Consider the following 144,179-nt stretch of genomic DNA (forward strand, 5'->3'; position numbering starts at 1 on the left):
TTTGACCTCTCTCATTAACAAGCTGTTTTCACCCACTGGACTGCATGTTTTTTGTTTGTCGCACCATTCTCGGTAAATCATAGACACTATCGTGCGTGAAAAGCCGAGGAGGCCGGACATTTCTGAGATACTGGAACCGGCGTGCCTGGCACTGACGATCATACCACGCTCAAAGTTGCTTAGGTCACTCGTTTTGCCCATTCTAACGTTCAAAACAGTAACAATGCCTGTCTGCCTGCCATATATAGCAAGCCACAACCACGTGACACACTGTCTGAGGGAGCAAAACATTTTCGAGAACCTAATAACCTTGCCACTGAGTGTATATTCATTATAAACTCGAGACAGTGTTGACAGGGTGAGAAACCGGGCCCCAGCACACTTCCAAACCTCTAGGTCTTACCTGATGATGGTGTGTATGCCCTGGACCTGTGGGGTGCCCTCCATGATGCTGAGGGTCTTTGGTAGGGGCTGTCCCTGGTGGGCTGAGGCCAGAGCAGACCTACACAACACAGAGACAGTCAGACCACTGCCCTCTGTTGGGGAGTTCACAGTACTACAACACCGACATACCACTGCTGGGGAGTTCACAGTACTACAACAACACACAGAAACAGCAGTCAAGCCAGGGAGACAAAAGTAAGATACTACTGGGATATTTTACTGTCCTCCTCGTGAACATGTTTGGAGGTCACGGCTGCACAGCCAGGCAAAGTGGGGTGAGGGGTATTTGTGCGCAGATCCTGGCAACAGCAATGCTTGAACAGGCTCCTCTGGTCCAGTCTGGAGTATATGGTGCTTTACTGGCAGACAATGGAAAACTAGGACCATTTAGAATCTAGAAAATAACTTGCAGTACTAAACAGTGGTTCTATTTAGAAATATAAATGCCATAAAGCAATTTAACACTTTGCTATATGTTCTGCAATGTTGTTGCCAATTAAAGAAGCCAAGTCAACTCCCTCTAAATACTTTAGTACTGTATTTTTTCTATTTATGTATCTGGAACCAAAATATAGGCCAGTTAGGGTGCACAAAGCAGAAAGAAAACAAAGAATCAAGCAGTTGGTTCAGAGATAAATGAAACAAAGGTTTGGCTTTGGTTCTGGATGAAATGTTAACAACAGATCATTAAATACATGGAAATGAGGGGGAGAGGATATCCCCCCCCCCCAAAAAAAAGATGAAGATGCAAGAGTTTATCCTCACATATCCCAGCGGAGTTTCCTCTGCAGAAGGTGATAAATATTCATTTTGCGAGAACAAGAGAGATGACAAAGAGAAGAAAGAAAATATAACAATTAGACGGCAGCAGGACAGAGTAGATGCCCTATGATCTCTGTGGAGAAGCTGATAGGGCAGGGAGGTGGTGTGAGGGCAGGCTGAGAGGGGGCCCTGGGGGGGGGGGCTTCAGGACCAGACGACATTTCAATGGTTCAAGTCTGACTGGGAGGAGTTGTTTGACAATATTTTCAATGGCCTTAGTGTGAGGTCATCTGATAAACATGGAGGGATAACCCAAGGTTATACTCGGCCTTTGGTTAATGTGATGTTAGCTTCTGATCTTAACAAGGAATTCCTTACATCTACTTGCAGCTACCGCAAAGTGATCTATCCATGACATCTTCCAACTGTCTATTTAGGTCTTAACCAGAGCTCATCCTCATGGAGTTAGGGATAGTTTTCATGACTGACAGTGTGGAAGAAAGGAGGTGGACAGCCTTTCATTTAGTTTACACAAACATTTCTCTTGGCATTTTCATTAATTGACCATGTCAACAATATTTGGTAAGATAAGTTTATATATATATATATATATATATATATATATATTTTTTTTTAACCTTTATTTTACTAGGCAAGTCAGTTAAGAACAAATTCTTATTTTCAATGACGGCCTAGGAACAGTGGGTTAACTGCCTGTTCAAGGGCAGAACGACAGATTTTGTAACTTGTCAGCTCGGGGATTTGAACTTGCACCCTTTCGGTTACTAGTCCAATGCTCTAACCACTAGAGCACTAACCACAGACGTTCGTCTGAAGAGGAGGAGTAGCAGGGATTGGACCAAAACGCAGCATGGTTATCTTCATACATCTTTAATAAAGATAATGACGAACGATACAAAAACATAACGTGAAAAACGTTAAAAAATAATTTATTATCTTCAATACCATTCATTCTTTACAACTCATAATTTTCATACATACTCAAATAATGGTATTTTAATTTAACTAATTTAACTAAACAAAAACCCCAAACAAAACCTCAGGGGAGCATCTTCCCTCCCCGTCACCCTTTCCCTATCTCCCCGTCCCTAATCTATCCCCTTGCAAATCTAAATGACACCCAGCCCTAAACCCCTCTTCCACCTCTCCCGAGCAGCATGCTGGCCCCACTTCCTCTCCTCCCTCTTCATCCTCCCCCTCAAATCTCCTTCCACCCTCCTCACTATCCCTTCCACCCCCCAATCTCTCCCTGTCTTCACCATGTTCTGCCTGGCTTCCCACAGCCCCCGTTTAAAGAAACTCATGAGAAGCCAGAGCAGAAACCTGTCCCTATCCGTCCCTCTCGCTCTCCCTACACCTCTCTCTAACCTGGCCCACGTCAATACATAAATCCCATACTACTCCGGCAAAGGCACAGTCCCAAAAGACATGGCGCACAGTCTCCTCCCTGCCACAAGAGGATCTTGGACAGGTGGGGGATTGCACCAAACTATACCGGTACATGATGGAACGTACCGGCAAGCACTTATGGAGGCTCAACCAATTCAGGTCCTTGAGCCTGTTGTCCAGACCCCGCGCCTGCACTCCCTCCCAGACCACTTCCGAGATGCCCACTACAGGCGCCGTACTCCCTGCCTTTCTGACCTCCTCGTACAGGTGCCTGTGATCTAAACCTACTCGGGCAACTTCAACCTCAGGGTGTGCACGCAGCCACATGACCAAAGTGCCACGGCAGCTGTTCCGCACACCATTACGCTTCTCGCCTGATACGAGAAGAACACCCGCAGGAGGTAACCGGACGGGTGTATCACTGGATGAGCAAGCTCCGTTAACAAGAAAGAAACAAAAATTGCGTCCAGCTTGAGGGGGAAATGTGGTACCCCCCTACCTCCCTCCCCGATGGGACAGAGCATGCGTGCCCTGGCGACCCACTCGCACCTGCCACTCCACATGAACTGAAACACAAGCCTCACTAGAGGCCTCCTCAGACAAGCCGGCAATGGGTAGATGTACGCCAAATACAAAAGAGACGGCAACACATCCACCTTTAGGACCAGGACTTTGCCCATAAAAGACAAATACCTAGCCTTCCACATTGCTAGCTTCCTCTGTACCACTGCGATACGCATGTTCCAGTTTAGCGTCGCTGAGCCGGAGGTCTCAAAATGGACCCCGAGAATCCTCAGGGCCCCCTCACAGAGAGAGAACCCCCCGGGCACATCCGTTCTACCGCGCCATCTACCGAAAAACTTGACGGAAGACTTTCAGAACCGCTCCCGACGCTCGGGTGAAATCCCCAAAGATGGCAAGGGACCTTGTCAGGCACGAGTCCTTGCACAGCAGCAAGGAAGTGTCGTCGGCGTACTGCGTCATCTTAACACGCAGCCCACCACTTCCAGGGATCAACAAGCCTTCCACCCCTGTGTCTGCCCTAATGGCAGCCCCCAGAGGCTCCATGTACAGAACGAAGAGGAGAGCCGAGAGTGGGCACCCCTGCCTTACCCCAGACGAGAGGTCAAAAACGTCACCCAAGTGACTATTTACACTAACTCGGCACCCCGCTCCGACATATAATGTACGAATCCATCCTATGAACTTCTCCCCAAATCCTAATCGACCTAACACTCTGAATAAAAAGGATCTATTCACGCGATCAAAGGCTTTCGCCTGATCTAACGCTGCTACCATTAAAGGCAGTCCTCTATCTTCAACCCAAGCGATGGAGTCCCTGATTAACTGTAGGTTCCCTCTAATAGAGCGTCCCTCTACCCCGCACGTCTGATCCTCATGAACGACGTAGGGAAGGGCTGTGCGCAACCGGTCTGCTAAAACCTTTGCAAGTAGCTTGTAATCTACGCACAGCATGGTCAATGGCCGCCAGTTGCCAAGGTCTGTTACTTCCCCCTTCTTATATAAAAGTGACAGCACACCAACAGCCATTGATCCCCCCGGGACCCCCGTCTCAAGGATGGCCTTCAAAACTTCGAGGACCACTGGTCCAAGTATACCCCAAAACTTGAGATAAAACTCAGCCGGCAGCCCATCCATCCCAGGCACCTTCCCTTTTCCCATCCTCCTAAGAGCGCTCTCAACCTCTTCTAGTGAAATCTGGGCCTCCATCACTTCTCTAATGTCCTCCGGCAACCGCCTGGACAAGTGTTCTAAAAACACATTTCCCTGCTCTACATCTATTTCCCTTTCCTTAAATAAACCTTGGAAATGATCAGTTGTCACCCTGACCATATCCTCTGGTTCTCTAACTATACTACCATTTTCTTCCCTAACGCCATGCATTACCTTCCTACTCTGTCTGGCCCTAACCGACTTAAAGAACATAGCGGAACAAGTCTCATTGTGTTCTAGAAAGCCACTATGGGCACGCTCCAGGAAAGCTCGAGCCTTCCGCTCCTGCAACTCCCTGAGCTGCGCCTTTAGGATAGCGGATCTCTCCCAGTCAAATGACCCGCCGAGGTTGCCTGCCTCATACTCGAGTTCAATTAACCTTTGGATACGATCCACCTCCCTCCTCTCCTCTCTTTTTTTCCTCTTGCAATACCCTATTATAAAAGCCCTAATCCTCACCTTAACTAATTCCCACCACTCTAACACCCCCTCGCACATGGACCGGAGGCCACCCCCCCCCCTCTTCCTCCATCTCACCAACCCAGGATGCAGGAATAGTGTTTGGCTCCGGGGTGCCCTGCACCCTGGGTCTACCCCCACAATCCTCCCCCTCCCCAGTGCTGCAGCTGGATTGGAAAAAAATCGGGGAGGCTGAGTCCCCAAACAAAAAACTCCCCACCTCCTCCTGTACCCAGTCCTGAGTCGTGTCCCCACCCAACAGAAGTTGAGGGCCTGGGGAAACCAGCAGCAACCCAGAGGTTTCTCCCACCCCCATCACTCTCTTGGCCATCCCCTCCCTCTCACTGTCGGCCAATCGCACCCTCCTCTTCATTCTCTTCTTTGGTGATGGCGGCAGTGGAGAGATACCACCCTCCCCCCCCGCCAGCTCCTCCACCATACCCCTCATCTCTTCCACCAGGGCACTTTCCCCCCAGTCCACTTGCTCTTCCACCGTCTCCAACACTCCTCCCTCGCTTTCTTCTCTCTCATGCTCCTCCACTCGGTTGCCTTCTTCCGCCGCTTTTCCTGGTTCTCCTACTCCCGTGCCTTCCGTTTCCTTCTCTCTTCCATCCGCCGCTTCTTGCTCCTCCTCCTTCCTTGCGGCCTTCCCCTCTGGACCTGTACTCTGGTCATGAGGCTTGCTTCCTTCCCCTCCTCTTCTTCCCCCATCCCCCGCTCCTGCTCCCCCCCCAGCCGCAGACGCATATGACCTCTGACGAGCCGGGCACCCCCGCCACAGGTGTGCTGACGAGCCACACCCGTGGCACGCCTTAGGCTTGTGTTCCTCAGATCCACAAAAATCGGCATTTTCTTGTGCTGCACGAGGCGAATATGTGGCCGTACAGCGCCTGCAAAATGGGGGCTGACGTGCATAAAACAACGTCCCCCTGTCAGCCCCTAGGGAGAACATAGCAGGAGGATGGAGGTAGCCACCATGTCCCTTTGGGTCCTCTCTGAGGAGGGCCTGGAAGCCTCTCCTCCCATTCCAAAACCCAAGGGAGTCTTTGAGGTGCCTTGCTGAGGAGACGTTATCCATGTATCTCCCCAGAAAGGCCCTCACCTCTTCATCCTTAACGTATGGGTTGTAAATGTTGACAGTTACAACCCTAAAGTTATTCTTCGCCAGGCTTGTTATTTCATAGTGGCTCATCGGCCTCTCGCCTCCCACTGCTCTTGCCCTTCTCAGGATATCATCGTGTTTCTCCTCTGTATATAGTGCCACGTCATATGCTCCCTCCAACGAGTTGCCTTGGAAACAAAACACGTCCTTCACCGTCAGCTTTAGAATCCCCATCAATATTATCCTTCCAAAAGTTTCCCGTCCTAAAGGCTCCAACTCCTTTTCCTTCCAAGCAAACCGAATCGTGTTGGCCAGCCCAATCCCAGGGACCGACCGTGTTGATGGATTTAGCACCATCTCCGCAAGGAGAATGGTGCACCCGGCTCACGTTCTCTTCTCTTCCAAAACAAGAAAAAAAAGAAAAACCAAAGTGCCTGAGCCTATCTGGTGAAAACAAACACAGAGACAGGAACAATCACCCACGAAACACTCAAAGAATATGGCTGCCTAAATATGGTTCCCAATCAGAGACAACGATAAACACCTGCCTCTGATTGAGAACCACTCCAGGCAACCATAGACTTATCTAGACAACTATACTACACCACAATCCCATAACCTACAAAAGAAACCTAGACAAAACACACCACATAAATAACCCATGTCACACCCTGGCCTGACCAAAATAATAAAGAAAACACAAAATACTAAGACCAGGGCGTGACACACACTATGAGGTTGGAATAGTACTGTGAAATTGAAAATGATGACAATGCACTTTCAGTGTAAGAGCTGTTTGAAAAGACCCCCCTGAAATTTCACCCTGTTTTGGTGAGATGAAGTTTTGATATGTGAACGATTGCCAGTATATTAGTTAATAGACCAATAAGAAAGTGTTCCAAACCTAATTTTCTGTTTTTCCATCCACACTCGGACCACTTCCAGACGATCCTAGCAACATTATTGCTTGAGAAATGGCTCTTTGCTATAAGAAGCTATTTTTGCTTATTTTTGACCATTTTGATTTAAAACAATCACATTACCCATAAATGATTTAATATTGAGATAAAAGCAGCTGCATTTGACCTTTAAGGATTTTATTAGATTTCCCCTCATTTATATATCATAGGTTGTAGTTGATACAGAGAAATGTTTTTACTTTGCATCCATTTCTCTGGGTAATATACTTGAATAATACTATTATTTAATATTTTCTCATTTAATTTGATACCCCTGCTTGGTTCACAAAGGCAGTATAATAGAGAGAGTTTACCACAGGATGCTTTATCTTGGATGTAACGGCTTTATCTTGGATGTAACCATCATGAATTATGTTTTTATGGCCTGACCAGCTCTTGCCAATTTAAAAAGTTCTGTCACCAACCTTTGTCATGCAACCCTAACATTACTGAACCAATTGTAAACCCCATATATATTGAACATGAAATAATACCACCATATATATATATACAGTATATACACACACACACTACAAAAACGGTTTGCTACATTCCTCCTTTACAGATCCAATTGACATACACAGATGATCACGACTGTAACATACGTCACTTCCACAATGAAGCTAGGATCAGATCGATGGAATGTCGCCCTCAGGCGGTGCAAACGAAGCTAATCCCACTTCATCAAGACGTCACCAATATGAAGTGTCAACTCCTGCACACGCGCACTGTTTCTTTGAACATGAAATAATAACACCATGGACATTTCCTTGCCGACATAGGCGAACCATAATGTTGTCCTTTTATGCAGTTTTATTATGTAGGTTACTCTTGTAGAATAGAGGCGTTTTTCCTATGATGCTGATGTGACTCATTAACCAACATCTCCATGCCCACACGGTCTGTTTTGTCCGTTAACCAACACAAGATGGCAATGAAGAAGTATTTTCGCTACACGGTCTTTTACTACCCTCACTAGCTGACAGGTCATTGCGGCGATGAATATGTCAGGGTTAGGTGCCAGCTTTGTTTTGATAGCTACTTAAATCCAATCAATATTTGGTCAGATATTTCACCCTGATTTGACTTGAATATTTGTCTGACTTAGTCCTCTCTATAACCTGTAGTTCAGGGGTAGCTAGTGCTGAGAAGTTAAGGGATTTTTTATTTTATTATTATTTTTAAACTTATTTGACCGATGTCTGTTCAATTATTTGAATTCCATTTTGTTCGTTTTTTTCTGTGAGTTCAATGCGCACATTGCACAGCTTTTCAAGCGATAAATCAGATCCTACCTGAACTGTGTGATGTAGTAGGGATTTGTAGGTTTCAACAGGCCAACATTCTACATTGTTTAGCGCATAATTAACTACAATAACCATAATCCATTGCGCATCTACTTGTCCAGTCTGTGTTTTCTTTTATGCCTGCTATGGAGAATGTGCGATTGTGAGGGGATAGCAGCTGTTGTTTTGGGAGGTAGCTCTACCTGAAAATACATTATCAAAATGATGGATAGTTGGTAGTCAGCAGTCATAAGTATGCCTTATTTACTTTGAAAATAGGTATTTTGTCAGACAGCATAGGCAGCAGCTCTATAGAGATGATATGATGACTTGGAATTAAATAATAGTTATCAAATAAAACAAATGTCATATACACAACAACTGAAATATTTTATTAAAGTAATGTGAATAAATTATGTTTAATAAGTGATACGCAGTAATGGGCAGTCACTACCATCATGGGAATTTATTTGTATAATTTTTTCATATAAACGAACTGAAACCGAACCGACCTCAAAAAGCACTAATCCCTCAACACTAGGGGTAGCCAAAGTCTATATTGTCATTGACCGTGTGAAAAGGCTTTGATATGTTCCCACAGGCAATTACCTGGGTGTTTCTCCTCAGAAGCAAAGCTTTGTCTGTGTGACCAATAACAATGCAAAGAGGAAACGTCAACTGGGTTGTGTAACCTTTACTTAACTAGGCAAGTCAGTTAAGAACAAATTCTTATTTACAATGACGGCCTAAACCGGCCAAACCTGGACGATGCTGGGCTGCTGGGCCGCCCTATGGGGTGTGGGTTAAAGGGTTGCAGGCAGTTTAGACATTTATGTAATCAAGATGTCTGACTTGAGTGACTCAAGTCAGACATCTTGAGAGGGCACCAGATAAGGATATAACGAGTGTGTGTGAATGGGTGTGTGTTCAAATTCATGTCTGCTCTGAAAAAGCAGAGACACTGCAAGCACACCTACATTTTACTGACCTCTGTTTGGCTTAGCTCCAGGTCTGCTTACCTAGCCTGTATGATACATGGAATTCAGTACCTGGCATCAGTCAGTCAATGGAAGGATGGATGAATGAACAAATAACGAACAAACAACTGAATGAGAAAAGAGAGATATCAGGACACCAGTGAGCCACGGTAGCAGTAGCTGATACCCAAAGTCAAGTTGTGAGTATGAATCTTAAGAAGTACTCCTCTTCCCCTCCTATGTGGGTGAGACAGGTCCGGCTGGGCTGGCTTCATCAGCTAAATACCTCTGAGGGCTCAGTGGGTCCACTCCCTCCCCAGTGGAACAACCATCAGGCCCCAGGGGGAATGCCTGCCAACTCTTCCCCGGATCACTTCACTTAGCCTGGGCCACGTCAATCACCATCTACCCCATTAGCCTCCAGAGGCCCTGGCTCTCCCTCAAGGACGGGCCCTGGAGCCGCCGCCAGCCACCCGCCAAGCTAGCTGGTGCTGACATCAGCACTCTCACTTAGGCATGGGGAGAAGAAGCTTGTTACCACCTCTTTACTAGCTACCATGTCTTGCCTCAGTGGGCATCAGATGGATGCTAGATCTAGATAGGGTATTAAAGTTTGGAGGAAATATGTTGTTGTTTTTTTCACCTTTCCTGTGTGTTTTATCACTGGACACATACTGTAGGACCTTACAAAAGTGGAATGGTAAATGTAAGTGTCGACCTAGGGTCTGGCTGTGTTTAAGGATGAGCTCATATACTGTAGCTAAGCCTCGGGTTTCTCAAGATTTATGCTTGGTTTGTTCTGTTCTTAAAGGGACAGTTATTAGAAATAAATGTTTACAATTCATTTTTATTTATATGACCTTTATTTAACTAGGCATGTTAGTTAAGAACAAATTCTTATTTATAATGACAGTCTACCAAAAGGCAAAAGGCCTCCTGCGGGGACGGGGGCTGGGATAAAAGATATATATACACTACCATTCAAAAGTTTGGGGTCACTTAGAACAGTAAGGAGGCGACTCCGGGGTGCTGGCTTTCTAGGCAGAGTTGCAAAGAAAAATACATATCTCAGACTGGCCAATAAGAAGAAAAGATTAAGATGGGCAAAAGAACACAGACACTGGACAGAGGATCTCTGCCTAGAAGGCCAGCATCCCAGAGTCGCCTCTTCACTGTTGACGTTGAGGCTGGTGTTTTGCGGGTACTATTTAATAAAGCTGCCAGTTGAGGACTTGTGAGGTGTCTGTTTCTCAAACTAGACACTCTAATGTACTTGTCCTCTTGCTCAGTTGCGCCACGGGGCCTCCCACTCCTCTTTCTATTCTGGTTAGGGCCAGTTTGCGCTGTTCTGTGAAGGGAGTAGTACACAGCGTTGTACAACATCTTCAGTTTCTTGCCAATTTCTCGCATTGAATAGCCTTCATTTCTCAGAACAAGAATAGACTGACGAGTTTCAGAAGAAAGTTATTTGTTTCTGGCCATTTTGAGCCTGTAATCGAACCCACAAATGCTGATGCTCCTGATACTCAACTACTCTAAAGAAGCCCGTTATTTTTTTTTATCAGGACAACAGTTTTGAGCTATGCTAACATAATTGCAAATGGGTTTTCTAATGATCAATTAGCCTTTTAAAATTATAAACTTAGATTAGCTAGCACAACGTGTCATTGGAACACAGGAGTGATGGTTGCTGATAATGTGCCTCTACACCTATGTAGATATTCCATAAAAATCTACAACATTAACAATTTCTACACTGTATTTCTGATCAATTTGCTTTTCTTTCAAAAACAAGGACATTTCAAAGTAACCCCAAACTTTTGAACAGTAGTGTATATAGGGCAAAACACACATCACGACAAGAGACACCACAACACTACATAAAGAGAGACCTAAGACAACAACATAGCATAGAAGCAACACATGACAACACAGCATGGAAGCAACACAACATGACAACAACATGGTAGCAACACAACATGGCAACAGCGCAACATGGTAGCAGCACAAAACATGGTACAAACATTATTGGGCACAGACAACAGCACAAAGGTCAAGAAGGTAGAGACAACAATACATCACACAAAGCAGCCACAACTGTCAATAAGTGTCCATGATTGAGTCCTGGAATGAAGAGATGGAGATATAACTGTCCAGTTTGAGTATTTTTTGCAGCTCATTCCAGTCGCTAGCTGCAACAAACTGAAAAGAGGAGCAACCCAGGAATGTGTGTGCTTTGAGAACCTTTAACAAAATGTGACTGGCAGAACGAGTGTTATACTGGAGGATGAGGGCTGCAGTAGGTATCTGAGATCGGGGGGAGTGAGGCCTAAGAGGGTTTTATAAATAAGCATCAACCAGTGGGTCTTGCGACGGGTTTACAGAGATGACCAGTTTACAGAGGAGTATAGAGTGCAGTATTGTGTCCTATAAGGAGCATTGGTGGCAAATCTGATGGCCGAATGGTAAAGAACATCTAACCGCCCGAGAGCACCCTTACCTGCTGATCAATAAATTACATCTCCGTAATCTAACATGGGTAGGATGGTCATCTGAATCAGGGTTAGTTTGACAGCTGGGGTGAAAGAGGAGCGGTTACGATAGAGGAAACCACATCTAGATTTAACCTTAGCCTGCAGCTTTGATATGTAAAGAGGGAAGGACAGTGTACCGTCTAGCCATACTCCCAAGTACTTGTATGAGGTGACTACCTCAAGCTCTAAACCCTCAGAGGTAGTAATCACACCTGTGGGGAGGGGTGTTCTTCTTACCAAACCATATTACCTTTGTTTTGGAGGTTAAGGGCAGAGAAAGCTTGTTAGACACTAAAAAAGTTTGTTATAGAGAGTATAAGATTGTATCATCTGCATATAAATGGATGAGAGAGCTTCCTACTGCCTGAGTTATGTTGTTGATGTAAATTGAGAAGAGCGTGGGGCCTAGGATCGAGTCTTGGGATACTCCATGGTGATACAGACAGCAGATATTCTGACTTTATACACAGCACTCCTTGAGAGAGGTAGTTAGCAAACCAGGCCAAAGACCCCTCAGAGACACCAATACTCCTTAGCCGGCCCACAAGAATGAAATGGTCTACCTAATCAAAAGCTTTGGCCAAGTCAATAAAATAAAACAGGCCGATAACAGTTAGGATAGGCTTGATCTCCCCCTTTAAAAAAAGGACTAACCATGGCTCCCTTACAAGCAATGGGAACCTCCCCAGAAAGGAGAGACGGGTTAAAAAGGTCAGAGATTGGCTTGGCAATGATAGGGGCTGCAACCTTAAAGAAGAAAAGTTTTTTGGGGGGTCAAGTTTAAGGAGCTCCTTTAGCACCTTGGACTCAGTGACCGCCTGCAGGGAGAAACTTTGTAGCGGGCAGGGGAAAAGGATGGACAAGCATCGGGGCTAGTCACATTAGAAGGGGTAAGAGATGGATACAATGAAGGACAGACACCACTCAGATAGATATAGGTTCATCTGACTTTTAAGTCGTTTGTGTGTGTGTGTGTGTGTGTGTGTGTGTGTGTGTGTGTGTGTGTGTGTGTGTGTGTGTGTGTGTGCTTGCCTTATGTCTCATAATACTGTTAAAGGTTAGTTGTAGAGGCTCTAGTAAAAGCACATGAAAGGTTCAACTCTCTTCCCAGATGTTTTTGCCGGATCGAACTGCCTTTATTAGTTCTACCCTGACATTTTAAGAAAAGGTTAGATCACTGAAAACGGGCTCCTCTGCCTGTCAAAGCAATATTATTAAGGCCCAATGTCCTTTTTAATACATTATTTGGGTGCTGGAGGTAGAGTCTGCCCTGTCAGGTCTGAGTTGACTTCAATTGAAGTTCTCTGCTCAGTGTGCCAAGCAGGAGCACCATAACACCTCATCCTCCTGTATTTGGACCTGGAGGTCCGTAGGCTGGGGCTCCACCATGGCCTCATTCCAAACCAATCTTGCCCGATTTCACAACTCCCTCCCTGCAGATCTGAGTGCATAGGGTCCACCGGGTTTTCTCCATGGTTTGATAGTGTGGGGTTTGGAATCAGGCCAAGCTTTTCTCTAATGAGTCTAATGTCTATCCATTTCCCACTGAAGTTGTGTCCTTTTGTCTCTCTGTCCCTCCCCAGTGTGTGTTCCTCCATTACTTTTCTCCCAAAAGAGGTGAGGGCCATCTGCCCAAGGCCAGTCAGGTCCACACCGCCCAGAACAAATAATTTGAAATAAACCAGGACCGTTCTCTCTCTTCACACCTTAGCCCCCGCCACGCAGCATCATATTATCACTATGACCAGCCAAGCTAAAAACAGAAGCACCCTAATTCTGTAGCTCTGCCATCAGTTGTTGGGTGAGCTGTCAGTGTCTCAGCCATGGTCTCCACTCTGTCATGCATCTCTACCACATAGCCCGGTCATCCTCCATCTCTACCACATAGCCTGGTCATCCTGCATCTCTACCACATAGCCTGGTCATCCTCCATCTCTACCACATAGCCTGGTCATCCTCCATTTGTACCACATTGCAGACAGAGTTCAGTGTGTCAAATCGGAGGGCATGTTGTCCGGTCCTCTGGCAGTCTCTATGGGGGTTCTCTGTATATATCAATGATGTTGCTCTTGCTGCGGGTGATTCCCTGATCCACCTCTACGCAGACGACACCATTCTGTATACTTCTGGCTCTTCCTTGGACACTGTGCTATCTAACCTCCAAAAGAGCTTCAATGCCATATAACACTCCTTCCGTGGCCTCCAACTGCTCTTAAACGCTAGTAAAACCAAATGCATGCTTTTCAACCGTTCGCTGCCTGCACCCGCACGCCCGACTAGCATCACCACCCTGGATGGTTCCGACCTAGAATATGTGGACATCTATAAGTACCTAGGTGTCTGGCTAGACTGTAAACTCTCCTTCCAAACTCATATCAAACATCTCCAATCCAAAATCAAATCTATAATCGGCTTTCTATTTCGCCACAAAGCCTCCTTCACTCACGCGGCCAAACTTACCCTAGTAAAACTGACTATCCTACCGATCTTCGACTTCGGCGATGTCATCTACAAAATAGCTTCCAATACTCTACTCAGCAAACTGGATGCAGTTTATCACAGTGCCATCCATTTTGTTACTAAAGCACCTTATACCTCCCACCACTGCGACCTGTATGCTCTAGTCGGCTGGCACTCGCTACATATTCGTCGCCAGACCCACTGGCTCCAGGTCATCTACAAGTCCATGCTAGGTAAAGCTCCGCCTTATCTCAGTTCACTGGTCACGATGGCAACACCCACCCGTAGCATGCGCTCCAGCAGGTGTATCTCACTGATCATCCCTAAAGCCAACACCTCATTTGGCCGGCTTTCGTTCCAGTTCTCTGCTGCCTGTGACTGGAACGAATTGCAAAAATCGTTGAAGTTGGAGACTTTTATCTCCCTCACCAACTTTAAACATCTGCTATCTGAGCAGCTAACCAATCGCTGCAGCTGTACATAGTCCATCGGTAAATAGCCCACCCAATTTACCTACCTCATCCCCATATTGTTTTTATTTATTTACTTTTCTGCTCTTTTGCACACCAGTATCTCTACCTGCACATGACCATCTGATTATTTATCACTCCAGTGTTAATCTGCTAAATTGTAATTATTCACCTTCCTCCTCATGCCTTTTGCACACAATGTATATAGACTCTTTTTTATATTTTTTATATTTTTTCTACTGTGTTATTGACTTGTTTATTGTTTACTCCATGTGTAACTCTGTGTTGTTGTCTGTTCACACTGCTATGCTTTATCTTGGCCAGGTCGCAGTTGTAAATGAGAACTTGTTCTCAACCAGCCTACCTGGTTAAATAAAGGTGAAATAAAAAAATAAATAAAAATTGCCTGGTCATCCTGCATCTCTACCACATAGCCTGGTCATCCTCCATCTCTACCACATAGCCTGGTCATCCTCCATCTCTACCACATAGCCTGGTCATCCTGCATCTCTACCACATAGCCCGGTCATCCTCCATCTCTACCACATAGCCCGGTCATCCTCCATCTCTACCACATAGCCTGGTTGTTCTGCATCTCAACCACCTAGCCTGTTTGTCCTGCATCTCTACCACCTAGCCTGGTTGTTCTGCATCTCTACCACATAGCCTGGTTGTCCAGCATCTCTACCACATAGCCTGGTTGTTCTGCATCTCTACCACATAGCCTGGTCGTCTTGCATCTGTACCACATAGCCTGGTTGTTCTGCATCTCTACCACATAGCCTGGTCGTCCTGCATCTCTACCACATAGCCTGGTTGTTCTGCATCTCTACCACCAAGCCTGGTTGTCCTGCATCTCTACCAGCTAGCAGGGTCGTCCTGCATCTCTACCACCTAGCAGGGTCACCCCGCATCTTGAACAGAATGCTAACACCTTGACTGGTCACGTCACTCTGACCTTCACACAGGCCATTCCCTGGACCAGTAGAGGGGTGAGGGAAAGCAGAGAGGCAGATGAGGCGTGACTAGTGAGAGTATCTGTTTTAGAGTTTGGAGCTCCCTAGAGGCAGTGATCCGTGATCTAAGCTCCCATCTCTCCCTCTCTGTAGGGAACAAGAATCACTCTCTCTCTCCATGGTGTCTCTCATCAGAATTTCTGCCCCATTGTTCACAGAGAGGGCTTCTCAGCTCTATTCTTCTTGACAGGTAGCAGCAGTCTACCACACACTCACACACTCTCTCTCTCCTACACACACACACACACACACACACACACACACACACACACACACACACACACACACACACACACACACACACACACACACACACACACACACACACACACACACACACTCTATCTCTCACTCACTGAAACACACACACACTGCTCTCCCTCCTTTATCTTGGACTCTTCCAAAAGTTGTTTACAAGAATCCCCAACTTCCTTTGACAGGAGCCACCATGAAACCCACCTTTTCCCCAGGTGTGTAGCCTCTCTCTCTAGTGGTGTATCTGTTTGACTGTTCATTAACTGCTGTGTGATAAATGGCATCTATCTGACTCCAGACCTGCCCGGTGAGAGTGTCACAAAGAGGAATGCTTTGATCCTGAAATGGGCTTGTGTTTATATCTAACGAGATACTGACTTGCATTTGTTCAAGCAGAGAGAAGTCATTTGAGTTGCTTTGTCCCTTTTCATGATGTCAACAAAGGCAGAACATATTGATCTCTGTCTGTATTGTTAGTTGTACAGAGAATTGATGGAAATGTTTTTCCGCTCAGAAGTTTTCTAGCCAGCAACATTGTGGAAAGAGAGTCATCGTTTTCAGCTTAATTTAGATCAAGTTTGGAGTCACCGTTTTCACAACTCACACCCCGCAAAGAAACCTCACCGTTTAGCCTGGAAACACTTTCAGCTGTTGCCTGTGTAATTTACATGTCAATGGGTTTCTCTTCATCATCAATCAATCTCGCGCAGTCATATTCATCAATGCATCTCCTAAATCAGATGTTTGCATCCTCTGCTGTAGATTTCCCATACAAGTCGATCTCCGCAGAGACACGTGAGGCTGTTTTTTTGATCACGCACATATAAATAATGCATGTGTATGTTTGTCCCCCCTCCTGTCTGAGGTTGAGGCGAGGTGATCGATGCCCCCAGGCCCAGCCTCTGGGCAGTGGAAGGGAAGGGAACCCGTGACATTTCCAACACATTGGTGGAGACTGCTCCGTCAACCAGATTGGCACTCCCTGTGTGTGTTAACAGGAGGGCACGCACACACACCGTACACACACATACACACAGGACACTGTGATGTCCCACTGAGGCCTTTCTGGCAATGAAATCAGTTTCCATCAGTCGCTATGGCCAGTGTCCATAGACTCCTCTCTCTTGTGCGCGCTCTCTCTCTCTCACTAATTGATAAATGACACTGTGCTCTTGAAACCTTTCACTCTCTCTACCAGCTCTCTCTCTCCCTCCCCTCTCTCTTTCCCTCCCCTCTCTCTCTCTCTCTCTCTCTGCCCCCCCCCTTTCTCTCTCTTTCTAGTGAGGAGGTATTTACAGAGCATAGAGCTACTGGATGGTTGACCTATCCTGTGTGACCGGGGCATGCACACTTCCAGTCAGTCAGTGTGTCAGTCATCCTTACCTGTGGCATTAAGGTCTCCAAAGACAATGACCTACAGTACTGTACTAGTGTGTTTTAGGATGACTCGGTCAGAACTTTGGGGATGAGTCCAAAGGAGAAAGGTTCAGTGTTTTGTTTTATTACTTGCGACTCTAAATCATGATAATCAGGCCTTGCTAAATCACCTCAATGGATTTGGAGTGATTATACATTTTTAAGATTCACATCAGTTAAGTCACACATCTCTTGTGTTCTGAATGTCTATGCTAATTGGATCTGAGTGCTTTTATAGAAATCATCTATATTAGTGGCTGTATTGGTTACATTGGCTTGGTGCCTCTATCTAATGATATTAGCATGTTGGTGACAACTAGGGTTGCAAAAATCCTGTAACTTTTCCAAAATTCCCAGGTTTTCCAGAATTCCTGGTTGGAGGATGCCTCTTTTTCCCGCTTATTCCCCTGATTCCAGGAATGTTAAATCCAATATTTCTAAGAAACTTGGGAATTTTGAGTAAGTTGCTGGAATTTTTTACCTTATTGACAAATCATTTAAACCGTAAGACACTTGTTCACATGAATCTACACAGTGTCACAAAGATATTAGTAATACAATGTACTACAACTGTGTAACAGTTGAGTGGACATGTGTAGAATAGGACAAATGCCCAGTCAACCATTCCTCTGCTACAATGTAACTACAGTCTAACTAATCAGTTTATGTAGTGTTTATGAATCTTATATTTTCCTTTATTATATTTACAGTTGAAGTCTGAAGTTTACATACACTTAGGTTGGAGTCATTAAAACTCGTTTTTCAACCAATTCACACATTTCTTGTAAACAAACTAATGTTTTGCCAAGTCAGTTAGGACATCTACTTTGTGCATGACACAAGTCATTTTTCCAACAATTGTTGACAGACAGATTATTCATCTTATAATTCACTGTAAAATCAAAAGAAATCAGCCAAGACCTCAGAAAAAAATGTAGACCTCCACAAGTCTGGTTCATCCTTAGGAGCAATTTCCAAATGCCTAAAGGTACCACGTTCATCTGTACAAACAATAGTACGCAAGTATAAACACCATGGGACCACGCAGCCGTCATAGCGCTCAGGAAGGAGACGCGTTCTGTCTCCTAGAGATGAACGTACTTTGGTGCGAAAAGTGCAAATCAATCCCAGAACAACAACAAAGGACCTTGTGAAGATGCTGAAGGAAACAGGTACAAAAGTATCTCTATCCACAGTAAAACTAGCCCTATATTGACATAACCTGAAAGGTCGCTCAGCAGTTTGCAACTGCAGATGGGGACAAAGATCATACCTTTTAGAGGAATGTCCTCTGGTCTGATGAAACAAAAATAGAACTGTTTGGCCGTAATGACCATCATTATGTTTGGAGGAAAAATGGGGGTCTTGCAAGCCGAAGAACACCATCCCAACCGTGAAGCACGGGATGGCAGCATTATCAAATCAAATGTATTTATATAGACCTTCTTACATCAGCTGATATCTCAAAGTGATGTACAGCAACCCAGCCTAAAACCCCAAACAGCAAGCAATGCAGGTGTAGAAGCACGGTGGCTAGGAAAAACTCCCTAGACAGGCCAAAACCTAGGAAGAAACCTAGAGAGGAACCAGGCTATGAGGGGTGGCCAGTCCTCTTCTGACTGTGCCGGGTGGAGATAATAACAGAATATGGCCAAGATGTTCATAAATGACCAGCATGGTCAAATAATAATAATAATAACACAGTAGTTGTCGAGGGTGCAGCAAGTCAGCACCTCAGGAGTAAACGTCAGTTGGCTTCTCATAGCCGATCATTAAGAGTATCTCTACCGCTCCTGCTGTCTCTAGAGAGTTGAAAACAGCAGGTCTGGGACAGGTAGCACGTCCGGTGAACAGGTCAGGGTTCCATAGCCGCAGGCAGACCAGTTGAAACTGGAGCAGCAGCACGGCCAGGTGGACTGGGGACAGCAAGGAGTCATCATGCCAGGTAGTCCTGAGGCATGGTCCTAGGGCTCAGGTCCTCCGAGAGAGAGAGAGAGAGAGAGAGAGAGAGAGAGAGAGAGAGAGAGAGAGAGAAAGAAAGAAAGAAAGAAAGAAAGAGAGAAAGAAAGAATTAGAGAGATTCACACAGGACACCGGATAAGACAGGAGAAGTACTCCAGATATAACAAACTGACCCTAGCCCCCGACATATAAACTACTGCAGTATAAATATTGGAGGCTGAGACAGGAGGGGTCAGGAGACACTGTGGCCCCATCCGATGATACCCCAGGACAGGGCCAAACAGGAAGGATATAACCCCACCCACTTTGCCAAAGCACAGCCCCCACACCACTAGAGGGATATCTTCAACCACCAACTTACCATCCTGAGACAAGGCTGAGTATAGCCCACAAAGATCTCCGCCACGGCACAACCCAAGGGGGTGCGCCAACCCAGACAGGAAGACCACGTCAGTGACTCAACTCACTCAAGTGACACAACCCTCCTAGGGACGGCATGAAAGAGCAGCAGTAAGCCAGTAACTCAGCCCCTGTAATAGGGTTAGAGGCAGAGAATCCCAGTGGAGAGAGGGGAACCGGCCAGCCAGAGACAGCAAGGGTGGTTGGTTGCTCCAGAGCCTTTCCGTTCACCTTCACACTCCTGGGCTAGACTACACTCAATCATATGACCCACTGAAGAGATGAGTCTTCAGTAAAGACTTAAAGGTTGAGACCGAGTGTGCGTCTCACATGGGTAGGCAGACCATTTCATAAAAATGGAGCTCTATAGGAGAAAGCCCTGCCTCCAGCTGTTTGCTTAGAAATTCTAGGGACAATTAGGAGGCCTGCATCTTGTGACCGTAGCATACGTGTAGGTATGTACGGCAGGACCAAATCGGAAAGATAGGTAGGAGCAAGCCCATGTAATGCTTTGTAGGTTAGCAGTAAAACCTTGAAATCAGCCCTTGCCTTAACAGGAAGCCAGGGTAGGGAGGCTAGCACTGGAGTAATATGTTAAATTTTTTTGGTTCTAGTCAGGATTCTAGCAGCCATATTTAGCACTAACTGAAGTTTATTTAGTGCTTTATCCGGGAAGTCGGAAAGTAGAGCATTGCAGTAGTCTAACCTAGAAGTAACAAAAGCATGGATACATTTTTGGACAGAAAGTTTCTGATTTTTACAATGTTAAGTAGATGGAAAAAAGCTGTCCTTGAAACAGTCTTGATATGTTCGTCAAAAGAGAGATCAGGATCCAGAGTAACGCCGAGGTCCTTCACAGTTTTATTTGAGACGACTGTACAACCATCAAGATTAATTGTCAGATTCAACAGAAGATCTCTTTGTTTCTTGGGACCTAGAACAAGCAGCTCTGTTTTGTCTGAATTTAAAAGTAGAAAATTAGCAGCCATCCACTTCCTTATGTCTGAAACACAGGATTCTAGCGAGGGCATTTATGTTGTTGGGGGTTCTTTGCTGCAGGAGGGACTGGTGCACTTCACAAAATAGCTGGCATCATGAGCTAGGAGAATTATGTGGCTATATTGAAGCAACATCTCAGACATCAGTCAGGAAGTTAAAGCTTGGTCGCAAATGGGTCTTCCAAATGGACAATGACCCCAAGCATACTTCCAGATTTGTGGCAAAATGGCTTAAGGACGACAAGGTCAAGGTATTTGAGTAGCCATCACAAAGCCCTGAACTCAATCCTATAGAAAATTTGTGGGCAGAACTGAAAAAGCATGTGCGAGCAAGGATGCCTACAAACCCGACTCAATTACACTGGCTCTGTCAGGAGGAATGGGCCAAAATTCATCCAACTTATTGTGGGAAGCCTGTGGAAGGCTACCAAATACTAATTGAGTGTATGTAAACTTCTGACCCACTGGCAATGTGATGAAAGAGATAAAAGCTGAAATAAATAAATATTATCTCTACTATTATTCTGACATTTCACATTCTTAAAATAACGTGATGATCCTAACTGACCTAAGACAGGGAATTTTTACTAGGATTAAATTACAGGAATTGTGAAAAAACGAGTTTAAATGTAGTTGGCGAAGGTGTATGTAAACTTCCGACTTCAACTGTATGTATGTCTTACACCCATAGAGATGTATTATTGAATATTGTGTTCTAATTATATTACTATGGGACCCCCATTAAAATTATTATAACAAGACAAGTGGTGTATGGTGAGTGATTATTTTTGAGTGAGTGATTATGTATAATAATCATCAGTAGTGACTGATGTTATCAGTAAAGCAGAAGCAGGTGTACACGGGATTAATGGTGAATGGGGGTTGATGTCTTTGAATGGTCTTCTACCGCTTTTTCTGTCGTTGGCACCGTTTCAGGTTGGCATGTGTCTAAGCACGTGCCCGCTGTGCGCTGGCACAGAGCGGCAGATGCCCGCATCCCAATGATCTTCCTGTTACTCTCTCTTTCTCCACCCCTTCTTTCTCACTTCCTCTAACCTCTCCCTCCCTCTTTTCTCTTCCTCTCTCTCGTCCGGGCACGCTGGTGGGGGTGGGTGATGTCATCTCCCAGCAGGTGCTTGAGAGGCGGGGTCTAGCCAATCACAACGTGACACGGACGGCCAAGATGATGAGAATCTGATTATTCTTCGTCGTGAGTCCTCCTTCCTCGCTCTTCCTGTCTTTTATCTCACTGTCTCACCTCAAATGACTGGTTAGTGTCAGTATATCAGTCTGTACCACACATGCACATTGGGTTGCTCTCTCACACACAAGGGAGAGGAGGTTTGCAGGGACGGGTTCATGTGCTGTCACAAACACTCCATCGGCCAGCTGTTAAAGGGAAACAGCTCTGCGACTGTGCGTCAATAGCAGCCACATGTAGGTATGAGTAGGTCTCTGAAGGAGTGAGAGAACAGCTGGGCAGCGTGGGCTGGCCACCCAAGGCCAGGCCACAGCACCAAGGCTCCTGGACACACCACACACAGATGTTCCCTCTGACACACTCCTTCTCACAGACTCTGTGAGATGCCGTTGGCAGTGACACTCTACAGAGAGCTGAGAAACTCTGTTGTCGTGACTCACCACAGTGTGCGCCTGTGTGTGTTTGTATGTGGCCATCAGCCCAGTCACGGACCACCCTCTGTGTGACATCACTGGACAGAGCAGGGAGAGTGAGTGCAGAGCGTCACCTAGAAATATTATGTTTTTGTTACGAAGGCAAAGATTATTTATAATTGTGATCTTCTTATGTTCATTCATTAAATATTCTATTGTTTTTGTTCAGTGCGAGGAGAGGAGACCAACACTGTCTACGCAGTTATGTAAAAGTAAAGCTCTAACACAAAATGACTTACAGATCTGAAAGAGGTGCTGTGGTAGACTATGTTGTCTCACATATTTGTTTCTAGAATGTTCCCGAAAGCAATAACATTTTTCATGTTTATTTCCTGCTGTTACCCAATCAGTTTTTTTATGATGAATCTGTGTGAAGGATCCTGGTGGTCCTGTTTTCAACCCCAGGGCACTGTATTAGGTGGATGGTACAAGGTTCTGGACAAGCTGGTCACTGGGGGGACCAAAAGTGCCTCCATCAAAAAAATGCTTGCCACTAAGATGAGAGGGGCATCTGGGTGGCTGCATTTTACATGTTAATTTTCAATAAAAAACTAAAACAACTTCAGTACCACCAGCCATTTGACATGAATAGATCAATTAACATGGTTTATATTACTTTAGATCAATTCTCTAATGGGCTGGTCATTATCCCTTGCATGACTCCTTTACTTACAAGCCAAATAACAACAAACATTCTAAATATGAATGGACCCCAGGTGAAGGTGCCCTCAGAAGTGCCTGTCACTGTGGTGCCAGCCAGAGCTGAGTGAATAGGTGTAACACACATCAGAGAAATCTATTTCTGCCTGTTCCCACGTTTACCCCTGGAGGGTGAAGCCCCCCTCAGCGCGTGTCAACTAATCCTTGCATTGACAGGTGGGGAACAAGGCCTGCTTGTATAATACACCGCTAACATGATTTGGGGTCTGTGAATGCACAGGAAGAGAGAGGACAATGAGAGGCAAGCGCAGCATGGCCCTCTCCTGGAGGAGGGATTAGTGTACACTCTGAAGGATGCATGCTCTCCTTTCACAGCATTGCTATTTTCACACACAACTTCCACAAAACAGGGACTCCAGGGCTAAATTTAGATCTTAAAGACCCATTTCTGTTTCAATGTCCTGTCAATGTTACCATATATAACACATTGTGGAGGGAGGGGGAGTTGATGCTGGTGGTCCCTGTCTAAATGAAATTCATTAGTAGTTGTACGTCAGGTGGTGAAATTGGCCAAAGCTTTACCTGGGGAGTCCTAACCACAGTGATGAATCTCCCTTTATTACAGTCACTGAGCTGTAAAGATGCTTCATGTTAAGAAACAGGATCTTCCCAGACTTAGATGATTTTCAGTGACCTGAAAGAAGGGTAAGATTAGCACAGTTGGTCTGAGCAGCCTGACTTGCCTAGTTAAATAAAGGTAAAACAAATAATACAAATAAATCAATAACTGCTGCCTCAGTGACCATAATGTTGGGGATTTGATCAATGTTGCATCAAATATCAATAAAAATCTACAGGGTGAGGGTCCGTGTTTTAGTGACGACACAGCAACAGGTAAATTGTTATTTTTACTTCTGTAAATTATATGTTTTATAACACAATTTGGCTTTTATGTACAACCCTTTAGAGGTAACAACAAGCTCTACTTTCAGGGCCCAACTCGACTCATCATAATCACCGCAATTATCCAATTTTCTTTTGAAACCTTTTAAAAGTGTCCAGTGTGCATCATTATATGTATGCCCCATGCCCATGCAAAAGTAAGTTTACATTAAAAGCCACTGACCGTTTTCCCCACAAATTTTTCAGACACGTCCACATTTATATCAACATGTATATTCACACACACAGACCGCACGCACACACACACACACACACACACACACACACACACACACACACACACACACACAGACAGATAAAACAGTGTTTGTTCTTGTCATGTATCAACAGGTGGGCTTTGCTCCGTGTTTCCTGGGTGCCTTCCTGGGGATCTCTAGAACCTTGAATGGACTGACTGTGGAAGGAGAACATTGCCAAGCTCAAGAGGGTAAGGCTCATCTCAGCATGACTTTACCCCACAGTTGTCAATTAAACGTACAGTACATTGAACCTCAAAGAATAATATGATTAAAAAACATACAGTACTAGTCAAAAGTTTGGATACACCTACTCATTCCAGGGTTTTTCTTTTACAATTTTCTACATTGTAGAACAATAGTGAAAACTATGAAATAGTAAAAACTATGAAAAAACACATATGGAATCATTTAGTAAGCAAAAACGTCTTAAACAAAGGAAAATATATTTTATATTTGAGATTCTTCAAAGTAGCCAAACTTTGCCTTGATTACAGATTTGCACACTCTTTGCATTCACTCAACCAGCTTCATGAGGTATGAACTGGAATGCATTTCAATTAACAGGTGTGCCTTATTAAAATGACATTTGTGGAATTTCTTTCCTCCTTAATGTGTTTGAGCCAATCAGTTGTGTTTGGGCTCCCGAGTGGTGCAGCGGTCTAAGACACTGCATCTGAGAGCTAGAGGCGTCACTACAGACTCTGGTTCGATTCCAGGCTGTATCACAACTGGCCGTGATTGGGAGTCCCATAGGGTGGCGCACAATTGGCCCAACGTCATCCAGGTTAGGGTTTGGCCGGGGTAGGCAGTCATTGTAAATAAGAATTTGTTCTTAACTGACTTTCCTAGTTAAATAAAGGTTAAATAAATTAAAGGTAAGGGTGATATACAGAAGATAGCCCTATTTGGTAAAAGACAAAGTCCATATTATGGCAAGAAGAGCTCAAATAAGTAAAAAATAAATGACAGTCCATCATTACTTGAAGACATGAAGGTAAGTCAATCCGGAAAATTTCAACCCTTTTCTTCAAGTGCAGTCGCAAAAACCATCAACCATTATGATGAAACTGGCTCTCATGAGGACCGCCACAGGAAAGGAAGACCCAGAGTTACCTCTGCTACAGAGGATAAGTTCATTAGAGTTACCAGCCTCAGCAATTGCAGCCCAAATAAATAAGTAACAGACACATCTCAACATCAACTGTGCAGAGGAGACTGAGTGAATCAGGCCTTCAAATTTTAATTGCTCCAAAGAAACCACTACTAAAGGACACCAATAATAAGAAGATACTTGCTCGGCCCAAGAAACACGAGCAATGGACAGTAGACCGGTGGAAATCTGTCGTTTTTTGGTTCCAACCGCCGTGTCTTTTTGAGACGCAGAATAGGTGAACGGATGATCGCCATATGTGTGGTTCCCACCGTGAAGCGTGAAGGAGGAGGTGTGATGGTGTGGGGGTGCTTTGCTGGTGACACTGTCTGTAATTTATTTAGAATTCAAGGCACACCTAACCAGCATGGCTACCACAGCATTCTGCAGTGATACGCCATCCCATCTGGTTTGCGCATAGTGGGACTATCATTTGTTTTTCAGCAGGACAATAAACCAACACACCTCCAGGCTTTGTAAGGGCTATTTGACAAAGAAGGAGAGTGATGGAGTGCTGCATCAGCTGACCTGGCCTCCACAATCCCCTGACCTCAACGCAACTGAGATGGTTTGGGATGAGTTAGACTGCAGAGTGAAGGAAAAGTAGCCAACAAGTGCTCAGCATATGTGGAAACTCATTCAAGACTGAAAACAATTCCAGGTGAAGCTGGTTGAGAGAATGCCAAGAGAGTGCAAAGCTGTCATCAAGGCAAAGGGTGGCTACTTTGAAGAATCTAAGTACTTTATTGGTTACTACATGATTCCATATGTGTTATTTCATAGTTCTACAATGTAGAAAATAGTCAAAATAAAGAAAAACCATTGAATGAGTAGGTGTGTCCAAACTTTTGACTGGTACTGTATATTAAACATGAGTCACAACTCCAGATATTATAGAAATGTACACATGCAAATTTTTGTCATCTTTAAAAATCAACATGTTGTCTTAAAAGATAAGTGTTTAGTGTTGGCCTTGTAGCCAGTACCTCCTGTAGTACCCTCTGTACTACCTCCTGTAGTACCCTCTGTAGTACCCCCAGTAGTACCCTCTGTAGTACCCTCTGTTGTACCTCCTGTGGTACCTTCTTTAGTACCTCCTGTAGTACCCCCTGTAGGACCCTCTGTAGGACCCTCTGTAGGGCCCCTGTAGGTCCCCTTGTAGTACCCTCTGTAGGACCCCCTGTAGGTCCTTCTATAGGACCCCTGTAGTACCTCCGTTACGAACTCCTGTAGGACCCCTGTAGGACACCCTGTAGGTCATTTTGTAAGACCCCTGTAGGACCCCCTGTAGTACCTCCTGTAGGACCCCTTGTATCACCTCCTGTAGGACCTGAGCTGAGGCTTCCTGTGGAACTCCTTTCCTCTCCTCCTCTGTGTTCTCCAGGAAGCTAACAGAGTGACCCCCATCTCTGACCCAGTTTAATTAGAAGCTATTTCCTCCCATGGAGGGACATAATGGAGGGAAGGAGGGTTGAAATAGCGACGGGTGACTCATGTCTTAGATAAGGGGTGTGTGTGTGTAACAGGGGTGTTCTTCCACCGCTCCCTTCCTCTCGCTCGGCGGACCATAAATTATTTATGCAAGGAAGGCACTTGAGCTAAAATGAGGCCGAAAGGGCAGTCACCAAAATGTCAGAAGAGACAGAAAACAAATGGCAAATGTGCTCATTAGGCAAGACTGTGATGTAAAATATATGTGAGGTGAAAGACAATAACATGACCACACCTCCCTCATCTAAAGCGAGGTGAAACTTGGTCTGGAGCCACAGACCGACGTTACTAGTTTGAATGGACATTAGTGACACGTGAGAATGTTGGCAGACACATGCAGCATCATCCTCAGTCCTCAGCACTGCTCTTCATTAGCTAGTGGCAGTCCGCTCGTGTGTCAATCACAACACAAGCCCAGCTATGACTTCCCTTCACCTCATTTTATATTGTGGGTCAAGCTTTCCCCCGAGACCACTTGGTTATTCATGTGTCTCATTATAACAATCACTCTGATGCTACAGTACCTCCCTCCTTTATGAGAGGATGAATGAGATAGAGACGTGGGGGTCGGAGACGTCCATTTCGAGAGCTGCCATTCTCCTACATTCTCCATTCTCCCTTATTGGTCAGTCACTTCACTCAACGCTGCTGGATGCTGATATTGAAGGTCAAGTGCACACTACCTATTGGAAAAACAAAGATTAGTGCTAGCGACTTGTCTACCTATTAGCGTTTTCATTACGCAACAGTTTGATGACGTTATGACATTCTAAAGCTCAGTGTGTCATAATTAAGGGAGGAGATGGTGAGCGTTGGGCAAACTGTTGCATGACCACAGGACTGCAGCCTTGTGAGCTCAAATAAGTTGGTTGTCTCTTCAGCCCTAGACCACGAACGAAAGACGTTGCTCTCCAAAGGAGGATGGATTTTGGTGAGGTCATCGTGTGTCTCTGACGTTGTATCCCTGCAGTGTTTTAACCCCAGGTGGCCAACGCCTTGTTTGCTAGAAATTAGAAACTGTTACGCCCCAGAAAATCAACAAAGACAGGCAACATTTCTGAGAACATTGGCTTATTTTATACATCCAGTCCTGCCCAATAAAGACATTATTACAAAAAAAAGAATGAAATCCAGCCAATCTTGTTGCCTGTTGACCTTTAGTGAGATGGGCCAGGCTAAGTGAGGGTGCAGGCAGTTCCAGATGTCTGGTTGTTTTATATGCCATGTGATGTAGCAGGACAGGGCACTGACCCACAGTTATTAAATTGAGACTATGGTGTTGAGCTGGTATTGAGTGTCACCTGTCACTGTCTGTGACTGACTCAGAGGGGGGCCAACACATACTGTAACGTCTCACAGCCTGAGTGACAGCCCCTACCCACCTGGTCAGGGTCAGAGGTCAACACAGGTTTGAACTGAAGGTAGACACCCCTGTGAGGGAGAGCTAGTGTCAGAAGTTAAATGTTTCTACCAGAAATTCACCATCGTTTCAACATAAAGATCTCTATGTCTCTTATTCTCTGCAGGACTACATGGATGCTTTGATCTCAAATTACTACCTAAGTTCTCCATGTGGAAAGCTTCACATACTTACGGTATGAACCACTCTATGCTTCAATGTGTTCCGCTCTTTTTCAGCTATGGCCTCCAGTCCAGATTGCCAACTTCTTTTCATCCCACTGCACCATAGGTAAGGCCCAGGGATGGTTAGTGACGTCAATGTTATCCATATGGATTTTCAGTGTAATGTAAATTTATACTCAGAAATATTGTTTTATTCATTCAGCTGTGATGCCTGAATGGAACTCTGATGTTAGTACAGTGGGGCAAAAAGTATTTAGTCAGCCACCAATTGTGCAAGTTCTCCAACTTAAAAAGATGAGAGAGGCCTGTAATTTTCATCATAGGTACACTTCAACTATGACAGACAAAATGAGGAAAAAAATCCAGAAAATCACATTGTAGGATTTTTTATGAATTTAATTGCAAATTATGGTCCGGCCGGTGACCAAGAACCCAATGATCACTCTGACAGAGCTCTAGAGTTCCTCTGTGGAGATGGGGAACCTTCCAGAAGGACAACCATCTCTGCAACACTGCACCAATCAGGCCTTTATGGTAGAGTGGCCAGACAGAAGCCACTCCTCAGTAAAAGGCACATGACAGCCAGCTTGGAGTTTGCCAAAAGGCACCTAAAGGACTCCCAGACCATGAGAAACAAGATTCTCTGGTCTGATGAAACCAAGCTTTAACTACAGTGCCTTGCGAAAGTATTTGGCCCCCTTGAACTTTGCGACCTTTTGCCACATTTCAGGCTTCAAACATAAAGATATAAAAGTGTATTTTTTTGTGAAGAATCAACAACAATTGGGACACAATCATGAAGTGGAACGACATTTATTGGATATTTCAAACTTTTTAAGTTAATATTTTGTAGCGCCACCTTTTGCTGCGATTACAGCTGTAAGGGTATGTCTCTATCAGTTTTGCACATCGAGAGACTGAAATTCGAACCTGCCTGGTGTGTTCCTTGTTCTTCATGATGCTTTCTGCGCTTTTAACGGACCTCTGAGACTATCACAGTGCAGGTGCATTTATACGGAGACTTGATTACACACAGGTGGATTGTATTTATCATCATTAGTCATTTAGGTCAACATTGGATCATTCAGAGATCCTCACTGAACTTCTGGAGAGAGTTTGCTGCACTGAAAGTAAAGGGGCTGAATAATTTTGCACGCCCAATTTTTCCATTTTTGATTTGTTAAAAAATGTTGAAATATCCAATAAATGTTGTTCCACTTCATGATTGTGTCCCACTTGTTGTTGATTCTTCACAAAAAAATACAGTTTTATATCTTTATGTTTGAAGCCTGAAATGTGGCAAAAGGTCGCAAAGTTCAAGGGGGCCGAATACCTTCGCAAGGCACTGTATATCCCCATCCAACCTGACAGTGCTTGATAGGATCTGCAGATAATAATGGGAGAAACTCCCCAAATACAGGTGTGCCAAGCTTGTAGCGTCATACCCAAGAAGACTCAAGGATGTAATCACTGCCAAAGGTGCTTCAACACAGTACTGAGTTATGGGTCTGAGTACTTAAGTAAATGTGATATATATATATTTTATGAAAAAGGATTTATAATTATTATTATTTATAAAATTATTTATAAAATATATATATTTTTTAATCAATTAGCAAAAAATTCTAAAACCCTGGTTTGGCTATGTCATTATGGGGTATTGTGTGTAGATTGAGGGTGGAAAAACAATTTGATCAATTTTAGATTAACGATGTAATATAACAAAATGTGGAAAAGGTCAAGGTGTCACACCCTGATCAGTTTCACCTGTCCTCGTTATTGTCTCCACCCCCTCCAGGTGTTGCTTGTTTTCCCCAGTGTATTTATCCCTGTGTTTCCTGTCTCTCTGTGCCAGTTCGTCTTGTATGTTAGTCAAGTCAAACAGTGTTTTTCCCGTACTCCTTTTACTATTCTCCTTTGATAGTCTTCCAGGTTTTGACCCCTGCCTGACTCTGGACTACTTTCCAGCCTGCCTGATCATCCTGCCTGCCCTGAACTTTATTCTGCCTGCCCTTCGGTACCTTTTGGATTCTGAACTGGTTTTGATCTTTTTGCCTGTCCACGACCATTCTCTTGTCTTACCCTATTGGATTAATAAATATTGTAAGATTCCAACAATCTGCCTCCTGTGTCGGCATCTGGGTCTCACCTTGTGTCACAAGGGGTCTGAATACTTTCCGAATGCACTGTATATGTTAGTATTAATACATTATAAAGTTGAAAGTCAGTCAGAGTGTAGTTGACATATGCATATGCAATGACTTACTCTGCTGTTAAACAGTACTCATCCAGATAATATTGAGATGTCTGGATGTGTTCTCATTTCAAATGATGACATTACCAGTAATATACTTTTGTTATTTTGTATTAAGCTTAAATTGTATACACTATACTTTTAAACTGTACGTGGAATTTCAGTTTTGAAGACGTATTTCCCTGTTCTTTTATATCTAACTTCTGTTTCAAAGATGACGTCATGGGTGGCTTTACTCCAACTTTGCACCGTTGTTGTTTGGGATAGTTGGGAAATGCTGCTTTGTCTGTCAACAAAATTCTGTCTGCAAACTTCTCCCAACCAAGAAAAGTGTGTTAGAGAATTGTTTGGACCAAATAAACAAATCCATTATCCTATTTCTGTAAAGAGGAATATTTTCTTCAAACTATGTAACGACTACATGGGGGGGTGCCTTAGTTTTTCAATGCATAGTCATTATATTCAGTCAGGTGTGAAAGTAGAGTTAATTTCTTACCGGTACTGGACACCCAAATGTGCACAATTATTTTTGTAATACTACAAAATTACAGGGTAGCCTATTCTGCCGACACAGACAAACAGATGAATAAAAACGATGTTGCGTGAGACACTACAAAAACGGGAGACACAAATAGAATATGACGTCCATCTAAGCTGGAGGAGGAAATTATTGTCCAAAAACAAACAAGAGTGCCACTGCTCCAATAATAAAGACAGTGAATATGCACACTCACCGGGGATATGGCCGATGTTCTCTGCTGTCAGGATTTGGCAAGGATTGTTCCGGTTATGGCCACTAGATGCCCCCATTGTGCTTTTTGACCCTTTTGTTTTCCCTTGTTTCCAGTTATTATTTGCACCTGTGCCTCGTTTCCCTTGAATGTATTTAAACCCATAGTTTTTCTCAGTTCTTTGCTTTGTGTTTGAATGTTAGCACCCAGCCCCAGTGATTCTGTGAAAATTTGTTGCTCCAGTTGGACTCTCTTGTGGTACTCTGTTTTTGTTCTCGTTTATTTATTTTTTATTATCTTTTGAGGCTTTTTTCTGCTGTACCTACCACCTTGTGGATTTACCTTTTGACTTGGAGGATTACCTTTTTCTCTTGGAATTACTTTTGACGTTGTGGATTTATATTTTTGCCTGAAGAACTTTCCTTTTTACTTTATTAAAATACCATCTCAAGTACTGCTGTGTCTGCCTCATCTTCTGGGTTCTGCCGACTATTAGTGGCTCAGTTTGTTAAGTGACTGTTTCTCACACCGGAGATTCGTTACCGGGTCTTGACACTCTGCTAGTGCCAGTTAAGTTATGTTCCCTCAATTAAGTTTTGCTAACTAAAATAAAGATTGGAGTCTTTTCATTGTCATCTCTTTACAGTCAGTGGTTATTTTAGCATGTAAATCTTTGTGGTGCAAAAAAAAGAAAAAGAAAGTGGGATACATGCCAAAAAAGCCACTATACAACACAACACTAAATTAAGTGCACTATAACGGTGACAAACGGTGCCCACAAACTGTTAGGGCCTACATAAAGCTACCCCAACAGCAGTCCCAACATCTTACCACTGCTAAACCTGGCTATCAGCGGAAGCTTGTCTAGCAGCAAAACCGTTCATTCAGCCTGCCTTTTAAAATAACATAGCTGATATGGCTGACTTGCTTAAACAAATGTGGTTTCTAATGACAATTGAGATGTACCAACTATGGCATAAGGGTACGACAAGTGGATAAGTGTCACGAACCCCGCTTCCTGAGTCTGTTTGCCTGTGTTTCTGTCCTGGAGTGTGTTTCCGTTGTCCTGGAACGCACCCTGTCTGGTTGCCGGGCGAATTAGCTTGTTGGGAGATCGATGTTCACCCGCACCTGTATCCCATCAGTAATCTGCACACCTGTCCTGATCATCACCTCTCCCCTTCAAGTCTTGTGTTTGACTTGTGTTGATCCATTGGATCTGCCTATCCACTCCCATCAACCCACCTCCGCTGCCCGCTCCTCCACCCGGAACTATCTACCTCCACGTTCTCATTGATTAATAAATACTCACCATCTTTATACTCACCTTGTCCTGGTCTGCTTCTGGGTCCAATTCTGGTAAACCTTGACAATAAGAGGCCATCTGTAATTTCGATTGAGACATTAATGAGAGAGCTAGGAAGAAACAGTCTATATAACTATTTGTTTAACACTTTGAAATGTACAGCGACAGAATTCAGAATATGGGCCGTTCTTAGTGTTCTCCCTGTACACCAAGTCAGAACTGTAGGATAAATAAAGGGGGCAAATAAGCAGACAATGAAAGCTCTTAAAAAATGTGATGATTACATTTCTCTAAAACAGGTTATAGGCTACATGTGCACCACCAAGTAAGAACAGTAGGTGAAGTGAAGAGGGGTAACTAGACCAAATTATTAGGGTGAGGCACATGACCTACTAACAGCTTACTACACAACATACACATAGTATTACTTTCTTAGCTACAGTACACAAATCTCCCTGGCATATTACATAATTTATGCAGAAACATACAATACTTTTTGGATTAACCTTGTTGTGCTGTGCTCACTTGAACAGGAAGGTGGCACGGCGGTCCTACGTGGTCAAATTTTGTCATCAAAGTCTGGAATGCAGTGGATTTAGGGTGCTTTCAAGACAACTGTAAACTCTGAAAAAACAAGGTAGAATCATGATGCTGTCATTGATCTTCAGGTTGTAGCTCTAGAAAGAGACCTGAGTTCCCGACCTACAATTCCGTATTTCCCAGTCGGAGCTTGTTTTTTCCGTAATTCCCAGTTGTTTTGAACTCACTGAAGTCAGTCCCGAGTTAACAGTTTCGAGTGCGGCACAAATCATGCTTCATTGACAGCATGCCCAATATTGAATGGTTATCATTTTAAACTTGGAAAAGAGACACTTAATCCCATATTTGGGACCACACAGCCACTCCACTGAATAGCAGGCTAGTGATTGCTTTGGATTGCTTGCAGTTAGCCACTGTCACTGATTCCTTCCAAACACCTCCTTGTTGAATTTGCGATTTCCAACTTGTTGTCCAATGTTTATGTCCAATGGCCGATGAGCACCGATACGTTTTATCTATAAATTCTCTTCATTATTTCTCATCATATGACAATAATTAAAAAGGATTTGCCAGTAGATTGTCGACTTGATTCATAACTGCTAGCTAAGATTTTTTAAGTATAATGTTGACATGATCAGTCCAATCAAAGCTATTGTCAATGTAAGGTGATTTGACGTACTTTTATCTGTGGCCAATGACCTTGAGCCTTCTTTGATGGTCACTTGAAATGTAACTCTATGGCAGCACCCAAGAGGCTTGAATTTTCACCCTTACACTTGGCGGTGACGTACTGTCCCCACGAGTGACAGAACACTGAGCTAATCATGGCGCAACTGGAGAACATTGCAAACAGCTATGCTCTGTATTTTCCGCTGGCTGCCCCACCACCACAGAAAGCACTGAGCTAGGCTGAAACACCTGCATTTTGGAGCTGCCTTACTCAAGAATGCAAAAAAGAGACAATGTTTTTATGCAGCTTTATCAACTAATTTATTACTATATATTTTTTTTACATTGTTTGCAAATTGATATGCCAAAATAACATGCAAAACAGGTAAGCCCCCCCAAAAAATGAATAACAAGTAAGCCCCACCTGCCCTGAATGACGGGTCGCCACTGTGTACAGCAATAGCCATTATTATTATTATTTTAATATTGCGATATGCCTGGCTGGGTCTTTTCACTGACAGTTGTAATTTAACAATAATCTATTTGGTATTTGCACCGTGGCTACTCAAATTCTGGGCCCTTCTGGCTGTAGGCTATGAAATTTAAAACAATCCATATATTTTTTAAAGAAGCTAATGATGCTCTGTGGCCAAATCATGCTTTCTGGTGTAGTAGCCTATTTTGAATGATTGTATTTATTTCTGTATAGACAAGAGTAAGCTAATTAGGCTATATAATTGTGGCAATTTAATTCAATTTACTTTAGGGAAACCTTAGCTTCACATAGCCTTATGGAGATGCCGCCTCTACCTTTTAAAGTGGCATTAACACAACCAGTCATGACGTTTTCATCTGACTGTCAAACAATCACTTAACAAAGCCGGCCCTGTACGCTACTCGCGCACATTCCTTCATTCGAAATTATTTTACCATCCAAACCTCAACAGTGCACTGTGCACCCGAAATTGGATGAATGGAAAGAGACATCAGTTACAAAACACTTACGTGTAGTGTAATGAAATTCTGCGATTGAATTGATGCATCCACTGTTATCCACGCCGCCTCGGTCTCGGCCACTCATCACCGCCTTGACAAAATGTAAGCGTTCTCCTCAAACCACAACTCAATTTGGAGCGTATACCACCTGGTTTCCAGTCAATTCACTGTTTCATGCGGCTGACATGCAGTAATGTTAAATAATGGTCTAATAGCCTTTCGTTTTTTGGGCATGTTGTATTCATTGTGATAGGCTCACGTTTCACCAGTACAGTTTACCCCCACTATGTATTTTACCTGGACGCAGTACAAAGGTATGTCTATTGGTATGTTATGCAGATCACATGTAGCATCCTCCTATCTTACCTCTTCAATGAAAGTCCCATAGGCCTCTACATTATGGACAAGGTATGAAAACCATCATCAAAACAGTTTTTTTTCATTTGCATTTTCCACGAAAACCAAGGTATGAATACTGTCGTGTGCATTTTTTGTTAAACATCTGTATAATTACTATTTTTTGGATTCACAGACTTCACAGACTTCACTCTCGTCACACCTCTGATGAATATAACATGAAACCTGTTCTATCACCATGCACTGCAAAATCATTCTGGCCATCAACACATTAACATCAACATGCTAGAGGATATACCCATTGGACTTGTGGCTCTGCTGGGAGTTTACCTCAAATTTGGATTTTTTAATTCTGCTTTGCCACTAAAATCATAATAAATACTGACAAATAAAATATTGTGTTATTGATGTGCATATTATTATTAATAATAATAATAGGGGAGGGGGGTAGTTCAGTTATTAACCCCAAAAGGTTATTCAAAAGTTTATTCGAGGATCCATTTAAAGGGGTTCTTTGAAGAACTCATAGGGGTTCCCCCACAGTTTCAATTTGAAGAACTCCTAAAGGATACTCCAGGAACCTTTTATTTCTAGAGTGTACCGGACCGTACCGCCTTACTTTCACCCCTGTATTCAGTGCAGTATATACATCTTGCGGGTTTTATCAGCTAAATATGACATATTCCTCTATTTTATATTTTCTGTCGTTTTAATTAAGAATCCACTTGCATCGCGTGCATTACAAGCGGAAACCTTTTCAGAACCATGGACAGGTTTCTCTGCGCCCTCTGCACGTTTCCCCACTGTGCGCTTCTGCTCTGCCTCGCCAAGATGTTAAACCATGCATAAAGGCATCACGACAACAGCTCATCGTTTCTAGACTACTTTATTCAGAGACCAGATTCATAGTAGCATTGTGCAGATTTACACCTTAACGAATCACTTAGTTTTAACGTCCACAATTGTTTTGTTTTTAGTAAGTAAATGTTGTTTTTTGCGGTGTTCTGTCATTCCAGTTTCATTAGAGGCATAGCAACACCTTGCGAAACAATAACTGGTTTTGCTTTGTGGACTTAATTAGGACTAATGTGACAGGTTGAGGTAGGTAACAATATCAGACACTGTCATGCCTTTTCTATCCAGTAGACCTTGGTCAGCAGCATCAGCTGTGAGCTGTCCTCCAAAACACTTGCCTTTACTTAAAAAGGAGTCGCCTCATTTACAAGCAGTTTATGCACTTGCACTGACGTCAATGGAGCTATCTTGGATGTATATAACAGTTCAGACAGAGGCGGTCTACTACAATCGCCATTTAGCGGGACTTTTCGTACCGGGTTCTCCATTGACACTTTTCTAGACTTTCTCAGCACCAGGAGGCGATCAAGTAAGTGGTTCATTTCGCTTTCTTTTGTTGCACATTTTTAGTTTGAGGTGCTGAGAGCTCTGGTGCTGAGTTGAGATTATCAAGGACACAGGAATTAGTTGGTAATTTTTGTATCATGAAAACAATGATTAGGTTCATGTATTTATTTACAAAGCTAAAGAAACCTGTGCATGCTTGTTTCAGTAACGATTTATGTATATTGTGTGCCAATTAACCTCGTCTATGATCTACTTTGTGTATTGCAAGTTTCAATAGACTACAACAGCCTACTGTTGTTTATTACTGTTTAAGTTTGCCTTTAAGCATTTAGTAAGAATGAGCCTATTTGTATTTGCGTTAGACACAATAGTCACATAAGGGCAATTGTTTTCGCGTACTGAGTTCAGTGCTTGTTCCTAATATTTCTACACCTCTCTCCATAACAGGGCACCGTTTTGTTTGTCTGTCCAGCACTATGAAGCCTGTCCCCCTGGTCCTGCTCCTTGCCACTGTTCTCCTCACCTCTCACATCCCCCCCAGTGTTAGTCGACCACAGGACCTGGCCATGTTCAACGGCCACGGCTACAAGAGTCAGCTGGACGAGGTGTTCCAGAAGGCTGGCGACGCAGTTTCCTACCTTATCGGAGAAAATATACTGCGTTATTTGCAGAGAAATCCCCGGTTGCAAACAGGTTTCCCGCCACAGTTTCCCTTTGAGGTGACGCCCCTAGGCTCGAGGGGTCTTGGTCAGCTGGCGCGCAGTTTGCCGCGCTTTGAGCAGCAGCGCGCGCCTGAGGAGGTTAACAGCCTGGAAGACTTCGTGGAGTTGACCAAGAGAAACGACGATCCACCGATTTCCATCGACCTCACTTTCCACCTGCTGAGAAATATGATCGAAATGGCGCGGATCGAGAGCCAGAAGGAGCAAGCAGAGTTGAACCGCAAGTATCTAGATGAAGTTGGAAAGTGATACCAAGTGTAATCTACGAGGGAGAAAATATCTCACGTAAAAAAAGGCCCTGGTACTCTCCCACGAAATAGTTTCGATTTTTCTTTGCATTAACCATTGGTTTCTCTGTCATTCCTCATGCTTCAACCTGTGCGTAAAAGGAACTTAACCACCTATCCAAAAAGTATTTCAAAATCAACGGGCTATAAAACGATTGACTACCAGTCTACCAAGACCACAGCTACAGTGTACTCATAGTGGACGACTGGAATAATATTCTTTGAGATAAGGCATAGTGTGTGAATACTTCGCATTTCACAACTCTATTCTCACATTTGAATGTCCGGAACATTATAGTAGGCCTAAAACAATAATAGTGTCAGAATCGAATGGGGTTATAAGTTGCCCTAATGTGGAATAAGTGCAACATGTTTATTAGTCAAAGTAGGGAGCTAACTAAGATTTGATGTCAACAGTAGCATAAATGGTTACTACAAAGTTAATAACAATGACAGATAGCCTAATCATTGAAGTTTCCAGAAATAAATATAAAAATGTTGACAATCTCTATAGCCCTATAACACATTAAGAAAAATGATGCTGTGTAAATTGTTATTGGCTATCCTCTTATGATCTTTAATGGTCAGTTGTTTGATGGCAGGTAGCCGAGTGGTTAAGAGGTCACTGGTTTGAATCCCTGAGCCGACTAGGTGAACAATCTGTCGATGTGCCCTTGAGCAAGGCACTTAACCCTAATTGCTCCTGTAAGTCGCTCAGAATAAGAGAGTCTGCTAAATGACTAAAATGTAAAATGTTGATCATTACTATATTTACATTATGTCACATATTTTGTTTATGGTTATTTTCAATTTGCCCTTGTTTTGTTAGCTCACTTGGCAGACAGCCATCCAGCCAGTAGAAGAAGCCTTTTCACATTAATCCAGAGGGGTGCGCATTTTAGTCTTTGCCCTGCACTACAAAGCTGATTCAAATGATCAAAGCTTGATGATGAGTTCATTATTTAAATCAGCTGTGTGGTGTTAGGGCAAAAACCAAAACGTGCAACCCTTGGGAAATGTTTGGGAAATGCTGAGGTATGGGGTCTGCCAGTACCCATGCTTTTTTGTGATACAACTAATATCCAATTTTATCTGGGACTAGGTGAACATATCCTATACTTTGCACCCCCCCCCCCCCCCCCCCCTTATTATATGTTCCTCTGAGTGAACTGTCCTCTGTAGTACAGCATGCTTACCTTAAAGAACAAAAAAAGAAAATGCTTATGTAGACTGCTTTGTCAAACCCTAATCATCTGGACATATCTTATGATCCCATGGTTTTGCAGTAAAGAAAAGCTTTTTGCCATTTATATTTTGTAATAAAAAAGTTCTGAAAAAAATTATATTGACTCTGTCATAGTCTCTTACAGTAGTGAATGTAGAAAAGGAAACTATTCTGCTGACTTGTAAGACGTTATAGTCATGCTGCTGAGGTTCCTCTTGCCCATTCAAATACAAAACCTGAGTAGTAAACTCTGGCTGAACACTCATTGCAAAACCTCTATGGCCTAACATTCATTGCAGTCTTCACCTTTAACTCTCATTAAACAGTTACCTTTACAGCAGTTGCCTGCCTTCTTTTTAAATACATAACGTGGATGTCTACATAATAGTGTAATGGTTGCTGTGAACTTGTAAGAGGCCGTCAAAATGGCCCCCGACATGGTGTTTCTACTATACGGCTCAGCTCTGTCAGACAGCTCTATCAGACTGTCAGTATGGTGGAATTCTGCTGCCTTGTTCCTCGTTGTGTTAACACCATAAAGATACATTCAATTACTGATCCCTCTGGAATCAAAGTAGCAGCCGTAGCTCTGGGTCAGGGTTGGTAGTGCAAACATTTCCTCAGAAAAGGAGAGGGAAGATATCACAATGAAATGTATGTTTATTTCTATAAAATGATGTAAACTGAGACTAAAAAGTGCATATACTATACCATCGGAGCATTCAGTTCTCCTCATAACCTTTTAGAAGTGCAGCTTACAGTTGCTTCGGTCTCTATAATATTAATCCTACTTTTTTCTTCAAGGCACTTGTGGAACTCTTGTCAAAGTAAAGTCTGTTGAAGAGGAAGTAGCAGGATAATCACAAGCACTAGAAGGAGTGTTAGGTGAGGAAAAACAACAATATTCTTCCTACTTCACAACATGCACAATTCAAATCAACAGTGGGATACATTTCAGTGGATTATACATAGCTTATCAAATGTACACACAATACACAGGCTTTTGTACATATATCTGATGTGGGTGGCGAGGGAGGCCTTCAACTGTGTGATGTTTGAGCTTTATTCTCTATTGTAGATCTGTAATTCACTCAATGTAAATACTGTGGACAGCAAAACCAGTTGACAGCCGAATGGTAAAGGCAAACATCAATACTCTGGATGGATGTGCGCAGGGGATTACCATAAACCCTCTAAGTAGTCCTTTCTTGACTGGAAAAACCTTGATTAAAACAAAAGAGGAGATTGATTAATGTGAGTTGAGCATGACAATCTTATACTATCACCACTGTCTTCATTTCCTGTTGGACTGGGTCTATTTTTGAAGTCAAACATTAAACGGGGGCACCAAGTGGGATGGGAGAGGACACTGTGTTTTGTCTCTTGACATGAATATACTATGACTCTCCTCATTACATAGTGGAGGGAGATTCTCTGCTTCCGGCTGTTAGAGTTTCTGTGTAATTGTGTTAATGTCCTTCGGAAATGTTAAATTTGCTCCATAGTTTTAAGCAATGTCTACTATAGTTTCCCCTTAGATTCTATGAGTTAGAGATATGAAAACCCCACTCAGTTAACCCCTTCCAGTACTGTACATATCATGGACATTCTGTTCTGTATCATCCCTCAAATAGTGTGAAGAATTATTGCTGGAACAGATTGTTGCCAGAAAACTGTGTCAACCTCAGATCACTGGTGGCCGACACAGATCAATCTCCATTCATAGTCAGGGAACTCTTGCTGTGGTGGGAGCGCGCACACACACACCCCATCAATTACTCCCAGCTCTGTCTCGCCTCTCGTGTGTCTCCCCTCCCTCTCCACCCGTTCCCGCAATCAGAGGTCGACAGCCCCGGGGGCAACGTTAGCTCATGTGAGCACCCAGGCTCAGGGCCATATATCCACAACAACCCCATCACAAGCAGGGGCAATAGTTATTTATAACTATTATAAGTAATGACACAGGTTACAGAAACATGTCTCAGATCGGTGTGTGAGACACAGGAAAGGTCTATTCTTCACTACCTGTCAAGCTGAGGTCCCAACCCAAGGCACTAGGAGGCAGAGCTTTTTAACAGAGCTGAATGCCCAGTGTAAGGGTCATGATCTACAGTACTCATTCCAGGGTTTTTCTTAATTTTCACTATTTTCTACATTGTAGAATAATAGTGAAGACATCAAAACTATTAAATAACACATATTGAATCATGTAGTAACCAACAAAGTGTTCAACAAATCTAAATATATTTTAAATTTGAGATTCTTCAAAGTAGCCACCCTTTGCCTTGATGACAGCTTTGCACACTCTTGGCATTCTCTCAACTAGCTTCAACTAGCTTCACCTGGAATGCATTTCAATTAACAGGTGTGCCTTGTTAAAAGTTAAATAGTGGAATTTATTTCCTTAATGCATTTGAGCCAGAGGGTAAGTTCATTAGAGCTACCAGCCTCAGAAATTGCAGCCCATATAAATGCTTCACAGAGTTCAAGTAACAGACACATCTCAACATCAACTGTTCAGAGGAGACTGCGTGAATCAGGCCTTCATGGTCAAATTGCTATTAAAGAAACTACTACTAATGGACACCAAAAATAAAAAGAGACTTGCTTGGACACGAGCAATGGACATTAGATCGGTGGAAATCTGTCCTTTGGTCTGATGAGTCCAAATTTGAGATTTTTGGTTCCAACCGCTGTGTCTTTGTGAGACGCAGAGTAGGTGAACGGATGATCTCCGCATGTGTGGTTCCCACCGTGAAGCATGGAGGAGGTGATGTCATGGTGCTTTGCTGGTGACACTGTCAGTGATTTATTTAGAATTCAAGGCACACTTACCCAGCATGGCTACCACAGCATTCTGCAGTGATACGCCATCCTATCTGGTTTGCGCTTAGTGGGACTATCATTTGTTTTTCAACAGGACAATGACCCAACACACCTCCAGGCTGTGTAAGGGCTATTTGACCAAGAAGGAGAGTGATGGAGTGCTGCATCAGAAGACCTGGCCTCCACAGTCACCCGACCTCAACCCAATTGAGATGGTTTGGGATGAGTTGGACCGCTGAGTGAAGGAAAAGCAGCGAACAAGTGCTCAGCATATGTGGGAACTCCTTCAAGACTGTTTGGAAAAGCATCCCAGGTGAAGCTGGTTGAGAGAATGCCAAGAGTATGCAATGCTGTTATCAAGGAAAAGGGTGGCTACTTTGAAGTATCGCAAATATAAAATATATTTAGATTTGTTTAACACTTCTTTGGTTACTGCATGATTCCATATGTGTTATTTCATAGTTTTGATGTCTTCACTATTATTCTACAATGTAGAAAATAGTAACATTTTAAGAAAAACCCTTGAATGAGTAGGTGTGTCCAAACCTTTGACTGGTACTGTATATTAAGCCAAAATTACAAGCATTTTCATTGTCAGTACACCAAGGTAAAGCCCAATCAATACATCAGACTCCTCACTTGAGAGTTTCTAGTTGAAACTTTAATCATGTATAAATAACAGGCCAGTCAACAACCACTGATCCATCTCTCCCTAGAGTATCTGTCCGTGGCCATTCATAAAATGTGTACTTCTAGTTAATTAATCTCTGGCATGTTACAGTGACGCTGTGAGGCCGAAGGGTCCCCTGGCCCTAGGATCGTTACACTTTTGGAGGTAGCAAGGGAAATATGGAATTACTTTAACACTGAGAGTAGAAAGAATGCCTGGTCTCTCCATTTGAAATTAGTTGGCTGTGGGGTAAACAAGACAAGTGATCCATCCATATTTTAGATATTAAACACTTGATTTCAGCCTTTACAGATATGTTTAAGACTGATGTCCGAAGGAACAATATACAGTATAACTATATTTAACAACCTTTGTGTTTGAAGCCTAAATGTTGTAAATGTGTGTAAGGGAATAAAGCAGGGGAGCAGCATAGCATGGTTTTTCTTTCTTTGACCCTTTTCAACTAGTATCGCCCATAGTCTACATCCCTTGTTGCCAGCGATGCTAATTCCTCACCCAGATCATAACCATCCTCCCCATCCTTTTCCTGGAAACCTGCAACCACACAGAGAGCACCACATTAAGACAGACCAGCAAAAACAAGGGAAATAGCCTTGAAAGTGCAATTGAAAATAGTTTTGGGGTTAATGTTCGGAGCTGAACATGCGTCAGTGCCCTGAGGCTAGAGTCATGTATAGAGAAACATTAATGACTAAACTCTCCATATATGGTCATATTGTACTACCTGAGGCCCTAACTGTGTTGAAGTCAATGGTCCTCAGCATGTCTGCCACATTTGCTGTGTTGATGACAAAATGGGCCATGCTCTCGTAGCCCGGCTCTGGACATTCCATACTGGACACCTTGGCAGTGGTGCTGATCCTTAAAAGGACACAGTGGTGAGGTCACAGTTCAAAGACAAACAAATAGGAGGTGACAGACAGCGATGGATAGCAACGTCCTCTGTACCCCTGTGGCTGGTAGTGACGCAGGCTGGCTGGATAACTCTACAGGTGGAGAGCTCCATTATAATGTATTAGCTATCAGCAGCCAGCAATCAGACATAACTTCAAATCACACGCATCTTCTGTGCAGTTACTTTAGCTTTACAGTCAATGCAATTGGTGTGTTTGTGTTAGTGAATGTAATGCAATTTGTGACTTTCCAGCTAAACACCCCATATGAAGCAGAATGGAACACTAAACAGACGAAAACAAGAATTTGACTTACTGTTTAAATATATCCTTGATGCTCTGTGGAGAAAAGAAACGATGGGTAGGCTATTACATTTAGTTTAATTTCCAGCACTTATTTTCGGAGGTCAATTAGTGCTATATCTAAACCAGAATGAGTTTAAAACATGCTCCTGCCACCATCCTAACACTCGCTGCTAGCACTACCTGTAAACTGGTTGATTAAACCAACGGCTTGCAAGCATGAACAATTAGGGAGGTGAATAAAGAGACACTTCAGTTACGAGCTTTACTCAATCTGTAGCTCTTTATAGAGCCAGGGACCTGAGTGGAGGAGAGGAGTAGAGCCAGGGACCTGAGTGGAGAGGAGTAGACCAAGGGACCTGAGTGGAGGAGAGGAGTAGAGCTGGGGCCTGAGAGGAGGAGAGGACTGCTGGATGACATGAATGGTACCATCTATCTCTCCCCTAGCTGCGGTTTTAACTACCATCTGTCTGCAGCAGGAGCACGTCATCCAACCTGGCTCTGTTCCAAGGACAGTATTGATGGCCAGGGGGCCAGAGTTCAAATAATGAGGCAGGTGTCAGTAAACGACAGCAAAAAAACAACGTTATTAATTTGTTGACAGCAGTACAGTTACAGTCACGAACGGTCTGGATAACATAAAAACCGCCAAACCAACTCTGCTAGGGCAAGTAAATTCATAAATTATTCTGCGCTCTGGCACTCTGAAATCGGAGTAGATAGCCAGAATTAACCATGTCCATTGAGAACGCACAACAACTATACAGCTAAAAATGATGTGAACAACCAAGTCAATAGAAGTTGGGTAGTTAGATAGCATATAGTTAATATACTGCTTGGCAAGTTCGATGTATTATTAGTAACCAACTAACGTTAGATAACTAGCTAACACACCGGTAAATACTGCCGTGTAACGCTAAGCTGTTCGTAAGGATAGCGTAGCTAACTGTCAGCCAACATAACGTGTAACGTAACTTATTTGAATAGTTATTACTTTATTACATTACTCAACATTTTATTTACATTTGCCATAATTAGTTAAAACAATGAATTTGTATGCACTCTCCTCAGACTTCGCCTGCATATTTTCCGGCATTTTTTCAATTCTGAAAACGACGCCCATTTTCTGAAGAATTGCATTATGGGCCCCTAAGAGCATGGAAATAGTGTCCACTGCGTGTATACAGTACCAGTTGTTTTACTGTTTTCCACATTGTAGAATTATAGTGAAGGCATCAAAACTATGAAATAACACATATGGAATCATGTAGTAACCAAAAAAGTGTTAAATAAAAGAAAAAATATTATTCAAAGTAGCCACCCTTTGGCCTTGATGACAGCTTTGCACACTCTTGGCATACTCTCAACCAGCTTCACGAGGTAAGGCATTTCAATCAACAGGTGTGCCTTGTTAAAAGTTAATTTGTGGAATTTCTTTCCTTAATACGTTCGAGCCAATCAGTTGTGTTGTGACACGGTAGGGTTGTTATACAGAAGATAGCCCTATTTGGTAAAAGACAAAGTCCATATTATGGCAAGAACAGCTCAAATAAGCAAAGAAAAACGACAGTCCATCATTACTTTAAGAAATTTAGGTCAGTCAATACGGAAAATTTCAAGAACGTTTCTTCAAGTGCAGTCGCAAAAACCATCAAGCGCTATAATGAAACAGGCTCTCATGAGGACCGTCACAGGACAGGAAGACCCTGAGTTACTACCTCTGGTGCATAGGATAAGTTTATTAGAGTTACCAGCCTCAGAAATTGCAGCCCAAATAAATGCTTCACAGAGTTCAAGTAACAGATACATCTCAACATCAACTGTGCAGAGGAGACTGCGTGAATTAGGCCTTCATGGTCGAATTGCTGCAAAAAAACTACTACTGAAGGACACCAATAAGAAGAAGAGTCTTGCTTGGGCCAAGAAACACGAGCAATGGACATTAGACCGGTGGAAATCTGTCCTTTGGTCTGATGAGTCTAAATTTTAGATTTTTGGTTCCAACCACCGTGTCTTTGTGAGACGCAGAGTAGGTGAACGGATGATCTCCGCATGTGTGGTTCCCGCTGTGAAGCACGGAGGACGAGGTGTGATCGTGTGAGAGTGCTTTGCTGGTGACACTGTCTGTGATTTATTTAGAATTCACGGCACGTTTAACCAGCATGGCTACCACAGCATTCTGCATCCCATCTGGTTTGCGCGTATTGGGACTATCATTTGTTTTTCAACAGAACAATGACCCAACACACCTCCAGGCTGTGTACAGGCTATTTGACTAAGAAGGAGAGTGATGGAGTGCTGCATCAGATGACCTGGCCTCCACAATCACCCGACCTCAACCCAATTGAGATGGTTTGGGATGAATTGGACCGCAGAGTGAGGGAAAAGCAGCCAACAAGTGCTCATCAACTTCTTCAAGACTGTTTGGAAAAGTATTCCAGGTGAAGCTAGTTGAGAGAATGCCAAGAGTATGCAAAGCTGTCATCAAGGCAAAGAATGGCTATTTTGTAGAATCTCAAATATAATATACTGTATTTTGATTTGGCTACTTTGAAGAATATATTTTCATTTATTTAACACTTTTTTGGTTACCACATGATTCCATATGTGTTATTTCATAGTTTTGATGACTTCACTATTATTCTACAATGTAGATAATATTAAAAATAAAGAAAAAACCTGGAATGAGTAGGTGTGTCCAAACCTTTGACTGGTACTGTACTTCGTACTTTGCTGAATTTATTACGACATCCGGTAGCTTTTAGCATACTAACTCTATCTATACTATGACCAATAAGCATACTACATAATGAATTTACGTCACAAATAGTATGGTTAGTGCGGTTAGTATGTGTATTCGAACACAGCTAACATATTTTCCTTTTCCTTTCTGGAACATGATTCTAATCTGTGCAAGGTTGATGGTCACTAGACTTGTATGCTAGACCAGAATGTTATGAACAGTTCTCCTATCTGCGGATAGTGTTGGTGCCAGTCTAAAGGCGTCTGTTCCGAGGACACACTGGTTATTATTCTGTGAGACTGTGTGATTCACTACTTTGTGTTATGTCTTTAGTTATGTGTTTCCAGAACATATGATTAGGATATGAGGGCCTGCTTAGAGAGGCTCGTGAGACATCTGCTCTGCTTTCGTGCTGGAGGTATCTCCCTGTTGCAACTTGTATTAAACCACATATATTTTGGATTTACTTTACCAATGACTGCTCTCCCTTTCACCTGGAAATTCCTCTTTACAGTGTGCGATCAGAGAACCATAGGACCAGAGTTCCCAGAGACATTGACCACACAACTGATCCTATTACAGTACTTTGTTGAGGGTCCCCTGACTCATAGGCTACCTGTAGGGCTACTGATCCTTAGACAGTGAAACATTAGCTACCTGCAGGAACACTGATCCTCGTCCAGTTTACAAGGGCTGAAACAGGCAACTTTTCTGCTCAAGAATTTACATCTAAAGTTACATCTGACCATTATTCTATTCCATTACATGACATACTGGTACATACCCTAGGTCCAGTTACTGAGGCCAGACAGGTTCAGTGCTAGTGTTCCATCCATAGTGCTTACCTGTAGGAACACGGCCATCTGTGGTTCCTCCATGGACTGGATTGCTGTCTCCACCAGCTTGACGGCTCCCTCCAGGTGGTCTCCGTGGCGACGCATGAGGGAGCGGATGTAGTCCAGCTTGTCATCCTGCTGGCGGCTGATCATACCCACCAACTCCTTCTTCCTCTCCTCCAGGATGGCATACAGCCCGTCAAACTTATCACACAGACTCTGCTTCTGACGACGGCCATTCTCCTGCACACAGACACCCATTGGTAACACCTAATAATAACTTGAACAAGCCCTTATAAATGTTTTCAATATGTATATTTATTAATAGTTTATAAATAATGTATTAATACTTATTGATGCTAGTTATTACAATACAACAGGTTGTTCACAGTGATGTGTGTGGTGACTCCACAGTGAGCTTTGTGACTGTGAAGTGAGAGGTCTGAGTGGTTGTAGTGGGTAAAATTCTCACCTGGATGGACCTGCAGGTCTCCTCCATCTGAGAGAGGAGGGCCTGGATACAGTCGTTCCCAGCCACCAAGATGGCGATGCCGTCACTCAGCTCCGTCTGCAGCCAATCAACATAACATGATGGGTTAAAATCTGTACTCACTTCACCAGTGGTCACCAACCCCTAATCCTGGAGGGCTATAGGATATGAAGGCTTTTGTTCCATCCCTCAGCTGACACTTTAGGTAGTAGTTCACACAATTGTGATGATAGATTGAATATTTAAATATCGAAAGGGTTGTTTTTTTAACAATGCATAAAACATTAGCTGAAGTTGCTTGTTAACCTTCCTCGTCTGTATTTGTAATGAATGATTCATAGTGAGCGAGTGAGCAATGAATGCAAGGCACATTTGTCACCAAAGCCACCTGATGTTATAGTCCATTCAAACATACTTATTTTAGCTTATGAAAGTAGATACAGCAAATATGTAACGTGTATGTATCATGTTTGTGTGGGTGGCTTCCCCTTCAGTATTACTCAACAGCCAGGCACATTATCCATCCTTAACAAGTGACCTTCACTTTGATATTAGTCACCGTTCACTTGGATCCTGTAGGGGAAAGTTACAGTCTTAGAAAGAAAAGGTGCTATCTAGAACCTAAAAGGGTTATTTGGCTGTCCCCATAGGAGAACCCTTTGAATAACAATACTGAACAAAAATATAAACGCAACATGCAACATTTTCAACAGTTTTACCGAGTTGCAGTTCATATAAGAAAATCTGTCAATTTAAATAAATTCATTAGGTCCTAATCTATGGATTTCACATGACTGGGCAGGGGCGCATCCATGGGTAGGCCTGGGAGGGCATAGGCCCACCCACTTGGGATCCAGGCCAATCTGAATGAGTTTTTCCCCACAAAAGGGCTTTATTACAGACAGAAATCCTCCTCAGTTTCATCAACTGTCCGAATGGCTGGTCTCAGACAATCCTGCAGGTGAAGAAGCCGGATGTGGAGCTCCTGGTCTGGCGTGGTTAGACGTGGTCTGTGGTTGTGAGGCTGTTTGCACGTACTGCCAAATTCTCTTAAATAACGTTGGAGGCAGCTTATGGTAGATAAATTAACATTAAATTCTCTGGAAACAGCTCTGGTGGACATTTCCGCCGTCAGCATGCCAATTGTATGCTTCCTCAAAACTTGAGACATCTGTGGCATTGCGTTGTGTGATATAACTGCACATTTTGGAGTGGACTTTTACTGTCCCCAGTACAAGGTTCACCTGTGTAATGCTCATGCTGTTTAATCGGCTTCTTAACTTGCCACACCTGTCAGGTGGATGGGTTATCTTGGCAAAGGAGAAATGCTCAGTAACAGGGATGTCAACAAATTTGAGCACAGAATGTGAGAGAAATAAGCTTTTTGTGTGTGCGGAACATTTTGTAGATCTTTTATTTCAGCTTATGAAACATGACCAACACTTTGCATGTTGCATTCATATTTTTGTTCAGTATGTTTTTGGTTCTTTTTCAGTTCCATATACAGTGCAATCACACAGTCTCACAGAATAATAACCAGTGTGTCCTCGGAACAGACACCTTTAGACTGGCACCAACACTATCAGCAGATAGGAGAACTGTCCATAACATTTATACCTGGATCTCGCAGCTAGCTAGCTGCTATCCGTGTGACTATCGGCTTACATCGATTCCGGAGCAAACATCAATTATTCCAGAGCTAGCCAGCTGATGTTCCATCAGTCACTCCTGGGCTACAATCACCTATCCGGACCCGTTTTACTGCCAACGCGGAGCCCCACCGGGCCTTCACAACTGGACTACCGACGTTATCTGCCTGAGGGAGTTATCCAGCTGGCTCCTCAGTCGCAACATTACCTGAACGCCCATCTGCGGTCCGCTAATGGTTAGCTGTCTTATCGGCTGCTATCTGAATAGACCTATCGGACAATATTTATCTTTTTTCTTGGGCCTCTATAACTATATCTTTTTTTTTTTTGCGAATTGGATTGATCCCCTCTGCCACACGGAACCCCACTAATCTTACCGACGGAAACGCACGAGGTGGCTAAAAACAGACCTCCATCCTATGCTAGCTTGCTACCGAAGGCCCGGATAGCTGTCTGAATCGCCGTGACCCCAACCAACCTCACTACTCACTGGACCCTTATGATCACTCGACTAAGCATGCCTCTCCTTAATAATGTCAATATGCCTTGTCCATTACTGTTCTGGTTAGTGTTTATTGGCTTATTTCACTGTAGAGCCTCTAGTCCTGCTCACTATACCTTATCCAACCTATTAGTTCCACCATCCACACATGCGATGACATCTCCTGGTTTCAATTATGTTTCTAGAGACAATATCTCTCTCATCATCACTCAATACCTAGGTTTACCTCCACTGTATTCACATCCTACCATACCTTTGTCTGTACATTATACCTTGAAGCTATTTTATCGCCCCAGAAACCTCCTTTTACTCTCTGTTCCAGACCTTCTAGACGACCGATTCTCATTGCTTTTAGCCGTACCCTTATCCTACTCCTCCTATTTTCCTCTGGTGATGTAGAGGTGAATCCAGGCCCTGCAGTGCCTAGCTCCACTCCTATTCCTTAGGCGCTCTCTTTTGATGACTTCTGTAACCGTAATAGCCTTGGTTTCATGCATGTTAACATTAGAAGCCTCCTCCCTAAGTTTGTTTTATTCACTGCTTTAGCACACTCTGCCAACCCGGATGTTCTAGCTGTGTCTGAATCCTGGCTTAGGAAGACCACAAAAAATTCTGAAATTTTCATCCCAAACTACAAAATTTTCAGACAAGATAGAACTGCCAAAGGGGGTGGTGTTGCAATCTACTGCAAAGATAGCCTGCAGAGTTATGTCCTACTATCCAGGTCTGTACCCAAACAATTTGAATTTGAACAATTTGAACGCCTGCTATAGACCACCCTCTGCCCCCAGCTGTGCTCTAGATACCATATGTGAACTGATTGCCCCCCATCTATCTTCAGAACTCGTTCTGCTAGGCGACCTAAACTGAAACATGCTTAATACCCCAGCCATCTAAGCTTGATACCCTCAATCTCACACAAATTATCAATGAACCTACCAGGTACCTCCCCAAAGCCGTAAACACGGGCACCCTCATAGATATCATCCTAACCAACTTCCCCTCTAAATACACCTCTGCTGTCTTCAACCAAGATCTCAGCGATCACTGCCTCATTGCCTGCATCCGTAATGGGTCAGCGGTCAAACGACCTCCACTCATCACTGTAAAACGCTCCCTGAAACACTTCTGCGAGCAGGCCTTTCTAATCGACCTGGCCGGGGTATCCTGGAAGGATATTGATCTCATCCCGTCAGTAGAGGATGCCTGGATATTTTTTTTAAATGCCTTCCTAACCATCTTAAATAAACATGCCCCATTCAAGAAATTTAGAACCAGGAACAGATATAGCCCTTGGTTCTCCCCGGACCTGACTGCCCTTAACCAACACAAAAACATCCTATGGCGTTCTGCATTAGCATCGAACAGCCCCCGTGATATGCAGCTTTTCAGGGAAGCTAGAAACCATTATACACAGGCAGTTAGAAAAGCCAAGGCTAGTTTTTCAAGCAGAAATTTGCTTCCTGCAACACTAACTCAAAAAAGTTCTGGGACACTGTAAAGCCCATGGAGAATAAGAACACCTCCTCCCAGCTGCCCACTGCACTGAAGATAGGAAACACTGTCACCACTGTTAAATCCTGGACCCTTTCTTTCTAAAATGATCTGCCAAAATTGTTGCCACCCCTATTACTAGCCTGTTCAACCTCTCTTTCGTGTCATCTGAGATTCCCAAAGATTGGAAAGCAGCTGCGGTCATCCCCTCTTCAAAGGGGGGGGACACTCTTGACCCAAACTGCTACAGACCTATATCTATCCTACCCTGCCTTTCTAAGGTCTTCGAAAGCCAAGTCAACAAACAGATTACCGACCATTTCGAATCTCACCATACCTTCTCTGCTATGCAATCTGGTTTCAGAGCTGGTTATGGGTGCACCTCAGCCACGCTCAAGGTCCTAAAACGATATCTTAACCGCCATCGATAAGAAACATTACTGTGCAGCCGTATTCATTGATCTGGTCAAGGCTTTCGACTCTGTCAATCACCACATCCTCATCGGCAGACTCGACAGCCTTGGTTTCTCAAATGATTGCCTCGCCTGGTTCACCAACTACTTATCTGATAGAGTTCAGTGTGTCAAATCGGAGGGTCTGCTGTCCGGACCTCTGGCAGTCTCTATGTGGGTGCCACAGGGTTCAATTATTGGACCGACTCTCTTCTCTGTATACATCAATGATGTCGCTCTTGCTGCTGGTGAGTCTCTGATCCACCTCTATGCAGACGACACCATTCTGTATACTTCTGGCCCTTCTTTGGACACTGTGTTAACAACCCTCCAGGCAAGCTTCAATGCCATACAACTCTCCTTCCATGGCCACCAATTGGTCTTAAATACAAGTAAAACTAAATGCATGCTCTTCAACCAATCGCTGCCTGCACCTGCCCACCTGTCCAACATCACTACTCTGGACGGGTCTGACTCGAATACGTGGACAACTACAAATACTTAGGTGTCTGGTTAGACGGTAAACTCTCCTTCCAGATCCTCATCAAACATCTCCAATCCAAAGTTAAATCTAGAATTGGCTTCCTATTTCGCAACAAAGCATCTTTCACTCATGCTGCCAAACATACCCTTGTAAAACTGACCATCCTACCAATCCTCGACTTTGGCGATGTCATTTACAAAATTGCCTCCAATACCCTACTCAACAAATTGGATGCAGTCTATCACAGTGCCATCCGTTTTGTCACCAAAGCCCCATATACTACCCACCATTGCGACCTGTACGCTCTCGTTGGCTGGCCCTCGCATCATACTCGTCGCCAAACCCACTGGCTCCATGTCATCTACAAGACCCTGTTAGGTAAAGTCCCCCCTTATCTCAGCTCGCTGGTCACCATGGTCTGGGGACAGAGAGAAACAGTTGGGTCTTTTTATAGAGCCTGTCAAACAGAAGATGTCTCTGAAGGAAAGACGGATATCATGTTGTGGCCTTTAAAGAGTTTTAAGTTATACCTGTAGCATGCCCCAGCAGGGGCCAAGATGGCCCCTGCAGGGGCCAAGATGGCGTAGCAGTAAGTCGTCCTGTCGTGTCGTGTCCCTGTATATTTTGTTTATTTTTCGTTTTTATACATATTTTTCGTTTTTTACATAGCTATCCCTTTAAAAACATTTTGCTAAACCTAAGCTTCCAAATACGCTGGATCTTCACAACTAGCTATCCAGCTAAACCGCAACCCTGGACGATTACCCCTGGCTAGCGTTTCCACCCACTTAGCTTGAAGCTAGCCCGGCCTGCGCTACCACCGTAGCATACTCCTGAGCTACAATACCCGGGCCCACGACCGGTCTATCGATGTCACCGCATGAAGAGGAATAAACAGACTCACCCCATCGCGACGTCCCCCAAAGGCTAACTCTCTAGCCCTCGCTATCTCCCTGCTTGCTAATTCGGCCTGCTAACTGCTAGCTTGTCCAGCTCCGGTCCGCTAACTGCTACCTTGTCTAGCCCGGGCCTACAAACTGTTAGCTTGTTAGCACAGGCCTGCTAACCGCCTGAATCCCTGCGTCCCAAACGCCCTCCGGACCCATATTTACTTTCTATCTCTTTTGACTTTTAATTTGTTTATACCTTCCGGAAACCTGCCTCACCCAATGTGATACGGAATCGCTATTATTTTTTATTTATTTTTAGAACACACTCAAGAACCTCCAGAAGCTAACCAGCTAACTAGCTACAAGCTATTTAGTCATTGTTCGTTTTTTTTTAACCTGGATAACACTCGCCAGTCCAGCTTCCCTTCCCCATCCACCGCTGCCCCCTGGACACTGATCTCTTGGCTACATAGCTGATGCACGCTGGACTGTCCATAAATCACGGTACTCCATTCTGCTTGTTTGTTTTATCTGTTGGCCCCGTTGCCTAGTCTACGCCATTTTACCTGCTGTTGTTGTGCTAGCTGATTAGCTGTTGTCTCACCTACTGTTTTAGCTAGCTTTCCCAATTCAACACCTGTGATTACTGTATGCCTCGCTGTATGTCTCTCTCAAATGTCAATATGCCTTGTATACTGTTGTTCAGGTTAGTTATCATTGTTTTAGTCCACAATGGAGCCCCTAGTTCCACTCTTCATACCCCTGATAACTCCTTTGTCCCACCTCCCACACATGCGGTGACCTCACCCATTACTACCAGCATGTCCAGAGATACAACCTCTCTCATCATCACCCAGTGCCTGGGCTTACCTCCGCTGTACCCGCACCCCACCATACCCCTGTCTGCGCATTATGCCCTGAATATATTCTACCATGCCCAGAAACCTGCTCCTCTTATTCTCTGTCCCCAACGCTCTAGGCGACCAGTTTTGATAGCCTTTAGCCGCACCCTCATACTACTCCTTCTCTGTTCCGCGGGTGATGTGGAGGTAAACCCAGGCCCTGCATGTCCCCAGGCACCCTCATTTGTTGACTTCTGTGTTCGAAAAAGCCTTGGTTTCATGCATGTCAACATCAGAAGCCTCCTCCCTAAGTTTGTCTTACTCACTGCTTTAGCACACTCTGCTAACCCTGATGTCCTTGCTGTGTCTGAATCCTGGCTCAGGAAGGCCACCAAAAATTCAGAGATTTCCATACCCAACTATAACATCTTCCGTCAAGATAGAACTGCCAAAGGGGGAGGAGTTGCAGTTTACTGCAGAGATGGCCTGCAAAGTAATGTCATACTTTCCAGGTCCATACCCAAACAGTTCGAACTACTAATTTTGAAAATTACTCTCTCCAGAAATAAGTCTCTCACGGTTGCCGCCTGCTACCGACCCCCCTCAGCTCCCAGCTGTGCCCTGGACACCATTTGTGAATTGATCGCCCCCCATCTAGCTTCAGAGTTTGTTCTGTTAGGTGACCTAAACTGGGATATGCTTAACACCCCGCCAGTCCTACAATCTAAGCTAGATGCCCTCAATCTCACACAAATCATCAAGGAACCCACCAGGTACAACCCTAACTCTGTAAACAAGGGCACCCTCATAGACGTCATCCTGACCAACTGGCCCTCCAAATACACCTCCGCTGTCTTCAACCAGGATCTCAGCGATCACTGCCTCATTGCCTGTATCCGCTACGGAGCCGCAGTCAAACGACCACCCCTCATCACTGTCAAGCGCTCCCTAAAACACTTCTGTGAGCAGGCCTTTCTAATCGACCTGGCCCGGGTATCCTGGAAGGACATTGACCTCATCCCGTCAGTTGAGGATGCCTGGTCATTCTTTAAAAGTAACTTCCTCACCATTTTAGATAAGCATGCTCCGTTCAAAAAATGCAGAACTAAGAACAGATACAGCCCTTGGTTCACCCCAGACCTGACTGCCCTCGACCAGCACAAAAACATCCTGTGGCGGACTGCAATAGCATCGAATAGTCCCCGTGATATGCAACTGTTCAGGGAAGTCCGGAACCAATACACGCAGTCAGTCAGGAAAGCTAAGGCCAGCTTCTTCAGGCAGAAGTTTGCATCCTGTAGCTCCAACTCCAAAAAGTTCTGGGACACTGTGAAGTCCATGGAGAACAAGAGCACCTCCTCCCAGCTGCCCACTGCACTGAGGCTAGGTAACACGGTCACCACTGATAAATCCATGATTATCGAAAACTTCAATAAGCATTTCTCAACGGCTGGCCATGCCTTCCGCCTGGCTACTTCAACCTCGGCCAACAGCTCCGCCCCCCCCGCAGCTCCTCGCCCAAGCCTCTCCAGGTTCTCCTTCACCCAAATCCAGATAGCAGATGTTCTGAAAGAGCTGCAAAACCTGGACCCGTACAAATCAGCTGGGCTTGACAATCTGGACCCTCTATTCCTGAAACTATCTGCCACCATTGTCGCAACCCCTATTACCAGCCTGTTCAACCTCTCTTTCATCTCGTCTGAGATCCCCAAGGATTGGAAAGCTGCCGCAGTCATCCCCCTCTTCAAAGGGGGAGACACCCTGGACCCAAACTGTTACAGACCTATATCCATCCTGCCCTGCCTATCTAAGGTCTTCGAAAGCCAAGTCAACAAACAGGTCACTGACCATCTCGAATCCCACCGTACCTTCTCCGCTGTGCAATCTGGTTTCCGAGCCGGTCATGGGTGCACCTCAGCCACACTCAAGGTACTAAACGACATCATAACCGCCATCGATAAAAGACAGTACTGTGCAGCCGTCTTCATCGACCTCGCCAAGGCTTTCGACTCTGTCAATCACCATATTCTTATCGGCAGACTCAGTAGCCTCGGTTTTTCGGATGACTGCCTTGCCTGGTTCACCAATTACTTTGCAGACAGAGTTCAGTGTGTCAAATCGGAGGGCATGCTGTCCGGTCCTCTGGCAGTCTCTATGGGGGTGCCACAGGGTTCAATTCTCGGGCCGACTCTTTTCTCTGTGTATATCAATGATGTTGCTCTTGCTGCGGGCGATTCCCTGATCCACCTCTACGCAGACGACACCATTCTATATACTTTCGGCCCGTCTCTGGACACTGTGCTATCTAACCTCCAAACAAGCTTCAATGCCATACAACACTCATTCCGTGGCCTCCAACTGCTCTTAAACGCTAGTAAGACCAAATGCATGCTTTTCAACCGGTCGCTGCCTGCACCTGCATGCCCGACTAGCATCACCACCCTGGATGGTTCCGACCTAGAATATGTGGACGTCTATAAGTACCTAGGTGTCTGGCTAGACCGCAAACTCTCCTTCCAGACTCATATCAAACATCTCCAATCGAAAATCAAATCAAGAGTCGGCTTTCTATTCCGCAACAAAGCCTCCTTCACTCAAGCCGCCAAGCTTACCCTAGTAAAACTGACTATCCTACCGATCCTCGACTTCGGCGATGTCATCTACAAAATGGCTTCCAACACTCTACTCAGCAAACTGGATGCAGTCTATCACAGTGCCATCCGTTTTGTCACTAAAGCACCTTATACTACCCACCACTGCGACTTGTATGCTCTAGTCGGCTGGCCCTCGCTACATATTCGTCGCCAGACCCACTGGCTCCAGGTCATCTACAAGTCTATGCTAGGTAAAGCTCCGCCTTATCTCAGCTCACTGGTCACGATGGCAACACCCATCCGTAGCACGCGCTCCAGCAGGTGTATCTCACTGATCATCCCTAAAGCCAACACCTCATTTGGCCGCCTTTCGTTCCAGTACTCTGCTGCCTGTGACTGGAACGAATTGCAAAAATCGCTGAAGTTGGAGACTTTTATCTCCCTCACCAACTTCAAACATCAGCTATCTGAGCAGCTAACCGATCGCTGCAGCTGTACATAGTCTATTGGTAAATAGCCCACCCTTTTCACCTACCTCATCCCCGTACTGTTTCTATTTATTTACTTTTCTGCTCTTCTGCACACCAATATCTCTACCTGTACATGACCATCTGATCTTTTATCACTCCAGTGTTAATCTGCAAAATTGTAATTATTTGCCTACCTCCTCATGCCTTTTGCACACATTGTATATAGACCCCCCCTTCGTTTTCTACTGTGTTATTGACTTGTTAATTGTTTACTCCATGTGTAACTCTTTGTTGTATGCTCACACTGCTATGCTTTATCTTGGCCAGGTCGCAGTTGCAAATGAGAACTTGTTCTCAACTAGCCTACCTGGTTAAATAAAGGTGAAATAAAAAAAAATAAAAAAAAATAAAATATCTCTCTGGTCACCCCCAAAACCAATTATTTCTTTGGCCGCCTCTCCTTCCAGTTCTCTGCTGCCAATGACTGGAACGAACTACAAAAATCTCTGAAACTGGAAACACTTATCTCCCTCACTAGCTTTAAGCACTAGCTGTCAGAGCAGCTCACAGATTACTGCACCTGTACATAGCCCACCTATAATTTAGCTCAAACAACTACCTCTTTCCCTACTGTATTTATTTATTTTGCTCCTTATTTATTTATTTATTTAAAAAAAACATTTGCACCCCATTATTTTTTATTTCTACTTTGCACATTCTTCCACTGCAAATCTACCATTCCAGTGTTTTATTTGCTATATTGTATTTACTTTGCCACCATGGCCTTTTTTTTGCCTTTACCTCCCTTATCTCACCTCATTTGCTCACATCATATATAGACTTGTTTCTACTGTATTATTGACTGTATGTTTGTTTTACTCCATGTGTAACTCTGTGTCGTTGTATGTGTCGAACTGCTTTGCTTTATCTTGGCGAGGTCGCAATTGTAAATGAGAACTTGTTCTCAACTTGCCTACCTGGTTAAATAAAGGTGAAATAAATAAATAAATAAAAATTCAGAAAGTATTCAGATCCCTCGACTTTTTCACATTTTGTTATGTTACAGCCTTATTCTAAAATGGATTAAATAAAACAAATCCTCATCAATGTACACACAATATCCCCTAATGACAAAGCGAAAACAGGTTTTTAGACATTTTTGCAAATGTATTAAAAATAAAAAACATAAAAACCTTATCTACATAAGTATTCAGACCCTTTGCTATGAGACTCGAAATTGAGCTCAGGTGCATCCTGTTTCCATTGATGATCTTTGAGATGTTTTTACAACTTGATTGGAATCCACCTGTGGTAAGTTCAATTGATTGAACATGATTTGAAAAGGCACATAGCTGTCTATATAAGGTCCCACAGTTGACAGTGCATGTCAGAGCAAAAACCTAGCCATGAAGTCGAAGGAATTGTCCGTAGAGCTCCGAGACAGGATTGTGTCGAGGCACAGATCTGGGGAAGGGTACCAAAAAATGTCTGCAGTATTGAAGGTCCCCAAGAACACAGTGGCCTCCATCATTCTTAAATGGAAGAAGTTTGGAACCACCAAGACTCTTCCTAGAGCTGGCCGAACTGGCCAAACTGAGCAATCGGGGGAGACGGGCCTTGGTCAGGGAGGTCCCCGAGATCCCAATGGTCACTCTGACAGAGCTCCAGAGTCCCTCTGTGGAGATGAAAGAACCTTCAAAAAGGACAACCATCAATGCAGCACTCCACTAATCAGGTCTTTATGGTAGAGTGGCCAGACGGAAGCCACTACACAGTAAAAGGCACATGAAAGCCCGCTTGGAGTTTGCCAAAAGGCATCTAAATGACTCGCAGACCATGAGAAACAAGATTGTCTGGTCTGATAAAACCGAGATTGAACTATTTGGCCTGAATGCCAAGTGTCACGTCTGTAGGAAACCTTGTACCATCACTGGTGGTAGCAGCATTATGCTATGGGGATGTTTTTCAGTGGCAGGGACTGGGAGACTGGGAGTCTAGTCAGAATTGAAAGATAAACGGAGCAAAGTATAGAGAGATCCTTGATCCAGAGCACTCAGGACTTTAGACTGGGGTGAAGGTTCACCTTCCAACAGGACAACAATCCTAAGCAAACAGCCAAGACAACACAGGAGTGACTTCAGGACAAGTCTCTGAATGTCCTTGAGGGGCCCAGCCAGAGCCTGGACTTGAACCCGATCGAACATCTCTGGACAGACCTGAAAATAGCTGTGCAGAGACGCACCCCGTCCAACCTGACAGAGCTTGACAGGATCTGCAGAGAAGAATGGGAGAAGAAGACTCGAGGTGCCACAGGTACTTCAACAAAGTACTGAGTAAATGGTCTGAATACTTTTGTATATGTGATATTTCAGTTTTTTATTTTTAATAATTTTGCAAGAATGTTTAGAAACCTGTTTTTGCTTTGTCATTATGGGGTATTGTGTGTAGATCGATGAGGGGAAAAAACTATTAATCCATTTTAGAATGGGCACTATCTTTTAATCTCCCTTATTATTTTTGTGTTATGTGTGTATGTTGAAAGTCTTTGGTTTTGTCAGCCAATGTTGACCACGGTCTTAAATGTTGACACATCAACTTCAAGGGAAACACTCAAGGGGTCTGAATACTTTCCGAATGCACTGTATATACAATCTTAGTTGTCGTCGTGCCAGCAGGTTGACAGGGTCATGTGTTTGTGTGTGTTTTTGTGTGTGCGGTGAGATGAAACCCTGCAGGGTAGCCACAACTCAACACATCTGTCTGCTGTCACTACACTTAGCACTCAAAGACAAACCACACACACACACACACACACACACACACACACAATACACACACACACACACACACTCACTCACTCACTCACTCACTCACTCACTCACTCACTCTTTAGATAAGGCAGATCACATACACACACTGGCTCTACACTTTAAATAACATTCAAATCTTTCATAATGAATACAGACAGTGACTATACGTAAGGTGTTATATTGGATAATTACTTTTCAGTATAAGGACGATATAACAGACAGACAGACTACCAGAAAGGAAGACAGACAATAGAGATATTGAGTGACATCACAATCAGACCCTTGGTCTTGACTCATGGTACTCCATTACCTTCTGTCTCTTGTAGACATTCTGCAGGGGGGCCACCTCACAGTCCTTGTGCTGGCCAAACACTTTACACATTGAGCAGGTGGGCGTCTCACAGCTCAGGCAGTAGATGTTGATCTTCTCCTCGTCATGCTCCTCACACATCAGCTGCTGCTGCTCCACCTTGGTGGGGTTCTGGGGCCTGCAGGGACACAGAAGTAAAGGGACAGCCTCTTAGAAACACACACACAAGCACACACCAATGTGCATACGCACACACACTTTATTTGGCTCTTCTGTCAATGGAACAGGAAATGGGAGCAGCTCTCAAGGCTTCAGATAACCCAGAAGGCATTGGGGGAATTGTAATACTATTGACCATTCATTTTTTCTCTAGAGGAATAGCCAATTTACACATTTGCTAAAAGGCATGTAAAAGGAATATAATGTTGAGGGAAACTAGATAGATTGCTCATATAGCTCAAATCGGTGTTAGAGAACCAAAAACACTTCCCTTGATGTAACAATATAATCTTTCATCTTTATTGTGTCAAGAAAAGGCCTGAACAAGCTGTGATATTACTGCTACAGGTTTCTAAATGATATCAACACTGGAAAAGACTGCCACCCAGTGGCCTTCTATATAAAATGAGAATTATAAAAGTTCCTGGCCTGACGTTCAACCATAGCCTTACATTCAACCCTGGCCTTACGTTCAATCCTGGTCTTACGTTCAACCCTGGCTTAACTCTTACCCTAACCCCTCTAAATAGGGCTCCCCCACCTCCAAATTCCCAATTTAACCTGTGCACCACATGATATAGTGAAAAATATCAGATATTCACTAGGATAACCCAGTGCCACCGACACGGCCTGTTACCAAGGGCTGTGGGTTCTCCTTCTCCGTGGCCAATGTGAGTAAGATATTTAAGCGTGTTAATCCTCGCAAGGCTGCCGGCCCAGACGGCATCCCTAGCCACATCCTCAGAGCATGCGCAGACCAGCTGGCTGGTTTGTTTACGGACATATTAAATCTCTCCCTATCCCAGTCTGCTGTCCCCACATGCTTCAAGATGGCCACCATTGTTCCTGTACCCAAGAAAGCAAAGGTAACTGAACTAAATGACTATCGCCCCGTAGCACTCACTTCTGTCATCATGAAGTGCTTGGAGAGACTAGTCAAGGATCATATCACCTCTACCTTACCTGTTACTCTAGACCCACTTCAATTTTCTTACCGTCCCAATAGATCCATAGACAATGCAATCGCCATCACACTGCCCTATCCCATCTAGACAATACATATGTAAGACTGCTGTTCATTGACTATAGCTCAGCATTCAACACCATAGTACCCTCCAAGCTCATCATTAAGCTTGAGGCCCTGGGACTGAACCCCGCCCTGTGTAACTGGGTCCTGGACTTCCTAATGGGCCACCCCGAGGTGGTGAAGGTAGGAAACAACACCTCCACTTCGCTGATCCTCAACACTGGGGCCCCACAAGGGTGCGTGCTCAGTCCCCTCCTGCACTCCCTGTTCACCCATGACTGTGTGGCCAAGCACGCCTCCAACTCAATCATCAAGTTTGCAGATGACACAACAGTAGTAGGCATGATTACCAACAATGACGAGACAGCCTACAGGGAGGAGGTGAGGGCTCTGGGAGTGTGGTGCCAGGAAAATAATCTCTACTCAACGTTAACAAAACAAAGGAGATGATCGTGGACTTCAGGAAACAGCAGAGGGAGCACACCTCTATCTACATCGACGGGACCACAGTGGAGAAGGTGGAAAGCTTCAAGTTCCTTGGTGTACACATCACTGAAAAACTGAAATGGTCCATGAACACAGACAGTGTGGTGAAGAAGGCGCAACAGCGCCTCTTCAACTTCAGGAGGCTGAAGAAATTTGGCTTGTCACCTAAAACCCTCATAAACTTCTACATATGCACAATCGAGAGCATGCTGTCGGGCTGTATCACCACTTGATATGGCAACTGCACCACCCGCAACCCCAGGGCTTTCCAGAGGGTGATGCGGTCTGCCCAATGCATCACCAGGGGCAAACTACCTGACCTCCAGGACACCTACAGCACCCGATGTCACAGGAAGGCCAAAAAGATCATCAAGGACAACAACCAACTGGGCCACTGCCTGTTCACTCCGCTATCATCCAAAAGGTGTGGTCAGTACAGGTGCATCAAATCTCGGACAGAGAGACTGAAAAACAGCTTCTATCTTAAGGCCATCATACTGTTAAATAGCCATCAATAGCACATAGAGGCTGCTGCCTATATACATAGACTTGAAATCACTGGCCACTTCAAAGACAAAATTAGAAAAAGAAATCCAGAAAATCACATTGTAGGATTTTTTATTTATTTATTTGCAAATTATGGTGGAAAATAAGTATTTGGTCAATAACAAAAGTTTATCTCAATACTTTGTTGTATACCCTTTGTTGGCAATGACAGAGGTCAAACGTTTTCTGTAAGTCTTCACAAGGTTTTCACACACTGTTGCTGGTATTTTGGCCCATTCCTCCATGCAGATCTCCTCTAGAGCAGTGATGTTTTGGGGCTGTTGCTGGGCAACACGGACTTTCAACTCCCTCCAAAGATTTTCTATGGGGTTGAGATCTAGAGACTGGCTAGGCCACTTCAGGACCTTGAAATGCTTCTTACGAAGCCACTCCTTCGTTGCCCGGGCGGTGTGTTTGGGATCATTGTCATGCTGAAAGACCCAGCCACGTTTCATCTTCAATGCCCTTGATGATGGAAGGAGGTTTTCACTCAAAATCTCACGATACATGGCCCCATTTATTCTTTCCTTTACACGGATCAGTCGTCCTGGTCCCTTTGCAGAAAAACAGCCCCAAAGCATGATGTTTCCACCCCCATGCTTCACAGTAGGTATGGTGTTCTTTGGATGCAACTCAGCATTCTTTGTCCTCCAAACACGACGAGTTGAGTTTTTACCAAAAAGTTATATTTTGGTTTCATCTGACCATATGACATTCTCCCAATCTTCTTCTGGATCATCCAAATGCTCTCTAGCAAACTTCAGACGGGCCTGGACATGTACTGGCTTAAGCAGGGGGACACATCTGGCACTGCAGGATTTGAGTCCCTGGCAGCGTAATGCGTTACTGATGGTAGGCTTTGTTACTTTGGTCCCAGCTCTCTGCAGGTCATTCACTAGGTCCCCCGTGTGGTTCTGGGATTTTTGCTCGCCGTTCTTGTGATCATTTTGACCCCACGGGGTGAGATCTTGCGTGGAGCCCCAGACCGACTGGTGTCCTTTGACAGCTCTTTGGTCTTGGCCATAGTGGAGTTTGGAGTGTGACTGTTTGAGGTTGTGGACAGGTGTCTTTTATACTGATAACAAGTTCAAACAGGTGCCATTAATATAGGTAACGAGTGGAGGACAGAGGTGCCTCTTAAAGAAGAAGTTACAGGTCTGTGAGAGCCAGAAATCTTGCTTGTTTGTAGGTGACCAAATACTTATTTTCCACCATAATTTGCAATTAAATTCATTAAAAATCCTACAATGTGATTTTCTGGATTTGTTTTCTTCTCATTTTATCTGTCATAGTTGAAGTGTACCTATGATGAAAATTACAGGCCTTTCTCATCTTTTTAAGTGGGAGATCTTGCACAATTGGTGGCTGACTAAATACTTTTTTGCCCCACTGTATATGCCTCTCTGACATTGCTCGTCCATATATTTTTAAAGTATTAATTACATTCCTTTACTAGATTTGTGTGTATTGGGTATATGTTGTGTAATTGTTAGATATTACTTGTTAGATACAGTTGAAGTCGGAAGTTTACATACACCTTAGCCAAACACATTTAAACTCAGTTTTTCACAATTCCTGACATTCAACCCTAGTAAAAATTCCCTGTCTTAGGTCAGTTAGGATCACCACGTTTCTTTTAAGAATGTGAAATGTCAGAATAATAGTAGAGAGAATGATTTATTTAAGCTTTTATTTCTTTCATCACATTCCCAGTGGGTCAGAAGTTTACATACACTCAATTAGTATTTGGTAGCATTGCCCTTAAATTGTTTAACTTGGGTCAAACGTTTCGGGTAGCCTTCCACAAGTTTCCCACAATAAGTTGGGTAATTTTGGCCCATTCCTCCTGACAGTGCTAGGGTAACAGAGTCAGGTTTGTAGGCTTCCCTGCTCGCACACGTTATTTCAGTTCTGCCCACAAATTTTCTATAGGATTGAGATCAGGGCTTTGTGATGGCCACTCCAATTCCTTGATTTTGTCCTTAAGCCATTTTGCCACAACTTTGGAAGTATGCTTGGGGTCGTTGTCCATTTGGAAGACCCATTTGCGGCCAAGCTGTAACTTCCTGACTGATGTCTTGAGATGTTGCTTCAATATATCCACATCATTTTCCTACATCATGATGCCATCTATTTTGTGAAGTGCACAAGTCCCTCCTGCAGCAAAGAACCCCCACAACATGATGCTGCCACCCCAATGCTTCACGGTTGGGATGGTGTTCTTCGGCTTGCAAGCCTCCCCCTTTTTCCTCCAAACATAACGATGGTCATTATGGCCAACATTTCTATTTTTGTTTCATCAGACCAGAGGACATTTCTCCAAAAAGTACGATCTTTGTCCTCATGTGCAGTTGGAAACTGTAGTCTGGCATTTTTATGGCGGTTTTGGAGCAGTGGCTTCTTCCTTGCTGAGCGGCCTTTCAGGTTATGTCGATATAGGACTTGTTTTACTGTGGATAAAGATACTTTTGTATCTGTTTCCTCCAGCATCTTCACAAGGTCCTTTGCTGTTGTTCTGGAATTTATTTGCATTTTTCACACAAAAGTACGACACAACGCATCTCCTTCCTGAGTGGTATGACGGCTGAGTGGTCCCATGGTGTTTATACTTGCGTACTATTGTTTGTACAGATGAACGTGGTACCTTCAGTCGTTTGGAAATTGCTCCCAAGGATGAACCAGACTTGTGGAGGTCTACAGATTTATTCTGAGGTCTTGGCTGATTTCTTTTGATTTTCCCATGATGTCAAGCAAAGAGGCACTGAGTTTGAAGGTAGGCCTTGAAATACATCCACAGGTATACCTCCAATTGACGTCAACTAGCCTATCAGAAGCTTGTAAAGCCAGGACATCATTTTCTGGAATTTTCCAAGCTGTTTAAAGGCACAGTCAATTTAGTGTATGTACACTTCTGACCCACTGGAATTGTGATACAGTGGATTATAAGCGAAATAATCTGTCTGTAAACAATTGTTGGAAAAATTACTTATGTCATGCACAAAGTAGATGTCGCAACCGACTTGCCAAAACTATAGCTTGTTAACAAGAAATGTGTGGAGTGATTGAAAACGAGTTTTAATGACTCCAATCTAAGTGTATGTAAACTTCCGACTTCAACTGTATTACTGCACTGTCGGAGCTAGAAGCACAAGCGTTTCAATACACCCGCAATAACATCTGCTAAAAACGTGTATGTGACCAATAAAATGTGATTTGATCTATGGTACTCACAACCAACACCCAGATACACACGTCTGTATCTGTGTCAATGCCACAAGAGGATGGTTCTCCTGTTTACCGCTCCATCGAGGCAGGGATAAAGTGTGCTAGTTACAGCAACAATATGAGGACACCGCCAGAGACTGATGTTTCTATATTCCTGGTTTGTTAACATGACGCAGCTGATGAACACACACAGATGCGCTAGTGACACCATTAGAGTAAAATCAAATGCCTAGGTCTTTGCACCACTGACTGCCTAGGGCCTGTTGCATGAGAGGTGAAACTGGAAGCAATATTTCATGGCTGAGTTCACATAGGGTTGTAGCAGTACTACACCTCTTGTGCTCATGGCTTTTGTTGACATGCCATGTCCTTAAGTCAACAGAGGTCAGCACCGCAGAAGTGTGTGTTGTATGGCAAAACTGTATGGATAATGTTGACATTTGGTGAGCATTCTGGTTCTAGTGGATGCTTACAGAAGCCAGTCACATAGCCCTCACAGACCCAGACACACGCACACACCACTGACCTGCTGGACTCTTCTTGTTTGTAGATGTCTATGATGTTCTCTACTAGCAGGTTCCTCTGTAGGCCATACACACCATGGCGGTCCAACACTGCCTCATGACGACATGATGGGCAGCGGAAACGACCCCTTGTGGACATGGACTTGGACCCCCGAGACTGCCACAGGGGGTTGGCAGCCTGGGAGGGGAGAGGGGGGGAAGGGATGAGGAGGAGAGGGGGTAGTGGGGTCAAATGGTAAAGCATCACTCTCACTGGGGGTGTTGAAGGGTTAAGGGAGGATATGGACAACAGCTGTTTGACACAAACATGTTGTCTACTCAAGAGGAAATCAAAATATGATACTGCACTGTGCAGTGCTTAAGACTGGGTACAGACCTAAACACTGAGTTACTACATACCTCTTAAAGGTCCTAAAGGTGACATGATATCAAGAAGACTAACCTTGTTAGATACTTTAACCAGGATGGACCCAAAACAAATGTTCAAGTCAGTCAGTGTGAGGGACCTTTCACACAGAAACTAAAGTTTATCTACAGAGCCACTGATCCAACCACCCACCACTAAATATTGAGCCTCCACAGTCAATACTTTATGATAAAGACCTCAACATAAAGGATGAAGGCTTGACACTATAGACTGCTATGAATATTGAGGAAGGCTAAATGGTTCACACCAACTTCCATAAATACATCTAATGTATCCTGTCATGCTCTGTGATAAGTAGACCATTGGAATACTGTTTCCACTCTCTACTAATGGCCTGGGCCTGAAAGGCAGACCATGTTACATCCTCTCCTAAAGGACTGAGGCAGCTGTTGGAGTCTCCCATATCTGAATGGCTCCTCCAGATCAAACAGTGACCTGAGGGTTTCAACAGGACCAAAGATATATGCAGGGGCCCCAATTACTTTCAGCAGCAGGCCAATTTCTTTCTTGAGAGGATGGTCGGAGGGCTGGCCCAATGATCTTAACTGCTACCTGCCACCCCATAAAACATGTACTCCTCTCAGCACCTGTAAAAACTTGAATCATGGCTCCAAAATCACCGATCAATGCTGGACCACTAACTGACCACACATGGCCTCAGGACAGGAGAGTGATGACGCCCCCCCCCCCCCCCCCCCCCCCCCCTCTTACCTGGAAGACGTCATTGGCACACTTCCTGCAGAGGTTGTGCTGGCAGGGCAGTATGACCACAGGCTTGGTGAACATCTCCAGGCAGATGGGGCAGATGAGCTGCTTCTCCAAGTTATCCATGGTGCTGGACTCCCCGAGTTGCCCAGGTTTGTAGCCCAGTGCAAAGTTCATCCCAAACACTGGTCTGGAACTGACACTGTGAAGCTCTCTGAAGGTCTGACGCTCTATGAAGCCTTCAAGAAGAAAGAACTGAGAACCTTCCTGTGCCTCTCTTCTCGATCTTTCTGTCCCTCTATCACTCTATCCCTCGATCTCTCTGCCTGTCTCTCCTCCAGCGTAAAGACCCTCCCTGCCATGGAAATATATTTAGCCTTTGTTTGTTATGGGTCAGGTTACTTTCCAAATTGCATGCCACTCTGAACCATGGGAATCCTAACCCCAGACCCACAGCACAAACCAGGGGTGTGTTAGAAAAGAGGAGGGAGAGAGATTCCTCTGTCCATTTTTATGTCTGCAGTAAACTGATTGGAGGACAGGCAGGCAGGCCCGTGCAGGCACACACACACACACTGGAATATTCAGTAGGGTGGGGGTGTATTAGAGGCCCCTAAGTCACTGGGCATGAGAGGGATAGCTGGTGCCGATGACGAGGCACTAAAAATGTAACATAACGTCAGTAACACAACACCAATCTAATCCCTGCTTAACGCAGGCCAGTCCGGAGGCGGTCACTCACTGCTATTGGCATCACAACAAACACGACTCCACTCCACACTACATGATGTTGTGCTACTAGTAAATTAGTCAAAACCATTACTTGAGCAATGGGCAACAACTATAAGGCGTCCTACCGGTATGTTATTATCAATAGATACCCTAATAGCAGGCCCATGTTTTTTATTTATTTATTTATTTTACCTTTATTTAACCAGGTAGGCAAGTTGAGAACAAGTTCTCATTTACAATTGCGACCTGGCCAAGATAAAGCAAAGCAGTTCGACAGATAAAACGACACAGAGTTACACATGGAGTAAAAACAAACATACAGTCAATAATGCAGTATAAACAAGTCTATATACAATGTGAGCAAATGAGGTGAGAAGGGAGGTAAAGGCAAAAAAGGCCATGATGGCAAAGTAAATACAATATAGCAAGTAAAATACTGGAATGGTAGTTTTGCAATGGAAGAATGTGCAAAGTAGAAATAAAAATAATGGGGTGCAAAGGAGCAAAATAAATAAATAAATAAAAATTAAATACAGTTGGGAAAGAGGTAGTTGTTTGGGCTAAATTATAGGTGGGCTATGTACAGGTGCAGTAATCTGTGAGCTGCTCTGACAGTTGGTGCTTAAAGCTAGTGAGGGAGATAAGTGTTTCCAGTTTCAGAGATTTTTGTAGTTCGTTCCAGTCATTGGCAGCAGAGAACTGGAAGGAGAGGCGGCCAAAGAAAGAATTGGTTTTGGGGGTGACTAGAGAGATATACCTGCTGGAGCGTGTGCTACAGGTGGGAGATGCTATGGTGACCAGCGAGCTGAGATAAGGGGGGACTTTACCTAGCAGGGTCTTGTAGATGACATGGAGCCAGTGGGTTTGGCGACGAGTATGAAGCGAGGGCCAGCCAACGAGAGCGTACAGGTCGCAATGGTGGGTAGTATATGGGGCTTTGGTGATAAAACGGATTGCACTGTGATAGACTGCATCCAATTTGTTGAGTAGGGTATTGGAGGCTATTTTGTAAATGACATCGCCAAAGTCGAGGATTGGTAGGATGGTCAGTTTTACAAGGGTATGTTTGGCAGCATGAGTGAAGGATGCTTTGTTGCGAAATAGGAAGCCAATTCTAGATTTAACTTTGGATTGGAGATGTTTGATATGGGTCTGGAAGGAGAGTTTACAGTCTAACCAGACATCTAAGTATTTGTAGTTGTCCACGTATTCTAAGTCAGAGCCGTCCAGAGTAGTGATGTTGGACAGGCGGGTAGGTGCAGGTAGCGATCGGTTGAAGAGCATGCATTTAGTTTTACTTGTATTTAAGAGCAATTGGAGGCCACGGAAGGAGAGTTGTATGGCATTGAAGCTTGCCTGGAGGGTTGTTAACACAGTGTCCAAAGAAGGGCCGGAAGTATACAGAATGGTGTCGTCTGCGTAGAGGTGGATCAGGGACTCACCAGCAGCAAGAGCGACCTCATTGATGTATACAGAGAAGAGAGTCGGTCCAAGAATTGAACCCTGTGGCACCCGCATAGAGACTACCAGAGGTCCGGACAGCAGACCCTCCGATTTGACACACTGAACTCTATCAGAGAAGTAGTTGGTGAACCAGGCGAGGCAATCATTTGAGAAACCAAGGCTGTCGAGTCTGCCGATGAGGATATGGTGATTGACAGAGTCGAAAGCCTTGGCCAGATCAATGAATACGGCTGCACAGTAATGTTTCTTATCGATGGCGGTTAAGATATCGTTTAGGACCTTGAGCGTGGCTGAGGTGCACCCATGACCAGCTCTGAAACCAGATTGCATAGCAGAGAAGGTATGGTGAGATTCGAAATGGTCGGTAATCTGTTTGTTGACTTGGCTTTCGAAGACCTTAGAAAGGCAGGGTAGGATAGATATAGGTCTGTAGCAGTTTGGGTCAAGAGTGTCCCCCCCTTTGAAGAGGGGGATGACCGCAGCTGCTTTCCAATCTTTGGGAATCTCAGACGACACGAAAGAGAGGTTGAACAGGCTAGTAATAGGGGTGGCAACAATTTCGACAGATAATTTTAGAAAGAAAGGGTCCAGATTGTCTAGCCCGGCTGATTTGTAGGGGTCCAGATTTTGCAGCTCTTTCAGAACATCAGCTGAATGGATTTGGGAGAAGGAGAAATGGGGAAGGCTTGGGCGAGTTGCTGTTGGGGGTGCAGTGCTGTTGTCCGGGGTAGGAGTAGCCAGGTGGAAGGCATGGCCAGCCATAGAAAAATGCTTATTGAAATTCTCAATTATGGTGGATTTATCAGTGGTGACAGTGTTTCCTATCTTCAGTGCAGTGGGCAGCTGGGAGGAGGTGTTCTTATTCTCCATGGACTTTACAGTGTCCCAGAACTTTTTTGAGTTAGTGTTGCAGGAAGCAAATTTCTGCTTGAAAAAGCTAGCCTTGGCTTTTCTAACTGCCTGTGTATAATGGTTTCTAGCTTCCCTGAACAGCTGCATATCACGGGGGCTGTTCGATGCTAATGCAGAACGCCATAGGATGTTTTTGTGTTGGTTAACGGCAGTCAGGTCTGGGGAGAACCAAGGGCTATATCTGTTCCTGGTTCTAAATTTCTTGAATGGGGCATGTTTATTTAAGATGGTTAGGAAGGCATTTTTAAAAAATATCCAGGCATCCTCTACTGACGGGATGAGATCAATATCCTTCCAGGATACCCCGGCCAGGTCGATTAGAAAGGCCTGCTCGCAGAAGTGTTTCAGGGAGCGTTTTACAGTGATGAGTGGAGGTCGTTTGACCGCTGACCCATTACGGATGCAGGCAATGAGGCAGTGATCACTGAGATCTTGGTTGAAGACAGCAGAGGTGTATTTAGAGGGGAAGTTGGTTAGGATGATATCTATGAGGGTGCCCGTGTTTAAGGCTTTGGGGAGGTACCTGGTAGGTTCATTGATAATTTGTGTGAGATTGAGGGCATCAAGTTTAGATTGTAGGATGGCTGGGGTGTTAAGCATGTTCCAGTTTAGGTCGCCTAGCAGCACGAACTCTGAAGATAGATGGGGGGCAATCAGTTCACATATGGTGTCCAGAGCACAGCTGGGGGCAGAGGGTGGTCTATAGCAGGCGGCAACGGTGAGAGACTTGTTTTTAGAGAGGTGGATTTTTAAAAGTAGAAGTTCAAATTGTTTGGGTACAGACCTGGATAGTAGGACAGAACTCTGCAGGCTATCTTTGCAGTAGATTGCAACACCGCCCCCTTTGGCAGTTCTATCTTGTCTGAAAATGTTGTAGTTTGGAATTAAAATGTCTGAATTTTTGGTGGTCTTCCTAAGCCAGGATTCAGACACAGCTAGAACATCCGGGTTGGCAGAGTGTGCTAAAGCAGTGAATAGAACAAACTTAGGGAGGAGGCTTCTAATGTTAACATGCATGAAACCAAGGCTATTACGGTTACAGAAGTCGTCAAAAGAGAGCGCCTGGGGAATAGGAGTGGAGCTAGGCACTGCAGGGCCTGGATTCACCTCTACATCGCCAGAGGAACATAGGAGGAGTAGAATAAGGGTACGGCTAAAAGCTATGAGAATTGGTCGTCTAGAACGTCTGGAACATAGAGTAAAAGGAGGTTTCTGGGGGCGATAAAATAGCATCAAGGTATAATGTACAGACAAATGTATGGTGGGATGTGAATACAGTGGAGGTAAACCTAGGTATTGAGTGATGAAGAGAGAGATATTGTCTCTAGAAACATCGTTGAAACCAGGAGATGTCATTGCATGTGTGGGTGGTGGAACTAATAGGTTGGATAAGGTATAGTGAGCAGGACTAGAGGCTCTACAGTGAAATAAGCCAATAAACACTAACCAGAACAGCAATGGACAAGACATATTGACATTAAGGAGAGGCATGCTTAGTCGAGTGATCAAAAGGGTCCGATGAGTGGAGAGGTTGGTTGGTGATTTAGACAGCTAGCCAGGGCATCGGTAGCAAGCTAGCATAGGATGGAGGTCTGTTGTTAGCCACCTCTTGCGTTCCGTCAGTAGATTAGTGCGGTTCCGTGTGGTAGAGGGGACCAATCCAAATCACACAACAACAACAAAAATAAAAACAATAGATATAGTTATAGAGGCCCAAGAAGAAAACATAATAATAATAATAAAAAATAAATAAATTGTCTGATTGTCTATTCAGATAGCAGCCGGTAAGACAGCTAACGGTTAGCAGGCCGCAGATGGGCGTTCAGGTAACGTCGCGACGGAGGAGCCAGCCGGATAACTCCTTCGGGTAGATAACGTCGGCAGTCCAGTCGTGAAGGCCCGGTGGGGCTCTGCGAAGGCAGCAAAACGGGTCCGGATAGGTGACTGCAGCCCAGGTGTGATTGATGGAACTCAGGAGTGATTGACGGAGCTTGCTAGCTCCGGAATAATTGATGTTTGCTCCGGAATCGACGAAGGCCGATAGTCACACGGATAGCAGCTAGCCAGCTGCGAGATCCGGGTATGAATGTCCAGAGAGCAGTCGAAATCCAGGGACATGGAGAGAAAAATTGGTCCGGTATGTTCCGTTCCGAGCCGCGCTGCACAGAACTGGCGATAGATTTTCGAGCTAAAGGATAGCCGATGACCACAAACCGTGGTTAGCTGAATACTAACGATTTGCCAGTAAAGGAGCTAACTAGCTTCTGAACTAGCTTCTGGATTAGCTTCTGGCTAGTTTCAGGCTAGCTTCTTGGAGTTTCTGGCTAGCTTCTTGGAGGATTACAGATCTGAGGTAAATAATACTTTTTTATAAATATACCTTGGTGAGGCGGGTTGCAGGAGAGTGTTTTGAAGATGAGTTGATGGAAAATAAAAATAAAATGTATGTGAAAAAGTTGTAAATATATATATATACAGGACACGACAAGACGAGGACAAAAGACGTCTGAACTGCTATGCCACCTTGGTTGGAAAGGTTAGCTGTACAAGATAGTGAATTATGTTCATCTGAAAATGTCCTACTTCAACCTGCTCAATGTGCATTATATGAAAAAGTATTATCAGTGATGGATATTCAAAAGATCTAAACTGGAATGGGAGCCCATAAGAAAAGGGCTCAGCTGAGTAACCAATCAACCCGGAAATACTTTCTCTGACCCCCACCTTCTGACCAGTGGCCCATGACCCTCAACCCTTCCCTTCTTGTTTACTTTTTACTTTTTTACCACTTTTTCTCCCCAATTGGTAATTACAGTCTCGTCCCATCTCCGCAAAATCCGTATGGACTTGGGAGAGGCGAAGGTCGAGAGCCATGTGTCCTCAGAAACAGGACCCTGCCAAGCCGTACTGCTTTTTGACACCATGCTCGCTTAACCAGGAGCCAGCTGCACCAATGTGTCGGAGGAAACACTGTACACCTGGCGACCGCTGTTAGCTTGCAGGCACCCGGCCCGCCACAAGGAGTCACTAGAGTATGATGGGACAAGGACATCCCGGCCAGCCAAACCCTCCACTAACACGGACGATGCTGGGCCAATTGTGCGCCAACTCATGGGCCTCCCGGTCATGGCCGGCTCGGGTCGAATCCAGGTCTGTAGTGATGCCTCAAGCACTGAGATGCAGTGCCTTAGACCACTGCGCCACTCAGGAGGCCCCAACTTCCTGGTTACTTAACAATTGAGGTCAATGCTGAGGTAAGGCTGAGCCATAGAGATAGAGGACTCATCTTTGTATCTGTGCCATTATTGTGTCTGTGACAGTATGGGCAGCTCCATTGAGGCTACAACCCATAGGAATCCCCACCCAGTTGACTTTGACTACTTTAAAATTTAAAATGGCAGAAGCATGATGGAAGCCCTCAACAGCGCTGCCCCATGCTAAAACGACCTTTTAACTGCTAGAGGCCTCTATCATTCTCTATGCTCTTCACTATTAGGAATCACCACCCAGTTGACTACTTTAAAATGCTGGAAGCCCTCAATGAGGGGGGCGGCAGGGTAGCCTAGTGGTTAGAGCGTTGGGCTAGTAGCCGAGCTGGCAAGGTACAAATCTGTCGTTCTGCCCCTGAACAGGCAGTTAACCCACTGTTCCTAGGCCGTCATTGAAAATAAGAATTTGTTCTTAACTGACTTGCCTAGTTAAATAAAGGTAAAATAAATTGTAAAATTTTTTATGACAACGCTAAAACAGGTTATATCCATAATGAGTCCTCTATCTATCTCTATGGGTCGAGCTGCTAATAAGCTTAAGGGGACTTTTATAGGACATGGAGGCTTTGTGCAGAGTAAGCCAAGCACACCATACCGTACCCATTCGCAGCCAAATCTCCATTCATACTTTACTCCAGCTCTTGGTTGCATTTCTTTTACTGGAGTAGCCGACAGGCAGCCACCCGCTTACAATGTAGCTAGTGTCTACTGTGGCTAACGGCTACAATTGAGCTATTCCTGATTAAGACAGTTTGGTACTTTTTCTCATGGCAGCAGATCTTATCTTCACCAACGAGTGGTGTTCTTTTGCCGGAGAGAACAGAGAAAGAATAGCGTTCTTCTGTGAACAGATATACTTTGTTTGTTCATGGAGAACTGAGAGCCATTCCTTTGATATCACACAAACTATTCTCAGTGTTGTGAATTCAGAGTACACAATAAATCACATAGAAGACAAACATTGTACAAATCCCCCTTTTAATTGTTTCAATTTCATTATATATAAATACACATTTACAGATAATTTTTGTCCATGAACGACATCATGGTGAATAATGAATGACATAATGAAAGCATTGACAAAATTACAATCATCAATCATATTATTAGTGGCCGAGTCCCCATAGTCCCATGTTCTATAGGGGAGTGATGACATGGGGACAGCCCTGGCCTTACACTCAAAGCAGATATACACTTACTGTCTGCCTGCCTGTTACTGTAGACCAGAGCTATGGTGGCCTAGCCAGTTAAGACATTGCCTAGTTCCTCTGTCAACCAGTTGAGACAGCCTAGCTCCTCTGTCAACCAGTTGAGACAGCCTAGCTCCTCTGTCAACCAGTTGAGACAGCCTAGCTCCTCTGTCAACCCGCTGAGACAGCCTAGCTCCTCTGTCAACCCGCTGAGACAGCCTAGCTCCTCTGTCAACCCGCTGAGACAGCCTAGCTCCTCTGTCAACCCGCTGAGACAGCCTAGCTCCTCTGTCAACCCGCTGAGACAGCCTAGCTCCTCTGTCAACCCGCTGAGACAGCCTAGCTCCTCTGTCAACCAGTTGAGACAGCCTAGCTCCTCTGTCAACCAGTTGAGACAGCCTAGCTCCTCTGTCAACCAGTTGAGACAGCCTAGCTCCTCTGTCAACCAGTTGAGACAGCCTAGCTCCTCTGTCAACCAGTTGAGAAAGCCTAGCTACTCTGTCAACCCGCTGAGACAGCCTAGCTCCTCTGTCAACCCGCTGAGACAGCCTAGCTCCTCTGTCAACCCGCTGAGACAGCTTAGCTCCTCTGTCAACCCGCTGAGACAGCCTAGCTCCTCTGTCAACCCGCTGAGACAGCCTAGCTCCTCTGTCAACCCGCTGAGACAGCCTAGCTCCTCTGTCAACCAGTTAAGACATAGCCTAGCTCCTCTGTCAACCAGTTAAGACATAGCCTAGCTCCTCTGTCAACCAGTTAAGACATAGCCTAGCTCTTCTGTCAACCAGTTAAGACATAGCCTAGCTCCTCTGTCAACCAGTTAAGACATAGCCTAGCTCCTCTGTCAACCAGTTGCTCCTTGGTAAGGACCACGTTGGCTAGCCTAGGGTTCGCTCTTCCCAACTGTCTGTCAACGTGTTTTATTAAAACAGCTCTTTCGGTTTGACATAAAAAAATAAAATCATTTAAATGGGGTTGATTCTTAAAACATTTCCCATTCATAGGGATTCTCAAATAATGTTATTTGCATGTGACAAGTGGTTGTGATTATTATTATTTACAGCAGATAAGGATCACCAGAATAAATATATTCCTCCTCTCTGAGCCCTGGGGCCAGATACTGTACTGTTATGTTTATTATGGTTTGTGAAAACACAACCAACAGTCTGAAATTTCAGGTGGGTTTTAGCTGTTAACTTATTGATATGAAGAGGTGAGAAAAGGTGCAATAATTCCAGTAACAAAATGATGCTGCTGATAGATCATTTCTATGTAAACACCCAGGAGAGAGCTACAAAAGATAAAATGGCTGCTTGACATCATTTGATGACATCATTTTAGTTTAGCTTATCTTCAGGGTGGTTCTTCAGCCAAAACACAAGGTGGTTAAAGGCCATGTACTAGCCCCTCTTCAGGAAACACAGAACACCCTTTTCAAATTACAAACCACAAAAAAAAACTGGGAGGGGGATGAATGACTGACTGACCTCAGCACTACATGAACAAACCAACAACGATTTTGTACAATGCTACACACACACACACATGCACACCTGGGACTGACTGACTCTCAATGACAATATGACATTCATTCACTTCACTGTTTTCACTATTCTGATTACACAACATTGAGAAACCTCTGACTGCACCCCAGGGTTATAAAGAGAGCTGTACTTAAGTACAGATAAACTGCTGGTTGGGCGATCTTTACAGATCCTAACCCTGCTGTGGGACATTGTATCATCTCATCACTGAGACTAGTAGTCGTGCCTCTTCAGCCCATTAAACAATAAACATGGCAATCAGTCCACTAAAACCCCATGGAAAACAGCCTGTTGTGTTACTTCTCAAATATTCAGTGATGGGATATCTCTGTAGGCAGTACAATGAACAAAGCAGCCATCTAGGATGTGGCACAGCATGGTCTTTAGTGGCTAGGTCAAACAGACCCCTACAGTACATACCCACTCCCCTGTATCTCCATGTTACATCAGACTATGAGGAGAATGCAAAGCAAAACCACCATTTGAGATGGGAAACGTTTGATAAGTCGTTTGGTTGCAGTTAGCTAGCTGTAGTCAGTAGTCAGTTCCACCCAATACAGAGTGCATTGTACTGACTGTGCGTTTCAGTAAGCACTTGGCTGGACCCATGTTAGCCAACAGTCCATTGGAAATGATCATTTACCCACTTCACAGGTTTCAGAAGTGCATAATAGACCCAAATACATACATGCACCTCAATTAAACAATCCTCTCAGGTTAGCTCTAGTGGCATGAGGAGAAACGTCTCTTTGGGAGCTGACTGTTGAACACATGGAGTGAGTGGCATCTAGTTTGGCTTTGGTCAAACTAACATAATTGTGACAGTTAGCAATGAAATTAAGCAATCAACACATTTTCCCAACATTTTCACTGTTCTTGAATCTCTACTGTATCCAGCCCCACTCTTGGGTCTCTTTCAGGTGGCGGTGGAGGGGAGATCCCTGGTTGTGTGGCATACTACTGTAGGTGCACCTGCAGCTGGCGGTATCGCTGGCAGTGGTGGGGTGGTGGCTGTAGTACAGGGGTGTGGATGTATTTGCCAGTGCTGTACAATAGGGGCATGCAGTTAAAATGAAGCACATGCAATCTGTTTGGGAGCCTTTACTTCCTCTGATCCATGCTTTAGTCTCCAGGGAGGTGGAATGCTTGGCTCAGGCCATTTAAAACACCGACTGAACTTAAAAAGAGAGTCTCCAATCCCACAGCGTTCTAACAGAGACAAGAGAGAGAAAGGGGGGATAGATGAGGGAGGATAGAAACGGAGGGATGAAATGGAGGGATAGAGTGTTCCAATCCTCAGTTTGGTGGATAGACAGATACATATCATGTCAGAAGGAGTCCTGGTCTCTTGGCAGCCTGCCGCTCATGTCCATTAAGTTAGATCTGTACCACAGTATGGGGGGGTTGACTAGCTGGCTGGTTGACTGGCACTAGTGACGGTTGGCCTGGCTGGCTGCTGGGGGCTCCATTGTGTGGCCACAGGGGCCTGGCCATGCCCACCGTAGGGGAGGGCTCCAGCGGGTAGATGGGGCTGGGAGGGAAGGGTCACTGCTGCGGCTTGGAGGTGGGCTGGCTGGCTGCAGGCTGGGAGGTCTCTGGAACCTCGATGGCGATGGAATGTGGCTGGATCACAATAGGGGCACGAGGACCTGCAGGAAGACATTGAACTGTGTCAGACTCACTGGGGAAAATAATAACCCTCAATAGAGAAAAGTTAGCCAAGTGTCCCATGCCATAATGAGTAGGTAAAGGACTAGGCTACATATAGGCTATGGGCTCTATGAATGAATTTAGCTTCTGCATTCTCTATGGTTTGTATGATACTGAAGGTCAAATTCTGAAGTCAAATGAAGAACTAACAGGCATGTACAGACAGGTACATGCGGAAACATCCCAATAGGAACATCTGTCCAGATTGAGGTTCATGAACACAGCACAAGCTGAGGCTAAAAGGGCTAAGTCTGGCTGCCAGGTACACACACGGTATTTACAAGCTGGAAGCATGACAGTCTACACAACATCGCTGTAAACCCTGTTGACAGGAAGCTTCCAACTCTCATCTAGCTTTGTTGCAATAAATCCTGTTATCAAAAATATCCAGCAAGTAATAGCCTGTTGTCTCAACTAGAAGCAATTCACATGGGAAGGTTTTATTAGCAGGAGGCATGACCTAAAATTGGGCCCTTGTTTAACTGTTCTGAGGTGTAAGCGGTCCTGAAATATTGAAAGCTCCACGAGGGTCATGTTCAGTAGGTGGAAAACGTTTTGAAACAAGGACACGCTACCTGAGCGTGTCCAGTAAGGATACAGATGTTTGTTTTCCGTCGCAAAACGTTTTGCTATGGTGTTCCCTACTGAACATGACCAAGTGTGTACCATGAACCTACCTGCCCTCCCCTGGCGATGCTCATCCACACTGTCACTTTCCTTATAGAGGACATCATCCATATGCAGCATAGAGGGAGAGCACAGAGCACTGCTTAGAAAGCACTTGTACTATTAGTTAGGCTACTACCCCTACTATATCAGATTACAATATAATGATAGTCCTATATTATTACTATCTCAACATCATTATATAGCCATAGTCTCTTGAAGCTTCCAGCTATCACTTTGGTAATTCTAAAGAGAGAATCATAGACTGACATGTCAACAGGCATCATGGTGTTGAACAAACAGAGCACCAACAGAGAGGATGGCGCTGAGGAAGTAGGTGTGAGGAGAGATGACAAACACATATGGCCGGGTGTGACAGGACAGCAGTGGCTCGTCTTAGGGGTATTGGTCTCTAGATCAGTGACAGATCTCAAATTAATCGATTTTAAATGCAGGCTGTAAACACAAGAAATGTGGATTAAGTCAAGGGGTATAAGTACTTTCTAAAGGTAATGTACCTCCACAAAAGGCCCCAGGGGGATCAAAGGGTTGTGTTAGCATGACAAACGGACTGTGGTTTTAGCACATATCCACAGGCTAGGTTTTCAACTAACCAGCCTGACATTATATTGATGTTTTTAATATGAATAGATGGCTACTGTTTATTGAAGGCATCTAATGTCTTGTGGGTTGAGTGAGTACTTGGCTGTTGTGGGGCCCTGTTTTGTCTTGTGAAGTTAACTTGTTACATCCCATGCCTAAAGCCGGTAGTACATAACACAATTCGGGCACCGATTTAGCTTTTCCAGATGAGATTGGAGACAAAATCCTCATTGTTGCCTACTTGGGGCACTCGGCTGTCACCGACGCTCGTTTAATGTGAGCGGGTCAGAGACGCAATCTGAGGGCTACCGATCTCGTCTTGGAGCAGCCTCAGACATCTCAATTTTTCCAAACATGTTGGATTTTATTGCCACAAAATCTGCAATGTTTTTGTAGTGTGCAATGACAAGTTTTGAGACCGGTGATCAGCAAAAGCCAATGAGCGCTCGCCAAAGAAACCAGTGAGATGATGACATTGTTTCGCGTCACCCAGAAGTTGTAGACTCTTTTGAGCAGGAGCCATGACTACTAGGATGCGTTTGTACTTGCCTTAAAACCAAAGCGTCAACTCGTTTCAGCTCTGAAGTTCACAAGCTATAGACATTTCAACTCTGTTTGTCATGCGTCAATGTCTGACAGAAAACGTTTGAGACTGCTTTGAGCCACAGCTCTTTCTGGCTACGTTAACAATCTAAATCACATCATTGTTTTCGCGAGACTACGTGGTGGTATGGAGAATCCTCACGACCAAGTGAAGACTCTTGTAGTGTGTGACCCCCTTGTCTGTACCAGATGGTTTATTCTGCGCACCACTATGTTGGCAAGACAAGAAACTACAGGAAAGACGTTGGTTTAACATGCGAGGCTCAGCGATGTTTGGATTTTGAAAGTCGTAGTGCACACCCGGCATAAGTGTCTCTGTGGTCTTACTGGTAAAGTAATGGGATACTGGGCATAGATTAGGCTATAGTTTAATGACCATAAACCATGCCTAATTAACAAAGAGATTACATTCACTTTATCACCAAGGCAGAAAATAGTAATAAATAAATACTACAGATACATTCACGATGGACCAAACACAGACAAAATACTTAGTGATCAATTAACTGAAATGATTGTTATTGAGTTGCTCCATCCATAGCAAAATGAGGTCCACTACATTATAAATACACACAAGGCAAGCTCATACATGCAGCCATGCTCAAAACATTCTGAAGCAACAGCCATGACATCATGCAACTCAACACTGACAGGCAAACAGAATGGATGGTTAATGAGTCTGTCAAACAAACAGCTGAACATAGTACAAAGGCACCGTGTGTCACTATGAGCAAACACAGTCTGGTGAAACGGATTGGTCTGGGGCGTGGCAACGTGCACAGGAAGCGGGACGGATGGACACGATGCAGCTGGGTTGAGTACAGCAAGTACATCAGGAAGTCGGGGGGCTTACGAGTCATTTAGACTCCGGCAACGTTTCGCCTGGGTTCTCAGCAGCCACTGGCCTGGTCAGGTTGTCAACCACTGGATTGGCAGGGTCTAGGCTGTTGGCAGGGTCTAGGCAGTTGGCAGGGCCTAGGCTGATGCTCTCAGCCACAGGACTCGTTACAGCTATAGGTACGGCTACAGGTATGGGCTGCACAATGATTACTGTGTCACCTGGTGGATGAAAACACAAACGTACAGAAACACCTTTCTGTCAGAATGAGATAAACCATGCCTACTCATTGGGCCAGAGTATACTGATATGTTATCCCCACACTCATACTGCCCTGAGGCTGTTAGCTTGTCATGTTTGGTTTGGTTTTCAGTTACTGTAAATGAAGCGCAGTTCTTGTTTTTGTGTGATACGGTGAGGAGATTATTCATATCATCTAGGTATTCGCCTGAACATGTTGTGAATATCTCTGAAACCAATAGCATCGTCATTTTGCTTATAAAGCCTTATACTGAAAGTTCAAATGGTGTGATAGTCACTTGGGCTAGGGGTCGTGACTATGGGGTCACCATGGTCACTGATCACTCGTCAGAACAAAAAACAAGACAATTAGGAGTATAGTCCTTGGGACTGTTTTCTATTGAGTGATCTGCTGTGTGAAGAGGCAACATGAGTGAAGGAGCTGAGAGTCCTGTCCTCAGACCAACCAGTTAAGGACACGACACAAGAGGCCGAGGCAGAGAGCATCCTCTGAGATCTGACAGGATTACATGCATCTTCCTCATCTCGCCTCTGTCCCAGCCCCTGTCCCTGTTCTGGGGACCACTGATGGGAGAGGATAAAACAAAGAGCTTCTTGTTGGCCTTGAAATGTTGGAAGAAAAGAAACACGGTTGACATCTCTACCTGTTAATGTCGACATGTTATTGCACACTGTTCTGACACTAAATCCATTGCTTTTACACATCCAAAAATACCAAACAACAACATTATATTATATTACCCATTCTGGTAAAGGAGCATTGTGATACAAGGCACATTTCTGCACTAGCAGACAATAAATTATCATCATCTAATTTACTGAGACTGAGGAGAGTGATAATTATAATTTCAACATGGTAGAAAAAATATTTAAATAAATGTCAGAGCTAGGGCTATAACTGGATAATGTCCTCATGACATGAACCAGCAGTCTCTCAGTCAGAGTATGAGTAGCTATAAATACCTGCACATCAAGGTAATCTAAGGGCTAGCCTGCAGCCTCTACCTCCTGTGCAGGACCAGGTGCTGTAGACCCAGAGTCCTGCCTAGCTGGAGTAGACACTGGTGCCCCCCCCCTCCATTCCCTCATCCCTTCCTCCCCATCCCTGTTTGGCTGCTCTGGCCCCATCTGTGCTCTGCTGTTTCCCTGCCTCTCCTCCCTCTTCTTTCTCCCTCTGAAAGGAAGTGACAGCGTTAAGTCAGGCTGAAAAACCGACATCTGCGAGGCGGCCTGTCGCTGAGGTAGTGTGTAGAGGCGCCAGGACCCAGGAGAAGGGCCAACACAGAAGGATTGGGGGGCACACTGTATTTATCCTGTTACCCTCCTCATGAGCTCTATCCCACCTATAGTAGTCTATACTATACAATAGAAAAATGGCTATGTGCACTAGCATACTTAGTTTATTACCCAATGCCAAACAGTCGCCAGCCTACCTACTAGCGCCCAAAACATTCTACCGCATACTACCTGCCACCAACCCAAAATACACCTCCCCCCCATTTAAAAATTCCCCCCTCCCCTCCCAGCGTGGTCTCACCTCTGTCCGTCTCAGCTTTGATCTGGGCCTCCAGGTCCTCTGGGTCCACGTACTGGTAGTGATCATCCTCCTCCGGCGGCTTGCACTTCCCACAGCAGAAACAGCAGCAGCAACAGCAGCAGCAGCAGGAGAAGACGGTGCAGCACACGGCCATGGTCTGCAGCACAAGGGCATAACACAAACACACAGCATTATCAGTATGGAGCTTCTCCCGATCACATATACCCAGCCGGGACAGTCACCCGCTGTCTTCCTGCTCGCAGGAGAACTTATGTCTAGCCTCAGATCTACAGGGTGAGCCAGTGAGAGAAGCTAGGGGATATTAGCAGCAGAGACAGTGAAATACATGTGGATGCTCTCAATAATCCTACTGTACCGAGCATTTCTAGGGTATATATAAGTGGAGTGGTTTTGTTTCTCCTTGAAATGTTCCTTTGCTTTGTAGTTTTCTTTGTAGGTAAAAGCAGAGTGAGGTTTGTGAGACAGTCGGTGGATCTTCATCACTGCATCTAGACCTCTCTACTTACTCTACTCAGCATCAATGGCCACACATCTGAGTGACTGAGCACAACTACACAGAACACAATTCTAAATAAAGACTGCTTTGCACCTGGAGCCATCTGTCTGACTGAAACAGAAAGATACAGTACACTGACAGGTTCAGAGGGAGGTAACTATGAGACTTGTCAAAGCAATTATACACAAATACTTATATACTGTCAATGTACTCCCAACAGGGATTACAGTAGGCTGTCTAATGCATGGAGAAGACAGTACTAGACAGTGAATTCTATCCATAACAATGTCTAATAAAATCCCAGCAGCTCTTAGTGTGATGAGTGATGTGGCTGTGAAAGAAGTCCAGTCAGTATGTCATCACTGAGACAGTCAGCTGGGAGAGTGGGGCTACTCACCCCCACTGTCGGAGGTTACAGCACTACTGACTACACCCCGGATAACCTAATATATTACCCTGTACGACTAAAGGTGGTTTGGAGGGTTATGAGGTACTCTCTCTCTCACCTTAAACCACCACTTGGACATGAGGAAGTAGTATTTAACGCTCTCCTCTCCAAACTGCTCGGACACATAGAGGCCCATGGAGCCGTACTCGTCGTAGATCCTCCTCTTGCCATCATCGTTCAGGATGGAGTTGGCGTTGTTGATCTCTTTAAACTTATCTGCAGCCTCTGGGTTGTCTGGGTTCTTGTCTGGGTGGTACTTCAACGCTAGTTTCCTGTAAATAGATGGATGGATGAATAAATTAATCTCAGTCCACACCACCACATACAAATTTCACAAAACTCTAAATCCTATAAAGAGCTTATACCTCATTAAAAGTAATTGTTCTTTGTCTGATGGACCAACTCCTGAATAAAGCTGATCATTAACTTGCTCCGGGGAAATGGAGAAACAGGCTTACAGGTTATGTGGCTATAACGACCAGAGACAGGCTGAGTGCTACCTGTAGGCTCTCTTGACGTCCTCAGCGGAAGCTCCTTTCTCCAGGCCGAGCACCTTGTACAAGCTTTCCCCTGTGGTGGACATCTTCCTCTGGGGGCCTGGCCGGTTTGGCTCAGTTGCGCCTGTGCCTGTCGTGGCCATGGCTGAAGTCTGCCAAGATATACAGTCACACAGGAGGTTAGCACTAAGTCACACACATGAAGTGTGGAACTGAGTAGGTTGTCACTGTAGCAATAGAGACATACACCCTGCAGTATTTACCTGACCTGTTCTTAAATCTTGACATTATTTGTCCAAGTAGTAACTACATGTGTGTGTGTGTACTGTCTGTAGCCATAATCATCACAGACATGGTAGACAGACACAGATGTTGTCACATTGCTTTGCCTAGAACACCATAGGGAACTGGAACAGCTCTGCCTAGAATATCCCATCTCATAAACCCAATGTCAATACAAGGATACAAAAAAAAAATATATGAACCAGCAAAACACAAGGATATAGCATTCAGCACTGGCTGGGTTTATGTTTAAACAATTTCTGTACACATATGTAAGAACTGGGCCTACACACAACCCTTACAGATCCCTTTAAACCACAATACACTTAGCGCAGGGCAGATGAATTTGGGATTAAGCTCCAAGACTGCGTGTAGTGAAGTGCAGTAGCATGTGTTAAACATGAATAATGCATCACAACTGTGGAACCTCCATCTAAAATCCCTGTACTTAAAACAAAGCAGAAGGCCAGCAGTGAGACTCCAACGCTCCACACAGCCCCACATTCTGCTGAACAGGACAATAGCCCTGCTGTGGCACACACACACCACATCACACTCAGCCACGCACACTGTGACTACTGGTGACTAGTAATGCCCTGGGCAGGCCTGAGCTAAAGGCGATTACATTTTGCTGATCTCGCACAGATTACTCACACAAGTCAACACAGGGCAATCCTAGACTGGCCCTGGAGAGATGGGCCTGAACAGCCAGCACTGCACAGAGACAGGCTTAGGAGGCTTGGCTGGGGAGGAACCTGTAGTCTACAGGTTGTTGCAAGGGGGAACAGTAAATGGTGGCAAAAGGCTACAAGCAGTAGCAGACTAGCAGTAAACTACACTACCTGCCCATTTCCCTTTGATTCCCTTCAGGCTGGTGTTGTCCCAATACTGAGAAGGTGGTCTCTGTAATTACCTTAGTATGACATTGGACCTGGTCAGTCTCCAAGTCAAGGATTTCTATCTGCTTAACAACCACCAAACCTTACTCACACACTTCCAAAGCTTGGACAAGCAGAAACATTTAGCCAGCAAAGCTTGTGTTCGACCATTAATTACCTCTGCTATCCAGCCTGTCTGTCGGCCATTCACACAAACTGTTCACACCCCTCTTATTGGTGGAGAGAGTTTCGCAGGTTTAAAGCTCATTTCCTGCAATTCCACACATTTTGTCATGGGGTGCAATGAAAATTTTGCAGTTTAAAGCACATTTTCTTGGAATTCTATACATTTTGCCATGTCTAATGTGTATTCATGTGATATTAGAGTGACAATATACAACAATATTGATGGGCAAAAAAAACTAAAATACAAAAAATGGACTAGTAGATCTGGACATTTCTGACAAGTTATAAATAGTTATCTTAGGTATACAATGGCTGACATGACAAGAGGAACTGATGATGCACTACCCAATTTAGAAATTGCACCTTGTGCCTTCTACTACTACGACTTTCAAGAGTAAGTTTAAAGCCGGACTGAGTTCCTTTAAAAAATAATAATAATAAGGGCCCCACAGTTTGGGAACCGCTGTCCTAAGGGAGAAAAACTGAAGGCACCTTTTCAATAACACACAGATCCCTTGATTCCTGGAAGAGATGTGACATGATGTGTGTTTATGATTATGCTTTGGTTATGGTCATTACACTGTTTCTGGGTTATAAAATGTAGGCCAGCAAGTAAGGCCAAGTGGTTTTTCCCTGTGTGTTCCACATTGGCACATGGCAAACGTTGTGACACAGAGTAAAATGTGTGCATCCAGGTAGGTTTGGGTGGTATCGAGATTTCCATATGGTCTTCTCTCATACCGGGAATTACTGTATTACCGGCATAGCACACAAGGGGGCACTAAAAATGCATAAAAAGCCCATTGGGCCTCTATTACCAGAATGCTAACAGAATTAGCAAAAACAAATAGTGAAATCAGACGCCGTTAGCTGAAAGCTAAAGAGCAAAAAAAGAGAAAAAGCAAATTGCAAAGACAAGCAAATCAAGCTCAAAGTTATTCAAGCATCGCTAGTAACTGGAATGGAAGGAAGAGCAGCATGTGTACACAGAGCAGATAGGAGAAGAAAGAAGGAGAAAGAAAAAAACACTAGTAGGAAGCATAGGGAAAAATAGCAGTTGTACAGATAACTCCTCCAGAGCTCGTGGACTTCTGGCAGAAAGCCATTATATGATGGCAAACATTTACTAGTGAATTGCATACGAGTGTAACTTCATCACCTTGTGCGCCGCAAAACAGAGACTCGTCAATAGATCTAGAACGCTATGGACTCACCAGCTCGCTTTCTCCTGTTGTGCTGTTTACAAACACGTGGCTGGCTCAACTGTTCTGGAGAACTATGGTAAGTATCATAATTTTAAATAATGTGACAGGTGAAATAAAGAACGCAATCTGCTTTATCTCCTAAGGTATTGCACAAGTTGACTGCAGGTAATAACTTAAAAGTAGCTACAAATATTTAAATAATGTGAAAAACTCTTCTAGCTTGGGTGTGAAAAGGTCTGGTCACAGGCTCTGACAAGCGCTACCTAATAGGCTAGTCCATCACACAGGCTCTGACAAGCTTTACCTAGTCGGCTAGTCCCTGGCCTGGCTACACCATCTCTTCTCTTACCTAGCTGAGACTGAGCCAAGGGAACCCCTGGCTAAGATGATACACAGGCAACGCCGGGTGCGTGAGTTGGTCTTCATACTCAACATGTCATCAGGGTTCATGACCCCTGACAGGTCACTCCTGATGTGGAACTTTCTCACACTAATATGCAAAAATGCCTAAATAAAGCACAAAGACTGGATTAATGGAAGAAGAGTGATTTATCTAGGCCTAACTAACTATTTAATTGACCCTACTTGCTAAATATATCAACAAGTCAGAGATGGAAAGATCAAACAAATTTGAAGAACAGCCACTGTGATCATGTGACAGCCAAATGATCTTAATGTGAAAGAGAAAACACAGAGAGGCAGCAGCACTCAAGCAGCCTACTGTCAGTGCTGGGCTTAAATCAAGGGTATTTTGCATTCTTTTGCAATCCTCTTGTTTCTCACAGAAGGCAATTTCTTTGTTGCCTTGTCAAGTGATTCAAGAGCCGAATGTTGTTCTTACCGAACTTTCATAAACATCCCAGGGATGAGAGCTGCTTCAGGACATTTAGAAACAACTACTTCCGTACCTTGTCAATGGAAAATGATTATATCTGATTTTATTTGGCACCATAAACTTTAACAACAGCAACCTCTGATTTAAGGTTGAAACCTGAGATATATAAAATACAAGTCTCTAGGCATAAAACATTGCTACAATGTTAAACATGCTTCAGTGGGGGGTAAGGACAACTCAATGACCAAGACAAGTAGTAGGACAGACTAGCATTTCAACATCTAACCTGCACCTCTGCTCATAACCAGAGTATAAACTAGGCCAAACCGACCCAAAAACTGGAACTGGGCTTGACTAACTTTTTTTGCCACTTATCCTTTGGACTTGTAAAACAGATATTTTTTCACTTGTCCCAAAAAAATGATATCATTGTATGGTGCTAGTAACCACTTATTTTACTATAGTGAAAAATACAAAAATGTAGGCTACACTCTTCCTATTGGCTTCTTTGCATATTCAAACCGGTATTAAAATACAACACTGCCTCTTTAAGGCTCTCCTGGAGGATGGTTGGCCTCCCTTTCAACATTACAACTAAATACGTTTGTAATTTTGTATGTCTACCATTCAAAACAGACTCCGGGAAGACAGATCCAAAATTCATACAACCACCGCATATAAACACATTCAAAAAAGCAATGAGGCTGATGCAACAGATCAGAACGTATATCATAAAATGTTGATAAAGTTGTATTTCTTCATATTATATGTTCAACAATACGCACACGGTTCTAGGCTATTATGGAACGTTCCAAATTCTATTAGGGGAAACATCACTCAAAAGCGCACAGCAATCGCGAGCGGTTTAACGTGATAGAGCAGCCCCAAAGGCCGGCAGATGGCGATATTGAGTTAATCTTACCGTCCAAACGCATTGTTGCAGCTGGCAATGGCAATACACTCATATCCCCGGCGGAACGGTTCATCCCTAAAACATTCTCCATTCCGGATGCAAAAGCTTTGATTTCCTCAAATGTATTCAATGCGTGAAGGCGTGATAAAAACCGGGGAAATATGCATACTTTCCTTAAGTAACAATTATGTTTGCAGCAGTCGGTAGCAGTCCACTGAATGCGGGGTACAATATCAGGAAGTAGCATTCCTTGGCATTAGACACTAGCATGGTGGTAAAAAATGGTGTTTCAAAAGAAAATATGATTATTTTTCCTGTATTTTTCTCCGCGTTCTTGCCATTAAATAAAGTTGAGGAAATCAAAACCTTTGCAGTCTGAAATGAGAATGTTTCAGGCACAAACCAGTCCACGGGGGATACAAGTGTATTGAAGGTTGCATACAGTACAATGCGTTTGGACGGTAAAATGAACTCTCAATATCGCCATCTGACGACCTTTGGGCTAGTAACGGAGATGAAAATATACATTTGAAATTAAGAATGCGAAATCTAAAGATGCATCAACTAGCATGAGTTACTGATAGACTAGGATCATGTATTTGGCTGCTGGAAAATAAAATAAAGTTGATTTAAAAACCAACAGAACATGAGAAATGTGCTGGTTTCAATGGCGTTGTTTATAAGTGTTTATAAAATAATTCCCTCAACATTTCTATGGACGTATTTGGCTAGGCTACTTTTAAACAAGGTAAGACATGCTTTAGAAAATAACCAAACAATTATAGGTTTTAAACTAGGTTTATGGAATAAATAGTTTTAAAATGCTGACCGCCTCTGCTCAAATTCAAAGTGGGTGATGTGCGGTGCGTTTACTGGCATTTCACCTCTATATGTCATTAAAAGTCTCATTAAAGTTGGCCTACATTTTCTGGCGCTTCATGTCAGCATTGGTTTGGACATGAGGCTGTAGCCAATATGCATAGGCTATCACCTACACCAGGATTTCCCAAACTCTGTCCTGTCCCCCCCCCCCCCTTTTTGTATTTATGTACATAAAGAAATACACTAATATTATTCCAATGTTGTCCGGTGTAATTGTTTGATATTGTAATGTGTGATTTTTTTTGTTGTCACTTGTCCATTTGAACTATTTTAATCTATAGTCTTGTCGGATGGACAAAAGGACCCGCTTTAATGTCGAGCCCTGTGGGGATTTGTGTAATTGCTGGCTACTACAAATACTTGATGCAAAATTGACATAATCCATGACTAATCTGTAAAATACCACACCAGGATTTTGCTATGACACCTCACATTTGACCACACAACAGCTGGGCCAAAAGGGATTTGGAAGACTGACATCACGGCGGTAAAATATCTACATTAACCATCACCAACCTATACTAGTTATGTTGACCAAAGGCAAAACAGGAACCGTTTGAGCCATCTATTCTGTGACAGGAGATTGAAGAAACACACGGTATCTACGTGTTGCTATGACACACATGGCAGTGAGGGCTGGCAAGGGTGTGATCAAAATAAAAGACAATACATTATGCAATAGCTAGCTCACACGAGATGAAACCCGATAGCTGTAGCTACACATTAGCGATTGCGATAGAATAATCCATGCAATCATAATTGTTTCTTTCTTACATAGTAAGGAACGTAGGGTTTTTATAGTTTGTTGGGTATCTTGTAACCACTGCTGTGTCCTTGGACAATATAACGTTATAAAAGACATTCCATGGTCCTTGCACAACCATAATCCCTTGCTAATCTCCACATGGATAATTACTTTCCATTTTTACATCGTCTTTTCCCAATGCAAAAAGAATCTAACGTTGGCTAACTAGCCACATATGCAGTTCTAGGTAGAAAGCTACAGTAACGTTAACTAGTAACGACATTGCAATTATCTTTGCACCTAGCTATGTTGCGTTTGCTCGAGCTATGCAGATGCTAGTTAGCTAAAATAACCCAGGCACTGGCAAAAATGTTTTACTAACGAAACTAGTTGTCAATCAAGGTTGTCAATAACATTTGGGGAGCCGCAATTGTACCGTTAGCTGGCTATTAGCCAACTATTTAAAAAATATGAACGCTTATAAGGTTTTTGGTTAGTAATGAGAAGCTGGTGGATATCAACTGATACTTAAAAATGTGTTTCAACTGCAAAAGTCGACAGGCTGCTCAGCTGACCGTCACGACCGCTAATTTAGCCAAATAACGTTAGCGACGCTGATGTCAGAATTAGTTAACCATGCATTTTCACTCTAATAATGTTCCCTGAAACAAGCGTGCGTCCAAACAACGTATTTAACCAACCCAATATCAATCTGCAACCGCATGCCAGAGTAGTTTGTAACGTTACAGCCTAACGCAACGATGTCCGTGGGACTCTGGACTGTCCTCGCGACCAGACCCCACACTTGCTCGCTGGCTCAGTAGCTAGCCAAAACCGACCGGTGTAGCTTGAAAAAAAATACGCTCTCGTGGCTCAAGTTAGGGCGACTTTACGACGTATCTTACCTTGTGGAAATTGGAAGAGGTATATTTCGCTGTGGCATAGAGGCATCCACTTTGTATGTCAAGATTGCCAGACAATGTGTCAATGTATCCACCCCTCCTAAAAATGCTAGCTACTACCGTTTCAGTACCATTAGCCCCAGTGGACAAGGGACGTCTGATTGCTTCTGAGACGAGGGCTTCAACCAATGAACAGCGTCTTCATATCCTTACACACATTTGGCGCTTGTGAAAATCACGTTCAAAACAAACAAACAAAAAATCTTTTTTTTCCCTACCTACTGGAATTCTGTGTTCTATGAAAACTATTCAATTGTAACCAACGATGATTGAGCCAGGTTTGTTGGTCGGTCTAGTGTTGGACAACCACTATTGTGCTGCCATCTAGTGTTTGAAGACAACTGGGTAGAAGCCCTAGGCAGAACCACATCCACATGAGAATAGCTTTATTTTGAGGTTAATGGAATAAACTCATGTACAAAACCCTTGAAAGTGTTGACATTTTATTATATTATTTATAAAGCACAATCAGCATAACAATTCTCCTGCATAAAAAGGATGTTCTGCAATGGTTCCACCTTCTGATGAGCAGTCTGTATTCCTTTTCTCCATACAATAAAACCAGATGACTCGTCAACAGTGACACAGAAATAAACTATTCTATAAACTACATATTGATATTGGTTCTATGAAACATGTTTCTCAAATTGTACTCAGAATGATGACAATACATGTAACAGTCAAAACTAATTGTTGTTAACTGACAATACAAATTCAATCTGGGAGGTGGCAAAAAAAAAAAAAAACAGGGTTCAAGAGTACACACCAAACGTGACTGTATAGAGACTGTTGGAGCAAATAGATTATTATCGATTTCTCAATTGGTCCCGGTTGGTTTTGCGGTCCTAACAGTGGGGTGTCCACTCTACACACATACACCCCTCATCTACCCATCACTGTGGCCAGGAGGGCCATGCGGATGTACATGCCGTTCTCAGCCTGCCGGAAGTAGGCAGCACGAGGATCGGTGTCCACTTCCGCACTGCAAGAGAGAGAGAAAGTAAACATGACGCTAAATCACTTAATTCATTAACTAGAATTTGCAAACATTAGTGAATCAAAGGAGAAATAATGAAGAGCTGCATTGTAATCTCAGGGAACATCCGTACCTGATCTCATTGACTCTCGGTAGAGGATGCATCACCACCATCTTCCTCTTGGCTCCAGTCATGATGTGTGGGGTAAGGATGAACTGACCGAAGCACTGGATGAAAACACAAGTCCTTTAGCACTGATCAAACACTAGGGCCAGCCTCACAGGTCAGTGAAACCCCATCCTTACCGCTTTGTACTCTTCCTCTGAGGAAAACCTCTCCTTCTGGATCCTGGTAATGTAGAGCACGTCAGTGTCAGGCAGTGCCTCCTCGATGCTCTCAAACTCTTCCTGCACAGCCACAAGGACATAGTTTAGTGCTTTATGTAGTGCATACCGTGCGAAAAGGACACCTACATACTAGAAGTCCGTGCCATTGACATTTTTGATTCAGAGACATCTGTTCTTCCCCAAAATGGCCCCTGTGATCCACCCACCTGCTTGATGCCTTTGGAGGCCACAAAGTCGATGATCTCGGAGGGCATGTGCAGGTTCTTTGGGGCGACGTAGCGCAGAGTGATCCTGTACTGGGTGAGCAGCCTGGCCAAGGAATGCACAGTGCGTCCGTGCTTCAAGTCTCCTACCATGGTGATCTACAGAGACAGAGACCAGTCAGGACATTGGCTATGTTAACTTACCAGGCAGGGGTGCCGTCACCAGGGAGCGGCTGATTAGAAATGAAAATACCCAGTCAGGTTCCAGATCTTAGTTCCGTTTCATATAAAAACACTGTCAGAACATAAAAAGCAGAGGTTTGAGGGCTCTTCTCACCGTCATGCCGTTGACAGTGCCCAGCTCCTCTCTGATGGTAAACACATCCAGCAGAGCCTGAGTGGGGTGCTCCCCGACCCCGTCCCCAGCGTTGATTACTGGCTTCCGGCAATGCCTCGCTGCAGACTACAGTTGGAGATAAACATGTCAGATACAGAAAGTGCAGCTTCTCACTCAATAACTGATACAAGAGTTATGCTCAGTGTTTAGGTGGTACCACTGTTGTTTCAAAGTGTTCTCAGAACATCTTGCCTAATGAACATGACAGGGCAAGTTTAAGTGAAGCTGTAACATGGCGAATCGACACCGCTGCTCACCTCTACAGCCCCTGGCGTGGGGTGTCGGAGCACCAGGACATCAGCATAGCAGCTCATGGTCTGGACCGAGTCGGCCAGAGATTCACCCTTCTGCGACGAGGAGGTGGCCTCGCAGAAATGGACCACAGAGCCGCCCAGACGCTGCATGGCCGCCGCAAACGAGCTGCTGGTGCGCGTGCTGACCTCGTAGAACATGGACGCCATCACCTTACCCTGAGAGAGTAACACACACAGGGGTCTAAGACAAATAACAGACTAGTGTACAACATTTCTCTGAGCTCAGTATTCAGGCATTTCAGGGCACACACAGCATTTCCATATTCTTACAACAGAGATTTACTGACCCAAGTGGCAAAACTAGTTCTATGTGATCTTTAGGCATAGACACAAACAGGTGGCAGGTGTTGCTTGTATTGTTGTCTGGATTTAATGATGTCAAGTACCATGTGATGTCATTTCAAATGGGACTGGTAGATTTATTTTTAAACAGCACACCTGCTCCTATGTGTTTCATCTGAAGGACAATGGCTCATCGCACTCCAAGGGCGAGATAACCAAGAGAGAAATCAGAACTTAGTCATGCTTCCTGTTGAGGTCCTGCTGATGATTCAAACCCTGGGTGACAAATGGGCTTTATGGAACGGCCCAACTGGCTACTCTGAAATGAGTTTCTCTCCTGCAATTTCTACTGTGACAAATCACAGCTTGTCTGAGTATTACTAGGAATGTACACATTTCCCTTTCAAGACGATTCAATAACCATCTAGATACATGGGCTCTGATCTGTTTTAGTGTGAAACGAGTTGGAGCGATTCAGATTGATTAAAAGAACAAGTCAATGCACTAACATTTGTTGCATAAACACACATTTTCCATTGTAATAATCAGCTGATGGAGCTTGTGTGTGTAAATAACATATGTCTATAGTGTACGTACTATGTAGACACCTGTTCTGAGCCATAAGAGAGACCAGGCATCTACCAGATAAGGGGGGGGGGGGTAGCCTGTTTTTGCCCCCCCCCCTACTTTTTTGCAGATTGTGTTTAAACTGCTAATGTACCCATATTTATAGTTTACGAAAACATGCTCTTTCCATGACACTGACCAGGTGAATGCTATGATCCTTTGACGTCACTTGTTCATCATATTTTGTACACACACACACACACACACACGACAACTTCAGCATTCATCCCCATCACAAAATCTAAATGGTTTTGACCACTTAGATGAGCTTCCTTTCTCCCGCTTTGGCCATGCAGTGCACCTCGCAGTGATTGCTGTCCTTATTATGAAATTATCCATTTAAACACTGCATGTTTAAAGCAAAAACTATTGCCAATGGTGAACCTGAAAATCTATTGAAAGCCCCATTCAGCAGGTAGCCTACAGCTAGTAGTTTCGGGTAGCCTACTTTTATTCCGGTAAAACACCAATTTCAAAAGCACACAGATAACAATAATCTAGCAAATTACCTAAATTGTCACTTAATAAAGCCTAATATCCCACAAGCTACTTTATCATTTGAATGCGGACGGTGCTGCGCAGATGTGAAAGGTCAAGAACAGGCTGCCTACCTCACATTGGTCAGCGTGCAAAGCAGGGCAGTTTGACTAAGCTCCGATATTCCCTGGGGTTGTTTGGAATTCAAATTGACTTGAATATCAATGACCGTCACAGTGCCTTCAGAAAGTATGCATACCCCTAGACTTATTCCACGTTGTACATTACAGCCTGAATTCAAAATTGATTAAACCAATTTCACACAATACCCCAGAATACTTCACCTGGTGACTATCCCGAGAGAATAAAAGAAAAAAGGAGCACCGTTGCTGCATAAATCCGATATATTTATTGGACGGGACAAGCAAGCAAACAGGCTTACGTTTTCGGGATGAATTGCCTTCAAGGCTCTGATTTTCAAGTCTCTCAGTCGAGCACCCGATTTTCCCTTTGTTTCAAGCTGGGCTGAAGTGCATCTCGTATACGTTGTTGACAGTGAATTATGATTATTTTTTATACGTTTGCTAATTTATTGAAAGTGAAATCTCTCACATAAGTTCACACACCCCTGATGCAATACTTGTAGAAGCACCTTTGGCAGCAATTACAGTAGAGTCTTTCTGGATAAGTCTGTAAGAGCTTTCTCCACACATGGAGTGGCAAGCATTTGCCCATTATTCTTATACAAATTCTTCAAGCTCTGTAAAATTGGTTGTTGATCATTGCTAGACAACCAGTTTCATGCAGATTCAAGTCCAAACTAACTCTGCCACTCAAGAACATTCACTTTCTTCTTGGTATACAACTCCAGTGTATTTTTGGCCTTGTGTTGTAGGTTATTGTCCTGCTGAATTAAGTCTCCCAGTGTTGGGTTGAAAGCAGATTTAACCAGGTTTTCCTCTAGGATTTTGCCTGGGCTTAGCTCCATTCAGTTTCTTTACCCTAAAAAACTCCCTAGTCCTTAACGATTACAAGCATACCCCTAACATGATGCAGCCACCATTATGCTTGAAAATATGGAGGGGTAGTCCATGTGTAGTATTTACCCCAAAATAACACTTTGTATTCTGGGTAAAAAGTCAATTTTTGCCACAATTTTTTGCAGTATTACCTTTAGTGCCTTGTTGCAAACTGGATGCATGTTTTGGAATATGTTTTATTCTGTACAGGTTTCCTTTTCATTCTGTGAATTGGGTTAGTGTTGTGGAGTAACTACAATGTTGTTCTCGAACTGTTTTAAAGTCACCATTGGCCTCATGGTGAAATCCCTGAGCGGTTTCCTTTCTCTCCAACAACTGAGTTACGAAGGACGCCTGTATCTTTGTAGTGACTGGGTTACACCATCCAAAGTGTAATTAATAACTTCACCATGCCAAGGGATATTCAATGCCTGCTTTAAAAAAAAAAAAAATGGGTACCCCTCTTACCATTCTTTGCGAGGCATTGGAAAATCTCCCTTGTCTTTATGGCTGAATCAGTGTTTGAAATTCACTGCTCGGCTGAGGGACCTTACAGATAATTGTATGTGTGGGGTACAGAGATGAGGTAGTCAATCAAAAATCACTTATTGCACATAGAACGAGTCCATTATGAGTCCATTATGACTAGTTAAGCACATTTTTACCCCTGAACTTGGTCTTGCCATAACAAAGGAGTCGAATACTTATGGAATCAAAACAGTTCAGTTTAATATTTAACTAATGTGTAAAATGTTACAAAATATCATTCCACTTTGACATGGGGCATTGTGTGTAGGCCAGTAAAAACAAAAAAAATCTAAATGACTATTTTAAATTCCAGATTTAAACAACAAAATGTGGAACAAGTGGAGTGAATACTTTCTGAAGGCAACGTACATGCTTAGTTCGACACTGAAGGAGAGGACACACAAAAAGACGAGGTATTTTCATGAAAGTAGAAAGAGATGAGTAGGGCTGTTGCAGTGACCGTATTATGGCCACAGTAAAATTCATGGCAATCTCCTTTTATGCACTCTGGACATGCTTTGGTAGTCCCCAAAATGCTAACGATCATCCCGTCCTAATGCTGGTACTCAGGGCTCTATTGTCCCTCTAAAAATGAAAATCAATCAAAACAGTAGGCCTATCATAGTAATAAAATAAAATAAAACTCTACTCACTGATCAATTTGGAGGTTGAAACAGTATAAAACATGGATGTTGTTTTAAAGCCTAACAATGAAATGGACAGCAATTTCTAAGGTGATGATTAATTCAAAAACACCCATGCTTAGAGCTTCTGCATAGGCTTATGAGCCCAAACACCGACCAAAAAACTGAATTAAAATGTTATACAATACATAGCCTACCACATATTAGGTATGGCAGATAAACAAAACTGATTTAAGAGGTCTTTGCTACATAATTGGTCTAGCCTATACTACAAAATTAAACAAATGTAAGTAATGACCATTGAGTGTGGACTGTGTAACCCATGCTGGACATACCGGTTACCTTATGCAAGGCTCAAAATGTCTATCAATGAGTCTGAGAGAGAACGTAAAGCCCTAGGCGATGTGGTTGGTTCATCGATTGTGCAGGGCGGCTTACAGTTAGTCACTAATTGTAGGCTTTGTATTTTATTTGAAATATCCTAATAATACAGAGTTCGGGTGGAATATCACTTGTTGGGGCAGTGAGAGATTGTTCCTTAAAGGTGGTTGATGCTTAGAATGAATAAGTGCTATAATTTTTAGCACATGCTCCTATTTGAAAATGGGCCATTCTAAATCAAATGTTACATAGTACAGACAAGATTAAATTGAGAATAGCCTGATGAGTGAAAATATGATCCCTTGAGAGAACAGCTGTGCAGCCTGAAGCAAGGAACAGAGCACAAGCTTTTTTGCTACCTTCTCAGATCAATACAGTCGCACCATGCCTACAGTCGCACCATGCAGCCCATGTGTGTTTTGATTTCTAAGACTTTAATGTTTGTATCATTCACAACTGAAGTTACCAAATAGGTCCTAAATACTAGATTTAGAGTTGTTTCAAATTATCACTTTCATGCTCAAGATAGCAACTGCACATATGAAGTGGTTCTCTAACAGGGAACAATATCCTTTATTTTATTCAGTCAAATTAAATTGTTCTTACTATAAAAATCATGGCACAGGACTTCAGCTTATCTTGTCAGCTTAATGAACAAGTCTAGAGCCTATAGCATGGAGCATAGCCAGATACTGAAATACTTTTTCTTCGTCTCAATGTTTCTTTAGACCCGACTAACATAAATAATGGATTTATTGTAATGTTGAACAACATTTTAATATACACTAAATAATGTAGTCCCCAAAGGCACGCAACGGCTTGCATGTGTGGAGGCTAAACATGTTCACGTAAATGAATGGCAGACTTTTGCATGATAATAACCGGCTGACAAAATTGCCACAGCACTAAAAATTAGTAAAACTCAGCGATCAGCGATTCTGATTCAGAATCAGTGATTCGGAATCAGCGTTTGAATTGATTTCCTGACCGATGCGTGCTACATTTGGATTGGTTTGGGGTCCGCAGACCAATGCCGTCGTATTAAACCAAATTTAAACCAGGGACCGATGTGCAACAGTAAAATCGGGACATCCCTAAGTATTACCGCACGGTCATTCTTTATATTAGAGTTTGAAAAAAACACTTACCTTCAGGATGTCCAGGGTTCTCTCTTTCTGAATCATCAGGCGAAGAGTATGGGCCACATTAAACAAGTGAGAAATCTGAAATAGATACAAATTTTAGATTTGTTTTCCCCATTCGCTGTATTAGGATCCCCATTAGCAACAGCTAGTCTTACTGGGGTCCACCATAACAAAAAATATATTAAGACAAAATATTTGACAATTTCCATAAATGTAAAAGCACATATGTACTTCAGTAAATCTTTCCCTGGCCATTTATGTGGATTACCTGTTCCTTGCTGAACTGCCTGACAGAGAGGACATGTTGTCCCACTAGGGGGTGCAGTAGGGGGGAGGTCTGGAGGTGGGTCAGGGTCTGCCCTACCGCTACCCCCAACCCTGCCTCAGCCCGGGGGGACAGGACCCTGGCCAGGGGAGGGGGATGGCTGGAGCCATCCCCAGCTGCGGGGGCCATCTCTGAGAACAGAGAAACAGCAAACACTTCAAATACCACAGGAGAAATGTAACGTGTGTTAATATTCATTAGTTCAGCAGCATCTCCTAAAAGGACTGCAGTCATTTCCATTTCCTGATGCGCGACCAACAAAAGCACTGATTACACCATATTTCAAAGTAAGTTTGTCCCTTTCGAAATGGTCCAAGCGTTAGGAAAGCAGTGCGCTCCAAGCAAAGCGACATGGATAGTGCAGCAACTAATTGGAAGGAATGTAAATTACAACCAATCATGCAATGCAATACAAGTGTCCAAAGAAACTACCAGTATAACTCCATTGAAATGCATTGCCAGAATTACACCAAAGCAGCCGCAAAGATGGCACATCTAGACAAGGTTAGTATTAGGCATAACAGCAACGCTGCGCTAAAACAAGCTTCAAACCTTCTCTTAATTCTTCAAATGCTCTTCTTAATGCTCTTTCCCTTGAATCTTCAGCTGTTTAGAATATCATGACAGAGTTAGAACACAAGTGTTAGAGAGACGATACAAAACTAGTCATTTAGACAATACTATAGCAATTAGCCTGACATGAAACACTAATATCATTTGGGTTATTAATACGTTTGCGATTGTGGCATTGAGCATAATTTCATCTGGCTATTGTTTCTTACAAAGACAGTGACGTGAATCAAACGTTAATCAACAACTCATCATTCATTTCAAACTGAAATCATCCGATAGTGGCTGTGTGTGAAGGGTCTTGTTAATGGGTGAAGAATGAGCATAGCAAATGGACGACTAAAAGATCTTAAGCATCAGAGAGCTGTAGGTGGACCAATATAAACTCAAAAAAAGAAAGGTCCTCTCACTGTCAACTGCGTTAACGTTCAGCAAGCTCAACATGTGTAAATATTTGTATGAACACAAGAGTCAGACAAACTGAACAAGTTCCACAGACGTGACTAACAAATGGAATAATGTGACCCTGAACAAAGGGAGGGAGGTCAAAATCAAAAGTAACAGTCACTATCTAGTGTGGCCACCAGCTGCATTAAGTAGTACAGTGCATCTCCTCCTCATGGACTGCACCAGATTTGCCAGGTCTTGCTGTGAGATGTTACCACAGTCTTCCACCAAGGCACCTGCAAGTTCCTGGACATTTCTGGAGGGAATGGCCCAAGCCCTCACCCTCCGATCCAACAGGTCCCAGATGTCCTCAATGGGATTGAGATCCGGGCTCTTTGCTGGCCATGACAGAATACGGACATTCCTGTCTTGCAGGAAATCACGCACAGAATGAGCAGTATGGCTGGTGGCATTGTCATGCTGGAGGGTCATGTCAGGATGAGCCTGCAGGAAGGGTACCACATGAGGGAGGAGGATGTCTTCCCTGTAACACACAGCATTGAGATTCCCTGCAATGACAAGCTCAGTCCGATGATGCTGTGACACACCACCTTAATCCTGCTCTAGAGTACAGGCCTCTATGTGACGTTCATTCCCTTGACGATAAACGCAAATCCGACCATCACCCCTGGTGAGACAAAACTATGAATCGTCAGTGAAGAGCACTTTTTGCCAGTCCTGTCTGGTCCAGCGAAGGTGGGTTTGTACCCACAGGTAACGTTGTTGCCGGAGATGTCTGGTGAGGACCTGCCTTACAACAGGCCTACAAGCCCTCAGTCCAGCCTCTCTCAGCCCATTGCGGACAGTCTGGGCACTGATGGAGGGATTGTACGTTCCTGGTGTAACCCGGGCAGTTGTTGCCATCCTGTACCTGTCCCGCAGGTGTTATGTTCAGATCCTGTGCAGGTGTTGTTACATGTGGTCTGCCATTGCGAGGACGATCAGCTGTTTGTCTTGTCTCAGGCATCTCACAGTACGGACATTGCAATTTATTGCCCTGGCCACATCTGCAATCCTCACGCCTCATTGCAGCACCCTGATGAGCAGGGACCATGGACATCTTTGTGTTTTTCAGTGTCAGTAGAAAGGACACTAAAGAGGCCTAAGTTTTCATAACTGTAACCTTAATTGCGTACCATCTGTAAGCTGTTAGTGTCTTAACGACCGTTCCACAGGTGCATGTTCATTACTTGTTTATGGGTCATTGAACAAGCATGGGAAACAGTGTTTAACCTTTTGCGTGTAGGGGGCAGTATGTTTGTTTTTGGCTAAAAAACATAACCATTTGAAACTGCCTATTTCTCAGCCCCAGAAACTAGAATATGCATATAATTGTCAGATTAGGATAGAAAACTCTAAAGTTTCCAAAACTGGCAAAATATTGTCTGTGAGTATAACAGAACTGATATTGCAGGCGAAAGCCTGAGGAAAATCCAATTAGGAAGTGCCTCTTATTTTGAAACCTCTGTTCCTATGCAAGCCTTTCCTCCATTTAAAGGGATATCAACTAGATTCCTTTTTCTATGGCTTCCCTAAGGTGTCAGTCTTTAGACAGTTTCAGGCTTTTATTTTGAAAAATGAGCGTGAAGGATCACATTGCCTAAGTGGATAGGTGGGAGCTCTCAGTGAGTTTGCGCAACTAAGTAAAGCAGCCATTGTTCCTCCCACGGTTATTGAAAAACCACACTCTGTTGATATATTATCGAATCTATATTTAAAAAACATGAGGATTGATTATTAAAAAAAATTGACATGTTTCTGTGGACATTAAGGATATCATTTGGAATATACGTCTGCGTTGTCGTGACTGCTCTTTCCTGTTGATTCCTGAACATAACGCGACAAACAAACATTGGTATTTTGGGTATAGAAATCATCTTTATGGAACAAAAGGAACATTTGTTGTGCAACAGAGTCTCGTGTGTGAAAACAACCGAAAATCAAAGGTAAACGATTAACTTGATTGCTTTTCTGATTTTCGTGACCAAGATTCCTGATGCTAGGTGTACATGTTATGCTATGCTATCAATAAACTTACAAACGCTTGGATTGCTTTCGCTGTAAAGCATAATTTCAAATCTGAGACAGGAGGATTAACAAAAGGCTAAGCTGTGTTTTGCAATATTGCACTTGTGATTTCATGATTCATTTTTTTAGTAATATTATTTGACTGTTGCGCTATGCTATTCAGCGGTTGCTGATAGAAATGATCCCGCTAACGGGATGGGTAGCGTCAAGAAGTTTTAAACCCTTTACAATGAAGATCTGAAGTTATTTGGATTTTATGAATTATCTTTGAAAGACAGGGTCCTGAAAAAGGGACGTTTATTTTTTTGCTGAGTTTATTTAGAGCTCTCATTTAAAAATAAGCAAATGTACTCCTCTTAGTACTAATTGACCATGCTGCCTACAGTAGAGAAACGCAAATGATTTATCATAAAACACTTTATATTCAGTGCGCTTAAATCACATGATCAGTAGGTTCATAGATGCAGACTAAAAGGTTTACCAACTAAATCCAAGCGCCATTTTGTGTGTATTGTCCTAAAACCTGTAGATGGACACAGTGAATATCCAATTTATTGAAACAGACATTCATAAAGCACTTTTCCACAACAAGCAGGTGCTCAGCTGTGTAAGACAAACTATTGAGACAACTTCAGTTAAGTGACAACCAGGCTCTGGGGGAGAGAAGGGGTTGTGGGAGTTGTAGTACCTGGTGTAACGCCCGGGTCAGACGACCTGTGGATACGGGGTGGGAGCATGTAGCGGCCATCCCCAGCGGAGCGGCGAGGGCTCGGGGCACGGGTACGGATGCCCTCACACGGCGAGGTCAGCCGCGGGTGCTCTGGGGTCTACCACACAATAGCCAATGCCTGTCACGGCCAATGCCTGCTAGTATGCTACATCACATAACTGTAGGTTGAATAGCAGCACACTTATGTGAAAGGGCAGAACGGAAATGGGTGGGACTGTACCGGTTGGACTTCTTTCACCGGCTCAGGGGGCTGGGTGGGGATGGGTGCAGGCCAAGTCTTCACATCCTCTCCATAACCAGGAGGGACCAGCACCTGTCCGTCGATGTAGGCCACCTCTCCTCTGAGAACCACTCTGCGGACCTTGCCCTTCACCTTCATGCCTTCGAAAGGCGTCCACTTGGACTTGGTGAACTGCATGTGTTTGGGGATGACCCACTCCTGCTCCAGGTCCACCTGGTGGGAGACAGCAGGTCTTTAGACATCAAGAATGGTCTTGAAAAGCCAGTCCCTTCAACCCCTCTTTGTATTTCAATGTGGTAACCCAAGGAGAATAAATCCTTGCCATGACCAATTTACATGGAAAAACACCTATTGCTGTGTGTCTGTAGCTACCTCTACATAAGTGTTGTCCTGTGCGGGTAGGGAGAAGATCTTGCGGGGGTTGTCGTACAAGCGCTTGATGATATCGTCGACGGTGAGGCGCCCGTCGCTGACAGCGGTGAGGAGGAGAGGCAGCATGGTCTCCAGGCCAGGGTAGCCTGGGGGGGGCTTCTCGGAGTTCTTTTCCTCCACTGAATGGGGGGCTGTTAGCCAAAACATACAGAAATATTATCAAGGCTGTTGTATGCCAACATAGTTACAAGTTGAGTATATAAAAAAATAACTGAAGCAGTATGTTGAAGGTAGGGGTTAATGGAGCCCTCCTCACCGTGGTCGGTTGCGAAGCAGTCAATGATGTCCATGTGTTCCCAGAGGGCCTCCATGTCCTCCCGGGTTCCCAGCATGGGGCGTACCTGCGCCCGGCCGTCCCCGATGTCCGCCACGTTCTCCTCACACAGGAAGAGGTGATGGGGCGCCACCTCACACGTCACCTGGATGCCTTTCTGCTTGGCCACGCGGATGATCAGAATCTGGGGAAGGATGGAATAGATGCCAACCGTTACTCAGCAAATTCATTACAAACTATCCTGTGTCTGTTCTGGTCTGTTTCTGGCTCATAATGAATCATTTCAAATGGCATAGATCACACTTCTGTAGGCAAAGTCTTATTATAGAACATAAGAGCAGTGCTATATCCTTTGTCTTGTACTTACTACTGTGGGGTCTTGCAGTTGATCTTAAATGAAAGGAATCGGTGATGACTCCTTCCAAAAACTAAAACTAAAAGGTTACTTACTGTATGCCTTGGTTGACACCTCATTCCCTCTGGAGACTATGAATGGGCCACGTGGCCGTGCTTCATCTGTATGCATGTGATGTTCCAGGTGGCCATCTTACCTCCTCCTTCTTGGCCACGTGGCAGATATGAACAGCTCTCTGGTAGAGCTGGGCCACCATCAAGATGGCTGCCACCGTCTGCTTCTCTGCGTGAGCCACGATTGGTAGGTGCTTGGGCCATTTCTCAAAGTGCTAGTTCACAGAAAGAGAAAGTACTGTTCAGATCAACCTAAACACTTGCAAATGATATCAATCAAATATGTCATTCAGTCAGTTGATTAGTCTCCTACTTCCATCCAAACTGAGACATTGTCCATCTTCAGAGTGGAGTAGGTGTCGTTCAGATACATCTTCAGCCCAGCGGCGGAGCTGGCAATGGATGGTAAGACAGCAGCATTGTCTGAAGCCGCCCCGACATAGAGGGCATAGTCACAGCGACACCCTGCCTTGGCAAGCTGAGCGGACAAAACATTGGATCAACAGTGAGTGAGTAAACCTTTAAGTACTGCATTGGTCGATAATTTTTTTTATTTTTAAAACAGGCATCATTTCATGTCTGAAACATACTTATTTGTAATATTCAGTGGCGAATGTCTTAAATGACCATGTATGCTCTCATTACCTTCTGGACCATGGTGAGAGAGCTGAGGTCGATGATGGCGGGTGCTGTGTTGGGCATGGCACACACCATGGTGATGCCCCCTGCTAGGGCAGCCGCTGTGCCCGAGGAGAAGTCCTCCTTGTGAGTGGCACCCGGCTCCCGCAGGTGGACGTGCACATCTATCAGACCTGGCAGAGGGGACTCAATTAGAACGGTTTAGAAACCCTGCAGTTCCACAGCTTGACTGAAGTAGCCATCATGTATTGCCTGAATACAGGAAGAAAGCAGGGGGATTGTTTTTTTAAAAGTTAACAGCCATTTTTTTAGTCACAGCCCAAGCTTAAGGTGCTTTACTGCTTACCAGGCAGGCGAATCAACTTCTGTGACGTCATACAGTCCACGTGAGTCTTGACGGGCGGAAAGCCTCCAACCAGACGCAGTGCCTACAAATCACAGCAGCATACAATTCAATCAGGATAGTCAGCAATCAATCATCGCTAGCTCAAAAAAAGAAGACTAACATCTCATCACACAAAATTACCTCATCCGCATATTGTTTCTCTTTTTGCTCTTTTTCAACTCAGTATCTCTACTTGCACAGCTATCACTCCAGTTTTAATGCTAAAGAGTAATTATTTCACCTCTATGGCCTATTGATTGCCTTACCTTTCTACTCTTCTACATTTGCACACTGTACATATATTTTTCTATTGTGTTATTGACTGTGTGTAACTCTTGTTTTTGTAGCACTGCTTTGCATTATCTAGGCCAGGTCGCAGTTGTAAATGAGAACTTGTTCTCAACTGGCCTACCTGGTTAAATATAGGTGAAATAAAAAACGAATCTACCTGGAAAAATAGCTTGGTGCACTTGATGTCAATGATGAGGGGGACTGAGTAGTCGATGGCCATGCGGCGGGTGCGGTAACCTTTGGTTACAAAGGAGGAGAGGCGTCGGCCTCCAGAGTTCCTCATGGAGAGGTTGATCACCATGTCAAAGTGGTGGTCCTCCAGGTATTCCAAGATGTTCCTCTGCTTGTCCTTGTTGGGGCAGTCGCTCTCCTCTTCCTCAAACGGCCAGTCCACTGCCATCACCTGAAGGGCTTCAGTTTAATTCAGGAAGTAACTAAAGAATGTGAACTGAAAATTGCTCAATCTTTCCTGGAAATTATGTAAAGGGTATTTTTTTTTAAATATACTTTGTTGAGAAGTGGATACGCTCCCACTTAGACTAGATGTGATGTACCTTGACTCCATGCTCAGTGTAGAAGTCAGCGGTCCCCAGACTGGCATACAGGTCATAGCCTAGACTCTCCAGAGCCTGTACAGTAGGCAGTAGCTCACTCTTGTTCTAGAAACAAACAAGGAACATTTATGTAGCGCTAGCCTCAAAATGAATTTCCATGAAAATTAGCAATAGATGCATACATATCTCATTGTAGTCACCTTATAACTGCCGATGGAGAGCAAAATGTTCTTCTTGGGGATCTTGAAGCCTGTGCTGAGCATGGCCTTCAGGTAGGCCTCGTATCTGTTCTCTCCAAAGCAGGCCACCTCCCCAGTGCTGGTCATCTCTACCCCCAGAACCACATCAGCCCCAGCCAGACGAGAGAACGAGAACTGGGGGACCTGAGAGAGAGACAAGATTAAGCTGTGCAAGTAAAAACAGACAGGAAAGTAGAAATTCATTAATGTGATGCAGGTCAACTGTGTTTTAAGTACAAATGTGTTCCATTATTTAAACAATTGTTTTCACTGAATTAGGCTAATCTTAAAACACTTAAAATTAACTTATAGCAACATTTTAATAAAAGTGCTTTAAGATAGTTGTGTTTGTGAATTATTTTTTATACTGGTTTTAAGAGAAAATGTCTAGCCCCCTGCAAATAACCTTCTTCAAATCTGGACCCCGTAAGACTATTGTTGAAAGTTACTAGTGGAGGTAATTAAAACTTGGGTATTTAATGGTTGTAGACTTGTCTGCGCCGTTACCTTGACGCCCACGATGCCCACTCCTTTCATCAGGCCCACAGGCTCCACCTCTTCTCCCATGATGACACGTGTTGCCAAGGCGACCAGATCCACTCCCAGTGTCTTCGAGACGAACGGGAAGGAGCGGGAGACTCGGACGTTGCACTCGATCACCTTCAGCTGGTCATCCTGTCCAGAAAACACACTCGTTGCAATTAAAGGCAACAGGTGGCCAGCCATTGGAAATCCCGCAGAGACCAGAAAACTTGATTGACTCGTTGTGGTTGATTATCGGTTTGACTTGTTATTGATCGTCAACCTCTGATTTGAAACTCCAAAACATCCTTTAGAAAGACTACCTTAGCGATGAGTTGCAGGTTGAAGGGCCCGGTGACCTGCAGCTCCTGACCGATGGCGTGGACGATCATCTTGATGCGCTCCATGGTCTTCTGGTTGATATCCTGGGCGGGTGTGACCAGGGTGGCATCCCCAGAGTGCACCCCAGCGTTCTCCACATGCTCTGACACGGCGATGGCCATCACCACACCGTCACATGCCACCGCATCCACATCTATCTCCTGAAACAGAGACACCAGTCAGGTCCAAACTAGAGGCTCACTGGATATTTAAAAAGGGTTGTCTACTTTTTTTACACACTGAAAATAAAATGTAATTTATATTTAAGTGAATTATCCTTTTAATGACAAAAGCAGTAGGGCATTGCAATCTGTGTAGTCAAGCAATTACAGAGTCATACCTTGGCCTCCTGGATGAACTTGGAGATTACCACAGGGTATTCCTTGGACACGGCCACAGCGCTGCTCAGGTACTTCTCCAGGTCGCTGTCTGTGTATGCCACGTTCATGGCTGCTCCGCTCAGAACGTAGGAGGGACGCACCAGACACGGGTAGCCCACGGTCTCACAGAACTTCATGGCCGACTGGGAGGGGAGGATACAATATTACATCAAATTCACAATTTCCATCTAACTTGAGATCAAAACAATAGCATTGCTCATCAACAACCAAGGCATCTTCATTACTGGTTTGAAATTCAAACATATTAGAAGCAGTGTTCTGTGTTAACTCGAAATGACACAACGACAAGGTTCCAGTTTCACAAAGTTTACTATACCGTATGAACACACTACCAGGTAGCCATTACACTCAAGGCTAGGTCCATCAACAACAAGACTCCCTATGCAGGCACACTCTTGACTGAGTGATAGCTCCGCAATAACAGAAATACAGGGATACTTAAAACATGAACTTAACATTCTGTGCTTACCTCAATCGCTGTGAGTTCCTTCCACAGGGGCTGGCTGATGCCGATGGTGTCCAGCATGCGGGAGAACTTGAACCTGTTCTCAGCAGAGTCGATGAACTCCGGGGAGGTGCCCAGGATGCGACACTGCTGCCTGTGGAGGGACATGGCGATGTTGTTGGGCAGCTGGCCCCCCATGGAAAGGATTACTCCCTCTGGGTTCTCCATCTCATAGATGTCCATAACAACCTGGAGGAAGAGAGGAGACAATGGAGCTACATGTTCATGCATAATACCATGCATTAAATAGAGTATGGAGGTGTTGAGGTCCTTTGTTTATGAGATAAAAGCATTAGATCAAGTAAGTTAGGACCTTTGAACGTTGGCGATTGCTATATATTGTATGAAGAAAAACCACAAAATAAAATGTTTGAAAGAAAGTGAGTTCGGACCATGCCATCAGTCGAGCATTCTTACCTCAAAGGAGATCTCATCGAAGTAGAGACGGTCACACATGTCGTAGTCTGTGCTGACAGTCTCTGGGTTATAGTTCACCATAATGGTTTTATAGCCCATCTTGGGGGGGGGGGGAGACAGCAAATCATGTCATTATCAACATAATAATAATAATAATGAGAGCTCTTCTGTAAAAAGTATAAATAGTCATACCTTCCTGAGTTCCATGATGCAGCCCACAGCACACCAGTCAAACTCCACACTGCTGCCAATGCGGTAAACGCCAGAGCCGATCACCATTACATGGGGCTCGCTGAAGCCCAGGTCGCTCTCTGTTCCGTTATAGGTCAGGTACAGGTAGTTGGTCTGGGCTGGCCACTCTGCTGCCACAGTGTCGATCTGCTTCACCACCGGCAAGATGCACCAATCACGTCGCAGCTTCCTCATCGCCAGCTCCGTGCTGGAGAGAGTTGCAGGGTCAAAGGTCAGACAAGTTAATTTTTAAAAAACAAGACATTTCAAATCAAGAACCCCAGAGACCGACTGCGTCCCGACTCGCCATCGTATCATCACTGAAGAATCAAGTCAAGTTTTGTCAACAGCAATCTTGATCTCACTTTTTATAGGTTCTATGAGATTTTCTTCATGTAACAGACTCCACTATTAATGTTTTGAAACGCATGCGAATAGCAGGCTACCATTCTGACAACACAGTACCTTACCTCTGCACAGCCAGGGCGATCTGTTTGTCTGAGAAGCCCAGTTGCTTGGCTTTCCTCATCACCTCCAGAGGCATGGCGCTCTCGTCCTGGTTGTACGACTCCAGCACCTTCTCATGGTCCGCGATGTTCTTCATCTTGTGGAGAAACCAGCGGTCGATCTTGGTCAGGTCGTACAGGCGGTCCACTGTGTAGCCCGCCCTCAGAGCAGCCGCCAGCACAAAGATACGCTTGTCTGTCGGGGTCTGCAGCTCCTGTAAGACCAAAGGACAGTCATGTCTGAACAGTTCACATAAAAAGGAAGCCAAGAGGGAAAAATGTGCTGACTGAGCTTACCTCGTCAGACACTGGTTTGATGGTGTGGTCAAAGCCCACACAGTTCTCATCCACCATCCGTAGAGCCTTCTGGAAGGCTTCCTCAAAGCTGCGGCCAATTGCCATCACCTCTCCTACAAGGTCAGACAAGTAGATTAATCAACAAATTCCTTAGTGTAAACCTGCAATGCCACTAAGTGGTAGAATCATCTGCCTCTATAGATAAGGCACTGTGCTGCTCCCAAATCAGATTAATAAACACATCAGTGCGCGTCCTCTTACCCACGCTCTTCATGGAGCTGCCTATCTTGGTGCTGACACGGAGGAACTTGCTGAGATCCCAGCGAGGGACCTTCACCACACAGTAGTCCAGACTGGGCTCAAAGTTAGCCGTTGTCTGGTTGGTCACAGAGTTCCTGGACAAGAGCAGAATCATTACCATGACCAGTTAGAACCTTGGTATTAGTAGATAATCGAGAAATTAAATTCTTAACCTGACTTTAATCCAAACTCACTTGAGGACAGGTAGAGGGATGCCCAGTCCCAGCTTGGCAGCCACGTAGGCCAGAGGATATCCTGTAGCTTTACTGGCCAGAGCTGAGCTCCGAGACAGACGGGCATTCACCTCAATGATGTAGTACTGGAGCACAGAAACACCCATTTAGATTGCTATACGGAATAAATATTATTGTAAAAATATCAGAACATGCTTCAGAGGTTTAACACTAGTATAAAATCTCAGAAAATGATTCACAATGTCAGTATGGACTATTACCTGTTCAGACTCCGGGTTGAGGGCGTACTGGATGTTACACTCTCCCACGATGCCCAGGTGTCGGATGACCTTGATGGCGGTGTCCCTCAACATGTTGTACTCGTAGTCGTTGAGCGTCTGACTGGGCGCCACCACGATCGACTCCCCAGTGTGGATACCCAGAGGGTCAATGTTCTCCATGTTACATACCTACAGCACAGATGAACACACACACACACAACACTTTAATCACAATCGATCTTGCGTCTCCATTGATAAGGAGGCTTCACACAAACTACGATGTATAATCTATAGCTGTAATACAGTCAAATGCATAATAACATGGTACTTACATAGTAATATATACTTTCTTAAAATGATCCTGAATACAGTCGAATGCATAGTATCGTCCCTCTACTTACGGTAATACAGTTGTCGTAGGAGTCTCTGACCACTTCATACTCGATCTCCTTCCAGCCCTTCAGGGACTTGTCCACTAGGACCTGGGAGGTGTGGGCGAAGGCAGAGGTCACCAGAGAGGTCAACTCCTCACTGTTATTGGCGAAGCCAGAGCCCAGTCCGCCCAGGGCAAAGGCAGAGCGCACCAGGACAGGGTAGCCTAGACGCTCTGCAGCCGCCGCCGCCTACAACACAGAATAAATACACAGCAAAAGCCCACAGTAGTCAAACATTAAGATGGTTCTAATCCACGAATAAAGTGACAATCAAGAAAATAATAGTTTAGTTTCAGTATGAGTCAATGTGTGTGTGAGGGAGTGAGACATTTGTCCCAAGCCCCTCTCCTTACCTGCTCCACAGACAGAGCAGCCTCGCTGGGCGCCACGTGTTCACTGATCTCCTCCATCTTCTCCACAAAGATCTTCCTGTCCTCAGTCATCTCGATGGAGGCCACTGGTGTCCCCAGCACACGCACCGCATACTTCTCCAGGACACCCCTTTTGGTCAGCTCCACCCCACAGTTCAGAGCAGTCTGCCCCCCGAAGGTCAGGAGGACCCCGTCTGGACGCTCATTCTTTATCACCTGGACAGAGGAAATTGGGCAGATGGTCAGTTCTCACTCATTGACTGAACGACCAAATATCAATGACAACTTGTGGGACAAAATGGCTCCTTCTCTACTATCAGTTCTGAGTATATGAGCGTTTTAATGCACACGCTCTGCTGAGCACTCATCTGAAATGACTGGATGGCCGCGCAGGGAGCAATGTCCTTCCTTACCTCAGTGACGTACTCCGGGGTGAGAGGTAGGAAGTAAACCTTGTCAGCCAGTCCCTTGGAGGTCTGAACCGTGGCGATGTTGGGGTTGATGAGCACAGTCTGAATGTTCTCCTCCTTCAATGCTTTTATGGCCTTGGAGGGGTGGACATAGAAGACTGTCTGATTAGTTCAAGTACTGTTAAATTAGAGAGAACCAACACTGAATTATACGGCTCATTGTATTTGCTGTTAGTCTTCACTGGTGTTGGCAGTTTGTCTCACCTGAGAGCCAGAGTAATCAAACTCCCCAGCCTGTCCGATGGAGAGGCCCCCAGAGCCCAGGATCAGGACCTTGCGTGGCCGAACAAACTCTTCCGGCTTGGGAGACCCAGGGTAGGTCAGGTGCTCCGTCAGTCTCTGCTTCACTGCAGGGAGGGAGAGAGGGCCATTACTATAGCCTATAACTGGAATACAGAGGTAAGGAGGGTTGAGGAGATGAACGCACATCTAACCTGGTTTGCCACTCTTGCCCTCCTTGTGGTCTCTAACAGTGTCCAGAAACACGTCAAACAGACTGACCAGGTCAGTGGGGCCTGCCATGTGCTCTGGGTGGAACTGGACACTGAAATGACACAGGTAAGAAAATATCTGGTTATCAATTTCCTGTATCATGGAGGATCATTTAGTTGACTACCATTTTTTCCAATGAAACAAGTTGAAAGGCTGGAAGCAGCACAAGAGTTTGTAGTTGTACCTGAATAGGTGTTTGGTGTTGTGCACAATGCCCTCACTGGTCTGGTCATTGGCGTTGGTGAAGAGCACATCCCAGCCCTGAGGCAGGGTGAGAGGGTCCACAGCAAAGCCATGGTTCTGAGATGTGATGAAACAGCGATCCGTGCCCTTGTGGATGCAGGGTTGGTTATGGCCACGATTTCCATACCTAAAAACAGTTGTTTTAGTCTAATTCTATTCTTTAATGGCCTATATTCTACAGAATCCTTACTTGACACAAACACTGCAAAGGTCTTACTATTAACCCGGTGAACTGTTCTGTTCCCACCCACTGACTGTACAGCTGCATGGCCAAACATTCCAGAGGGACAAAAGGAAGCTGGCATCTCATCTGGCCTTGGACAAACAGAACGCTAACAAAGTAACAATCCCAGGAGTCTTACCAAAACAAACCAGGCCTTTCCAGCACCTCAGCAATGCACTAGGCTGCATCCAGACTGCTGCGCTAAGCAGAAAAGCTCATTTCACACCAGAATGCTCCCAGATAAATAAAGAGGGGCCATGGGAAGCACTGACATTGAGGAGGTGGCCAAATAACAGCACCAATAGCCAGCACTACTGGCTGTCCTCATTGAAGCAAAACAAAGAAAGTAAGCAGAACTTAAGAGCTGAGGCAGAGAGAGAGTGACACCAATCACAACTAAGATTTAGTACTCTGTACAAACTTCATTTTGTAGGTTTTTGCTCCGATGACAAGGGAGAGAAGCTGGTGGCCCAGGCAGATTCCAAACACAGGCTTGGGGTTATCCACACACACCACCTTCCTCACGTTGTTTATGGTCTCCTTACAGAACTGGGGGTCCCCAGGGCCGTTGCTTATGAATAGCCCATCAAAATCTGAAAAGGACCACATCTTCGTCAGCATAGCCACAACAAATATTACAATACTAACTATTGCACAATAGAACTTCATAATTGAATGGCTGAAACAACTTTGCAGGTCAGAAGCTCCAAGGTAAAGATCAATGCAGGTGAGAGAAGAGGGAAAACAATGGAACAGGGAGTGATGGTACAGCGTCTCTGTGAATCGTATATGAAACCCAGTGCTGTGACTAACCTGTGCTGTCCAGTGGGTGATCCCAGGGCACCACAGTGACACAGGCCCCTCTCTGACACAGGCAGCGGATCTGGTTGTACTTAATGCCACAGTCTATTGCTGTGATCCTGACAGTACCACTGGGGTTGAACACCAGGGGCTCCTGCGCAACACAGACAGGGCACGTATTAGTTCTGATAAGCCTCTGCTTATCTACTGTGGTGAGAGACAAAACATTCGACTTTTCACAGACTTGGAATGTGATCAGCGTTATGTAATCCACACAAAACCACCGGCATTCGATTGAGGACGTTTTAGGATCTAAACACACACACAAAAAAGTATGACGGGACCAAACTTAAAACAGCACTGCCTTACCTTCATGGACACCTCCTTGACCAGGTTCCTCTGGTCAGGGTTGTCAAATGGAACGTTGGCCTCCGACGTTCCGTCCACAACAAGCTTCCCCAGCATGGTTCCCTTCTCACGGATCTTCTTGGTCAGACTGCGGGTGTCAACTCCTACAGTATCAAAGCAAGCGCATCAACTACAACCTCTATTGTAGACACTACTGCAAACAGCACCACATCAAAACAGATTCAGACACTTGATCCAGTACCAGGATGTACCGAATAATAACTCTACTGACCCTCTAGGCCGGGGATGCCCTGCTCTTTGAGCCACTGGTCCAGAGACATGGCTGAGCTCCAGTGGCTGGGGTTCTGGGAGACCTCTCCGACGATGAGGGCTGCAGCGTGGATCTTAGAAGACTCAAACCACTGAGGGGAAAACAGAATAGAACATTACAGTCAAACAGGCGCTTGGGGTCAATATATTTATTTTCTCCACCTAGTATTTATGTTGGGACGCTTCTGTGAAGCATCCCAACAGCCAACTCCACCCACCTTGCTGAGTCCAAAGTCACCCTCCTCATCCTGGGGTATGCCATAGTTGCCCTGCAGAGGGTAGGTGAGGGTGAGAATCTGACACCTGTAGGACGGGTCAGTCAGGGCCTCTGGGTAGCCCACCATGCCTGTCTGGAACACTGCAAAACAAACAATCATCTGGAGTCATCATGTCAACTTTCCAGTTTTCATAGCAAAGTGTACATCAGTGAAAAGTGCTACATTTCAGGATTGGCACATTTAGAAAGGTGATGAGAAAGGTGATGATACTGGAACTTTAGACATTTGCACTTCAGCAAAAACCTTATTGGCTAAACTAAACTTAATTTGTAGGGGAGCATAACATCTAATTACCCAATTTTTCAGTAATTCTAATGAGAGAAATGGATCTTACAATCTAAATGGATGCTAGATACATAAGCATAACAATGTATGGGACATGGTACAGCAACAAATACTTTATAGGGCATAGGCAAAACATGTTCATAAATAGGTCAAACCGAGTTGCGCCACAGACCGAAATAGGGCTGAAGGAAGAAGTCAATAGGTCATGGTAGGGCCCTGTGATTTTCGCAATCATGTGGCATGCATGGATTCTAGCCCTTATTTAAAACTTCTTCAACAAACTGTCCCCTTTTCTTTTACGTCAGATGGTCCAGCACCATTCTCAGACAATTGCTTAAATGTTGGGTGTAATTCAAATTTCTGAATAAAAGGTTTAAAATACAGGATACAATCTTAATGTCACATCATTGAACAAAAAAACAAGGACCACGTGACAACTCGTCAAATAGTATGTTCTGCATGGGAAGACATGCTGTAAAGACCGCACCAAAGGGGAAACTCGAACATTTCGCGCGGAACCGAAGACGGTTGGGTGAAGAGCTGCTTTTAGCTATAAAATGTGACTTTGTGGGTAACATATAGCTATCAGTCAGAATATAAAAGATGATATCATTATATTAAACTGAGCTAGTTATACAGATGTTGCGAATCAATGGGCCAATTTGCCTTCTCATAAAATACGACTTACCAACTTCACCAGACACCGACGCATTTGCCCCGAAAAGGCGTCCCTTGAAGGTGGTCCCATCTTCTAAAATCAGGGTTGCCATTTTTTTTTAAATAAAAAATGTCAATACTGTAATTGTGCAGAATGAACGCAATTGATTCAATTATGGAAAGCAATAATCAGCTTTTTGGTCTGATGGATGCTTCAGTTCCGCAATGCTTGCCCACGTGAAACACGTTGGTCAGATGCTAATGAGGATGCAAGAGCAAAAAAAATAATAATAATTGAAAATTGACTATGTTAAAACTAAGACAAATTATGTTATTTTCAAACAAATTAAAGCGTTAAATGCGTCGAAATGTTGTATTTCGAAGGCTGAACGTTGGATCCACACTGCTCAGCACGCCGCCTTAGCAGTGTGGAACTTTTTCAGCGTCCTCGCCGTGGTTACATAGAGCGTAAAAACGAGCGTAAGCACGTTTAAGGAGGGGACAATCTCAAAGGGCTGGATTTTGCGCCTTTGAAGACTGGCACCCAGAATCATGGCAATTAAGACATGCTGTTTGTTCAGTTGGCTCTGTTGATTCACTTCACACAATAGATCAAAGCATGAAATAATGTGAAGATATGTTTTTATTTAGCTCTGATAAACATTCTCAAAATAGGCTATTTGCATACAGTGCCATTGCCTGCCTGCCTCTGGTGATTTCAAGAAATGTGTGTAGGCTAGTCTAATGTGCACTTTACTTACTTATGAATATCTGTATGTATGATGGATTGTTTGACAAATTACCTGACCCCCATTCAACACCTCCTTTACAAAGTCCTCTTAAAAGATGCAATACTGCAGTAGTTTTCTTCTTATATTAGCTAGTTGTGATAGACTATTGCATTCTGTGGTTCACCAATGCTGTCGTATCTTTGGCGCAGAGGCTTTTTGTATGGCAGAATGGGCACTGGGACTCCCCTGAATCGATCCATTAAATCCAATCCTCCAAAGAAATTCACCAAGATGATGCCCAACTTGGCTGGCATGAAGCTGAAACAAAAGAAAATGCACTTGAGATCAATAAGGTGACTATTATAAAGTAACTCAGTGGTAGAGACTTCAAAACTTTAAATTCTCCCTCTGCGACAGGTGTCATTAGGTGTAACCTATCAATCCCTGGATTCAGTGACTGACCATTGAGCTTCTGATACAAGAGAATGGCCTTGGGAAAATGAAAAGAGACGACTGAGGTATGGAACTAATGTCTACCTCTTTAATGCCATGAGGAAGTACAGACTGGAGGGTAGCAGTAAATACATCTTCTCCCTCAGGATTGCATCCACAATCATCTTTGCTGCATCCCTCTTGTCCATGATGGGTAGAAAAGACGGCCACCTAAACAAGAAGGGAAAAGATAGAAATTACACTAGTATCATTATTGCCAGTTTTAGTTACCTGGGGGGGCAATCATATAGGGATAACTTACTTTGTCTGACATCCTCCAAACATGGTTGTGTTGATCAAGTAAGGACATACTATAGTAGTTTTGACCCCCTCCTTCTTGAGGACAAGCATCTCTAAGGCAATGGATTCAGCAAATCCAACAGCTGCAAACTTGCTGGCACAGTAATCTGTCAACAAAAAATGTTTATGTTATAACAAAGTCAGTAAATTATTATTACATTCTGTGGAGTAACACTATGGATAGAAGCTAATATTGTTTTGTTTCAGGACTCACTCCAAATAGTGTAAATGACCCACATGAAGATTCACCCACCTGCTAATCCGTTCATAGCAAACAGTCCTCCATGACAGGCCACACACACAAGATGCCCATGGTTCCTGGAGATCATAGCAGGGAGGAAAGCCTTGTATGTCTGTACAGATTCATGTCAGAGAGAAATGTATGGATCATCATACAGGATACAGATCAACTCTTAAATAAGGTTTGAATAGTTTTGTTTGCCTCCCCAGAAATTACAAGCTCAATTACCCAGAAGTGAGCAGCGACATTGACCCTCAGTGTTCTGTCCACCAGGTTGTCTGGGGCCTCTGTGAAGGTGTACTTTCCTGTCACTACTCCTGCATTATTCACCAAGATGGAAACATCCCCCACCTCCCTCTTTACCTGTTGAATCAGCAGGTGAGTCAAAGTGTACATCAAATCACACACAGTGCTTGGTGGATAAGGTACTTTTTTCTCCTGTTAAACATGATATTACCAATTACACACAGTGTTCACATTATTATACACATTATTGTGCACATTTAAAAAGTTGACTGTCCTAAAAGTTATATCAGCTTTCATTCAAACATAGAACAAACCACCTTACCATGTCTGCAACTTTATACACCTCAGTCCGTCGACTGCAGTCACAAGCATAGGCATAGACACGTATGTCCAGTATCTGGCGAAGTTCCTTGGCTGTCTCATCAAGAGCTTCCCAGTCGACGTCCCAAAGGACCAAGGTAGCCCCACGACGACCCAGCTCCTTGGCTATCAGTTTGCCAATACCATTGGCTGCCCCTGTTACCAACACTATTTCCCCTTCCACGTCCTTCCTGGGTGGCTGGATGAACAGACGCACAAGGGCCTCAAAAAGGTAAAAGATTGCTCCAATAATGAGCTCAAAAAAATCCTTTATGTAACACAAATTTAATAGAAAGCCCTCGAAACACTGGATCAGTTGGTTGTGCATATTTGCTGGGCTGACCCTCTTACTACAATATTTTCTTCTCCTTTAAAAAGTCTCTAGGTGATATCTTCAAATCGCTCTAAGAATTTATTGATCCGTTTATTCAAAGTCTCGTAACATCATGTCCCTCTCTCTGATTAGACTCAGATGTCCCTCCCCTGTCCTAATGTCAAAGGCTGTCATATGAGTGTTTTATTTTTGTTCTCTCATATCTGCTGTGTCACGTTGGTGTTTGACCTGTCACCTAGTAGTCAGTGGACATTTGTTATGAAGATCATTTTAGATTGGGTTAATGTTAGCAGGCCTATGACAGCCCTATTACTGTTCATTGACGTTACTACCACTACCATTAGTAATAGTTGCAGCTACTGCAGTCACTACCATTACCGGGAACTATATAGTATAGCCTTGTAGACCTAGTAGCAACTAAATACTTGGCCTACAGAGCAACAATTATGTTTACCCTAATTAAAACGTATTTAACGACCATAAATCCGTCTGCGGGCAAATAAATATGCAGTTAAATAAATATGCATTCATTTCGTATTGTGGCATAACTGTAGTCTACTGGTTTATCCGCGTCACATCGCAGAGAAGGGGATGTAGCTCAGTGGTAGAGCGCATGCTTTGCATGTATGAGGCCCCGGGTTCAATCCCCGGCATCTCCAGGGAATATTTTTTGCAATTCGATAACACTGGCATGTTTTTTCATTTGATCCGTTTAGCTTTGCTATGTTTGACAAATATTTTACAAGTCCGAGCTCCGGATATTTTCGTGTGTTAGGAGTTACTGCAGGGTTTCCCAAGCTCGGTCCTCGAGACCCCAAGGTGTGCACGTTTTGGTTTTTGCCCCTAGCACTACTGAGCTGATTCAAATAATCAACTAATCATCAAGCATTGATAATTTGAATCAACTGTGAAGTGTTGGTGCAAAAAACGTGCAGCCCTTGGAGTCCCGAGGACCGAGCAAACTCTGCTGTAGTGGGTTATAGTCCGTGCTTCATTGAATTTTAGCCGGATCATCTCCCCCCTGCCAGAATCCCCCCTCTAATTTCTTTAATTTTGTGGCTAGAGTCAAATACTTTCTGTGGCACACATCAGAGTAAAATACTTTCTATAGAACAAACTTCACATAGACAACCGAAATTAATAATTAATGTATGTGTGTTATATTAAACATAGAGGAGGGAGTAAAATGCTGGCAAGCAATAAACATTTCAGAACAACTATGGCTGAATTTTTATCCTTGCACTTTCAGAAATACTAGTCGAATAAGACATGGGAGATATTTATTTATAGACTAATACAAATCAGTAGCGGATTTAAGTACGGGCGACATGAGTAGCCGACCAGGTCGGCATCTTGCCGGGGTACGCACAGGGCGCCATACAAGCTAGAATCGCCACATACACTAGAAACAAATAGCAAAACCGAAAACTTCAGACAAAAATGCTTTCTGCTACTAAGATCAGTGAAATGTAGGCTAAATAGACAAAGGAGTGAAAAACAGACTCTCAACTACAGTAGCAAGCAAGTCGCAGCAAGGAACAACGCGAAGGGAGGGAGAATTTTGGCAGGGGGGAGATTTTCGGCACAACACCAGCACCTCACCGTTTTGAACTGTTTCGTTCCGGATCCTACTTGGTACAGCTCATGGCATGAAATATAAATTTTACTTTTTGCAATGTAAAAATGTCAATAAAAGCGATCAAAGTTAATTCATACATATTCTTTTTAAAAAAGCATACCGTGAGAAAGTAGATTTTCAGCAGGGCCTGATATTCTAAGAGTCGATTCGGGTTGGGCCCGGGTTTGTTATGGTTTGCTTAACATTGAACACGTTTACATGTGCCCAGTATTCCGGATAGTAGCTAATATAGAAGCTGTTTACATATTAAACAGTTTATCTTCCGTCCCTCTCCTCGCCCCAATCCGGGCTCGAACTAGGGACCCTCTGCACACAACAGTCACCCACGAAGCATCGTTATCCATCGTCCCACCAAAGCCGCGGCCGGTGCAGTGCAAGGTGAGCAACTACTTCAAGAGCTCAGAACGAATGACGTCACCAATTGAAACGCTATTAGCGCGCACCCCGCTGACTGGCTAGCCATTTCACATCCGTCCACATCATGCCCTTTTGATATCCCGCTCTGGAGTATCCCTGTAGTCGTGAATAAACAGAATATTCCTCATTTAAATTCCTATGGGTTAAATGGAATAGTAACTGAAATCTGGACACTGACTGTAGGCGTATAACCTCTCACGTGTAACAATGCGTAATAACCTATACTATTAACTCCTGCAGAATTGTGCATTTATTGCAGTAAAATGATACAATATTTATACACCAATGATATGCGAAAGTGAGCCCGTGCAGACCGCGAAAAACAACAGTAAACGGGATAAAATGTTACATGCCACAGTAGCTTATCCCATCTAAAATCAGCACATCCCAGGCATTTTATCCAGGTTTCTCATAACTGGGATCCATGCCTTTTCGGTTTATTACGGGATATGCTTACATGCTTACATGTGTTACAACATATGTCAACGACAAAAAATAATCAGTTTAACCTGTTTGAGACCAATGCATGGACATAGCTGTGTGAGAAGCGCGCCTGTATCTCTCACAGAACCAGTGGCGGGGCCCCACCTGTTTTGATCCCCACACTTTTAGGTAAAATATATTCTCTATAAATGAATTTATTTTTATTGTGGGGGCTTGCCTGTTTTGCTTGTTATTTTGGCATTAATGCGTGTAACATATCAGTTAGCAAACAATGTCAAAAATATAAAAAATACGTGTAAATGAGTTAAAGCAGCATACAAACATGGTCTCTTTTTTGCTTTCTTGAGTAAGGCACCTCCGAAAAGCAGGTGTTTGAGCCTAGCTCAGTGCTTTCTGTGGTGGTGGTGGGGCTAGCAAGCAGAAAATACAGAGCGTTGCACCGGATTGGCTAAGTTTTCTGTCACTCATGGGACAGTAGGTCATCCCCAATTCTAAGGTTAGAGCTAGAACGTTTTTGCCCCTTGGGTTCTGCCATAGAGTTATATTAGAAGTGCCCATCCAAGAAGCCTCAAGGTCATTGGCCACAGATAGAATGACATCAAATAACGTTATATGTACAGTAGCTTTGTGTAACAAGTGCGCTGAGAGCCGGGAAGCAAGTTCAGGGAGTGAGTGTTTTAATAAATAAAACAAACAAAGAACACGAACCACAAACAACGCATCGATACGAAAACAGCATCAATAACACCAGAGGAAAGAACCAAGGGGAGTGACAGATATAGGGAAGATAATCAAGGAGGTGTGGAGTCCAGGTGAGTGTCATGAGGCGCAAGTGCGCGAGGCGACGGTGACCGGTGTTTGGGATAATCTGCAGCCTGATGACCTAGAGTCCGGAGAGGGAGTACACTTGACACTTTGAATGGACTGATCATGTCAACATCGTACTTTCAAAATCTTAGCTGGCAAGCTAACAGTCGTCACCATGTCTCAAATCGACAATCAAACTTAATGATGGTGTTGGAGTCGTGCCTGGCCATGCAGTCGTGGGTGAACAGGGAGTACAGGAGGGGACTGAGCACGCACCCCTGTGGAGCTCCAGTGTTGAGGATCAGCGTGGCAGATGTGTTGCTACCTACCCTCACCACCTGGGGACGGCCCATCAGGAAGTCCAGGATCCAGTTGCAGTGGGAGGTGTTTAGTCCCAGGATCCTTAGCTTATTGATGAGCTTTGAGGGTACTATGGTGTTGAATGCTGAGCTGTAGTCAATGAATAGCATTCTCACGTAAGTGTTCCTTTTGTCCAGGTGGGAAAGGGCAGTGTGGAGTGCAATAGAGATTGCATCATCTGTGGATCTGTTTGGGAGGTATGCAAATTGGAGTGGGTCTAGGGTTTCTGGGATGATGGTGTTGATGTGAGCCATTACAAACCTTTCAAAGCACTTCATGGATGTGAGTGCTATACTGGTCTGTAGTCATTTAGGCAGGTTGCCTTTGTGTTCTTGGGCACAGGGACTATGGTGGTCTGCTTGAAACATGTTGGCATTACAGACTCAATCAGGGACATGTTGAAAATGTCAGTGAAGACACCTGCCAGTTGGTCAGCACATGCCCGGAGCACACGTCCTGGTAATCCGTCTGGCCCCGCAGCCTTGTGTATGTTGACCTGTTCAAAGGTCTTACTCACGTCGGCTACAGAGAGCGTGATCACACAGTCGTCCGGAACAGCTGATGCTCTAATGCATGGAGTCGGTGATGTATGATTCAATCTTAGCCTTGTATTGACTCTTTGCCTGTTTGATGGTTCGTCGAAGGGCATAGTAGGATTTCTTGTAAGCTTCCAGGTTAGAGTCCCGCATCTTTAAAGCAGCAGCTCTACCCTTTAGCTCAGTGCGAATGTTGCCTGTTATCCATGGCTTCTGGTTGGGGTATGTACGTACAGTCACTGTGGGGACGATGTCCTCAATGCACTTATTGATAAAGCCAGTGACTGATGTGGTGTACTCCTCAATGCCGTCGGAAGAATCCTGGAACATGTTCCAGTCTGTGAAAGCAAAACAGTCCTGTAGTTTAGCATCTGCTTCATTTGACCACTTTTTATATACCGAGTCACTGGTGATTCCTACTTTATTTTTGCTTGTAAGCAGGAATCAGGAGGATATAGTTGTGGTCGGATTTACTAAATGGAGGGCGAGGGAGAGCTTTGTACACGTCTCTGTGTGTGGAGTTCAGGTGATCTAGAATCTTTAGTAAAACAAGCGAGAAAGGCTTTAGGCAAGATCACATCGGCCACCACCAGCAAGTGAACTACTCATCATTGGGTGAGTCAGTGACACTGAAAAATGTTTTTAGGACTAATTTCCCTCCTGTAGCCTACAATATGTGCATCTCCACACACCTAGACCTAGGCCCTCCATACTCAACCGGCGGATCGGATTCGTACCCAGGACAGGGTAAAAAATACTTTACTTGCTTGGGCTTTGACCCCTGGTATCATATAAACACAAATAAAATATGGAAGAATGCAATGAACTCAAGGAAATTAGCTTTAAAACAGGGGAAACAAACCTCTGCCCCATGCAAAATGTGGAGAATCTGCTTTAAAACTGCAACATTTTCTCTCTGCCAACTAGAGTTGTGTGTACAGGTTGGGATTTGTTACCCTGCTGATAAATTACATTATACATCTGGACCTTTGCCACCTATGAAATTTGTGACTGGACCTCAAATAGTAGTTGAGCACCCCTGGCCTAGGCTATTGATGGATTTAAGACAACTTAGTTTTGATTGATCTGAGATTCTTAGTTTGTCAATGTCAAAGTAGCCTGTTATTTCTATAATCTGTGCAGTATTAAAAAATATATTCTCCAGTCATGGAAAATGTCTTTGAATTGCTTTTAAATTCCTTTATAAAATGCCAACATTTTCTGGGATCCTAGAGTACTAAACATGTAACCCATTTGTGTCACTTGCTCTATGCCTGCTCTATGCCACTACTCAAATGCGATGATGATGATATGCATTCAATGCTTTTCAATAAAGGGGATTTTTTTTTTTGTCTCATGCGTTCCTGTACACCAGACGTCTCGTTCCCGAACCTCCGGATTTACAAATGAAAGCACTAGTGGGTAGCGCACAAAAGTAAACCACGATCGTCCGGTCTAATTTCTCGTGTTTTTTTCCTACCTTATATTATTTTTGTGTGCAATATTGATTACAGCATGTTGGGTTTGAACGGAGTTAGGAAGAAAGGGATTTCACTGTACTTGTGCACGTGAGATTAAAAATGTAAAATTGAACACGCCCACGTACGTGCCAGACAACGGTAACCAGGGTGTACGGATGTTTACCAAAATGTCTGCCTCCCTTGTCACTCAGTCAACAGCAATAATTTAGGGATTATATTTAATTTTCTAACGATTTAACATTACAGCAGTTACACAGATTATTAACCATGCGACTAAAACATCTGAATACCTTTTTAACGGCCGCAAACTTGACCGTTACTAGCTAACATTAGCCACCAGGTCTAGCTAAAGTTAACATTAGCAAACGTTACTGTACGTAACGTTAATGCTTTGATGACTAACGTTAGCTTGCTGCTAGTTAGCTCTGTCTAGTATCTAGCTAGACTTAGTATGTGTCCTTAACTAGCTAGCTAACTACCTTTTTTTTAGTAGCTAACTAATGTCAATTTTATTCAACGAATGACCCAGGGACAGTGTCTGTGTAACGACGTTAGGCTTTTTGGTGTGGCTCTAGAGACCGTATTGAAGAACACTGTCAAATCAAAGTTTATTTGTCGCGTACACAGATTGGAAGATGTTAAAGCAGGTGTAGCGAAATGCTTAACAGTATGTTTCTAGCTTCAGCAGTGCGTTATGTGCCGGGTTCACTGAGGGTACAGCTAGCGTCGTGTGAAGTATACTGATATGTTATCCAATTTGTGGTCCATTTACCACAGGAGGGAGCTACCAAAGTGACTTGTATGAAATGGGCACCGAATTATATAAAATGTGCTGTATGAACTGTGGACAGAGGTGTAAAGGGATAAGTTCTCTACTAAGCCTGCTGACTCTAAGGTGAGTTATCACCACCATTGTCGTTTGACTATCACATGTTATACTCACATCAATTACATACACACCACTTTGTCAGGTCAGTTTGATACCGGAAGCTTTTCCCTGAAATACTCAACTGAAGCTGTGTCTGATCGATTGATAATGTTGTGATATTTATTTTATTTAACTAGGCAAATCAATGACCAAATTCTTATTTACAATGACTGCCTACACTGGCCAAACCCGGAGGATGCTGGGCCAATTGTGCGCCGCCCTATGGGACTCCCAATCACGGCCGGTTGTGATACAGTCTGGATTAAAACCAGGGTTTCTGTAGTGACGCCTCAAGCACTGAGATGCAGTGCCTTAGACCGGCTGCGCCACTCGGGAGCCCAACCTTCTTGCAGTATGGAACGAAGAGCTATGTTGTCTCAAGACAAAGGAGATGATTGTGGACTACAGGAAAAGGAGGACCGAGCATGCCCCCATTCTCATCGACAGGGCTGCAGTGGAGCAGGTTGAGAGCTTCAAGTTCCTGGGTGTCCACGTCACCAACAAACTAACATGGTCCAAACACACCAAGACAGTTGTGAAGAGGGCACGACAAAGCCTATTCCCCCTCAGGAGACTGAAAATATTTGGCATTGGTCCTCAGATCCTCAAAAGGTTCTACAGCTGCACCATCGACAGCATCCTGACTGGTTGCATCACTGCCTGGTATGGCAACTGCTCGGCCTCCGACCGCAAAGCACTACAGAGGGTAGGGCGAACGGCCCAGTTCATCACTGGGGCCAAGCTTCCTGCCGTCCAGGACCTCCATACCAGGTGGTGTCCGAGGAAGGCCCTATAAAATGACCCCAGCCACCCTAGTCATAGAATGTTCTCTCTGCTACTGCACGGCAAGTGGTACCAGAGTACCAAGTCTAGGTCCAAGAGGCTTCTAAACAGCTTTTACCCCCAAGCCATAAGACTCCTGAACATCTAATCAAATGGCTACCCAGACTATTTGTATTGCCCCCCCCCCCCCCCCCCCTTACACCACTGCTACTCTCTGTTGTCATCTATGCATAGTCACTTTAATAACTCTACCTACATGTCGCCAGCAGCATACCACCTTGCATACAACTGCTGGCTTGCTTCTGAAGCTAAGCAGGGTTGGTCCTGGTCAGTTCGTGAATGGGAGACCAGATGCTGCTGGAAGTGGTGTTGGAGGGCCAGTAGGAGGAGGAGGGTGCCGTCTTTCGGATGAGACGTTAAACGGGTGTCCTGACTCTCTGAGGTCATTAAAGATCCCATAGCACTTATCGTAAGAGTAAGGGTGTTAACCCCGGTGTCCTGGCTAAATTCCCAATCTGGCCCTCAAGCCATCACGGTCACCTAATAATCCCCAGTTTACAATTGGCTCATTCACTGCATTGTTGGTTAGGGGCTCGTAAGTAAGCATTTCACTGTAAGCTCTACACCTGTTGTATTCGGCACATGTGACTAATAAAATTAGATTTTCAAGGCCATGGCATTTTCTCCCGACTCAACAAAAATTGCCATTGCCCAAACTGATAAATTATGTTATGTCTACAAAATCTGAGAGGAATGGTAAGCATAACTTCATACTTCTCATAGTTGTATTTTGGCTGGGTTTTAATTCACAGTTGACCGACCTGTAGCCTCTCCTTGTATCAATTGTGATGCATCCTTCTTATCCCTCAGACAGGGGTGAGAAGGTAATCTGCAACAAAATTGTACAGACGGTAAGTTATCTTATTTTAATCAACAACATTCAAATTAAACACATTTCATCCTGTTTCAGAGTGCTTTGACATGTTTGTTATGGCCCGGCAGAACACGCAATCGTTTTTGGTTTAACTGAGGGAAAGGTGTGTAAACATTTACACAATCTTTTAACAATGTATTGACAGCATTTTTTTTTATTAACAAAGTTCAATGATTTTTCTGAACATTGTGTTGGATCTTGACATGTTTTGTTTGCTCCCTCTCAGGTTCACCTTGCAAACACAAAAACAAACAAGTCATCTACAGTCTACGGAGAAGATTCCTACGTTGTCTCGTTGACAACAGTGTGCTCTTGTTCTTTATTTCAACCTTTTCACTCAAAGTTGTAATCTGGTGGTGATCACAATAATAGTGAACTCCTCTCTGTATACGGTCTCTGGTTCACAGTTGAAATCGTATCAGGTAGATGTGCATTGATGCATGTTGTGTATTGATGTGCATGTCTCATCTTTTTGCAGGGTCAATTGTTGACCCACCCTTGCCAAACCATATGCCCTGGCATGGGGAGCCGAGTGGCTGGATGTGACAAGAAGATAGTGGCCTATGGCAGGGAAGGTCACATCCAGCAGACTTTTGACTACAGCCGAGGACACGCTGAGAAAGAGTTCACTGTGGCCACCAGCCCCGGTGGACAGTCTGTGGTCATCGGTAGCTATTACTGGTCAGTCTTCATTTTGATACATCATCATTCAGGTAATAAGCATGATAATACAACCTCATACAGTATCTTACATTGCTGGGAAGTTCTTCTGGGTGATAAATTATTTTGTTCAAAGTCTTCAACTGGGGTCCTCTGAAAGGAGCATGGGACAAAGCATCCCCCAAAGAGATTCCAAACCTGTACACCATCACTGCCTTGGCCTGGAAGAAGGAACGGCTCACGCCTCTGTGCACGTACGAACACACCTGTTACGCACACCCCATGCCATAATTGATTTTGCTCTGAAAGTACTGTAGAAAGTAGGCTACACGTTGCCTTTCACAGCTTTTTGTAAATTAAACTTAATGAACGTGTTTTTGTCAATCCCTGTGTTCAGAGTACACTGTGTGGCAGAGTGAAACAGTTTTTCTGCTGCCTTTGGAGGAGCATCTACAAGAACAAATTTGAGATGACTTATGAGGGACTGAGTCAGGTACATTGTGATATTCCTAGCCTTCACTGCTTTTCACATCACCCTCTGTGGACTCAACAGTTCTTCTTAGCCATGTCACTTAATTCCTTGCGGGTGTCACACCAGCCTTAGCTTTGGCTCCCCCTCCTGTCCAACTCAGGCGTTCGGCGCTGCAGGCCTTCTTGTTGCTGGCAAACGCCCTTCACTCATCAACCCATGGTCTCGTCATCATTACACACACCTGGTTCCAATCTCCACGCTATCACTGTGTGTGTGTGTATATATATATATATATATATATATATATATATATATATATATATATATATATATATACTCCCTCTGTCATTTGTCTTTTCAGTCATTGTAAATGTTGCTTGTTTTCCTGAGAGGAATCTCTCCTATTTCCTGAACTTTATTTTGCACTTTAGGTCTCGTCCTGCATTTATTTAGATATATGTGTGTGTAGAGATATATATATATATATATATATATATATATATATATTATGAATGAATGAATGAATGAGAGAGAGAGGGGGGGGGCTTTAATAAACTCAGTAGTTCTAAACCTGCGACTGCCAACTCCTCTCTATGCCTTTGACAGTGGGTTTGTGGCTCAGTCTATCTAACTGAACATTGTCTCTCCAGGTGATTGTAAAGAACCTGTCCACAGGGATTGCAGGTTGTGCTGAAATCCCACTACGGCCATGAGATAGATGAGGTGAAGATCATGAGGAAGGACCGCTACCTGGTGGCCCACACCTCTGATACCCTGCAGCTGGGAGACTTGTCCTCCAACAACCTGAGTGAGGTATGACAGTCTGGCCATTCACTGGCAGATGGATATGGGGTTATTTTATATTGGAATTGATGCTAATCTTTCACTATAGTTATTTATTTACTTGCCTCCACCCGTGTGGTATTGCAGACCTAGAATTTGAAGTGAGCAGTTGGAAGATTTTACTTGTTATGGCTGCAATCCCGATATCGGGATAAGTGTCATCAACAACCGCTGAATAGCATTGCGCTACATTCAATAAATATTACTACAAATATTTATATTCATGAAATCACAAGTGCAGTATAGGAAAACACAGCTTAGCCTTTTGTTAATCCACCTGTCGTGTCAGATTTTGAAATTATGCTTTTCAGTGAAAGCAATCCAAGTGTTTAAGTTTATCACTCGCACGACAAAACATTAAGTACACTTAGCATCAGGGAGCTTGGTCACAAATCAGAAAAGCAATCAAATTAATAATTTACCTTTGATGATCTTCGGATGTTTTCACTCACGAGACTCCCAGTTACACAACAAATGTTCCGTTTGTTCCATAAAGATGATTTTTATATCCAAAATACCTCCTTTTGTTTGTCGCGTTATGTTCAGAAATACACAGGAAAGAGCGGTCACGACAACGCAGACAAAAATGCCAAATAGTTTCCATAATGTTTTTTTTATAATCCATCCTCAGGTTGTTTTTCAAATATATAATCGATAATATATCAACCGCAAATGTCTTTCACAGTAGGAGAGGGGAAAAAAATGGCTGTCCAAATTCTGTTGCGCGAGCAAAACTCATGTGACCACTTGATGCAATGTTATCAGTCTGGCTCATTTTTCAAAATAAAAGCCTGGAACTATGTCTGAAGACTGACACCTTGAGGAAGCGATAGTAAAAGGAATCTGGTTCATATCCCTTTAAATCCAGCAAAGGGAGGCTATGGAACATGGAGTTTTCAAAATAGAAGTCACTTCCTGTTTTGATTTTCCTCAGGGTTTCTCCTGCAATATCAGTTCTGTTATACTCACAGACAATATTTTGACAGTTTTGGAAACTTTAGAGTTTTCTATCTAATACTAATAATAATATGCATATATTAGCAACTGAGACTGAGGAGCTGGCCGTTTACAATGGGCACCTTTTCATCCAAGCTACTAAATACTGCCCCTGCAGCCATAAAAAGCTAAAACACTTAAGTACTAGAAAATACATTTAATTGCCCTCGCTGACTGGTGTCTATTGTAGGCCTCCATCCCCTCTATGCAACGTCTCAACATTACAGCTAGAACAATAACCGTGTAACCAATGGTTATGGATGAAGTTCCAAGGACCTGTTTTAAAAAGTTATAATAAGAAGTTTGAGGGCTGTCAGGATTCAGTCTGCTAATATCTGGTTAATTGTGAGTTTAAGGAGCCTTCCTATGCTGGAGTGCTGATGTTGAAAATGACATGTAGTAATAATAATAATACGCCCTGGCTGCAGGTATATGTGTAAAGCAGGGAGTGTCGCCCACCGCACCTCACCCCAGGTGAACAAAGACCCCTCTGCTCTTCTTTTTTCAGATGGCAGGGCTCCCAGGGGGAATGAGAAATTCTTCTTTGAAAATGAAATGGTACAATTCCCAGTTTTAGCTTTGTCTGCAGTTTTTATGTGCTTTTGTGAGGAGTTTTCAGCCACTGCTATCCCCATTTATGAATAAGAAAATACCTGTCATGCACCTGTTAACTGTCTGTCATTGCTTCTTCAACATAGGAATTCTGAATTGTCTCAGAGTAGGGAGTCAGCTGCTGACTGTGATGTGTTGTCAGCTGTGTATGATTTGCAACACTGGGGCGCTGATGCTGGTGGAGTACGGCAGCAACAACATCCTGGGATCCGTGAGAACTGAGTTCATGAACCCACATCTCATCTGGTTGGTGTTCACCCATTTTCCTCCTAATGCATATTATATAATAGAAAGCAGTTTATGAATTTTCTAATTACTTACTAGCACAGCCATATACCTTTTTTTCCCAGTCTACTACAGTAATGTTAAAAATGGTCTCTAGGTGGTAGTGTTGAGCTTTGGTTGTACATGACTGTAAGGCATACTTAGTTTGAATGAATAAGAAGGATAAGTCTTTTGCATAGAGCTGTCAAGACAGTTTTCAGTGGACAAAGTTAGTCATTACAAATCCATCCTACTGTATTTAGGCTGTCAAGATTGTCAGATTGGAGTTACTTCTGTGCTAATGTTTGGAGGTTCAGGCTGGTATTAACATTCCTCCTGAGCTCCCTGATCTTTCTGCCTCACACTGTCTGCATCTCTAGTGTTTGTCTCAATGAGCGCAAACAGAATGGAGTTGAAGACAGCAACAAGTTAGCCTACCTGATTGACATCAAGACCATTGCCATGGTAAGTGTGTTTGTGAAAGGTGATGCTATGAATATGTATGATGCAGAGAGTATGCTCCCTGAGACCGAGGACATAAAATCATGACTTCTGTGCTGCAGAAATATATTTTTTCAGGTTAAGCCAAGGTTGACTGGGGTGCTTGTTGACTAACTTTAATTCTCAGGCCAAAAATACATGGACTTTTGTATTTCCAGAAGTGTAAAATAGATTATTGTATCTCTGCTATTACTATCTATTGATCTTTGAACTAAGTGTTTGCAACCTTCACTCTCAGCCCCAGTTCCAGCCCAGCCCGCCACTCCACTCTTATTGTAGATAGTGTCTAACACACAAAGATGCTGACTTGCCCCTTTTTGTGATGAATGATCCCCATTCATGTGGAGGCAGGCAGGTGCTGCTTCGAGCAACCTGGCCCCCACGTTGCTTTAGGTATTGATTAGGTAAACGACCGTTTGATTGTAGCGTGCCCACACCCCTCCCCCTCTTCCCTCTCTTCCCTGGAGCAGCCTGAGATGCCGGACCCTGTGAGGGCCGGTACAGAGAGATACTGAAACAAACGGGCATATGCCACTTTCTGAGAACGATGCCTTTCAATTAGGTGTTGACCCCACGGCGGTCCGGACATGCGAGGTGGCGAGCGGCTGTGTTAAGTCTGAATCACCTCCCAAGCAGCGCTGAGCTGAGCACCATCTGCCTGGTCCACTTCCTGTGCTAATTAAGTCCAGGGATGTCCTTCTGTCGGCTGCCGAGCTGTTTTTTATTTTTAGGTGGTGAAAATGAGAAGCAACCTCCATGCAATTTATTTCTCCCCCTTGAATGACAGGCGCAGTTATTTATTTTTGCCTCCCTCGCATTGTCAGTTGTGTACTTAACCTGCTCTGAAAGTGTAAATTGGAAAATGCTTTTTTAGCCATGTTTCTCGGAAGCTTAATTACAGAATAAAAGGAGAGGCAATGCCAGGCCTCTGTCAAATGATTTATGAGAGAATCATAGATGTGTTTGTTCGAGTGGATGGATGCTGACTGTGAACATTGCCGTATTCATATTTCATTATGTCTTTGTTCTGTTAGCCCATCAGTCACAACATATCTTTAATTTATCTCTTGTCTCTAGCAGATGGATAGATATATAATGTGGCTTTAAACGTGATACACCACCTCTCCCCTTAGTTCAATCACTCTGGAGTTGAATGTTTTCTCTCTCTCTCTTCCTCAGCCGCCCGTCAGTGATTGATACTATGCCCTACAGGCACAGCTCAGGTAATCTTCTCCCTCCCACTCACAGTGGATTTGGCTGGCGGTTACAACCTGGGAACCATCAGCCATGACTCCAAGACTGACTTGTTGGAGCTCAACTAGATGGGGCGCAAGCTGCTTTACAGGTACAAGAAGCTGCGGGTGAGGCAGCAGCTCAAAGTAACGGGCTGCCTAGAGCTATGTCTGTTTGATGTGCTCTCTCTTGGGCAAAGGATGACAACCATTTTAATTGGGAATCCCTTTGGGAACTTCTGACTGAGAAGTGACAAATTCTACTCATACATGGTGTAAAAAAAAATTAAGAACACCTTCCTAATATTGAGTTTCACCCCCCCTTTTGCCCTCAGAACAGCCCAAGTCGTTGCTGTGGACTCTACAAGGTGTCGAAAGCGTTTCACAGAGATGCTTGCCCATGTTGACTCCAATGCTTCCCACAGTTGTGTCAAGTTGGCTGGATGTCCTTTGGATGGTGAACTATGATACACATGGGAAACTGTTGAGCGTGAAAAACCCAGCAGCATTGCAGTTCTTGACGCAAACGTATGCACCGTATGTACCCTGTTCAAAGGCAAATATTTTGTCTTGCCCATTCACTCTCTGAATGGCACTCAAACACAATCCATGTCTCAAGGCTTAAAAATCCTTCTTTGACCTGTCTCCCCTTCATCTACGCTGATAGAAGTGGATTTAACAAGTGACATCAATCCTGGATCATAGACTGACCAGGTGAATCCAGGAGAAGGCTGTCTTGGAAAGGTGTTCACAATGTTTTGTACACTCAAGGGATGTTTTGCTATGGTTTAGAATTTGTTGTAAAGGACCCAGTAGACCTTGATTTCTAGTTTTGAAAGGTGCATTACTGCTGATTTTGAGTTTCTTTGATTCCTTGCATCACTGCCTGGTCCTCTCTCCCCCTCCCTCAGCTCCACCTGTATGACGTTGAGAGCAGCATTAAAACCACAGTGTTGAGTTTCTGCTCCTACTTGCAGTGAGTTCCTGGCAGTGACGTAGTGGTGGGCAAGAACAGAGGTGACCTGTGTGTGTGTTACAACATCGACAGCCCAGAGAAAGCCACCATGTCCCCCCTCAGGGTGAGAGAGGGAGGTCCTGGCCAACTCATGTGCTACTGTTCCCTCACAGTAGGCCAGCTGGCAAGGCCTAGCGTCACCTCGTGGGCTGGGCTGACTCCACTACTTTCTATTTATAGACCAGACCGTGATGTTTTAGTACCCACTTCAACCCAATGTGACCTGGTCTTCTTTTTACCCCCCCCCCCAGCCATTCAGAAACATTCATTCCTTTAACAAACAAAAAATGTTTACCCCTTTTTCTCACTAGTTTTGTGGTATCCAGTCTTAGTCTTGTCTCATCCAGTTCGGACTCGGGAGAGGCAAAGGTCGAGACCCGTGTGTCCTCCGAAACACAACCCACACTGCTTCTTGACACAATGCCCACTTAACCCGGAAGCCAGCCGTGTCGGCGAAAACATTGTACACCTGACAACCGTGTCAGCGTGCACTGCGCCCGGTCCGCCACAGGAGTCGCTAGTGCGTGATGTGACAAGGACATCCCTGCTTGCCAAACCCTTCCCTAACTCGGACGACGCTGGGCCAATTGTGCGCCGCCCCATGGGTCTCCTGGTCACGGCCGGCTGCTACAGAGCCTGGACTCGAACCAGGATCTCTAGTGGCACAGCTAGCATTGCGTTGCAGTGCCTTAGACCACTGCACCACTCGGGAGGCCTATATGCTTGTGTTCTCATTGTCCTCCACAGAGTGGCGCGGAGGTCTAAGGCACTGTATCTCAGTGCTAGAGGCGTCACTACAGAACCTGGTTCGATTCCAGGCTATCGCAACCGTCCGTGATTGGGAGTCCCATAGGGCAACGCACAGTTGGCCCAGCGTCGTCCTGTTTCAGGTTTATCCGGGGTAGGCCTAAATAAGAATTTGTTATTGACTGACTTGCCTAGTTAAATAAAGGTTAAATATTTGATTAGGCCTCGGAATGCAGAGCTATAAGGGATGAGAATAGGGCTAATTTAGCATCTCGGATCACTACTGGCTGTAAGCGAACGAGTGTTGCGCGTTTTGAGCAATACTGGCTGCTGTATCCAAGGCTCAGCCAATCGTTCACATAGCAACAGAACGCAGCCAGCGTAGAACGCAACTGAAGGAAGAAGATGCAACCAATTTACTAGTTACAGCATCAGCGCGCCTCTGGAAATGCAGCTTGTCAGTTACACCAGCGCGTCCCCTGAACGACAACGAAGAGGTAACGTGAGAAGCCTGACCACCGGGACGGGGGTGAGAAGGTGATCAAGTGCACTTCATGAGCTGTAGCCGAAAAACTACTGGCATTTGGAAAGTTTGAGGTGAGGGAGAAAGTGTGATTGAACAAGTATTCCCATAGTTAAGTATCTTGCTAGCTGGATCGAATTCTCCGTAGCCAGAGAAATGTTGAGCAATGTTAGCCAATTTATCTGATCAAATAATTGAGTTTATGGTGTGAAAATGAGCTTGCTAATAAAGTCAGACAGATAACGTTACAACATCAGATGAGCTAACATTAGTAACCTACCCAAATCGCTATAGTATTGGAATGAAACAGCAGGTCTGGTACCCTCGACCTTCTAGCCCGAGGTCCAGCGCGCTCTCGACTGTGCCCCAAAAGCATGTTCAAGCGGCAGAGTCGATGTCCGCGTTGATAAACCCAGGGTCGTTACATTAACTGGTATGCGACTCCTTGCCTTTCTTCAGATTATAACACGTTAGTTGCTTACTGGACCCTGGCAATCTGTGAATTTTAACTAGTTAACGAACTAACCACTATCTGTTAACACGTGTTTTCCCTCTACAGTATGTGGTTAATTTTCAGAATGAAATTAGGTGAAAATGCTTGTTAAACAAGTGGATTCAGGGATCAGCTGGAGCTGGGCCTGTTTTAATCTGGGTGCCACTATTGGTGAATGGAACACCACACACTTTCCATTTTTCTCACTTTTTCTGGCACATTATAGAACAGAAAGTGTTCAATGTAATAATGTGCAGTGTAGCCCAAATATATTGTTTTTGTTGTGTTGAACTTGACAGTAAGACATGTGAGTGAGGGGGAGTTATACTTTGTTTATACTCTGTGTAAGTTGTTTTTGCACACATGTAGCCATGTGCACCTGATCAATGTCTATACTGGCCACTATAATAGAGCAAAAATACAATGCCTCTTTTTGATTATATTTCTACTTTAAGATTTTTTTTTTTCAGAGTGCAATATTTATGTGGTCACAAGTGTTCTATTATTAAGGCTGTCATGGTTAACTTTAATATTAGTGTATTGTTTATTTTCTCAAGACTTGAGTGCCATTTGCAGTAAAGTCTTGGCAACAAATAACATTGGATTGCTCTCTTTTCATTTTTTAGCTGTGTGTTCGGTTCACATTAACCTCTTTTACGCACAGAGACTGATCATGTAGATACATTCTTTGTTGTTTAAAACCTGCATTTCCCCCTAGCAGGGATTTATTTTTTGCACGTTTCAGTGAAGAAGAAAAAGTCACCTTTTTGGGCCCTTACTAGTTTGCATCCCTGAAGAATGCAGTGGGTTTTTTGCAGTGCATGAAAGTGGCAGCTAGTGTCAAGAGATTATTACTATACTTGTTTCTGAATTGGTTTTGATTAGATCCCACATTGTGCAACATCCATGCAAGGGTGGAATTTGTGGGTTTAAAATGCAACTATTTCGGTGTGCATTCCACCCATTTGGAAATAAATACTGTGTCCCCTATTTGAGGTGTATGAAGTCTATTTCAACAACCAGCACTTTTTTTTTTTCATTTTCTTTTTTTCAATATTTTTTTGGGGGGTTGGTCGAACTGTCACCGTATAGCTTCAAAAAATAATGTGATTCTGTTGAATATGTTTTTACTTGTATTCTTTGTGGCTCTCTCCTGCTGTGTGTTGTCACTGGGGATCGTCCTGCTCTGTGACTCACGTGTGTGTGTCTTCCTCAGAGCCACAGCGTTCCTGGAGACTCTGGAGATGTCCTGAGTGGAAAACTCTGAGCAAACTGTCCCTGGAGGCCTGCCAGCTCCACATCGCAGAGAGGTCAGCACAGTTGGGGGCCCCACACACACGCACACTCTCCATACATGCCATTGTGTGTCCCCCAAGGGTACTCAGCAACACTAGGCTTATCTTCTAATGCAGTCTTTTCTATACCTCTCCCCCCGTTTTAAGTTGTGAAAAGTGACTTGTCTCCTGTGAAGATGTTTAGCTTAGAGCAGCCCCTCCCCTCAGTGGTTTTCTAAGCTGTGTGTGTGACTGGGGGGCAGAAATAGTAAAAAGCCAAGCAGCTCATCCAGAGCTGAGTTTACTCTGTAATACTCATGTAGAGAAGTCTCTCTCTTAATAGGACATTTTGCTTAAGCAAGCACCACCAGAGCAAGTTTTTGTCCTTTTCCCCCCTTTTTTATAGGCATTTTCCTTCTATTTTTGGGGGGTGAAAGTTCGATTTCACTGTAGCATGGCATCAATAATGCAGTGAGATTTTGTTATGTATGTAGTTTGATTTGCATAAATGCAGGAAAAAGTTTTGTCCGGAGAGGAGAATGTAAATAGAGTGTGGTTTGCTAATAAGATGGCGAGCACAGCTTTTTAGCGTGATGCAACTCCTCTGAAAGAGCTGGTAATACAGCCGGCCCAGGTTAAAGCCATTGAAACGTTCTTGTGTTTAGCCATGCTCCAGCGCCAGGGTTAAGGCTGTTGTTTTTAGAGGTTTAAACGTTTATCTGTAAACATTTGATTTAGCTGCACCCTCATTGTCCCTTAAGCCATTTTTGTGTTTCTTTTAGGTGCTTTGCTGCCTTGGGATGTCTCAAGTTCGCTTTCTGAACGAGACTAACAATATCGTTGACCAATTTGTACGTATTGTAGTGTGTGTTGGTCTCTCCCCTTAGTAGTGTTGGAGGCTCTAGTTTGGGTCCACTTGAATGCTCTGTTGGAGGAAACCCAATCCAGGTGTTCCATCTGGGGGCTACAAGGCTGAGCCCTGGGTGTCAGTTGGGGCCCCTGTGTGGGTCTCTCTGGCCCCTGGAGTGTGGGCAGCTGCCACACTGGCAACCCCCCTCCCAGCCTGGCACCCCTGTCTGCTCAGCTGCTCCCTGGCTGGCCAGGCCATTCATTCAATCCATTACGTCACTCAACTCCGCTGAGTTACTAAACCCCAGTAATGCTTATCACACACACACCTGTTAGCCATTGTTGCAGTGGTCTGCTCGCTAATGCATAAGTCTGCACCAGTCTGCTAGAAAGGACATTCCATTTAGTTGATATTACCTGTATGTGACACTTGTCTTGTCTAATCTCCAGGGTGGTGATGGTACAGAGTTCTACCAAGTCAAAGCACGCCTTGCCATGCTGGACAAGAACTACAAGCTGGCAGAGTTGTACTATATGGAGCCGGTAAGAGAACATGAATCTGGAGAGTTTGGTCTGAGACTTTCAGAGACTCCCAGCCTCATGTATAATTAAGTGTGGTGTGCTCTGTACAATGCCATTGATGAGGTGCTGGAGATGTATCAGGAGCTTCACATGTGGGACGACTGCATCGCTGAAGCCAAGGTAAACCAGTACTAAGAGACTGTGGAGTACCCTGGAGTAGCCAGTACTCAGGACTTGCGTCACAGCTACTGCGTCACAGCTACTACCAGTGGCTGATGGAGACCAACCAGCATGAGAAGGTTGGCGAGGTCAAAGAGGGGGAGGAGGACTTCATGGGCGTCGTCAACCTCAAGGTGGGCCTACCAGTCAAGGCCGCCCGATTTGGCCGCGAGGAGCTGGTCTCCAACAGTGACATCCTCCGTAGAATCGCTGCTGCCCTCATCAAGGGAGAGTTCTATGAGAGGGTGGGTGTCATGACCACTGCAAAGTCACACAGCGAACTCAATGGCTGCCGTTAATATTACACTAGGCCTCTTCAAGGCAGCATGGCGACAGAGGAGAAGTTAATGAGATGAGATTAGTGGTTGTTTAGATCCCCTCTCCGGTGCTCCTGATGGAGAAGTTCTGAGGGACTCTGCTTGATTGTCTGGCAATGTGATTTGTGTGTGATGGATAAGTTGGCTTGTCTTTTGTGAGGCAGCAGAAGTTTGTGCAGAGAGAGACAGATGTGCAGTGTTCTAGCTCTGTGTACACCCTGAGTCTCAGTGCTGATTAAGATCTTACTCTGGGCCATGGGTGACTCCTCAGAACAGATGTCAGGGAAGGTGTCTCTGTGGGTCTTAATAAAGGATGTGCTGGGAGGGATGTTAGTCAGCCCTCTGTTTTCTCTGTTTCTCTCCTCAATCTTTCTCTCTCTCTCGCTCTGTCCACTTTTCTGAGTTTCTCTCTGTTTCTGTGTCTCTCTCTCTCTGCTCTTGAACCATCTGGTTATGGACCAGAGTTCCTGAGATGCTCTAAGTGACTAAATGAGAGGGAGGAAGTTTAACTGAAACTAATGAACTTTTCTCTCCCCTATCATCAGGGAGGAGATCTGTTTGAGAAGATCAGGAACCACCAGAGGGTTCTGGACTGCTACCACAAGGGCCACACCTTCCGGAAAGGTAGGCCTGACACAGCAGGTGGAGGTTAACATATTCATTAACATTACCTATTGGGTAGTGTTATGTATTAGCTCTTTAGTTAATGGCCCAATCTTGATGGTGGGTTTTATACTGGTTTAGAGAATTAATTGCAAACTATATTGATGTGAATGTAACTGGGACGTCTTTCCCTGAGGGTAGTTGTGGAGCTGGCTCGTGTTTCCTTCCCAACTGACGTGGTAAAGCTGGAGGAGGACTGGGTAGACTACCTGGTCCAGCAGAAACAAATGGACGCTGCAATCAACCATTACATCGAGGCTGGGTGAGTCAGCTCTGCTGTCTGCCCATAAGTTAATCCAACCAGCGAGGGAGTGATATAGAGAGAAGGAAAGAGATGAAAGGAGTGGGAAACAGGAGGAGCTGGCGTGAGGGGTTTGTTTATAAAGTGAAGTGAATGATTAATTTCCTCTGTAATCAAATGGAGGTATTGTTCATTAGGCAGCGCCAGGGCTTCAGTCCCCAGGGTAGGCTGCTGTAGATAGAACACTGGATGCTAATTGGATGGCTGGCCCTCTGTTAATACTGTGGTGGTCTGACTGACTGGCAAAATGGGCCTCAGTAAAGCTCCATCTCCTACTAATCACATACTGCTGGGAATCAACACATAGGAATCAAATGAAGAAATGACCAGTAAAAGTGGATGTGGGGAGTACTTTGACAGGATCCTGACATTGGGTAGAGCCAGCCTAGTCTTAATTGCTCCTTGGCTGGGCTGGGCGTAGCCTATTAGTTTCTCCATGGGGATGAATAAGGTTGCTTTGTATTGTATTTGATTAGTTCAATGTCCTTCATTGGTGCAATCGCTTCATCGACCCCTTTGCTCTTCCCCTCCTCTCCTACCCCTTTGTTATCTCTCTATCATAGTTGTTCCTCGAAGACCATTGAGGCAGCTGTAGGAGCTCGCCAGTGGAAGGCGGTCCATATCTTGGAGTTACAGGAAGACCGGTCAGGAGGGAAGTACTACCTGAAGATAGCCCAGTACTACGCCTCCAGCCAGGAGTGTGAGATTAGAGGGCAGAGTGATGGAGAGAGAGCGGGAGGGGAGGAGATGACCGCAGCCTCATTCCAACTGTTCTGATGAGTCAGGGGCCTAGCAACCTGGCAGCTGGCGACGTCTGCTTTTTTCCAGACCAGACTCCATGCTGCCTCTGTGCTACGTGAGCAGCATGTTTGCCGAATTTAATTAAAGTATCGATGCAGTACTTTCAGAGCTGGAATCCACAGAAATTCACCCATCTCTCTCTCTCTGTGGGAAACCAGGTTGCAGAGCCCCTGTTTGTGAAGAGAGACCACATCAAAGATGCCATTGATATGTTCACGGTGGGTGGGAGCAGGCTCATAAGGTATGTGTCCTCCTCAATGTCCCATCTCGTCATCTGGCTCGCCCAGTTTCAAATGCCAGGGGGTTGATTGAAATGGGAAACACTGCTGTGCTTTCTATGTTTAGTTGTAGCAGGCCTGTGTGTTCTTTTAAAGTGGGATTTAGCGTGAATTGTGGTGGGAATTAAAGTGAGTTAGTGATCTGGCTAGACACACAAATTGTCACCCACTTTGTAAACAACAGGTGTGGATTAACAGTGAAATGCTTATTTACAGGCCCTTCCCAGTAACGCAGAGATACAAAAAATATAAAAGCTTATATCAATTAATCAAAAATATTTATAAAGCCCTCTACATCAGTCGATGTCACAAAGTGCTATACAGAAACCCAGCCTAAAACCCCAAACAGCCAAGCAATGCAGATGTAGAAGCACGGTGGCTAGGAAAAACTCCCTAGAAAGGCAGAAACCTAGGAATAAACCTAGAGAGGAACCTTCTTCTGGCTGTGCCGGGTGGAGATTATAACAGTACATGGCCAAGATGTTCAAAAGTTCATAAATGACCAGCAGGGTCAAATAATAATCACAGTGGTTGTAGATGGTGCAACAGGTCAGCACCTCAGGAGTAAATGTCAGTTAGCTTTCCATAGCTGAGTTAGACAGAAGGTGGGGTAGGAGAGATTTCGAAAACAGCAGGTCCGGAACAAGGTACCACATCCGGTGAACAGGTCAAGGTTCCATAGCCACAGGCAGAACAGTTGAAACTGGAACAGCAGCATGACCAGGTGGACTGGGGACAGCAAGGAGTCATTAGGCCAGGGAGTCCTGAGGCATGGTCCCTGTGTTCCGTTCTTCCGAGAGGGAGGGAGAGCGAGAATTAGAGGGAGCATGCATACTTGAATTCACACAGGAATCAGGATAAGACTGGAGAAATACTCCAGCGATATAAATATAATAACACAATGCATAAATCTAATTGGCTATGTACACGGGGAACCAGTACTCACACACACTCATTGTGTGTCCTAGCTGGCAGCGAAATGTATGACCCGGAGGACGTGTCGGCTCTGTACGTCAGCCGAGCCCAGGACCTGGGGAGAGAGGGGAAAGGTAACCTCTCTCATGACCCTGTAAAACAACACATTTCACTGCACCTATCCTGTGTATGTGACAATGAAACATATTTTATGTCATTTCCACTCCCTCTCTTCTTCCTCTTTTCCTCTCTCCCTCCCTATCATTCATTACCCTCTGTTTTACACCCGTATCGACCACAACCCTGCTGCCAAATTCATCAAAGGCAAAGTTTTCCAACATTGGGTTATAGGGCCCTGCTTATATTTCACTCACATCCAGAAAATTGTCAGTTGCAGTTCAGGTCAAGGTCCGACTACAACAAATTGACAAACAAAAGTGTTCATTTGCCGTGCACTGATAGCAAATTGGACTTTAATAAGGTATGTGCTGTGTTGTGTCGACCTCCAGTCTATCTGCCTCAAAAGGAGCCTGTGTCTTTCCATATTAGACAGAGTAATCTCCCTCACGCTGCAAGCCTGCCACAAAGTCAATATGTCACCATGTGCCCCCAACTCTGTGTCATCTCAATACTTGCCTCGCTTATTGATCTCCTGTGAGAAACAACATTCATCAGTAAAGGGCAACTTAATTTTTTTGAGGTGAAATTCTATTTTATTCTGATGCCTAATTTGCAGTTTATGTATTCAGAGATTAAGAATTACTCAATCTCCATGCATAGCAATGCAATCGTGTGTGTGCCTAGAATATCGGCAGGCTGTTTGCGACAGTGGAGAAGCCGGACTTGGCCATCGCTATGTATAAGAAGAATAGAATGTTGACGACGTGATTCACCTGGTGGCCACATCTCCCAGACCTACTGGCTGACACTCACCTGCACCTGGCCAAGGTCAGCGATAGGGGGCGCTGCCCAAAGAGAAAATATAAGCATCTTATGCGTATTCTGAAAAATTCTTATGAGAGAGGCTCATGGTGATTTAGATTAATCAGGTTAAGTCTGAGTTCCCTATCCCAAGAGTTGGGGACAGAGTCCAGGTTTTCAGAAGCAGAGAACCACTATATGGAGGGCCAGGAGTGGAAGGCTGCAGTCAACATGTAGTGTCAACGACATGTGGGAGGAGGCCTACAGGGTACGTGTCCACACCACTAACAAAGTTGACCTGAGAGTCCATGATACGGTGAGTGTTTGTCAACAGCAGGACGGTGTGATTGTAACATCCCTGGCTTGGCCTGTATCAAAGACAGTGGTCTGTGCTAACAGAAAGAGCAGCAGTAGCACAGGGTGGATGTGTTATGCTGCAAGAGCTCTCCTAACACTCTAACACATCCTCACCTGGCTGCAACTGTGTTACTTCTGCTCCCTCCTTTCTGGCCCGCCATTGGACCAATATAGAGGCACATAAATGCACATCCTCTTTATTTAACACTTAATTGTAACAGTAATTTATTAAGAGCTCCAGTATCCAATTCTCTGTATGTAGCTGTTTCTCTCTCTCTTGCTCTTCTCTGTGCTGTGAGGTGATTGATGGTGGGAGCTTCTGGCATATTAATCAGTTCCTGCTCTTCTTCCGTGCTTTACAGGGGGCGAGCAGCCAGTGCCCATAAGCAGGTAGCCTACCTGTGGGCCAAGAGTCTGGGAGGGGAGGCTGCCGTCAAACTGCTCAACAAGTTTGGTCTGCTGGAGACCTCCATCGGCTTTGCAGCAGACGACTGGTGAGTAGACCAATGCACTGGACTACACTTTACTGTACTGCCTGGAACCTCAAGCTCTTCAATATCGTTGACAAGGCGATGAAGAATCTCCCTGCAGTTAAATTCTGATCACTGGGAGGTACTTGACGAAGTATCTGATGTTTCTGTTCTGTGATTGACACAATAACAAGCCTGCTTTATATTGCCCAACATCGTCTGAAGCATTCAACAAGACACAAGCTGTTAAGACCTTCCCCATTCATTCCTATGCGAGGAGTCTGTTGGTGCTGTACAGTAGATTGTGGTCATGATACTTCTCTTCTCCTCTCTCAGCTCCTTTGACTTTGCCTGTGAACTGGCTCGTCTCTCTACCAAGAACACGATCCCTGAGAGCCACCTGAAAAACGCCTTAATGTTGGAGGATCAGGTATAATACCACAGCTTATACAGACACACTCACAACTCCTCCTCATCCTAACAATCACACACTCAAGGTTACTCTGCAGCTTGCGTCATCTCAGAGATGAATACAAGAAATTCTCCATTGCCGGCCCAAATTTGTGTCTGAGCTCTGTTTCCGCAGGCATTAAATGTCACGCATGCATTAGTAATCCCTCCAACGCCAAGCACTGAGCTGTGATAATGTTTCATTTTTCAAGGGCAAGTTCACCGAAGCCGAGACAGAGTTCATCAAAGCGGAGAAGCCAGAAAGAGGCGGTGCTGATGTAAGTATATCAGGAGGAGTTCTTCGCCAGCTAGAAAGAGGTGCTGGCATGTGTCCCCTACAGAAGTCGGAGCTTCAAGCCTTCCTTAGTAGACTTCAAACGGAGCGCCGGTGCCAGCACAGCCCTTTCAGAACTTCCCCTCACTTCTCTGTACATTGGTTATAATAAGTGTGTGAGATGTGGTGCAGGCAGGTTTGGTTGGAGGGGAGCTCAGCTCTCACTAACATGTAGCTGAGGAACGTTCAGCCCCGTTCACTTATATCGAGGCGGAGTTGACTTTTGATAACTGGTCGTGTGGTTTGCTTTGTTTGTCCTTCCGTGTGTGGGGTGCTGAAATTCATACTTTTAATAAAACCTTTTTGTGAATACAATCAGACTTTTTTGCTCGTGCTACATAAGCTGTGATTCAATTAAGTCTGTGCTATCCGGTATCCTTGGGACGCCCTTACCGTAACCATTTAACATTTCAACTTTAATGGGGTTAGGTAAGGATTATGGTTAGGGTATAGGATAGGGACGTCCCAAGGATCTTGACTTGCACAATTGAATCTCAGTTTACGTATTACGAGCAACGCGGAAGACGTCGGTGATTGTATTCGCAGATAGTTTTTTTTATTCAAGTATGAATTTCAGCACCCCACGGAAGGACCATAGTTGTACAGGACAAACATGGGTACAGGTAAGCGTATTCAGAGAACGGAGTTGCGCATTCTTCAGCTAGTAGAGGAACTGGAGCCCTGAGCCTGTTTGATCTCTGCTGTAGAGAGTGTAGGATGAGAGACCTACAGTGTTAGTGCTACTGGAAGATAACATCATGAGTCATGTTGTCTAGTTGATATCAGCTGGAGCGCTTTAATCTGTTAATATCAAGTATTTTAGAGAGTGTTTGCTGTCTTCAATTTGATCAATGAAACAGTTGAACTTGGCGCTATAACAAAATGAAGAGGGAGGTTAACTCCTAGCCGGGTGTGTCCCTTACAGGTACGTCCATAACCAGGACTGGGTTAGAGCCCAGAGGGTGGCGGGGGCCAACGACCCAGGCACTGAGTCAGATGAGCTGGTAGGACGGGCCAAGTTCTGTTTTGAACAGAAGGACTTTCACAAGGCTGAGGCCTTCCTTCCCTGGCCTCAGAGGCCAGAGCTGGCCATTTAAGTAACACAAAGTAAGGGACTGTCTTTGTTTGAACTGGTTAGAACTGACACTTCAGACTCCTAATTGACAGTCGAGCTGACGGGGTTGGTTTGAAAGAGGACTTTGGAGATGTGAATGAATCAAACCATTTGACTCAGATTGTC

General features: G+C 44.2%; 5 protein-coding genes, 1 non-coding gene and 1 pseudogene across 12 annotated transcripts; 3 read left to right on the top strand and 4 right to left on the bottom strand.

The window, feature by feature from the left end:
• Positions 1-36,195: 36,195 nt before the first annotated feature.
• On the top strand, positions 36,196-39,130 carry LOC109900262 (UI). Its single transcript, XM_020495954.2, has 2 exons — positions 36,196-36,641; positions 37,067-39,130. The coding sequence occupies exon 2, from the start codon at positions 37,096-37,098 to the stop codon at positions 37,588-37,590; it is 495 nt and encodes a 164-aa protein (XP_020351543.1). The 5' UTR covers positions 36,196-36,641; positions 37,067-37,095; the 3' UTR covers positions 37,591-39,130.
• Positions 39,131-39,493: 363 nt separating this feature from the next.
• LOC109900263 (tripartite motif-containing protein 54) lies at positions 39,494-67,636 on the bottom strand. Its single transcript, XM_020495955.2, has 9 exons — positions 67,298-67,636; positions 66,162-66,337; positions 60,133-60,310; positions 47,618-47,713; positions 47,155-47,388; positions 43,580-43,602; positions 43,095-43,231; positions 42,866-42,904; positions 39,494-40,075 (listed from the first exon to the last, which is right to left on the bottom strand). Exons 1-9 carry the CDS (start codon positions 67,466-67,468, stop codon positions 40,047-40,049), a joined length of 1,083 nt encoding a protein of 360 aa, XP_020351544.2. The 5' UTR covers positions 67,469-67,636; the 3' UTR covers positions 39,494-40,046.
• Positions 67,637-74,625: 6,989 nt separating this feature from the next.
• Positions 74,626-91,277, bottom strand: LOC109900783 (dnaJ homolog subfamily C member 5). 6 transcript variants are annotated; one of them, XR_004211918.1, is made up of 7 exons: positions 90,911-91,277; positions 84,083-84,231; positions 83,641-83,854; positions 82,618-82,774; positions 80,835-81,682; positions 78,787-78,826; positions 74,626-78,048 (listed from the first exon to the last, which is right to left on the bottom strand). XR_004211918.1 is itself a non-coding variant. In XM_020496598.2 (7 exons), the coding sequence occupies exons 2-5, from the start codon at positions 84,220-84,222 to the stop codon at positions 80,838-80,840; spliced, it is 714 nt and encodes a 237-aa protein (XP_020352187.1). In that variant the 5' UTR covers positions 84,223-84,231; positions 90,911-91,273; the 3' UTR covers positions 74,626-78,048; positions 78,787-78,826; positions 80,835-80,837. The 6 variants fall into 6 exon arrangements, 4 of the variants coding, with proteins under 4 accessions (XP_020352187.1, XP_020352185.1, XP_031693099.1 ...); XR_004211919.1 differs by lacking the exon at positions 90,911-91,277 and adding an exon at positions 90,707-90,824; XM_020496598.2 differs by having other exon boundaries at positions 80,835-81,040; positions 90,911-91,273.
• Positions 91,278-91,397: 120 nt separating this feature from the next.
• LOC109900780 (CAD protein) lies at positions 91,398-115,399 on the bottom strand. Of its 2 annotated transcripts, XM_020496591.2 has the most exons (43): positions 114,909-115,399; positions 113,876-114,015; positions 113,620-113,749; positions 113,349-113,491; positions 112,992-113,133; positions 112,600-112,771; positions 111,897-112,082; positions 111,655-111,764; positions 111,425-111,567; positions 111,164-111,295; positions 110,733-110,966; positions 110,347-110,568; positions 109,946-110,134; positions 109,686-109,810; positions 109,453-109,586; positions 109,192-109,304; positions 108,859-109,109; positions 108,350-108,596; positions 108,158-108,256; positions 107,705-107,929; positions 107,175-107,357; positions 106,777-106,995; positions 106,439-106,606; positions 105,893-106,075; positions 105,693-105,797; positions 105,296-105,541; positions 104,809-104,890; positions 104,469-104,635; positions 104,137-104,301; positions 103,907-104,038; positions 103,338-103,539; positions 103,022-103,212; positions 102,629-102,862; positions 102,367-102,505; positions 99,186-99,239; positions 98,577-98,764; positions 98,312-98,386; positions 93,149-93,361; positions 92,832-92,957; positions 92,498-92,653; positions 92,250-92,351; positions 92,077-92,171; positions 91,398-91,949 (listed from the first exon to the last, which is right to left on the bottom strand). In XM_020496591.2, the coding sequence occupies exons 1-43, from the start codon at positions 114,988-114,990 to the stop codon at positions 91,850-91,852; spliced, it is 6,744 nt and encodes a 2,247-aa protein (XP_020352180.1). In that variant the 5' UTR covers positions 114,991-115,399; the 3' UTR covers positions 91,398-91,849. The 2 variants fall into 2 exon arrangements, with proteins under 2 accessions (XP_020352180.1, XP_020352181.1); XM_020496592.2 differs by lacking the exon at positions 99,186-99,239.
• Positions 115,400-115,502: 103 nt separating this feature from the next.
• On the bottom strand, positions 115,503-117,854 carry si:dkey-221h15.4 (epidermal retinol dehydrogenase 2). The gene is made up of 6 exons (XM_020496594.2): positions 117,210-117,854; positions 116,870-117,004; positions 116,654-116,753; positions 116,363-116,507; positions 116,146-116,271; positions 115,503-115,926 (listed from the first exon to the last, which is right to left on the bottom strand). Exons 1-6 carry the CDS (start codon positions 117,573-117,575, stop codon positions 115,758-115,760), a joined length of 1,041 nt encoding a protein of 346 aa, XP_020352183.1. The 5' UTR covers positions 117,576-117,854; the 3' UTR covers positions 115,503-115,757.
• A 314-nt stretch (positions 117,855-118,168) lies between these two features.
• Positions 118,169-118,240, top strand: trnaa-ugc (transfer RNA alanine (anticodon UGC)). The gene has a single exon. It is a non-coding gene; the product is annotated as a tRNA-Ala (tRNA).
• A 7,305-nt stretch (positions 118,241-125,545) lies between these two features.
• LOC109901376 (intraflagellar transport protein 172 homolog) overlaps positions 125,546-144,179 on the top strand; it is a 144,401-nt pseudogene continuing 125,767 nt past the window's right edge.

Source organism: Oncorhynchus kisutch, linkage group LG12 (genome assembly GCF_002021735.2).
Source record: "Oncorhynchus kisutch isolate 150728-3 linkage group LG12, Okis_V2, whole genome shotgun sequence".
Taxonomy (NCBI): domain Eukaryota; kingdom Metazoa; phylum Chordata; class Actinopteri; order Salmoniformes; family Salmonidae; genus Oncorhynchus; species Oncorhynchus kisutch.

What these genes read in the sequence shown, in the direction of transcription:
- LOC109900262 (XM_020495954.2), top strand. Translation starts at nt 37,096, where the DNA reads ATGAAGCCTGTCCCCCTGGTCCTGCTCCTTGCCACTGTTCTCCTCACC.
- LOC109900783 (XM_020496596.2), bottom strand. Translation starts at nt 84,222, where the DNA reads ATGGCCACGACAGGCACAGGCGCAACTGAGCCAAACCGGCCAGGCCCC. An exon ending in TGTCCAAGTGGTGGTTTAAG is followed by an intron (nt 82,775 to 83,640) that starts GTGAGAGAGAGA and finishes CTTGTGCTGCAG; the next exon opens with ACCATGGCCGTGTGCTGCAC. An exon ending in CAAAGCTGAGACGGACAGAG is followed by an intron (nt 81,041 to 82,617) that starts GTGAGACCACGC and finishes TTCATCCACCAG; the next exon opens with GTGACACAGTAATCATTGTG.
- LOC109900780 (XM_020496591.2), bottom strand. Translation starts at nt 114,990, where the DNA reads ATGGCAACCCTGATTTTAGAAGATGGGACCACCTTCAAGGGACGCCTT. An exon ending in ACCTGCAACTCATCGCTAAG is followed by an intron (nt 106,607 to 106,776) that starts GTAGTCTTTCTA and finishes TTTTCTGGACAG; the next exon opens with GATGACCAGCTGAAGGTGAT. An exon ending in CGGTGAAAGAAGTCCAACCG is followed by an intron (nt 102,506 to 102,628) that starts GTACAGTCCCAC and finishes ATTGTGTGGTAG; the next exon opens with ACCCCAGAGCACCCGCGGCT.
- si:dkey-221h15.4 (XM_020496594.2), bottom strand. Translation starts at nt 117,575, where the DNA reads ATGCACAACCAACTGATCCAGTGTTTCGAGGGCTTTCTATTAAATTTG. An exon ending in TGTATAAAGTTGCAGACATG is followed by an intron (nt 117,005 to 117,209) that starts GTAAGGTGGTTT and finishes CTGATTCAACAG; the next exon opens with GTAAAGAGGGAGGTGGGGGA. An exon ending in TTTGGAGGATGTCAGACAAA is followed by an intron (nt 116,272 to 116,362) that starts GTAAGTTATCCC and finishes CTTCTTGTTTAG; the next exon opens with GTGGCCGTCTTTTCTACCCA.
- LOC109900263 (XM_020495955.2), bottom strand. Translation starts at nt 67,468, where the DNA reads ATGAACTTTGCACTGGGCTACAAACCTGGGCAACTCGGGGAGTCCAGC. An exon ending in ATGTCTACAAGAGACAGAAG is followed by an intron (nt 47,714 to 60,132) that starts GTAATGGAGTAC and finishes GATTGGCTGCAG; the next exon opens with ACGGAGCTGAGTGACGGCAT. An exon ending in AGATGGCCGTGTTCCTACAG is followed by an intron (nt 43,603 to 47,154) that starts GTAAGCACTATG and finishes TTTTCTCCACAG; the next exon opens with AGCATCAAGGATATATTTAA.